At 54.2% G+C, this 136,451-nt stretch overlaps 8 protein-coding genes and 2 non-coding genes across 16 annotated transcripts in view; 4 read left to right on the forward strand and 6 right to left on the reverse strand.

Moving 5' to 3' along the window:
• Nucleotides 1–4,353: 4,353 nt before the first annotated feature.
• LOC120239259 lies at nt 4,354–4,458 on the forward strand. Its single transcript, XR_005530388.1, has one exon. It is a non-coding gene; the product is annotated as a U6 spliceosomal RNA (small nuclear RNA).
• Nucleotides 4,459–6,054: 1,596 nt separating this feature from the next.
• On the reverse strand, nt 6,055–26,010 carry COLGALT1 (collagen beta(1-O)galactosyltransferase 1). Of its 3 annotated transcripts, XM_039243353.1 has the most exons (12): nt 25,699–26,005; nt 24,160–24,270; nt 23,397–23,514; nt 19,208–19,342; nt 17,443–17,647; nt 15,125–15,244; nt 10,786–10,862; nt 10,611–10,717; nt 10,141–10,273; nt 9,248–9,375; nt 7,993–8,199; nt 6,055–7,809 (listed from the first exon to the last, which is right to left on the reverse strand). In XM_039243353.1, exons 1-12 carry the CDS (start codon nt 25,968–25,970, stop codon nt 7,542–7,544), a joined length of 1,881 nt encoding a protein of 626 aa, XP_039099284.1. In that variant the 5' UTR covers nt 25,971–26,005; the 3' UTR covers nt 6,055–7,541. The 3 variants fall into 3 exon arrangements, with proteins under 3 accessions (XP_039099284.1, XP_039099286.1, XP_039099285.1); XM_039243355.1 differs by lacking the exons at nt 24,160–24,270; nt 25,699–26,005 and adding an exon at nt 23,649–23,749; XM_039243354.1 differs by lacking the exons at nt 6,055–7,809; nt 7,993–8,199 and adding an exon at nt 8,206–8,618 and having other exon boundaries at nt 25,699–26,010.
• An 860-nt stretch (nt 26,011–26,870) lies between these two features.
• NIBAN3 (niban apoptosis regulator 3) lies at nt 26,871–44,252 on the reverse strand. Of its 2 annotated transcripts, none has more exons than XM_039243357.1 (15): nt 44,098–44,218; nt 42,349–42,479; nt 40,135–40,260; nt 39,444–39,558; nt 37,600–37,767; nt 36,911–37,026; nt 36,726–36,830; nt 36,383–36,545; nt 35,584–35,774; nt 34,336–34,494; nt 33,162–33,278; nt 32,968–33,075; nt 32,030–32,141; nt 30,307–30,388; nt 26,871–27,938 (listed from the first exon to the last, which is right to left on the reverse strand). In XM_039243357.1, the coding sequence occupies exons 1-15, from the start codon at nt 44,150–44,152 to the stop codon at nt 27,668–27,670; spliced, it is 2,019 nt and encodes a 672-aa protein (XP_039099288.1). In that variant the 5' UTR covers nt 44,153–44,218; the 3' UTR covers nt 26,871–27,667. The 2 variants fall into 2 exon arrangements, with proteins under 2 accessions (XP_039099288.1, XP_039099287.1); XM_039243356.1 differs by lacking the exon at nt 26,871–27,938 and adding an exon at nt 28,573–28,792 and having other exon boundaries at nt 30,305–30,388; nt 44,098–44,252.
• Nucleotides 44,253–47,955: 3,703 nt separating this feature from the next.
• On the reverse strand, nt 47,956–55,583 carry PGLS (6-phosphogluconolactonase). 2 transcript variants are annotated; one of them, XM_039243293.1, is made up of 5 exons: nt 55,264–55,583; nt 52,035–52,142; nt 51,508–51,609; nt 51,105–51,245; nt 47,956–48,321 (listed from the first exon to the last, which is right to left on the reverse strand). In XM_039243293.1, exons 1-5 carry the CDS (start codon nt 55,549–55,551, stop codon nt 48,184–48,186), a joined length of 777 nt encoding a protein of 258 aa, XP_039099224.1. In that variant the 5' UTR covers nt 55,552–55,583; the 3' UTR covers nt 47,956–48,183. The 2 variants fall into 2 exon arrangements, with proteins under 2 accessions (XP_039099224.1, XP_039099223.1); XM_039243292.1 differs by having other exon boundaries at nt 51,508–51,630.
• A 6,021-nt stretch (nt 55,584–61,604) lies between these two features.
• Nucleotides 61,605–95,573, reverse strand: SLC27A1 (solute carrier family 27 member 1). 2 transcript variants are annotated; one of them, XM_039243290.1, is made up of 13 exons: nt 95,555–95,573; nt 93,154–93,321; nt 73,802–74,196; nt 73,483–73,644; nt 73,181–73,250; nt 72,388–72,479; nt 72,208–72,317; nt 66,376–66,585; nt 64,870–64,996; nt 64,644–64,781; nt 64,408–64,572; nt 63,862–64,008; nt 61,605–62,937 (listed from the first exon to the last, which is right to left on the reverse strand). In XM_039243290.1, the coding sequence occupies exons 2-13, from the start codon at nt 93,318–93,320 to the stop codon at nt 62,780–62,782; spliced, it is 1,941 nt and encodes a 646-aa protein (XP_039099221.1). In that variant the 5' UTR covers nt 93,321; nt 95,555–95,573; the 3' UTR covers nt 61,605–62,779. The 2 variants fall into 2 exon arrangements, with proteins under 2 accessions (XP_039099221.1, XP_039099220.1); XM_039243289.1 differs by lacking the exon at nt 95,555–95,573 and adding an exon at nt 94,732–94,845.
• Nucleotides 95,574–100,613: 5,040 nt separating this feature from the next.
• Nucleotides 100,614–100,698, reverse strand: TRNAP-UGG. Its single transcript has one exon. It is a non-coding gene; the product is annotated as a tRNA-Pro (tRNA).
• A 2,466-nt stretch (nt 100,699–103,164) lies between these two features.
• On the forward strand, nt 103,165–107,126 carry NXNL1 (nucleoredoxin like 1). The gene is made up of 2 exons (XM_039243295.1): nt 103,165–103,490; nt 106,796–107,126. Exons 1-2 carry the CDS (start codon nt 103,165–103,167, stop codon nt 107,124–107,126), a joined length of 657 nt encoding a protein of 218 aa, XP_039099226.1.
• Nucleotides 107,127–109,302: 2,176 nt separating this feature from the next.
• TMEM221 (transmembrane protein 221) lies at nt 109,303–115,208 on the forward strand. The gene is made up of 3 exons (XM_039243410.1): nt 109,303–109,699; nt 111,995–112,080; nt 114,687–115,208. The coding sequence occupies exons 1-3, from the start codon at nt 109,380–109,382 to the stop codon at nt 115,154–115,156; spliced, it is 876 nt and encodes a 291-aa protein (XP_039099341.1). The 5' UTR covers nt 109,303–109,379; the 3' UTR covers nt 115,157–115,208.
• Nucleotides 115,209–124,369: 9,161 nt separating this feature from the next.
• Nucleotides 124,370–129,022, reverse strand: MVB12A (multivesicular body subunit 12A). 2 transcript variants are annotated; one of them, XM_039243363.1, is made up of 9 exons: nt 128,695–128,863; nt 128,507–128,605; nt 128,276–128,372; nt 126,634–126,760; nt 125,785–125,904; nt 125,604–125,710; nt 125,311–125,372; nt 124,960–125,016; nt 124,370–124,760 (listed from the first exon to the last, which is right to left on the reverse strand). In XM_039243363.1, exons 1-9 carry the CDS (start codon nt 128,782–128,784, stop codon nt 124,698–124,700), a joined length of 822 nt encoding a protein of 273 aa, XP_039099294.1. In that variant the 5' UTR covers nt 128,785–128,863; the 3' UTR covers nt 124,370–124,697. The 2 variants fall into 2 exon arrangements, with proteins under 2 accessions (XP_039099294.1, XP_039099293.1); XM_039243362.1 differs by lacking the exon at nt 128,276–128,372 and having other exon boundaries at nt 128,695–129,022.
• Nucleotides 129,023–133,120: 4,098 nt separating this feature from the next.
• BST2 (bone marrow stromal cell antigen 2) overlaps nt 133,121–136,451 on the forward strand; it is a 4,137-nt gene continuing 806 nt past the window's right edge. The window contains exons 1-4 of the mRNA XM_039243364.1: nt 133,121–133,437; nt 134,222–134,297; nt 134,509–134,569; nt 134,831–134,965. Of these exons, the coding sequence (XP_039099295.1) occupies nt 133,201–133,437; nt 134,222–134,297; nt 134,509–134,569; nt 134,831–134,954 (498 nt within the window). The 5' untranslated portion in view covers nt 133,121–133,200 and the 3' untranslated portion in view covers nt 134,955–134,965. The remainder of the gene's footprint in view (nt 133,438–134,221; nt 134,298–134,508; nt 134,570–134,830; nt 134,966–136,451) is intronic.

Here is a 136,451-nt window from a genome sequence, read left to right on the forward strand (position 1 = left end):
GCACATGGAAGGAGGTTCAAGTATTTGTTGAATGATTTTTTTCCATCTCCCGGGCTACAGCTCTTTTAGAAATTTCCTCCCTCTTCTTCCCCCCCCCAGGAACTCCTATTTATCCCTTAAAACTCATCACAAATATCCTTTCCTGTAGAAAACCCGCCCTGCTCTTCCTCAGGACTTCCCCAGCGCCTGTCCCCACCCTCTGTCCCTGATGCCATGGGGCTTGGGTAGGGGGGTGTCTGCGACAGGCTCTGTTTTCCCCCCAGACTGAGGTCTGAGGCCTCTTGATAGCCCCCAAGTTCACCCAGCACAGACTGGGTGCGGGGACGACAGGGAGGGTACGCGTAGTTGAATGGTCTTGGGGTGGAGGGTCCGCATGCATGTCTGTCCATGTCTGTCCACACCAACCTGCCCCTCCCACGTAGACCTGGGCGCATGGAAGGTGTTCCAGCCAGACTGTGGCTGAGTCTCAGGACACGCAGGGGAGAGAGGACGAGACAGGAAAGGAAAGGAGTCTGGGCAGCCGGAAGCCTTTGGAAATAGGACGTCCCTGTGTTGGAATAAGGCTCAGACAGGGGCAGGGTCTTCCCCAAGGCCACTCACCACCTCACCTGGGGTCCCTGAACTTCTGAGCCCTGGTGGGGTGTAGGGGTTATATTCGGACCTCATGTCACGCCAGGGGCTGGTCCTAGATTTCCAGGGGTCAGGGGAAGGGTGAAGTGGGGCTGGCCCCTGGCAGGGTAAGGGGAGTGCGACATTGAGGGACGTCTTGGACAGAGCCCATCCCCTCTCCCGGCGCACCCCCTCGCCCACGAGAGGGACAGTGTCCCAGAGTAAGGACACAAAGAAGAGGAGGGAAGGATGGGGAGAGAGCGGGGGGAGGTAAGAAATCGGTGGGACACAGAGACCTTGAGATGGAGAGAGACTCAGAGGTGGGCAGATGCAGGAACAGAGGGGAAAAAATGAAATCCAGGATCTAGAAGGAAGAGGAGCCCGCTGTGCTCTCTGGCTCTCCCCCAGCCAACCTGGGAGGATTTAGGCCACATGAGCAGGTGCCCAGCCGCGACCCGCAGTCCCTCTCAGGCCCCGGAGCCTGACACCTCACCGTGCCCCCATCAGAGATGCAAAAAAACTTAACACCCAACTAGAAATCTTTGGGACCTCAGAGACCTTTCTGTCCCCCACACTGTGTGCTGTTCATTTTGCAGATGGGGACCCTGAGGGGCAGGGCGGAGCAGGGACAGCCCGGAGTCGCCCCAAACTCTGCTGCCCCAGTGGAGCGGGAGGGGAGCTCGCTGGGGGTTTGGTTCGCATCACGACACCGTCTGCCCCCTGGACACCCTTTCCTAAGAATTGTCAAGGACCAAAGTCGTCTTCGCTGACACATGTTGCTTTTCTCTTTGCCTTTTATTTATTTTTTTTAAGAGAAATCAAGATGACGGTGTCGACTAAGACCTCCCTATCCCCCAACCCCTGCCTAACCATAGTGACTCTCTGGAGATACAGATCACAGGCGGAGGGTCCCCTGTGCATCCCAGGCCACAGGGCCAGGGGGACTTACAGTTCACCCCTGGCCCTGGCACCCTGAGACACTCCCCCCCCCCCCCACCAGACCCGGCCATGCAGTCCGGGGAGGTTCCGCCTCCACACACCTTCTCTTAGCATGTGATTGCAAATGTGAAATCAAAATGCCGTTTGTCCGTTTGTTTGTTTTAATTCCATCCCGTTGCTCTGGCGTCCGCACGGATGCCCCCATTTCTCTGTAAATATGTGACTTGGAACAAATGTTTAAAAACCAACGAGAAGTGGTCATGAATGCATGGTGTTGAGATGTTTTGCACTATTCTGACTTTTTGGTCTCTGTAAAAATATTTTATTAACAGCAGACATTAAAAAAATAGAAAAAACAAAATGCTTCAGACGTGCAGTGGCTCCCTTTCACGCCCATATTGGCAAAAAACCAAAAACCAAAAACGCTCACGTAGCACTTGATACACACAGACGCTGTTGTGAACACACTTCCCACCCACAGACGCAGCTTAAGATCTTGCAGAGAAGGGAGAGCCGGGATCTGGACCGAGGACATTCATTGGGTGGTTGTCACTCAGCTCAAGCAAGTTGGGACACGCTCATTTTCAACGTACAGCCCTGTCTGTTGTCTGGTGTTGTTGTTGTTTTAATCTTTATTTATGTTTGAGAGAGAGGGAGACAGAGCGTGAGCAGGGGAGGGGCAGAGAGAGAGGGAGACACAGAATCCGAAGCAGGCTCCAGGCTCTGAGCTGTCAGCCCAGAGCCCGATGTGGGGCTTGAACTCACAGACCATGAGATCATGACCTGAGCCAAAGTCCAATGCTTAACCAACTGAGCCACCCAGGTGCCCCTCAATTTTAAAAACTAAAAAGAAAAACAGGTGGCTGGGCAGATGGTTTGCCATCCTCTGACCTGATTAATCCATTACCCAACCTCCCCTCCTGCTTCTGCTCACCTCTCCTAACCTTAGGCTAAACTGCAGCAACCACCCCGGTGCTGACCCCACCCGCCACTGTCACCTGAAGCCGCAGCCCCAACCTCACCCTGTGCTCCTGCACTTCCCCCATGTCCCCCTTAATCTACCCTAATCCCACCCCCATTTACCCACACCCCTCACCACACCACCGGTTAGCCTGGCAGGACCATCCAGGGAATGTTAAGATAACCCGCTTCGCCTGGGTGGCTTAGTCGGTTAAGCGTCCGACTTTCGCTTAGGTCATGATCTCGCGGTTCGTGGGTTCGAGCCCCGCGTCGGGCTCTGTGCTGACTGCCAGCTCAGAGCCTGGAGCCTGTTTCAGAGTCTGTGACTCCCCCTCTCTCTGACCCTCCCCTGCTCACGCTGTCTCTCTCTCTCTCTCTCCTAGAAATAAAAAAAAAAAAAAAAAAAAAAAAAACATTAAAAAGATAACCCGCTTCCTGGAGGGTGTAACCCAATTATGTGATTCATGATCTATGTAAGATTACATTTCATTACATAATTTATTACATTGCAGGATAATTACTCTGTTCCTAATCCTGCAATTACATATAATAGGTTCCATGATTAGGCACCCTACAATTACACAGTCGTTCTTACCATCGCCATAACGTGCAGCGAGAAACGAGGAGGAAGTGGCAGGTTGACCTCAGAGCCCGCCCCGATCCAACCCCTTTCCAGGCAGAGGCTGCAAAGCTGTAGCGACGCTCAGGGACTTTACTGCAGCTGCGCACGAGCTCAGGTTCACGGATGCAGGTGCCTGTGGGAGTCAGGAAGGCACAAGAAACTGGGGCTGCCTTGGGTTTTGCTTCCCCTTCACTCTACCAGCTTCCGGACACGGACACAGATGTTCCAGAACATTTCAGATGTTCCAGAATCTGCAGTCCCTTGTCCCGTGACAGGCTTGGTGGGCGTTGAAAAGCAGTTGTGGGGGCGCCTGGGTGGCATTCTCTTTCTGGATCACAGATACAGGGTGTGTGCCCAACGTCAGAGGTTTCAAGGGCCACCTGACTCTCTGCCTTGATTCTGGGGAGCTTCGGTTCCGCTGGGGAGCCAGTTCTGCAGGATCATTCCTGTGGACCAGTCCTGGTCTTGGTCCTCTGCACCAAGAGTTAGCAAACTCTGCCCCCTGGACCACATCCGGCCCACTGCCTGTTTTTGTAAATAAAGTTTTATTGGCATACGGCCATGCTTATCCATTCACTCATGCAGCTCAGTCTGTGGCTGCTTTCATGCTACAGCAGCAGAGTTTCCTGTATGAAACCCCTTCTGTTAAAGACCTCAACTGGTATTTCGGGGCACCTGGCTGGCTCAGTCAGTAGAGCATGGGAATCTTGATCTCGGGGTCATGAGTTCAAGCCCCACGTTGAGCATACAGTGGACTTAAAAAAAAAAACAAACAGGGGCGCCTGGGTGGCTTAGTCGGTTGGGCGTCCGACTTTCGCTTAGGTCATGATCTCGCGGTTCGTGGGTTCGAGCCCCGCGTCAGGCTCTGTGCTGGCTGCCAGCTTGGAGCCTGGAGCCTGTTTCATTCTGTGACTCCCTCTCTCTCTGACCCTCCCCTGCTCACGCTGTCTCTCTCTCTCTCTCTCCTAGAAATAAATAAAAAACATTTAAAAAACAAACAAACAAACAAACCCAGAAGACCTCTTAGTTTCTGTTTCCCACCCTTAATCCCGACTGATATGCTGCATTATGATACCCAATATGTTATGATACATCCACCGACCCAGCCACAATCACAGCATGCTAATGGGTGAATGTGGTGGACTAAACAGTGTCCTCCCCCAAAGATACCCACATTCTATTGCCCAGAACGTGTGAATGTTACTCTAAGTGGCAAAAGGAGCGTTCTCTCTGGCAGCACGTATCCTAAGATTGGAACAATACAGAGAAGTTTAGCATGGCCCCTGCACAGGGATGCGCGTAAATGGCAAAAGGAACATTGTAGATATAATTAAAGATCTTGAGATGGTGGGAGATTCTCCTGGGTTATCCAAGTGGGCCCTAAAGGTAATCAGGTAATCACAAGGGTCCTTGCAAGAGGGATGGAAAAACAAAGGAAACTTCATGCCACAAAAAAAGACCTTTCAAGAGACACATGTCCCCAAGAGGCTGCACGGAATTGGTGCAGGATTTTCAACCACAGCACTGTGGACTATTAGGGCCAAATCAATCTTTCTCATGGCGCTGCCCTGTGCGTCATAGGACATTTGGTGGCATCCCTGGCTTCTACCCACCAGAGGCCAGTACACCCTCCATCCCCAGAGGCATCCCCAGACATCACCAAATGTCCCCAAGGAACAAAAACACCCCATTTGAGACCCACTGGGTTATAGTAAGATTTCAAAACATCCCGTGTAACTGGCACATGCAAGAAATGACTCCAGTGGTCTCTATGAGACGGGATTAGTTAATAAACTCGCATCACCCCGCCCTGTAAACACACGATGAACACTAAGGACTTAACAAGAATAACTATGGCAGCCACAAAAGTAGACGTGCTCACCCATTACTCCAGCGTTTTCGCCTGTATCAACTCACCCAACTGCGGCAAGGACTCCCGGGAAAGATGTGTCCTGCTCACCATCGGGTTGTGACGCTCTGTGGTTGGAACGGCCAAGTGAATGATGGTCTGTCACCGTCACGGAACTTTGCATGTGACGACCCAGAAAAGAACTGATGGACGTCTGCACTGATTACAGCGTCCATAATATGTTGTTAAATTTCAAAAGAAAATTGCTGAGGGGCGCCCGGGGGGCTCAGTCGGTTGGGCCTCCACCTCTTGATTTTGGCTCCAGTCATGATCTTACAGTGCAGGAGGTCGAGCCCCTCATCGGGTTCTGCGCTGACAGTGTGCAGGCCCATTTGAGATTCTCTCTCCCTCCCTCTGTCTGCCCTTCCCCCGCTCGCCTGCGTTCTCTCTCTCCCAAAATAATAACAAAGAAAATTGCTGAAAAAACTGGGTGCAATCTTATCACGCTTATGTTCTAATTCTTCCACAAGGATCACGCACCACCTGCATTATCTTGTAAAAGGCCTGGGTAGGTACCTACACATTCCAAGGGCTTGAGAATTTTGAGAACCTTTAAGTATTTGACCAAGAAGATCCAAAGGCCGCTGGGTGAGGATAAACGCCCCACCCCCATCGTCCCTGGGGTGAGGCCACTCTGATGCTGTCCCCTGTGGTCCCCAGCTGCCCAGAGTCTAGTGCTCGCTGGCACCCCTTCTCTTGGAGTCTCCCATCCCCACTCAACCCCTCATCTTGGGAGCCTGTTTTCCAGAGACCCCAAAACACGACAGCCTCTCTCCCCAATCTGTCATCGCGGCAATCCTGCTGAGCCCCCTGGATGCGGTGCGTGTGGCCAGCTGTCCCTGGGCCATCTCAGCGAGGTTTCTGGGGCTCTCACTACCCCCCACCCCACACTCACTCCACCAGTGGGCTTCTCTCCAGCGCCTGGTTTCCTCCAGCACCGGCCAGCAGCGGGGGTGCGGAGTGTGAGCGCATGCTTGTGGGAAGCGGAGCAGTGGACCAAGAAATGAACACAGAATTATGTGAAAACCAACCAGGGACATTTAATAAAAAAATAAGCAGGTTATCCGGGACCTGACCCAGCGAGCAGTTCATCCTGAAGAGAGCAAAGCACTGCTGATTCTGACATTCGTCCCAGGCGGAAGGCAGAGCAGGGCCCCCAGCCCGTGTTGGGGAACGTCCTGCCCAGGCCTCAGGCGGGGACCCCCCCCCAGGCCCCTCCCACACACAGTCCCACCGAAGGCTTGAACACAAGAACACTGCTGAGCAGGCAGGGCCCACATGAGCTGCAGACCAGGGAGGCCAAGCCAACAGGGGGATGGGTCAAAACAGAAGCAGGGGTGAGCATGGGAGACCCAGCCCCCATCTTCATCCCTTGCCCCCTCCAGGGGGGCTAGGTCCAGGGGAGCTTGCGTGCGGCCATGTGGTCACTGGGACCCACGGCTGCCGCCGGTGAGGGAAGAGCCACCCTCCCTCCCAGGTGGGGGAGTGGGATTTTGTCTGCACAAGCTTGGGTGACGGGGTGGGAGGGTGGGGGTGGACAGGGATCAAACTCAGCCAATCATTCTCCAGTCCCACTGGGAGTCTATGAGGTCTGGTACACAGTAGGCGTTCAATAAATGCCTGCTGCATGAAGAAATAAAAGACTCATCTTGTTCATCTCGGTGGCCCAGCACTTGGCATGTGGCCTGGCACACACAGAGGTGATCCAGTGCCCACCTGGCGAGTGTTATACTGTACCACTAATGCCCAGCACACAGCAGGTACTCTTTACATGGGTACACACAGTAGGCGCTCTTTAGATGGGTAGGGAAGAAACCAATGGAAAAATGCAAAGCACCTTGTTTCTCTTCATCTCCAGCACCAAGCTCAGTGTTCCCAGCACACAGCAGGCACTCGATAAATGCTCTGAGTCTGTAAGAAATTGTCTCTGTGTCACAAGTACCAGGCACATAGTGGGTGCTTGATATGTTGTTCAAAGAAATGAATGAAAGGGTCTTATGCATCTCAATATTCTCAGAGCCTAGAACGGTTGGTGCCCAACACACAGTAGGCATTCAATAAATACTTAAATGAATCAGAACAATGACTGTGTATCGCTAGTGCTGATTCTTGGGGCAGTGGGGCGGGGGGGGGCCTGTCAATAAAAGCTTGATGACTGACTCAGTCACCGGCACCGGCCTAGGGAATAACGATGCCTCGCTCACTGCCGTTAACACAGAAGCCTGGTACTTGGCGAGCGCTTCTGTGTTTGGCACCTGAAGATCTGAACCATGTCTCGTTCCCATCCGGTTCCCCATTCTAGGCCCTGGTCCCGGCATACAGTAGGCACTCCATTAAAGCTGCCTGCGTGCACGTGATTGCTGAGCCAGAGCTGGCTGGAAGCCACCTTGCGTGGAGAGCCCTCTGCGGCCTGCCTGGGGTCCGCAGGGGGCCCTTCTGTCCCCGGCCCGCACAAGGAAGCCGGGCCAGCGACGCCTGCTTTGCTGCTCGGGCCGCGACCCCTCAGAGCTCATCGCGGGCGGCGCTGTCCAGTGGAGACTGCAGCACATCGGAGTTCTTGGCCTCGCGGCTCAGGGCTTGCTGCTCCCGCATCTTCTGGGATTTGGCGCGGTCCCAGTCGGTCTTGACGTGTTCGTTGTTCCACACGACCGAGGTCTCTGTGTCGCTCACGTACCCATCATCCCCCGTGTAGTGCGTGGGGTAGATGAGCAGGGGCTCCACCGAGAAGGCGCGCAGGTTGCGGGGCGAGAAGTGGGCCTTGTACTCGGACCTGGGGGGTGGCGAGGGGAGAGGCAGCGGTGGGTTGGGAGACGGAAGCGGGCAGGGGAGCGCAGAGGAAGAAGCGGGAAGAGGACAAGACCCGTCCCTGGGGTCCGCCAGCCCCACGCCCACCCACCCGGGACAGACACACAGCAAGAGCCCGGCCCCACGTGCGCCCCGCACCCCCTCTCACACTGGGTGCTTGTCAAACATGACGGGCAGGAACTCATCGACAGGCAGCATCTTGGAGAGCGGCTGGGCCGCCAGCAGCTTGCGGGCGCCTTGCAGGGAGATCACGTAGGCCAGCGTCCAGTAGGAGTAATCGGCCTCCACCAGGTTCCTCACCCGGGGCACAGCCTTCTCCGGGTGCCCCACCTGCATCCGCTTCCGGCCCACGTAGCTGGGGTGCAGAGTTAGGGCCCCATCACCTACCTTCTTCCCGCCGGCCGGGGAAGGCTAACCAAGCAAATCAGAGATCTAGCGAGCCCCCGTCAGGCCCGGGGGTGGCAGCGGGCTTGGGGTGTCTGGGGAACGATGAGGAGGTTGGTGTGGCCGGGCCAGCGAGGACCTCAGGGGCTGAGGCGTGCAGGGAGGAGACTGGGTTGTTGTTTTTTTTTCCCAAGGGCACTGGGGAGCCATGGAAGGATTCGGAGCTGGGAAGGGAAGGATGCCCTGGACCTCTCTGAGGCTGAACCACGGGAAGGAGTGGGGCCAGGCGGGAGGCTGCTGAGTTCACAAGGCTGTGGGGCAGCTGGGCAAGGTGCGGGAATGTGGTGAGTAGTCAGGGACAAAGGGGCATCATGGTCCACAGTCTGGGGCCTAGAACCGGCACCAGGCCCCCCCCTCCCCCTCCCACAGGACGGCAGGGAAGGAGGGAGGGAGGGAAGAAAGGACAGGGGCAGGGAGGTGGATCCAACTGATCTAGAGGAGATTCCGAAGGACTGTTCAAGAAATATGCTGGCCACACCCCACCTAGTGCTGTTCTAAGGCCCCTGGTCCCTGGCTATGCCCTACAAGGCAGCCAGGTCCCCAGCTTCCGGGAACACCGCCAAGCCCTGGCCACACCCACCCCAGGCTGGCACAGGCTTCAGGTCACATCTTAGCCACCCCCCACCCCCTACGAGCCTCAGCAAGCCTCCACGCCCTGACCCAGCCCCCTCCCCACAGGCCAGGCCCCTAGATTTCCAGGTCCTCCTCCCAGGCCGTCAGCCCTAGCTTCCGGATCCTATTCCCCGCCCCAACCCCGCCCCCAGGCCTTAGGCCACGCCCCAAGCACCGACTGCTCTCATATCCAGGGACCCCGGGCCTCCTCTGCCATACCCCCAAGAGCTGGCTCAGCCTATTAACTCAGAGCCACAGGCTCTAGGCCACCCTTCCGAGCTCCAGGCCCCGGCTCCACCCCTCCCCAAATGGCCCCAGCCCCGGCCAGCAGCCCTGCCCCCACTCACATGAGGTCCCAGTCCAGACGCTCCCGCTCCACGTCCCGCATGAGGTTCAGCAGGCGTCTCTTGAAGAAGATCTCAAAGCGCAGGTCGTCCTCGAACACAAGCGACTTCCGCAGCCCGCGGTCCACTACCTGAGGAAGGACGCCCTACCCTCGTGACACAAAGACCAAGGCCAGGCCCGACCCGGAGGTCAGCTCTGCCTAAGGGCCCTGGGCAGCAGGAGACAGGCAAACAGACCTTCGTCACCGTCTTTTGGACTGACCTCCTGGCTGGCTGTCACCTCCCCGCGTACTGGGTGACGGGCGCCTTGGCCTTGGCCTGGCTGCTCCTTCCTATCTGCCAGCAAGTGCACCCCGCAAGCAGCGGCAGGCCAGGCTCCGTGTCTTCAGGCCTCACTCCAATGTCACCTCGGAGGCCGTCCCTCACCACCCTCCCCCAGCCACCCTCCCCCAGCCACCCTCCCACAGGTGCCTCACATCTATTTCCTTGTGGTTTGCCACCGGTCCCCCCACCTCTGGGCTGTGAGCCCCGGGCCAGGGCTCACATCTGTCTTGGTGGCTGTCAGGTCCCCAGCCCCAGGCCAGAGCACAGTAGGAGCGGGAGTGCTCCCTGAATGAACCTGAGGCTCCTCAAGACTGAGGGTAGTGACTGTCATCTGTGAGAACTGAGGCTCAGACCCGGAAGCGCCTTCCTTGCTCGCAGAGCTCACCCCTCGAACAGGTAGGGCTGGGCTTGAACCCACGGCCATCCACCGGGCTGCCACCACCTCTGCCCCCTGCCATCCACGGTGAATGTCACTCAAGAAAAGAGCACTCATTGCCTCCAACACCCAGATGCCCCATCTGCCTGGTGGTTCCAGGTTCGAGTCTCAGCCCCGCCCTCCCCGCAAGTCCCACCTCCTTCCAGATGTTGTAGTGGCTGAGGAAGCAGCCCAGCTCGCCCTTGGTGAGGGGCCGCCCGTGGTAGGGGTCCCGGTAGCCGGGCAGCATCTGGATGCCCAGCGCCTCCACCTGGCTGGTGTTCATGGCCCTGGAGGCGGGGGGGCAGGGGTCAGGGGATGGCAGGGGTCAGGCCTCCCCGTGCCGGCCTCCCCTCCCCCCTCCCACCCGCATTAACGCGCCCCCTCCGCTGGGCAGCAGCCTCGCTCTTCTGTTAGCGCCGCCAGGGAGTGGTTTACCCCCATGTGTGGACCCAACACCCCCCCCCCCCGAGGTGGGGCTCATTGTTCTCCTCCGCCCCCACCTGCACTATCTACACCCCGTCCAGATCCCCCACGCCCACGTGGGGCTCACCAGCCGTCCATGGCCTTCACCTGCAGGGTCCAGACCCCCCCCGTCCAGACCCCCCGCCCCGGAGCTGGACTTACCTGCCGTCCACCGCCTCCACCAGCCGGCACTCAATCTCCTGCTGGCGCAGCGCCCACAGCATGCGTTCCCGCCGGTCCTGCCGCCGCTTCAGGTTGATCAAGAAGACCTGCGGCGGGAGCCTGAGTCGGACCCCGAGCTGGCCCCTGCCCTACCCCCAGGGAAGGCCTGGCTCACCTCGTCGAAGCCCATCTTGTCAGGCGTCTTGGTGGGCACAGAGATGAACCCGGAGAGCTCTGCTGGTGGGTGCTTCACTGTGGGGCAGAGAGACGCCAGGGGACAGTGGGGTCACTGGGGGAGGGGCTCTGGCCTCTTAACAACGTCCCTTTCCCAGCCCCTGTGCGACCCCCATCACTCTGAACTCAGCCTGGCATTGGAGGCTGTGCCTGACCCGGCTGCACTCACACCACTGGTGCTAGTCTCTTTCCCTACCCTCTGCTCACTCTGGGTGTTGGCACTGCCCCAGATGCACCCCCTTCCTACCTCAGGACCTTTGCACATGCTGGGCTTCTGCTCGAAACACCTCTCCTTCCTCCCTTCCTTTCCCTGAGTTCTCACTAAGACGGCCTCTTGAGGTGGAGCTGAGCACCTCCTCCTGGCTCCCATAGCACCCAGACTTCTGCCATCAGACCCCAACCTGCAGTCCCACCTCTCTGGCTTCCTGTCTGTCTTCCATGTGACCCACAGAACAGACACCAGGTCTGTCCACTCACACCGAGTCCCCCATGCTCAATGCTCGGCACACAGCAGGCACTCAATAATTACTCACAGAACGAGCACAGGAATGATGGCCCTGCCTGGGCCTTGGTTTTCCTCATCTATTAAATGGAACCCCGATTTTAAAACCCTCTTCCTCCCAGGGTTTCAGGAAAAGATGCCATGAAATGACACGCGTTATGGGTAGAACTGTGTCCTCCCCAATATGATGACATCTTTCCCCCCTGGGACCTCAGAATGTGACCTTATTTGGAAATTAGGTTTTAAAGACATAATTGAGTTAAAATAGTGACTGGGGGGGCGCCTGGGTGGCTTAGTCGGTTAAGCGTCCGGCTTTCGCTTAGGTCATGATCTCGTGGTTCGTGGGTTCGAGCCCCGCGTCAGGCTCTGTGCAGACTGCCAGCTCAGAGCCTGGAGCCTGTTTCAGAGTCTGTGACTCCCTCTCTCTCTAACCCTTCCCTGTTCACTCTGTCTCTCTCTCTCTCTCTCTCTCTGTCTCTCCTAGAAATAAATAAAACATTAAAAAAATAATAAATAAAATAGTGACTGGGATCCTTAGAAACATGGCAATGTTGGATACAGACGCAGGCGCGGAGGGAGGATCACAGGAGACGTGCAGGGGGGCGGTGGCCATGTGACTGGGGTGGAGCACATACAGGTCAAGGCACAGAGTGGCCACGACCGCTCCCCTGTGGGCTGCAGTGAGCCAGGCTTGCACCACGTCGCCGGGGCCAGGATCAGACCCACAGGTAGATGGGGGATGGGGGGGCAAAGCCAACCTGGGCCCCCCAGGGACACCGCATCCCGGGATTTTCTCCCGCCGGGGGCGCTATGCAGCTCTGACCACCCCCTGTCCTCTTTGGGGAGCTTGAGACCAAGGGCGAGAGGCTGGGATCTGAGCACTGGGTGCAAACTCCAGGGACCTCTCCCTTCTCTTTCTGAGCCTCTGTGCCTCCCCTGGGTCCCAGGGCCCCCTGGCCTGTCCGTGGGGAGTGAGGACCTCCTGGCTCTGTTGTCCGTTCTGGGAAGATGGAGCACATCAGGCATCCAGAAGGAGCAAAGCAATGCAGCCTTTCCAGAAAGTCAGATCGCAGCGGTTATAAAAAATCACACCTTCAGACTCATCATGGGGTGAATAATCGAACCAAAGAGGGGTCCAGCCTCTGTCCCCAGCTCCCAGGAGGCGGAAGCCCTCTGAACGTCCTGCCTGACAGGACCACCTTCGTTTGCCTGGGGTCTGGGGCCACACCAGGCGGTCTGTGCCAACAGTGTGATTTAGGGTCTTGAGCCACATGGAGTCAGCTCGCCCACTGCAAAGGACAGGACATGAAGGTCACCCATGTGGCAGTCGGCTGGGTCCCTTGAGGGAGCCCAGTAACAGCCCCGGACACCAGGGTTCAGGGGCGCACCCATGGTTGGCAGTACACCGTGCGTGTTGTGACGCTCCGGCGCTGGGAAAAGCACGAGCCGTCCACACAACGCCACAGAGCAGAGACAACCAGAAGTTCCACGCATGGAACTCTCCTAGACGCCACCCCAGACACCCCATCCTTTGCCGATTGTAATCTGGGTCCTTTCACTTGTAAGAAACCGTAACTGTGAGTGTGACAGCTTCCAATAAGTCCTGAGTCCTTCCAGGGAATCATCAGACCCGAGCGGGGTCTCGGGGACCCACAGCCCTTGCAATGGTCTAAGAAGTAAGGGAAATCTTGTGGAGTCTTCCTAACCCCACGCCCGCCGACGCACGTCTGGAACGCTCTTGCACGTTGCCGGGAAACTCTCAGCAACACTGGGGACACAGGAAACACTCTCTGTGTCCCTCGTGAGACTGGCGAAGTGACGTGTGAAGTGGCCAGTGCTGGATGAATCTGTGCCTGGACGTCTACGTGTAACATGATGCGGCAAGGGACAGGCGTCAGCGGCGTGCGCAGGTGGGACACCGGGCAGACGCCCTGGCACTTGAGAGAAGCACGCTGGGCGATTCCACTTACAGACACCCCAAACCCACCCGCTGATGAAATCGGGCGGCGGGCAGGCCGGGGGGAGGCCAGGGCTGGCGACAGGATCCCAAAGCAAATGTCACCCGCACACACACCACCCACCACTGCTGTGTTGGTAAAGCTCAACGGACAGGATTTATACTGAGAAAGGCTTAGGGGGGCTGATGGGGAAAGATGCGGGGGTGGGGGCGGGGCAGTGGGGAAGGGGAGCAAGTCTCGGGGTTCCCCACACAGGGGCCCCACTGAGCCTTTCTGCAAGTCTGAAACTTCATCAGAAGACAGACTTTTGAACGCATGAAAAAAAAATCACGCGCACAGCCTGGGTCCAAGTGCCCACGTGTGGATGGAGAAAACGTCTTTTCTCAGACCAGAAGGAAGGATTTGCACCCATATCTCAGACCTCCAGACCCCCTTCCCTTCATCCTGTGTGCTTCTCTCTGGCCTCCGAGCAACGGGAAAACCTTCACCTCTGTCATTTTCAGTTTCCGACAGCAGAGATAACACCAGAAGTATATGTGAAACTTTAAACCAGGAAAACTACGGAAGCCTTGGAGATGCTTCCTCAGGGTCTAGTCACCAGTGGGAGCTGGTGACAAGCACAGACACACTTCCTGTGCCTGGAGTCTGGTGGGGTTGCTGGGCCGGGTCTGAGCATCTGTGTGTGACAGACACTCAGGAGTTATGGGGCCAGGTGTGGGGGGGGGTCTTCAGCCTGGTCACCTTGCAGCCTCCAGAGGTCACCTCAAAATACCCAGAAGTCGCCCCAGGAGGCAGGGTGCTGTTCCACCTTTAGCCACCAGGGGGTGCCATAGACAGAACTTTCTAGAGCTGGGGCTGAGTGGGAAAGGAGCCCCAGAGCTGGGCTCCTCCCTGTCTGTGGGTGGGAAGAGTGGCCGTGCTACCTGGGAGGTGTCCTTGGGGACGTGTGTGGCCTGCACCAGGCGAGGACCCCGTGGAAGCGGACACTGTGTCACTGCTGGCTGCCCCGGACACCCATGGCTGCTCCACCCACTGTGAGGGCACCTGGCCCCGCGTGCCCGTCCCATCTCAGGGGCCACTAGAGGGACAGCGGGTTTAATATTTATGGATTTACGTGTATACATATCAGAAAGACATGAGCTTGCAACTATGATAAAGATTCCTTTTTAAAACAAATCTATTCAAATGGGGGCAGGGGAAAGCGTTCATGTAAGAGAAATATGAAATACATAGTGGGGGGCCCGGGGGTCGGCAGGAGTATGGATGAGGAGACAGCCCAGGAGAACAGCGTCCCAGACACTGCCATGCACGTGAAGGTCTATCTGTGAAAACCTGCTGCCCCTCTCTGCTCCCACACCTTCCATGGCTCCCACCTGCCACTGGGGAAAAGGCCTGTTCCTCAGCTTGGTGTCTAAGGCCACTGCCCCAGCCCCGCCTGCCAGCCCAGCCTAGCTCACCACCTTCATTTCTGCCCCATGCCCCGTCAGGCTGCTCTCTGAGCTCACATCCCCTCCAGCCTCCTGGCCTTGCAAGTACTGACTCTCCAGCTGCAACCTTCTTCCCGGCTGACTCCTATCCATCCCACATCTCAATGCCACCTCTTCCAGGAAGCCCATCTCGACTGCTCGCAGGAGGCTGCGGACAGCTACTTGCAAGCTGCGGACAACCATCCCCGCTGGTCATGCCGGGTACCCCTGCTCCCGGCCAAAGGCAGGCGGCAGGCACTCCATCAGTGTCGGGGGGCGGGTGCCAGGGGGGAGGTGCCAGGTGGTAGGGAAGGGGGTGGCACAGCCCTCCCCGTCTGGCGCAGGCAGACTCACCCATGACCTCCAGCTGCACGTGCATGAAGCTCTCGGCCTCGTCCTGGAGGCTGCTGTGCGCCCGCAGCGGCACCGGCAGGAAGCCATACACCTCCTTGTTACAGACGTACATCTGCACCTCTGGCGCCGAGGAAAGAACAATCAGAGGGGCAGATGGGGGGTGCCTAGGGGGCTCCGTTGGTTACGCAGCCAACCTTGGCTCAGGTCATGATCTCATGGTTCGTGGGTTCGAGCCCCGCATCGGGCTCTGTGCTGACAGCTCAGAGCCTGGAGCCTGTTTCAGATTCTGTGTCTCCCTCTCTCTCTGCCCCTCCTCTGCTCATGCTGTCTCTCTCTCTCTCTCTCTCTCAAAAATAAATAAATGTTGGGGCGCCTGGGTGGCTTAGTCGGGTAAGCATCTGACTTTCGCTTAGGTCATGATCTCACGGTTCGTGGGTTTGAGCCTCGCGTCGGGCTCTGTGCTGACTGCCAGCTCAGAGCCTGGAGGCTATTTCAGAGTCTGTATCTCCCTCTCTCTCTGACCCTCCCCTGCTCACGCTGTCTCTCTCTCTCCTAGAAATAAATAAAAAATATTAAGAAAAAATAAATGAAAATAAAAATTAAAAAAAAACAAAAATAAATAAATGTTAAAAAAAATAAAAGAAGTGCAAATGGAGTGAGACAGCCGTGGCCGCGTGACCAGCCGCCCAGCCCTGGGTGGCGCTGGACCCTGGACGGGTCCCGCTGTCCCTGGCAGCCAGCAGAGGCTCCTCAGCCCTCCATCTGGGACCAGGAGCCAGAACAGGGGCTCCAGGGCTGTTCCTGGGCGCCCTGCTGGGCCACGGCCTCAGTCCCCGCAGGGTTCCGGGGTTCCGTGCCAAACCAGACCGCAAAACGGCGGGGGCCACCACAGCGGCACAAAAGGGGGCTGCCGTCCCCAGCACTGCTTGCGTCACCGCTGTCTGCATTTGCCCTGTTCTGAGTGCTTTACATGTTTGTATCTTGTGTAATCATTTTTTCAAGTAAAAAAAAAAAAAAAAAAAACCATGAAAAAGATTCTTCGTTTTCACTGGTTCACTTCTGCTGTGAAGGGCCAGATGGTCAATATTTACGCTTGCGGGCCAGACAGTTCTGACTGAATGACTCAGTGGCCGCTGGAAGGTGAGAGCAGAGGCTTACAGGGGTGGGCATGGCTGCGCGCCGCTGAAACTTTATTTATAGGCACTGAAATGTGAATTTTATATGCTTTTCAGATGGCACACCAAAATAGTCCTCTTTTTTTCCTTCTCCTCCATGCAGATGACCAAATATCTACTTCTTCTAGAGATCTGGGCCCCTGTCCACAGTTTCTGGCTCCCAGTTCCCCAAACCCTTGGAATTTCCTAAATGTTGAGAGCTTAAAACGGTCTCTGAGATTAATAAGTGACTTTTGAGAAGTGCTTAAAGAGGACCCCCCCTCAACACACACACACACACACACACACACACACACACACACACACACACACACTGACTGCCAGGGGAATCAACCACGAATAGAAGGTTGGAATCTTCACCCCTCGGGCCTCTGGGGAGGGGAGACGTAGAGGCTGAATCACCCAGAGCTAATGATTCATCATCCGTTACGTCTATGTAACGGAAGCTCCATAAAAGCCCAAAAGGATGGGGTTCGGAAGCTTCCGGGTTGGCAAACGCGTGGAGGTTTGGGGAGGGTGGCGCCGTGGAGAGGACAAGGAGGGGGGAGGCAGTCTTGTGGGACTGAGCCCTCAACCCGGGGACTCTGGGTGGATGGTGTCAGAACGGAGCTGAATGACAGGACACACCGCTGGTGTCTAAGAATTGCTCGTTGGTGTGGGGAAGCCCCACCCTCCCAACACACACATACATGATGCACTTGGGTCCAGGAACCAAAGACAGTCTTAGCTTGTGGCTACAGGAAAACAGGGTAGGCCAGATTTGGCCCATGGGCCGCAGGGTGGTTTTAGAAATATCGCAGGTCAGCCGTGGTTGGCTGTGTTCTCTTTCTCTTTAAAATGTTTTTTTCCCTCCTAATTGTAAACCAGGGAATAATTATGCTCAGCTCCAGAAAACTGGGAGAACATAGCAGAATATCAAGATGGAAACAACCTTCAATAAATAGGTCTTAAACATCTGGAGGATGAAGCGCCCCAGCAAAGCTGAGTAGGTCCTGGGGATATCACCGAGCTCCTGGATACAGCCACACCTGAAGCCCTCCCTGCATTCTGCAGCTCTGAGTCTGCGAACCTTCTGTGGGCTCGGCACTGGTCCCCATGAACCAGACAGATGCCCCGGTGATGACCAACTCCCTGTGGGCTCACCTGCTTGCTTGCAGGAGAAAGCAAAAACAATGATGTCGTCAAAGGACCAGGTGTAGTCAGGGTGGGGAGGGTAGAATGCCAAGTTCCTGGATGCCGCCTTCCGCAGGTCGATCAGGAAGGTCGAGTGCACCATGGGCACCGCAAAGCAGCCCCGGCGGTCCCGCTTGCGGATGGGGATGTAGGCGGGTGTGCGTTTGTAGTAGCCCTGCGGGGGGAAGGGGGGCAGAGTTCCATACGGGTGTCCCTAAAGGTGAGGCAGGGGCCTGGGACAACGGGAGGCATGGGACAGCTTGGGAGAGCAAGGCCCAGATGCCAGCCTCTGGCTGCAGTGGAGATTCGCTGAGTGCAAAGCTCTGGCCATGGCGGAGGCGGGGGTGGGTGGGAAAGGGAAGGGAAGCACTGTCCGCCTGCAGACCTAGCTCAACACTTCAGATCAGAAAGGAGCCACTGGGGGCGCCTGGGGGGCTCAACCGACTCTTGACTTTGGCTCAGGTCATGATATCATGGTTTGTGAGAGTTCGAGCCCCATGTCAGGCTTTGTGCAGATAGCACAGAGCCTGCTTTGGATTCTGTCTCCCTCTCTCTGCCCCTCCCCCCACTAGCTCTCTCTCTCTCAAAAATAAAGATTAAATTTTTTTAAAAAAAAAAAAAGAAAGGAGGCCCTAGGGAAGGAGGAAATCAGAAAGCCGAGAAAGGGCTGGATCTTCACGATCCTTTGATTTCCACTGGACAGCTTCAAGGAGGTTGGGGGGAATCTTTTAGAAAAGAATGTTTCTTTTAGAAACATTCGGAGGTTGGTCTCTCTCTTCATCATACCTTTACAACTGTAATTCTTAGAGTATAAGAACATTTAGGTTTCTATGACATATTTAAAAAAAAACAGAAACCATGAAATTGTTTGAAATGGTGAGTTTGGGGCACCTGGGCGGCTCAGTCAGTTAAGCGTCTGACTCTTGATTTCGGTTCAGGTCATGGTCTCACGGTTCATGGGTTTGAGTCCCACGTCAGGCTCCATGCTGGCAGTGTGGAGCCTGCTTGGGATTCTCCCTGTCTGCCTCCCCTGTTTGCGCGCGCTCTCTCTCTCTCTCTCAAAATAAGTAAAAATAAACAAACAAAGCTGAGTTTTATGTTATGTGAATCACACGTCAATTAAGAAGACAGGCAGAGGCAGGAAGGGTCCTGGCTCCAGCCACCGAGCCCCATTCCTGTGGCGTGGCCCCCACTCCGGCACCCACCCTTTCACTCCCCCTGGAGTTGCCTGCAACCCCAGCCTCCTCCCTGGGGTGAGGCTTGTGGCCCAGGCTAAGTCCGTCGGAACCTGGCATTCTCCTGGCTTCCGTAATGGGCTCAGGTGTGGGAGGAGACGAGACAAGGCCCAAAGCGGACTTTGGCCAGACGGTGCTGGGATCACACCTCAGGAGTCTGAAAATGAAGCCTCCAAACGATGGAGGAAGATGGGAATGTTGTCTGAACACCGAGATCAAGCTGTGCCTGAAGTCCTATCCTGGCACCACTACTTCCTAGCCGTGTGAGCTTAGGCAAGTCAATTCCTCTCTGTTTCCGTTTCTGCTTCAGTAACTGGGAAGGAGGGGGGGGAGGAGAGGGCACAACCACTGACCCTCCCTGAAGGAGCCACTTAAGGATTATCACAATGATGTTGTGAAATGCTCACCATGATGTGATATGATAAGTCAGACTCCAGCCACAGCCCCCTACTTGCTCACCCTTCCCCCCCGCCCCCACCCTACCCGAGAAGCCCTCTGACCTGGGAAGTCATCCCACACCAGAAGTTGGAGTAGGCAGCCCGCGAATCCAGCATGGGGGCCACCACCGTCTTATTCTCCGCCATGAGGAGGCTCAGTGTGTCAGGGTTGAGGATCAGGTTGTCTGCATCCACAAACTGCAAAACACACATTATAGCATCAGCGTGGCCCTGGGACTGACCTGGGCGTGCCAGGCTCCGAGCAGCGGGGGCTGAGGCGAGAGTCCCACGGGGGAAGGGGGGGGTCTGGGGATCCTGGAGTAACGGCTGTGGTCCTGGAAACGGCCTGGCTCCCCGCGTGACAAGCCAAGTCATGCTCCTACAACACACTAGGCGGTGCAAGAAGGGACAGACCACCCAGCACGACGCAGCACAAGTCGGTCCCAGAAGTGACACTGGCGAGATGCAGATCGTGACAGCGCGTGCACCTGCGGCTCCATTTATGGGACCTTTGAAGACAGGCGGACGCCGGAGGACCGAGGACAGAGGCCACCCCTGTGCGGAGCGGCTGGGGGGAACGCACTCCTTTCTGCTGTAAATGAGATGCTGACAAAGAGCGTAAAAAAGTCAGATCTTTCCATAAGCCTTTTGTTCTTTCCTCAGATGCCTTCAACGTTGGGGTAAAAAGATGGTAACTTGCTTGCTGCAGCTCAGAATGAAATCTACCAACCCAGGCACAGGGTCACCATGGGGGATGGGGCTGCTGGTCCCCCCCCCAAAACACCACGTGTCACGAACACTCTCCAGCAAGGCCACGCCAGGATGTCGTTTGTCACACAAGCCGGGGACGACCCAGGGGTCTGGCGGTGGCGAACCCACTCGGGAAGTTCCGTGTGTCCTGCCGCAGAGTGAGCCGAGCCTGTTAGAACCGTGCAGAAACTGACCAGGGAAGGGGCGTGAAGACAGGCAGGCACGGTGCCATTCCGCTCCTGGGGAGGCACCGAGATACTCGGAAACAGGGAAGTGGCACTCACATGTCCACGTTGGCAGCGGCGCTGGGCACGGCAGCCAGACGCTGGAAATGACCCAAGCGTCCGTCGATGGCAGAACGGATAAACAAAACGTGATCCATCCATTCGGTGGAACATTACTCAGCCACAAAAAGGAACAGAGCTGGGGCACACGCTACCACGTGGATGAACCCTGAGAACATCGCGCTCAGTGAAGGAACCCAGACACAAAAGGCCACGTGGTGTTGGGTTCATTTCCGTGAAATGCCCAGAGCAGGCGTATCTATGGACAGAGTGGTGGCTGCCGAGGGGCTGGGGGGAGGAGGAGTGGGCAGTGACTGCTCCTGGGGACAGGAGGGTCTCCTTCTGGGGTGCCGGGAATGTTCTGGAACTAGACAGAGGCTGTGGTTGCACAACATAATGAACATACTAAATGCCACTGAGTTGTTCACTTTAAAACAGTTAATTTTATGTGATGTAAATTGCCCCTCAATTAGAAAACACAGAAAAGTGGCCAGAAAGTGAGTCTCCTTGGGAGGTAAGATTATAAGGTTTGCTTGTTGTTTTCTTTCCTAAGTTTCTTATTTTTTTTGCCCTTGTATATTTTCTTACAAGTAACATCAGAAGCAGGCTCCAGGCTCTGAGCTGTCAGCACAGAGCCCGACGCAGGGCTCGAACTCATGAACCATGAGATCATGACCTGAGCTGAAGTCGGACTCTCAACCGATTGAGCCACCCAGGTGCCCCATCTTTTTTTTTTTTTAAAGAGGTCCTTTCCAGGGGCGCCTGGGTGGCTTAGTCCGTTAAGCATCCTACTTTCGCTCAGGTCATGATCTCGCGGTTCGTGGGTTCGAGCCCCGCGTCGGGCTCTGTGCTGACTGCCAGCTCGGAGCCTGGAGCCTGTTTCAGTCTGTGACTCCCTCTCTCTCTGACCCTCCCCTGCTCACACTGTCTCTCTCTCCTAGAAATAAATAAAACATTAAAAAAAAAAAAGAGGTCCTTTCCGTAACAATTTTAAAACACCCGACAAATGATGCCACATCCCAGTGCGGATTTCCACAGTCCCCAGTTACAGAGAAAGACTGGTGAGCCACAAGTTTCTTTGCATTTCACACTAACATGCTGAGTTCCACCCAAGTCTGTGGAGGGAAAGAAGTGCAAGCGGCCAGCCTCAAACCTGGGGAGGCAGAGGAGGCGGCTCTGTGCTAGATGGTTCCAAAAGGGTCCAGTCTCATCTCTGCACCTCACTGGTTCCGGGAGCCACCAAGCACACTGTCACCTAGCTCTCTAAGCCTCCACCTTCCTGTCTGTAAATGGTCTGATAAGACATCAACCTACAGGGCTCCCAGAAGACTCTGTTCCATTCTTTTCTTATTTTTTTCTCCCGCTTTAACAAAAGAAAAAATAATTTACAAAGGGTGTTCCGGTCTTTCTCCTCCACCCTCACTCCAGAGTCAGGGATATGGGGTCCTCCTGGCACCCTCACATCTCCCTGAGCAGAGCCTGTCCCCTCAGCCTAAAAAGGCATCCTGAATCCACTTCCTTTTCCATAGCCCTGCTCTATAGCGGCCTCTGCCCTGGCCTCCTGCTATCCCCATTCCCGGCCCCACACAGACCCTGCTCCCCACGGTGTCCACCAGGCTTCTGAAGATCATAAATCAGAACACGGCTCTCCCTGCTCACACACCCTCCATGGCTCCCCATTACCCCCAAAGTAAAAACCAAATCTCTCCCGTGGTCTGCGTGGTCTGGCCCCCACCCACCACTTCGGCCCCCATCACCCCTCCAGCCACACTGGCCGCCTCGCCAGCCCTTGTATGCCCTAAGCTTGTGCCCTGCTCTGTTCCCTCTACCTCAGACACTGTCCCCCAGACCCCCCTGAGGCTGGCTTCTTTGTTCCTTCAGATCCACCGCTAGGGTCCCCTCCCAAGGGAGGCCCCCCAGCCTGCTCACTCATCACCGCACACTGATTATGCCATCTGTTGTGGATTGAATGCGGGCCCCCAAAAACGATATGTTGAAATTCTGACCCCTGGTAACCTGTGACTGTCATCTTAACAGGGTCTTTGCATGTGTAACCAAGATGTAGGTTAAGATGGGGTCAGGCTGTAGTAGGCTGGACCCTAAATTCAATGACTAACGACCTGCTAAGAGGAAACAGAGAGAGGAGTCCATGTGACCCCAGAGGCAGACGACAGAGCGATGTGGCCACAAACCGAGGAACACGCGAAGCCCCCAGAAGCTGGAAGACAAGAGGAAGGATCCTCCCCTACAGCCTTCAGAGGGAGCACCACGGACACCCAGACTTCAGACTTCGAGGCTCCAGAACGGTGCGGCAACAAACTTCTGTTGTCGTAAGCCCCTCCGTGTGGCACCTTTGTCACAGTGGCCCCAGGACACTGATCCGCCACCCGCCACCTTTCCATGATCACAGCACCGGCTGCCTTTCTGTATGTCCTTGCTCAGTTTTGTTTTCTGGTCACGTCCACCTTTCTGGGGACACTAGGAAGGCAGGGTGTGGCCCATGCTGACCCTCCCCGTGTCCCCGTGTCCGGCACACGGATGGAGGGCAGGGGAGAGGCTCACAGATGTCTGCTAACTAGGTAAGTAAAGAAGGTGCAGACCATGGCTCAGGGCCTGGCGTGTAGATGGAGACCAACCACAGGTCCGGTCGGGCGGGCATTGGTGCCCTCGGCCTCCGTGGGGAGCCAGGCCCAGCCGTCCGTGCCATCCAGCCCCACCCGCACCAGGGGAGGAGGTCACGTCCAGATGGAGGCGATGGGGCTGCATCTGCAGGCAGGAGCCTTAACATTAGGGCACGCGATCCTGAACCGTCCCTTCCTCCGGGCGCAACGGCCAGCCCAGAAGGAAGTGAAAGTCAGGCCTCAACTCCAGTGCCCCCCGAGCCCCGCACCCCATCCCCTAGCTTCCCGAAATTCACCCAGAGGACGTTATCCTGGGCTGTGCGGAAGTGGCAATAAAGAGGAGATAACCTCAGGGTCCAACCACAGGGGGGAGTTAGGAACACAGTCTGATGATTAAGAGCCCAGGGGGGGCCCTGGATTGAACCCCAGCTCCCCTGCTGACCGGCTGTGTCACCTCTGACCACTCGCTCCCCCTCTCAGAGCCTGTTTCCCTCTGTAAACGGGGTTAAAGTTGGTGGCTACATCCCAGTGATCTGCCTTCCCTAGGCCACCCAGACCTCCCCCGCCACCTGGGAGCAGCCGGGCCGAGAAACTCACCAGGATGTAATCGGCCCACATGTCCCGGGCAGACTTCAGGGCCGCCTGGCGCAACTTCATAACATGCTCATAGCGCGAGTCGGACCAGTGTTTGGGGCCTTCCTCGTCCGGGTAGGACCTGCGGAGGGGCAGCTGTGATGCGGGAGGCATGAGGCACCATCACGACCCAGAGGGCAGTGGTCAGGGAGGGCTTCCTGGAGGTGGGGATGTGTGGGCTGGGTCTGAAAGCTGGGAGGAAGCGAGAGGAGAAACCTGGCGGAGGGAGCCCAGGGCACGCTGCAGAGTAGGAAGAAAGCTCTGGAGATGGGGGCCGGGGCCCCTATGCCTTGCAGGGTCATTCCTGAGGGTAAGGGGAGCCACTGGGACAGGACACACAGCAGAAGTAAACTTGGACCCTGTCTGCCCAGACTCGGAATCTGGTTAGGAAAAAAACCATCAAAGGATTAAGGAAACCAGGGGTCAGCACTGCCCAGGGGCTCACGGGGAGGCTAAGTGGCAGAGCTGGCTGAGGGGCACAGGGCGACACTGGGGACAGGGCAGTAGGCGTCATCGGCCGGGAAGACAAGAGCAGGAGGGGAGACAAGTGCCAGGGCAGAGGTCCCGCTGGAGGACTGTGGCCCTTTGAAGCCGAGGGCCAGCCAGAGCAGCCAAGGCCAGCCCCTAAGGCTGCAAAGCTGGGCCGGAAAGTTGGGGGTGGGGAGTCACGAAAGGTGAGTGAATAAGGGCGGAGCCCGGCCCGCTGGAGGCGGGGTCTGAAGCTCACCTGGGCTCCTCCGCCGGCCGCCACTCCACAGAGTGGTATAAACTCTTTACAGCCACCAGCCATTCCCGAAGCACAGCCGACGTGTTGTCCGAGTTGTGGTCCGTGGCCACCCTGTGGACAGGCAGGGACAGGCGGCGTGAGGTTGGGGAGATTGAGGCATGACGGGACGGGGCTGGGGAGCCAGGGCAACAACAGACTCCATACCCCAAGCTGGCCTCCTACTAGCTGATAGCCCTGGGCAGGACCCTATCCCCACCCCTGTGTCATCAGAAATACACAGGACGGAGGACAGGATCCTGCTCACTGGGCTGCAGAGGGGCTTAAACGAGCTCATTTTGTTAAAACACATCAGACGTTGTTAGTACTATTGAGCATCTAGGATCTCATAACCACATCAAGTACTAAATATGTACAATCTAAATTTACTTTTTTTTTCAAAATTCATCGAGAAAGAGCAGGAGAAAGAGAGAATCCCAAGCAGGCTCCATGGTCAGCACAGAGCCAGACGTGGGACTTGAACCCCTGAGCCGGGAGATCATGACCTGAGCCAAAATCAAGAGCCAGAGACAACTGACCGAGCCACCCAGGCGCCCCTGTGCAATTTAATTTTAAAATGTCTACAGTGTATCATATACCCTCACCCTACCTTCCTCCACTGTCTCTTAGGAGCAACACCACCTTATAGTTGGCTATGGTTACTTATTAATTCAACAAACATTTCTTGGATTATCCAGGCTAGGGAATCTGGGATGGAGAGGTGAGAGCCATTTAAGAGTCCAGGTTAACCATAAAGATGAGAACTATCCTCCCCCCCACCCCAAATCGTGATGAAGTCACCAACAACAGCGATGATTAATAATAAGATTAGTAGCCACAGCTCTGGTCCATTGAGCACCAAGCCAGAGATGCCAGGCACAAGGGCTTCCCTGACATTAACTGGTTAATGATCCGCAATTACAGTGATGCCCCCATTTTCCAGATGAGGAAACTGAGGCAGGAGGCGGGAAGTCACCAGTCTGGCAGAACTCTGCCCCATTCCCCTTACAGGAAGGATTCACTTCCCCCCTTGGCCACTAGGGTCCGGTAACCCACCCACCCACGCTGGTTAGAGGGCAGGGGATCTGACTCAGGCTGGGCTCAGGATCCAAAGGAGCAGAAGCCGAAAAGTCTTTCCGTTAGTGGAAGTGCGGTGCGGGCCGCGGGGTCTCCAGGTTCCCCTTCTTCGGAGCTGTGGGTGCTCGGAAGAGGGTCTGAGGGCTAGTCCCAGGCAGAGAGCGGCCCAGCCCCGGGCTGGGCACCAGAGGTCCCGGATCTGCAGGGTGCGATCGGTCTGTGCTAAGGCGGCGGGGAAGAGACAGGGGCAGGGGCGGGACAGCAAGCAGACAGCCCGCGCGTCCCGCCCGCCCCGAGGAGGGAAGCAAGCAGGGGACACGCGTGGGTCCGGCTCGCCCCGCCCGGTGCGGGGGCGGGGGCAGCAGGCGGCGCGCGGTGTGGAGCCGCCCGAAGGGGGGCAGCGGGGCGGGCGGGGGCCGCGCTCACCACAGCGCCGTGCGCTCCCGCGGGTGCCGCAGCCGCTCGAGCGCGCCCAGCGTGGCGGGCAGCGCGTGGGCCGCGTTGCGCGCCAGCAGCGCGATCAGGACTCGCGGCGCCTGCAGCGGCGACTCCGGGCTCCAGCGCTCCTCGGGGAAGTAGGCGGCGGCGCCCGGCGGGCCCCCCGGGGGCGGCAGCAGCAGCAGTAGCAGCAGCGGCGGCAGCGGCAGCACCGGGCGCAGCCGCCAGCCCCGCCTGCACGCGCGTGGGGCCGCCGCCATCGCGCCACGCGTCGCCTTTAAGCCGCTATTCTGCCGGCGGACGCGGACCCCGCCTTGAAGAGGCCAGCGGGGGCCCCGCCCTGCCGCGCGCCTTAAAGGGGAGGAGCGCCTGGAGTGAATCAGCCGTCTGGGCCCGTCTCCCAGGCCCCGCCCCCAGGACGGCCTTAAAGGCACAGAGAGCTCATAGCCTTCCAATCTGACGTGATTCTGTGCCTTAAAGGTGTCACAGCTCAGAACAAGCCCAGCCTCCCGACACCTACCCCCGCTGGCCCGACCGCCTGTTACTCCACCCAACCTCTATCGGAATAAAACCCAATCTGTGCCTCCAGGCGCAACTGACTAGTTAGGACCTGGTTACACCGGGATGTCCCCTAGGGCCGTTGGGTAAGAAGCGCGCGGTCCCCTAGTGTCCTGCAGACCTGGTTTCAAATTCAGCCCTCACCGTGGGCTCTCCGTGTGAGCCTCAGTGTGTCCATCTGTAACATAGGGTCTTAGCGACCCCGCAGGGTTGGCATCTGTTGGAGCCGGGTACTGGAAAATGCTGAGCACGCGCTCTGGGGGCAGGGTGGGAGTCTCCTTAGAAATGTTACCAGGGGATTGTTTCCCAGAGTGTACTTTTCAATTTTAAATGTTTTTTTTTTTCTATTTATTTCTAGGAGAGAGAGAGAGAGAGAGACAGCGTGAGCAGGGGAGGGTCAGAGAGAGAGGGAGTCACAGACTCTGAAACAGGCTCCAGGCTCTGAGCTGGCAGTCAGCACAGAGCCCGACGCGGGGCTCGAACCCACGAACCGCGAGATCATGACCTGAGCGAAAGTCGGACGCTTAACCGACTAAGCCACCCAGGCGCCCGTCGGAGTGTACTTTTCAATTGCTTGTTTCTGTGTCATTCTTTTTTTTAAATAGTTTATTGTCAACTTGGTTTCCATATAATCCGTGTCATTCTTAAAAATTAAGTTTTAAGAAGGGTGCTCAGGTGTCCATTCATTAGTATGGTGCTGGGAAGGAGAAGATTCAGTATTTTTAAGTGAAGTTCAGGGCACAAGTAGTGTGTCTTTGTACTCTAGGGACAGCAGGTAAGCCAGGCGGTGGGCTTGACCCCAAAAGCCTCAAATCTCCCAGTGCGGCTAGCAGAGTCTAGCAGAGTCACGTGACGTTTGCGCTTCCTCCTCCCTATCCGCGGCTTGTCCATTCTTTTCCAGATTCATTTTCTCTCCTTTCTTCTGCTCTCCAGGTTTTTCTACAACGATCATTTGTGCAAGTTCAGTTTTTAGCTGAATGTTTTGGAAGTGCAACCTCAACTTCACTGGTTACATGATTGACTAAGGGGGTGAGGGGGCGAGTGGAGGAATCCCAGCAGTGGCGCACTGGGGGCTTGGCTTTGGGGGTAGGTTTGAAACGTTCTGCAATAAAATGGCAAAAACAATTTTGCAGTCTATGAACCCGGCAAGGAGAGATCATTCACATCGAGTCAGAAAAACAGAGTGGCAAGATGCGTCCCATACCCTGACAACCTGAGAAAAGACTGGAAGGTTTTAGAACCCAAACCAAATAGTACTTTTCTCGAAGAGGGCAGGATGATAAGTTCTGGTTGCTCCAATTTGGCAGAATTAACATCACATCCTGGGTTTAAAAACAACAGCTGTACAAGGCTGTGAAGCACAAATGGTATCTCAGAAGGTTGAGTTGGAGGGTAAACGTCAGAAAACTCTCTTTGGGGAGGCTGAAAATTCCAGGGCGGAATGGGAGGGGACCATCTCCATGGAGCATGCATATCCCCCTCTGAAAGCTGAACCAAGAAAGACCGTGGGGAAATCCCTCCGGAACCTGGTCCGGAAGCAGCTGTGAGGCTTGTGATACTGAGAAGCTGCCAACCGGCAGTAGATGGATGACTTCTCTGGCAGGCAGAGGGAACTCAGTAATGCTTCACTCTCAGCTGAGAAACTTGATACCGAGTTAAGATTTGGAGCAAATTAAATCCAAAAGGTCTATAGCACGCTGAGAATTTGAAAAAACAAAAAACAAACAATAAAAACAAAAACCTGTAATCTGTATAGCAAACCACTAATAGCTTCAATATACAAAGAGTTATTAGGGATCAATAAGAAAAAAAATCTACCAAAGAGAAAAATAGGTGAAAACCACAAATGGGCGATTCACTAAAAAAAAAAAAAGGCACAAACATAAAAATGGCCGATAAACCTCTTTTTAGGTTCAATTTAATCATTAAAGAAATTCAAAATAAAACAATGAAATGTGTACATCCCTCCAACTGACTTTTTTTCTTTTATGAAAATTCCTAGTGTTTGGAAAGGATATAGAGCCTACGCACAAATGCTACTGGTGGGAGGGTAAAGAAACAGCTTTTCTGGAGAGGAATGAGGTGGAGGTTTAGGTTATAAAAGCCTTGAGGGGCGCCTGGGTGGTTTAGTCGGTTAAACGGTTAAGCATCAGACTTCTGCTGCTCAGGTCATAATATCGCAGTTCATGAGTTCGAGCCCCGTGTTGGGCTCAGGGCTGACAGCTCAGAACCTGGAGCCTGCTTCGGTTTCTGTATCTGTCTCTCTCTCCCTACCTCGCCCCCACTCATGGTCTCTCTCAAAAATGAATAAACATTAAAAAAATTTAAATAATAATAAAATAAAAATAAAAGCCTTGAAATGGTGCGTATGCTTTGACTTATTTGTTCAATGGGAATGAGGATAGATGTGGCTGAGATGAAGCTGCAGATGTTCCTGGGGGAGGCAGTGAGCAGGGTGGCTGGACCTGGGCACCAGAGCCTGGTTGCCTAGAGCAAGTCCCTCTCTGGGCCTCAGTTTCCTCATCTGTAAGATAGAAAGTGTCATAAGGATGATAAAACACATCAAATGCCTGGCACATAATAAATGCTCAGTAAATGGAAGCCTAGCAAAAGAAACTTAGCAGAAAATTATAAGCACCCAGAAGATAAATGGGCCAAGGAGAGGAACAAAGTTTCACAGAAAAGGAGCTAAAAACAGCTCATAAACACATGAAAAGATGCTTAATCTCCTCTCCAATAAGACGTGTTCATTAAGACGACTCCAAGATGCCGTTATTCACTCAGAAGATCTGAGAAACCCTGAGTCAACTGATAGCAGGTAATCAGGAGATGGGCCACCTGCACACAGGTGAGGGGCACCAGGTGGGATCACCCAGGTGGAGAGTGCTCTGGAGACCGCTGTTGAAATAACAAACACAAGTGCTCTAAACCCTGAGATTTCCTATTGGGGGATTTACCCAGAGACCTGCCCTTGCCTGGAAAGTATGTACAAGGTCATTCCCTGTAGCAATAACGGTTAGTTCAAAAGACTAGAAGCAAAATAACCATCACTTGTTAGATTCTGGTTAAAAACATTAAGGGGCCCGTCCCCAAGACCTTATCCTCAATTGCAAATCCCCAAATACTGTGACACCCAGAAGTCTTTCTACGACTCTTTAATCTCCATTTACCCCAGCATGTGTGAATGTTCATCAGTTTATCTACAGGGATCGACTATGGAATGCCACCCCCAGATCAGTGGCATGTTAGTGTATTAGTTAGCTACTGCTGTGTAACAAGTGACTCCCTAAAGTTAGCAGCTAAACGTGACACACATGATTTCAGGGTTTCTGTGGGTGAAAAATGTGGGAGCTGCTTAGCTGGGTGGGTTCCTAAGGCTCTAGCAACAGTAATACTCAAGGGGGTCGAGCTGTGAGCCATTCTGAAATCCCTGTACCTGTCCTGGGTGCCGAACATCCAGATTATAGCCGCCCTGCGTGCTGGCCTGCTTCTAGTTGGTCTGGTTGTTTTCTGCCCCATTTCAGGGAAGTCCCCATGACACATTTCCGTCTCACAGCTGGAGCTGAGGACCCCTGCACCCCCGCAGCGGTGTCAGCCTCAGCCCGACATCCCTTTACAGCTCCAACAAAAAGCTCGCTGTAGGATCCTGCAGTAGGCGGTCAGGCTGCCCCGGCACTGAGCGTGGCTCCCTGTACCCCTCTCCCAGAGCAGCCCTGGCTCATGCTGTACCCCAGGCTCCCGTGACCACACTCTGCCCTTGCAGCATGGGGAACCGGTAGCTTCAGCGTCCTGGCAATATGAGACAGGACGCAAATTCATGTGCACGTCAGAGGGCACCTCTGTGGCTCAGACAAACACTGTGGCTCCCACTGCCCTTGTCTACCATGACCTTGGCCAACCTGGCCGGGTCAGGAGATAAGGTATATGCTGTTCCATTCAGCAGTCCACACTTAACAACCATCCCTTATGTCCCATGCCAGGGCCCCCAGCCCCCAACAATTTACTGGCCTGGACCAAGAGCCGTTGAGATCCTCACCTGCTCCTGTCTGGTCCCATGGGGCCTCTGAGCAGCCATCCAGAGCACAGGACACGTCACTGACGCCAAGGGCCTTTTTCAGTTCTAAAGCAAGAGATAAACCTTTGGACCCAGGCAAGGATTCCCATGCAGTCTCTCAAAGAGGCCACAAGAGGGCAAAGGATGGGAGGCAATGTCTCAACCAGGAACCCAAAACAGGTGGCTCAAATAAGCCTCTCTCAGAACCGGTGACTATGGCAGACATTGCTAGCCGATCCCGGCTTCTTCACTGAGCCCCCTACCAACCCTACCGGCCAACACAGCACTCCAAGCAGACATGACAAGTCAATTAAGGATGGAACACGAATTAAGGATCAATTAATGAATCTAGGAACAGAGACTCTCTGAGGTCACCTGTTTCTGGATTTTTTTTTTTCCAATTAGGGAGTAACCTTCTTCCATTTATTTTTTTAAATTTCTTTTATAGGTTTGTTTTTTTGTTTTTTTGGTTTTTTGTTTTTTTTTTTAGTCAGAGCACAGGTGGGGGAGGGTCAGAGAGAGAGGGAGAGGTAGAATCCAAAGCAGGCTCCAGGCTCTGAGCTGTCAGCACAGAGCCCGACGTGGGGCTCGAACCCATGAACTGTGAGATCATGACCTGAGCCAAAGTCGGACGCTTAACCACTTAACTGACTGAGCCACCCAGGCGCCCCATCCTTCTTCCATTTAAAACGCCCCTTTTCTAAGGGAACTTAGTTCTTTTGGTTTGGAGGCCCAAAGGCCAAGGACATCCTCGGCCTCACTGCCTGGCTCCCAGAACCCTTCTGTCTTTGGCTTCCTCCCACCTCTCCCACTGACCCTTCTGTGCCCCTACTTCCTGATGGTGGCCTTCAGATCCAGGCTCTTCAGAACTCCACTGCTTCCTGTACACTCCATTCCCAGTGTTGGGGCCTCTCTTGTGCACTTGACATTCAGCCCAGCAACCGCAGTCTCCCACCTCAGCTTCACACCCAGGCTGTATCCCCTCGTTCGCTGCCCCTTCAGTCTATCATTTGCCTCTAGGACTGTGCCCTCAGCCTCCTCCCTGACTTCCAGTCTGGTCAATGTTGCCCCATGCTCACACACCCTCCATGGCTCCCTATTGCCTCCCCAATGAAGCCTACCCACCTCTGGCTGTTATTCAAGGCCCTGCACGCCCGCCCCGGCACCCTCCAGCTCCTCTCCTTCCATTCCCCTTCCTGTCCTCTGGATCAGCCCCGTGGATGCCATGACATTCCCCAAACGTCACATGGCTCATCCAACCACACTTCTCTGCAGTCACAGGCATCGGGTCACGAGCAAACTGAAGAAGCAAAAGGGGAAGAGATGGTTCTGGAGCCACCTCCCAGCCCAGAAGATCCAAGGACTCTCGGGGCTTTGACGCCGGCCCAGAAAAAAACAGGGAGTGGTGGCTGAATGAAAAAATGTAAATGTGTCTGCCCTCCGTTTCTGAATTTTGCCTCCTTCTCCTCATTCTGAGAACTCCTACACACCCCTTAGAGCCCTTGCTCCAATGCCCCCTCCTTTAGGGAAGCCCCATCACTGCCCCTCCAAGACTCGCTCACTGAAGTCTCCATCTGTCCCAGTCATAACATTCAGCCAAAGGGCTCATGTTCACAGGAAGTAAGAGGTGATGGGGAACCTAGGATGCGTGGTATACACAGCCAGGGGTCCCCAGGCTTCCTTGAGCCGTAGAGGAATGGGGCTCACCTCCATCAATCCTTTGCAGCAGAATCCCCCGAACAAGGTCTTCACAGATGCCTTGGACAGTCAGGGCCGGGCTACCCACGGCAAGGACCTCCCCTTCGAACTCGGGCAGCTCCTGGAACCGAGCTGGGTGAGGGGCTGGGCTGGAGGGGAGGGCTGCAACTTTGACCTTGATTAGCTGGGGGACCTTGGGACTGAGTTTCCTCATCTTTAAAATGGACTCCTGGATCCCTATGCCCTCAGGTGGCTGTGGGAACCGATGAAATGCAGCGCAGCACATCTCAATGGGAATCGCGAAGGTATCTCTGTTAGCCAAGCCCCTGTCTCCAACTACTTCTTCTAGAGGATCTTGTTAGTGCCTGAGGCACACCCCTGCCTGGTGTCCCCATGTGACTGGGCCCCTGTGACCTTCTCTCTCACCGCCTTCCAACCCCCTCACTCACTGAGCACCAGCCACACTTGCCTCTGACGTATTAGGCAGGTCCTACCTCAGGGACTTTGCACATGCTGTGCCGTCTGCCTGGACCACACTTCCCCAGGACACGGCTCATGCCGTCTGTTCACTGCTTCTCAATGTCACACTCAGTTAGAGCCCCCCTGATCACCTGGCAACCCCCCCCAACCCCCGCCGACACACACACATTCCCTCTCTGCCTCCTCATTTCTCCAAAGCCTATGTCTCCCTTCTCCGAAGCCTGAGATACAGTGCTTGGGTCCCCACCCCAGCTCTCAAACGGCAGACACTGAGCACTGTCAGGGGAGAAGCAGAGAGCACCGCGGGGACCCAGAAGAGCCATCCAACCCCACCACGGGGCTCAGGGAACAACCGTCTCTTGTTGCCACGGTGACTCTGAGGGAGAGGGCACTGGACCCCCTTTTGTAGAAAGACGCAGGCACGTGGCTGTCCCCTGGGCCCTGCATGCGTGCCCCCCGTCACTCACCGCTCTGCAGCTCGACTTCAGCTGGCTTAGCACGAAGGGCAAGAAGACGCAGAGCGCCCATCCGCGGATGAAGCTCCTCTGTGCTGAGCTGCTGTCCGACTGGAATTTCTGCGGGGCACACACAGCAGCTGGTCCAGCGGCCGTGGGACGCCCAGGCTCCCCGCCGTCTGCCACACCCGCCCGAGGGACCTCACCTTCAGCACTCGCCCCCTGACTTTCTCCAGCTGCTGGGCAGCCTGGGCACAGTCCAGGGCTGCGGTCAGACACTGGTCCGCCAGCTGTAGGAAGGTGGCCACGGCGTCAGCCATAAGCTGCGGGGAAGAGTAACTGCTATTACCCTGGGGAACCCATGCTCTTGCTGACCGGGCCCTGTGCCTACCTGGCTGGCCTTTCTCAGCATCCAGACTGACCCGATGTCCCCCAACCTCCTTCTTATCTCAAGAAACAGCGTCCCCTTCCTCACAGGACTGGGGAGTCATCCAGTCAGCGGGACCTATGTGTAATCTAGCAGAAAGTGCCCTCCCCCTGGAGGGAGGATGGTGCCTCAGTGCTCAGTCTGGGGAGCAGAGAGCTGGTCAGAGTTCTGCCTCCTTAGCTGAGTGCTCTTGTGCAGTGCACAACGTGAACAACTGAACCAGGCAGCACTTGGTCTTCTCCATCCCTGTCTCCTTCACTCACCATGTCCATTAGCAGGTCCTATCCTTTTGGCTTTCAAACACACGCCACTTCTCTCCACCAACAGTACCCATTGTGGTTCAGGCCTCCTATCTGCCTCCTCTATTCCTGCTCCCGACAGCTCCCTCTTCTCCACAGCAGGTAGGGTTTCCTAAATCTTGAATCTGGTCATGCCCCTCCCCTGCTCACACACCTGCTGTGGCTCCCCACTGGCCTCAGGACAGAGCCTGGCCCCTTAATCCCACACTTAAGTCCCTGACCCGTCTGCCCCTCCACCTTGCCAGCAAATCTCCCACCTTGCTGCTCTCACTAGAAACCTACAGCCCAATGTCTCTAAATGGCTTCATTTCTCCCAAACTCAGACAAACTCCCTCACCTGCCAGTGCTGTTCCCCGACCCAGGACAAATTTCACCCCATTCCTCCCACTGCTGCTTCAGTTGGCAAGTCCTCTCCTCCTGGGGGGTCCTCCTAAGCCTGGAGATGAACCAAGGGCCCCTTCGGAGCTCCCAGAGCACCTCGTGTTCCCGCCACAGCCCCGTCCACCACCTGTGGTCACAGCCTGGCTGTGGGCAGAGGTCTGCAGGTCTGTCCGTCATCATCGTCTCCCCAGCACACACTTGGCACCTGCTCCTCGCAGGCCGCTGATCTTGCCTTTCCTCCCCGCAGGCCCCCCCCCCGCCGCTCGCCCTCACCTGCTGTGCAAGATCCTGGGCCCCAAATACCAGGCTTCGTGTGCCAAAGAAGCCAAATGGCACCACCAGCTGCCCCAGGCGCCTCTGGCTTCGCTCAGCCTCACGGTAGCAGGTCTGCATCAGCTCCGCGTCCCAGGGCATCTCCCCAAATGAGTAAACCTGTGCCCCAGTGCCAGTCAGGTGAGAAAAACACCAGTCGATGGGAAAGCAGGGGCAAAGCTCTCACAGCCAATTCCCAGTAAGAGAGATACAAATGGAAACACATCCCACCTCAGTCATTACCCCCAAAATGCATAATAAAGGTAACAGGTATGGTAGGGTTGACATAAAATAGTAAAACCTGAAAAAAATGGATAACACACAGTGCTGGCATGACTGAGGAGAAATAGGCACACCAGCCCTTGTCACACCAGTCCTTGGCTCTGGGGCCACAGAAATGGAGTAATCCAATACGGTCTTTGCCCTCAAGGAGCTCACAGAAAAGTTGGGGAAGATAGGGGCGCCTGGGTGGCTCAGTCGGTTAAGCGTCCGACTTCAGCTCAGGTCATGATCTCACGGTCGTGGGTTCGAGCCTTGTGTCAGGCTCTGTGCTGACAGCTCAGAGCCTGGAGCCTGCTTCACGTTCTGTGTCTCGCTCTCTCTCTGATCGTCCCCTGCTCACGCTGTCTCTCTCTCTCAGAAATAAATAGAGCATTAAAAATTTTTTTTAAAAAGTTGGGGAAGATAAACTATTGACAAACAGCTAGAGAGGTGTATATGTATGTCTGTGAGGAAGAAAGCACAGGTAGCAGTAGATGCAGAAAGAGAGCAGGGAAAGTTCCTAGAGGAAGTGATTGTGAAATGGAAGCTTAATGAGTTGACGTTTTCCTGGCATTTAGTAGGTGCTCATTTAATATCAGAAGACCTGAGGTGATCTGCATGAAGCAGAAGTCACCGGCTTAGGGGATGGGGTGCGCCTTGGCTGAACATAGAAATGGGAAGAGGAGGGATTTGAGGGTAGGTGATTCCAGACTCAGGTTGCTAAAATGCTACTCTTGTCATTTTACTCCTGCTCCAGCCGTGTTTTAAACTGTGCCTCCAACGACCACAGCATGGTGGTCTACAGTCTGTAAAAAGCACCCAGGACAGAGTTCAGAAAAGGTTTTCAAAAGAGGTTTTCAGACAGAAAGATAAACGAGTTCACAGGACTCTTCCGGAAAGTTAACACACTGCGCGTCAGTGGGATGAACGCCACCCCCTGAGGCTCACCTCCTTGCGCAACCGCGTGCTGGAGGGGCTCCCGCGCAGGTGGCGCGATAGGCGGTCCATGCCCTGGGTGAGGAGCGCCTGCACTGCTGAGAGCACAGCTGCCACGGTGCTCTGCAGCCTTTGTGTGACCTGGGACAGCTGCGTGTCCACCCTGTCGCGCAGGCAGGATTCCAGGGCGCCCTCAACCTCGCCTGGAAGGCAAGACACTAGCCTGGGTCTCCTCTGCAAGGTGCTCCGGAAAGAGGGAGGAGGCGGCCCGGAGCTCAGCACGCGGAGGACAGGAGCTCAGACTCTGAGCACCCCCTTCTAGCATTTTACACATGAGAAAACTGAGGCCATGAGTGTGGCAGCAATGAGCTCAAAGCCGTGCGCCCGACCGGCAGAGTCTGGATTCCAACCCGGTTGTCTTTGTCACTGAGCAGAGTGGGAGCCTCCGCCATCTGACCGGGATAACCCGGGTCGGGTCTGCCACTGCCTGCGCCTCCACTCCTCTCCCGACTGGATGTCGTTCGCTCCATCCCTAGCCCGCTGTCTTTCCACGGCCCCGACCTTGGCTGAGCTCTTGACCCCGCCCTTGTCTCGCTTCCTCCAGCCCGGGCCTCAAGGCCACGCCCACACTCCAACTCGTATCCCGCCCCCGAAGCCCCGCCCTGTCTTTTTCCTGCCCTGCCTGGTTGGTTCTGGGCTCCCGGATTCTCGGCCCCACCCGTTACAACCACCCTGTGCCCCTTCAACCTGCCGGGGCCCTGGCCCCGCCCCCTGATGGCCCCGCCCCCCAGGCCCCGCCCCCAGGCCTCACTGCGCAGCCTCCCCGCCACGCGCGCCCGCAGCTGCAGAATCTGGTCCACGTCTGGGCGGATGGTTTTCTCCAGGGCGGCGAGCAGCTCGTCCTTTTCCGGCTGGAAGGCGCGGAGGCCGGCGGCGGCCGCGGCCAGGACGGCGGCGTGGACTGCGTCGAGGAGCTGCCGGGACCAGCCGAGGGGACCGCACACGGGCCAGAGGCGCGACAGCGAGCCGAGGAGGGGCGGGGATGCGGGGAGAGAGAGACCGGGACGGAGACCCAGAGAGACGCGGAGAGAGTTTAGGGGACAGTCGCGGGGAGGGAGAAGATGGGCCCCCCCCGTACGGCCCCCCGCGTGTACCTCGGTCCAGGCCCAGGCACGGCTGCGGCCGGCCCCCCGCAGGCCGGGCAGGGTCTGGGCTCGCAGCGCCGGCAGCAGCTCCCGCACCAGCACCCCGGTCAGCACCTGCGGGAGAGGGAGAGGGGACCGTGGGCGCCGGCGGCGGGCCTGGCCGGGGTCCCGGGGCGGCCTTGCGAGGCACTGACCTCGGCGTCCGAGCCCAGGGTCGCGTCGTCCTCGCCAAAGTGGCCTCGGTGCTGCCGATAGAGTCTTAAGGCGTCCAGGAAGGCACGGGCGGCGGGGGCCTGACTGCGCTGCAAGACTGAGGAGGGCAGTTGCCCAGCCTCCGCCCACTGCTCCCCTGCTCTCACCACTGCCTGGCTCCCCACCGCCCTGGCACGAAGCCCTCCACCCCCTCACCAGGTCCCGGAGCACCTAAATCTCACCCATCGCCAGACCCTCGCACAAGCGGGGCCCGGGGACCATCACCAGCCCGTTAAGCACCTTTATAATCCGATTTAGGAAAAAGCGTCCCCTGTGGGCAGCCACAGCCAGGCCGCACTGTCTCTCCAGATAGGTACATTTGTGCACTCAACAACCTGCTCAACATACCTGTCGGTCCTGTTCCCCTTCTTCCCCCAGCTGGCCCCTTATCCTGGTCAGACCCCAGCGTGGACACGCCCTCCTCCGAGCAGCCCTCCCTGATCTCCCAGGCTAAGCTCCCACAGGGCTGTGTCCCCCCCGCAGCCTGTGGTCACATCTGTCTCCCCCGACAATCCGTTTCGCAAACAAAGAAACAAGAAACTTGGAGAGGACCCCAGAGGCAGCTGGCAGAGCGAGCTTACCTCGGACTCTAAGATACACAGCTAGCGGCCTGACCTTCCCCAGGACCCACCTGTGCCACGAAGCCGGATGCCACCCTGGAGGGCCAGCCTCCAAGCCCGCTGCGCTTCCCCCGACGCTGCAGAGAAACAGAGGTGCCGGCGGAACGGGTGCTGAAGGAACAGGGGGAAGTTCACGGGCATTTCCAGGAGGGGTTCAGGCTCTTCCTGTGTATGCTCTCCTGAAAGCAGACGGAGGAGGTTGTGTCTTCATTCACTCTCTCACTCTACGATCAAGCATTCATTCACTAGAAGAAAACACCCATGAAATGCTGAGAGGAGCCCCCCCCCCCCACCTACCCCCGCATGGGCGGTTGCTCTCACAATTGCACTATCCTTATTCCGGCTCAGTCCCAGTGGGGAGAGGTGCCCAGGGCGGACATCAGGGACCCATCCCCGCATTGCTTCCTGGCCTCAGCATCCTCCTTAACACGGACGCCTGGCCCTGGTGTGGAGGCCACACCAATCCATCTGAGCTGGCACGTCCGTGGTGATCTGAGCTCCGCTTACACTGGGAGTCGGCGAGGTCTGGATTCAAACCCGGCCAGATCATCTGCTAGTTCCGGGTGTAGGGCACACTTTTTCTACCTGAACCTTGGTTTTGCTACCTATAAAATGGGCTTAAAAGTGGTATCAGTGACCTGTTGGGGAAATGGGGTGAGTGAAATTTTTGCGGGGGTTAATTTATTTGGGGTGTCCTAAATCCTCATCCCCCCCCCCCTTCTGATTTCCAGAGTGGTACACACAACTGCAGTGAGATGCAGTAATTCAGAAGATGGAAATTCCTGGTCCTCCCGGCCCTTCAACGGGAGTCTCCAGAGGGAGGCCTTTTTTTATTAAAATTTTTTAATGTTTTATTTATTTCTAGGAGAGAGAGAGAGAGACAGCGTGAGCAGGGGAGGGTCAGAGAGAGAGGGAGTCACAGGCTGAAACAGGCTCCAGGCTCTGAGCTGGCAGTCAGCACAGAGCCCGACGCGGGGCTCGAACCCACGAACCGCGAGATCATGACCTAAGCGAAAGTCGGACGCTTAACCGACTAAACCACCCAGGCGTCCCCAGAGGGAAGCCTTTTAACACTTGGGGGGAGGAGGGACAAAACTCCAGATTTTAAAATCTGCACAAAGTGCATGAGGTGCATTTTTTTTTTTCAAACAAGATGGGCTTTTCTGCTCTATAACTGGTCTTTTTGTTCCTGCAAACGTCTGGGGCACCTCCAGCTGCTACACAGCTTTCCTTTCTTTTTTAGATTTTTTTTTTTTTTAATTTTTGAGAGAGAGCCAAAGCATGAGAGGGGGGAAGACACAGTATCCGAAGCAGGCTCCAGGCTCTGAGCTGTCAGCACAGAGCCCTATGCGGGGCTCAAACCCATGAACCGTGAGATCGTGACCTGAGCTGGAGTTGGACACTTAACTGACTGAGCCACCCAGGCGCCCCTACATCTTTCCTTTCTAAGGGCTGGGCCGTGATTTATTTAACCAACCCCCCCACCAGTGACGATCTTCCCACATGCTTGCTGACACCAGGCTTTACTGTTTTTACGCTTGCTGCTTTGATTCTGGTCCAGTGTCCTAATTCTCCTTCTCACTCTAGTAAGAGTGGATATTTCTCTTGCTGGAGCTGGGGTACTCACCCAAAAGCAATGCTGCCCCCAGGGGACACTTGACAGTGTCTGAAGATATTTTTGATTGTCACACGTTGCAAGGGGGGTGCAATTGGCCTCAAGTGGGTGGAGGCCAGGGATGCTCTCCACCACCTGCAATGAATAGGGTACCCTCCCTCCCTGCAAAGAATGATTTGGCCCCAACTGTCAACAACTCTGATGTGAAGAAATTTGCTCTTGCAGTCTCAGGAAGCTTACCTGAGGAGACTGGGCAGAGAGCATCCAACAGGCGGAGATACTCACGCTGGGAAGTCAGGACAGTATAGCCCGTCAAGGCCATGGAGCCAAGGGGACGGCCCCCATTTTCGTATTCCTATGAAAGGCATCCAGAGAACCAACTTGGGACAGGTCTAAACCCTGGCTTCCACGTCCTAACTGTGGGATCAGGGGAAGGCTTGGGGTTAGCTAGGGAAGTCCTACACTCCCCCCACCCGTAGTCAAGCACCCAGCACCCACTGTGTGCCAGGCCCGTCCTAAATAGTGCATGAGGATTATCTCATCGAATCCTCACAGCCCCATACGGCCTGGACCAGCATCATCCTTTCCCTATTCCTGCACAGTATCCCATTTCACAGAGGTGGAAACTGAGTCCCAAGAGTACAAATGACCCGCCCGAGTTCCCCAGCGAGATGTGTTGCACAAGGGCCTCTCAGTTTCAATGTCAGCTCCGCTGATGACCACAAGGAAGTCCCTACTCCTGGGCTGGACCTCAGTTTTCCTACCCGGCCCAGTGGGACCCACCGCAGGCCCATCTCAAAGGGACCCTCTGTTCATGCCAGGTAACTGAAGAAAGGAGAGAGGGCCGTGTTGGGAGCTGGACCCCGAAGCCCATGCCGCGGGGAGTGGAAGGGTGAGGCCAGCACAGAAGGGAGGAGCGCCGCTCGCTTACCTCCCTGTGGCTGAACCACTCCAGGCGGCCATCTCCGCGCAGGACACAGAAGATTGGCTGCCACTGAGGCGGGTGGCCCCAAAGCTGGGTCAGAGGCCCTCGGTGCTCACGGACTCGGGGAAGCTTCTGCAGGAGGAGGGACCAGTGAGTGTCAGGGGCACAGGCCGGTGTCCCCATGTCCAGACCACCCGGAAAGCACCCCCACTCCACACACGACCCCCCATCCCAGGCTCCTCCACCAAGAACAGAGTGCCCGGGGGGCACTGCTTCCTAAGCATGCTCACAGCACGCACTTGTTTGAGGCCCCTCCAAATACACATGGATTCAGTCCTCCCCACAGCCCTGGGGGCAGACACTTTGTCACCCCCACTCCCTCTTGAGCGTCAGATGACACCCCAGCCCTGGCCAACATCTTGACTGCAGCCTGTGAGAGACCCTGAAAGAAAGAACTCAGGAGGCTGTGTCTGGATTCCTGACCCACAGCAACTGTAATACATGTGCACTGTTTCCAGCCACTGGTTGTGTGATGTTTTGTTACGCAGCATTAGCTAACCGATACAAGTGGGATTGCTGGGTCAGGGAGCAGGTGTAGTTTCCCTTCAAGTGAGAAACAGCCAGACCTCTGCCCACAGACCCTTCGCTTGGGTGGGACGTCACTTTGTTTTATTACCTTTGTTACCCTTCTCACTACCTGGCCACCTGAATTCTGTGCCTTTCATTTCATCCCCGGGTCCCAGAGCAAGTCCCGGTGCACAGATGGTGCTCGATAAATATTCACTGAATAAGCTCACTGTATTTGTGATGTTTTCAGTCTTTGACAGTGGTGGTAGAAAGTCAGGTGTGGGTGAAATGATTCCCCAAACCTTTTCTGAGCTCTGAGATTTTTCCTAATAATATTATTAAAACATTATTACAGAAATTATTTATAAGGAGTATTTTATAAAATGTTCACACCGCCCGAACCCCAATGTCAACTGTGCCCTGGCCCCTGTGGCCAGAACCTACAGGTGACAAAAGGCGCAGGTGGGGACGACACCTGGTGGCCCGTGAGGCCTTAGGCAGGACAAGGAGAGGCCCAGGTGAGAGGGGGCTCTGTGTCCACAGTTCCGGGGAGCCTCCACCCCAGGTCAGGCACGGAGTCATCCGACGGAGGTAGGAAAACTCAGAGCCCTGATTGGGGAAGTGTCAATAACCGGCAGGGGCTCCAGGTTCGAATCCTGCCTTGCCTCCTGCTGGGAGGGTGACCTCAGACAGGTCACCTCACCTCTCTGTGCTTCAGCTTCCTCACTTGTCAAAGACTCGTCTCCCAGGCTGGTGAGGACTGGGTGTGTTGTACAGGGCATGTGGAGCCATCTGTTGGCTCAGGAGACGTCTGGAGCTGGGGCCAGGCAGTTCCAGGCTCTTGTGTTCTATCGAGAAACTTCCTGAGCTCGTACTGTGTGCAGGCACCCCATGGACATACGGGACTTGGGGTGGAGACAAAGCTTGCCCCTTGCCCTCCCAGGGCAATCAGATGAGGGAGGCAGACGTGTGACCCAAGGCTTCCCTGGAAAAGCAGCGGGATGGGGACCCCAGAGGAGGCACCCAACCCAGGTAGGGGCTGTGGCAATCCAGGAAGGCTTCTTGGAAGAAGTGGCGGCCAACACCCGAGGAGCAGGAGGAGTGCGCCAGGCGGAGGGCGTCACGTGTGCCCAGGCTTGCGGGTCCCAGGGGCACGTTTCACACCCAGGAGACCAGGCGAGCCTTTTCCGGCTTCAGAACTTCCGCCCGGCTCACACCCTCTGCCTAGAATTCCCTTCTCAAGCCAGGCCAGTGACTTCTCATCCTTTACATCTCAGCTCAGAGGGCACCCCCTTGCACCCCGACTCCCCGCCCCCCAAAACACTGCCCTCCATCTTATCTTCATAGCACCCGTCAGAAGTTATCCTGCAAAACATGACACGGCAACTCATCCGGTCATTTCTCTCCCCGTCACACTGTGAGCCTGGTGGGGCGGCGGGGGGGGGGGGGGGGGGGGGGCGGGGCATAGCAGGACCCGCCCCCACCGCTGCTGTGTCCCCGGTGTCTAGCCTAGGACGTGGTATGCAGTAGGTGCCCAATGAAAGTTCAAAGAATGCATTTTTAGCAGTCTCTGCACGTCTTGGCGGCAGCTAGGGTAAAGGTGGAAGGGGGGCCCCCGGCTGAGCCAGCACCCCCTCCCCTTGCGGCACCCACTTTGCTGCGCATCAGTTGGCATCCGGGGGGCTCCTGGGGCCCCAGCTCCCGGGAGATCTGTCGCAGGACAGAGGCTGCCAGCTGCTCGCGGTAGCAGGGCAGGAAGTTCCTCAGCATGGTGTCCACCTGGCCTGCAGGGACAAGGGGACAATAAGGTGGTTGAAGCAGCCCCGACAGATGCCTGGGGAGGGCCGGGCAGGCAGCAAGCCACGTGTGAGCTCCTACCCTTGCCCCAAAACCGCCCAACAAGAGGTGCTCCAAATCCCATCCACCCTTGACCCTCCGCAGACCGTTTACATCCACAGAGGAATAAGGAGCACGGAAGTAGGTGACTCAGGCTTAATTCATAACGGACGTACGATACATTTTAGTCACATGAAGCATCCAATCTGATGAGCTTTGACGCCTTTACAGCCCGAGAAACCGTCACCACAGTCAAGATAATGAACAGATCCATCCCATCCAAGTTTCCTCTCGCCCCTTACGTGGGGGAGAGCTTCAAAATCTTTTAAAAGCCTCACCCTGGCACAGGGGAATTTTCTGGAGGCGGTGGGGGCGCTCTGGATCACGATCTAGAAAGTGATCATGCAAGTGTTAAAGTCCTCCAAGCCGTTTCCCTAAGGTGTGTGCACTTGGCTGTCGGTAATACATAAATGCATCCTGCTGCCTGGAATGTGGACGCAAAGGCTGGGGCATCAGCAGTTATTATGCACCAGGAGGTGGCCTCAGGCACAGAAGCAAATATGGGAGAATGATGAAGTGAAGGAGTTCCGGTGTCTGACTTTCATCAGCCTGCCTGCCACTGTACCTCTCTAAAGGAGAGAGAAATACACCTTTATTTTGTTTAAGCCACTACAGGAGGATAAAAAGAAAAACGTGGCGTAAGGTAACTTACTGAACCCTTACAATGGCTCCATGAGATAGATATTGTCGCTATCCCTGTTTTACAAAGAGGAGATCTAGAGAGATGAAGTCATTCACCCAAGGTCCACACAGTGAGTGGCCGTGGTGTGAACTTGGGTGGTCTGAGTGTGGGTAAGACATGCCCATGCCTGTGCATGTGCGGTTCCCCATCTGGGATGCTCTTCCCGCGTCTCCCGCCCATCAACTGCATCACATCCGTGCACCCCGGCTTGACCATCATCTCAGGGGGCAGTGACCCACCCCTTCTTCTTCCCCTGATGTGAGGGAGGTAGGAGTGCTCCACTGTGCTTATCAGTCAACTGCCATTCTTGTAATACCTTGGCTTTCTTTCCTGGTCTAGACCATGAGTCCAGGAGAGTGGGACCATTTCTCAACCCCGCTGGGGCCCCAGTGCCCGGTACACAGTACACGTTCCGCCAAGTGAGCTCCTCTTAGTCTCCAGCTGGAAACTGAGCCTGTCCCCAGGGTCCGTGCAGAGGACCCTGCTGGCCCTTGCCCACTGAGCACAACTATCCCGGGAGATCTGGGTGGGCCTGGGACTCCTCTCACCGGGCCCCTGCCCTCATCCCGAACCCACGCCCTGAGTAGGGTTACCAGATTCACCTGATAAAAATACAGGACACCAATTCGATTTGAATTTCAGGTAAATGAGGGGTCATGTTTTAGCATAAGTATGTACCCCATGCAAAATTGGGGACATACTTATACAAAACAGGACTGTTCATTGCTTCTCTGGGATTCACGTTAGTAGGGCGTCCTATACTGTCAGACACTGTGGCCCTGAACCCCACCTGCCCCCTCCCACCCCACCCCCTGCCGGCTCACCCCTCAGATGCTGTTGCTGCCGCTTGTCCAGGGGGCTCGAGGGCCGCCCACCCATCCTGCTGCTGTCGCTGGGGGCTCCCTGGAGGGCAAAGCAGACACTGCCTTCCCTCCCACAGCCCCCAGGTTTCTGGGTTCAGGGGCACCCTGGGCGTAAAGACCTGGATGCGGCCAAGACCAGCTGCCTGGGGCCAGAAGCCAGGGCACAGCCCCTGTGTGAGTGTGTTTGTCGGGCTGGGTGGGGAGTGCCCACCCCTGCGCCGCCCCGCCCTGCACCTGCGTCCTCCTGGGACCGAGGCCTCCAGAGCCGCGGGTTCCTGCAGGGGCTGCTGGGGCAGCCCCGGGGGTGGTTTGCGGGTACGGAGGAGTCTTAGCTGGCTTTGGAGGAGGGACGCAAGGCAGACACCTGGTGGGACCGGCAGCTGTCCTTGGGGTGTGGGGCAGGGGAGGGGGATGGACAGGGACAGTGGGGTCCAAATCCTTGGTGCCCACTTCCTCTCTGCCAGTCCTTCGCTGGGTGCTGCCGGGTTCTGAGAGGCTCCAGCTCTGGCTCGGCTCCCAGCAGCCCCCAGACTGAGAAGACAGCTGGACAGAACCCCCCCAGGTCCTGGGGTCAGTGCTGGGGCAGGGGGAGAGGGTGGGGGAGCTGTTGGTATGCCATGGACTGACGGGATACATCCCTTGTCTTCCTGTCTTGTCCGCCTGTCCTCCATCGATGCACACGGCACTGGACTGGGTTGGGTTGGTTGGGTCTCCCCACCCCTTGACCTGTCCCTCCAGGGCCTGGCGGAGGGCAGCCCTCAGTTTAATGAAGGGAGGGAAGAAGCAGAGGCCGCACTCCAGGCTGAAAAGTGATCAGATGGGAGGTTCACAGGCTTTCAGACGAAGAGAGGGTTGAGTGCACGTGGCCAGAGTGTGGATGTGATGGCCGGAGCAGGTGCAGCCCACCTTGGACCACGAGGTGAAACCCACATAATGACAATGGCGCGACTACGATGTAGGAACCGGGGATCCCCCAAAGCGTTCATGACATTGCTCTACCACCAGTCCTGGGTGGCCTCCCTCCAGAAGAAGAGCTAAGCCTCCATCTGTTTAAGCTGCTGGGAACATCGGATTGTAACCCTCACCAGGGCCCCAGGGTTCGTTTCTTGCAGCCACAAACATCACTCGTTGCCAGCCTGAGTGTCATCCTTGAACTATGTGCCAGGGATGCGGAAGTGGGTAAGACAGACCATATGGTCCAGCCCCCATGGACCATCAGTTGGCACACCAGCAACTGAGTCAGGTAAGGAGAAAGGTAAGGAAGAAAAGTGGAACAGGAAGAGGTAGAAAACACCAGAGGTGGAGAGGGGTCGGGGACGTTGATGTTGCACCATGACCTAAAGCAAGTGAGAGCCCGGGCCAAGCAAAGAGCTGGAGGAAAAAGAATACTGGGGAGCAGGCACAGCAGGTGCAAAGGCCCTGAGGTGGGAATGGGCTTGACAGCTTCCAGGACAGCTGGTGTGGGTGGGCTGGAGGAAGGTAAGTGAGGGCCAGACAAGGCAGGTCCGGAGTAGGGGTAGCTGTGGCTGCAGGGAGAGGGGTAGAGAGGTGACATGCCCCCGAGGTCCCTGCTCACGGGGTCCCCATGCCTGTCTCATCACTTCCCTTTGCCTCTTGGCACCCCCCATCCCAGCTTATGCCTGCAGCCCTGGGGTCACGGCCACCTACTGTGGCCCGAGCCCACGGCTGGGTTGCTTTCTCTGCTTTTCTCCGTTTCCCCCTGTCCCTGTCCCACTTCCTCACTCTCACATCTGAGTGACCAAGCAGACAAGATGTTGAAGGAAACTTCAGTTTCTGTGGTTTCAGCTTTGGGGCTTCAATCCCCACAGCCTGATCAGGTGTCTCTGCGGGACGCCCCCTGCCCTCCAAACTTGGCAAAGCTCCAGCATGGCTGAGAGGCACCCAGGCACCCACTGGCCTCCCCTGCTGTGCCCTGGAGCCACAGAGCCGACGGTGAGCCACGTGCCGCCACACTCTGGGAAAACGCTACAACGCAGGCCCATCACAGACTGTGGCATCCTGGCACATTCAAGGCTCTGAGGAGGTCTGCAGCCCAGTGGGACACAGAGGCCACTACCGGCCCCGTGTGTGCCGGGAGGGCTCCGCCAAGTGTATAATGGGCTGAATCGTGTGCCCCAAAAGGGTATGTCCACAGGCTACTGTCAGAAAGCCAAGTCAAGTGTTTGTGAGGATGTGAAGCAAGTGAAAACCCTTGTTCCCTGTTGGCAGGAAAATAAAAGGTACAGTGGCCACGGAAAACCCTACAGAGGTGCCTCGAGATCTAAACAGAATTACTATATGAATCGACAATTACACTTCTAGGAATATCCCCAGAATTGAAGGCAGATTCTTGAGGAGATATTTGTACATCCGTGTTCCCAGCAGCTCTACCGCGAGATGCAAAGCGTGGAAGCCTCCCAAATGTCTATCAACAGACAGACAGGGGACACTGTGACATATGGACTAGGATTTGGCCCTAAAAAGGAGGTTAATTCGGACCCAGGCTATGGCATGGATGGACCGCGAGGACGTTATGCTGAGTGACATAAGCCAGCCACGAAAGGACAGATCTTGTATGGCTCCGCTCACGGGAGGTGGCCAGAGCAGTCAAGTTCACAGGGACAGAGAGGAGACTTGCGGGGCCTGAGAAAGGGGACAGCGGAGGGCTGTTTAACAGGGGTAGTTTCAGGTCGCCAAGGGCTCTGGGGACGGAGGGGGGTGCTGCACAGTGGCGTGAATGGACCTAATGCCACTGAACGCGACACTTAAGAATGGTTAAGATGATGGGCGCCGGGGCGGCTCAGTTGGCTAAGTGTCCGATTCTTGATTTTGGCTCAGGTCATGATCTCACAGTTCATGAGATTGAGCCCTGAGTCACGCTCCATGTGCAGACAGCGTGGACCCACATGTGGCTCGCTCTCTCTCTGCCCCTCCCTGGCTCATGCATGCACTCTCTCCCTCTAAATAAATAAATAACTTTTAAAAACGGTTAAGACGGTAATTTTTTTTTTTTTTAATGTCTGTTTATTTTTGAGAGGGAGAGAGAGAATGAGCCAGGGAGGGACAGAAAGAGAGGGAGACAAGGAGGGGCACCTGGCTGCCTCAGTCGGTTAAGTGTCAGACTTTGCCTCAGGTCATGATCTCGAGGTTCTTGAGTTGGGAGCCCTGCATCGGGCTCTGTGCTGACAGCTCGGAGCCTGAGGCCTGCTTCCGACTCTGTGTCTCCCTCTCTCTCAGCCCCTCCCCCACTCACACTCTCAAAAAACAAACATTAAAAAAAGAAAAAAAGAAAAAGAAAAGGAGACACAGAATCCAAAGTAGGCCTCAGGCTCCGAGCTGTCAGCACAGAGCCCGATGCGGGGCTCGAACTCATGAACTGTGAGATCATGACCTGAGCCGAAGTCGGACGCTTAACCGACTGAGCCACCCAGGTGCTCCTGTTAGGTGTTTTTTAACAGGCACACACACACGCACACACGCCCGCACGCACGCTATGCCCATGCCCGAACCCCTGGAACCTCAGACGTGACCTCATCTGCAGGTGTCATTCCTAAGAATCTTGAGAAAAGCTCACCCCGGATTTAGGGCTATCCTATGTCCAATGACAGGTGTCCTTACTAGAACAGGAGAGGACACAGGGAGAAGGACATGTGACAACAGGGGCAGACAGTGCAGGGGTGTGTCTACAAGCCCAGGATGGGCGCGGAGGGCCAGCAGCCACCAAACCCCGGGAAGGAACAGTGAGACGAAGGCGTCAGGGCCACGCGCGGCCTGGGCACCCCTGGCCCCGCCACCCGCCGAGGACCACGACACAGTGGAGACTTCAAGCCAATGCTCCCTTTAATATCTGGTCACCCGGAGCCACGGCCGGGGGAGGCTGGGCTGGTGGCCGGACCCCTGGGGCTTCCCAGCGGCACCACGCAGCTTTCGGGAAACGAGGCCTGGGGTGGCGGCGGCGGCGGCGGCGGCAGCGAGGGCCCAGCTCAGGAAGGTCCCGGCCCTCGGGGGGCGGCCTGCGGTCCCAGCTGTGGTGTCCCTCGGGGCCAGCTACAAAGTGGAATGCTTCTCAAAGGGCACGGTCAGGAGTCGGGCCGCTGCCTCGTCCAGGAACCAGCAAAGTTTTCCCGTGTGCGGCTGGACCAGGGCGGCGGGGAGGGGGTTCTCCTCCTTGGCCTCCAGAATGCGCTGCAGAAAAACGGCACGATCGTGAGGCCCCCGCCCGCACCCCCAGCACCCCTCGGAGCCCCCAGGACCCCCCAGGGACAAGACTGTCCTACTCGCAAGATGTGATGTCGCCCTTCCGGCTGGCCTGGCTTTAACAATCAACGAGGACAGGGTCTCTACCTTCCCGTCATCTGTCACTGTAACGCCGGGGTCAGCACACCTTTCCTGACAGATCAGAGTCACTCTTCTGGGTCTGCAGATCATACCCGGTCTCTGTTACAACTACTCAGCTCAGCTGTCACAGAGCAAAAGCAGCAGCCGGTGACCCAGTGACGAACCGGCACAGCCTCTTCCCACAATGCAATCTGAATTCCGCAGAAGCTTCACATGTCAAAGAATATTCTTCTTTTGATTTTTTTGCCATCTGCTTTAAAATCCTTCTTGGTGTGTGGGGGGCAGGGGGTACGCCTGGGGGACTCAGTCAGTTGAGCATCCAACTCTCGATCTCAGCTCAGGTCACGACCTCATGGTTCGTGAGTTCGAGCCCTATGTCGGGCTCTGCGCTGATAGTGCAGAGGCTGCTTGGGATTTTCTCTTTCCCTCTCTCTGCTCTTCCCGTTTGCTCTCTTATTTAAATATATAAACTTAAAAAAAAAAAGTCTTAAAAAAAAAAAGTCCTTAGGTGGCAGGATTTGGTCCCGTGGGCTGCCATGTGCTGATCTCCAGATGTGACCTCACAATTAGTGGGAATTATGAACACTGCTTTCTGATAGCCAGGCCTGCCCCCATACACGCTGTCATTTCTTCTGACCATGGCCCTATGAGGTCACCTCTATTTCCACCCCCATTTTACAGTCGGGGAAACTGAGGCTAGAATGGTCTCATGTGAGTGTACTCTGAGTTAAAACCACTGGACTAATCCTCAGGAGGACAACACAGAAGGGTTTTCCCAGCCCACCTTGCAGATGGGAAAGTAGGGGCCTGGTGGGGGGTTAAGTGGCTGCCCAAGGCCATGCTAGGCATCACAGGCAGGGACGCTGGTCTGTTGGATTTTTTATAGTCTGAACCCTTAATCCCAATGCCAAGCCACCCCTGTGAGGACATCTGGGCTTAACAGTTTGGGAGGAAGATTTATTACTCATTAATTAATTAATTTAAAAAAATTATTTTATAGTTTATTTATTTTTGAGACAGAGAGAGACAGAGCATGAGTGAGGGAGGGGCAGAGAGAGAGGAAGACAGAGAGTCTGAAACAGGCTCCAGGCTCTGAGCTGTCAGCACAGAGCCTGATGTGGGGCTCAAATCCATGAACCATGAGATCTGACCTGAGCCGAAGTCGGATCCTTAACCAACTGAGCCACCCAGGCGCCCCACTCATTAATTTAAAACAATATTTCTGGGGCACCTGGGTGGCTCAGGGGGTTGAGTGTCTGACTTCAGCTCAGGTCATGATCTCAGTTTACAAGTTCGAGATCCAGGTTGGGCTCTCTGCTGTCTGCGCAGAGCCCACTTCAGACCCGATCTCTCTCTCTCTCTCTCTGTCTCTCCCCCTCTCTTTCTCTGCTCCTACCCCACTTATGCGCGTGCGCACGCACATGCTCTCACTCAAGAATAAACATTTATTTTAAAAAGTTTTTTTTCAACATTTTATTTATTTTTGAGAGAGACAGAGAAAGAGCGTGAGCAGGGGAGGGGCAGAGAGAGAAGGAGACACAGAATCTGAAGCAGGCTCCAGGCTCTGAGCTGTCAGCACAGAGCCCGATGTGAAGCTCAAACCCATGAACCGTGAGATTATGACCTGAGCCAAAGTCCGTTGCTTAACTGGCTGAGCTACCCAGGTGCCCCTCCAAAGTAAACATTTAAAAAAAAAAATCCCATTTCTTCCATAGTTGGACTTTTCTGATAATGGTAATTAAAAAATATTTTTTATTATTTACTTTATCTCTAATATCTTATTTGTTTTATATTTTCCTAAAATATTAAGTAAACTATCTTTTTTCTTATTCTTCCTTTTTAATTTATTCCTACTACATAACTCCCCCTCCCCCATTAGTTCTGCAAGGGGTCTATCTTTGGGATCTATTACCCCTAAGCTTTAAAGAATATTAACCAATCCAGGGGTGCCTGGGTGGCTTAGCTGATTGAGGGTCCAACTTCGGCTCAGGTCATGATCTCATGGGCCGTGAATTCAAGCCCCGCATCAGGCTCACTGCTGACAGCGCAGAGCCCACTTCGGATCCTCTGTCCTCCTCTCTCTGCCTCTCCCCCGCTTATACTCTCTCAAAACTAAATAAAACATTAAAAAAAAAAAAAGAATATTAACCAATGCATTAATTTCTGATTTTAATGTCACTTATTCTTTTCACTGACTTTTCTTGGATTTTTGTTAGTGTTCTTTTCCCTAAGTCTAGAGTAAAGGGCTCAATTTGTTTATTTTAACTGTTTTTTTAATTTAATAATTTTTTCAAAAAATTATATTTTAAAGAAATCTCTACATCCAGTGTGGGGCTTGAACTTACAACCCAAGATCAAGAATCATGCCCTTATTTAATCATTTTTGAAACTGCACTTTTAAAGCTATGAATTTACCTCTGAGTGCAGCTTTGGCCTCATCTCATCAAGTTCATTTCATAATTGTTTATTCCTAAGTAGCCTGTAATTATAGTTCCCATATCCCCTTCAACCCAAGAATTACTGAAGTACCTTGGGACCTGGTGCTTCCAGCACAATACTGTCTGGGGTCATATTCCATCCCTGGGCCCATATGCCATGACCTTCCTGGGAATGGGGCCCTTGGCCATTACCTTCAGAACAGCTGCCTTGCCTTCTCCAGTTGCCACAAAAATGACAGTTCGGGCTGCATTTAACACAGGAAGTGTGAGGGTCACGCGCTCTGGTGGTGGCTTTGGGGAGTCGCTGATAGGGGCCACGATTTTCTCCCGCTCCTGGGGGAGGGAGCCCGGGGTGGAGACAGGATGATGTCACTTCAACTCCTCGAGCACTCACACACAACACACACCAGGCATGATCTATCCCCTTACTAGCCCCATGGTACTTGATTTAAATCCCCATTTTAAGATGGGTAAACCAAGGCTCCAGAGGGCTAAGCCTTGCAAGTTGGCAGAGACTGATGCACCTCTCAGCCCCCCAAAAGTGGCCCTCCCTCCGGAAGTTCTAGTGGGCAGAGGCGCATGTGGGTGTGCTCACCTGCAGGAGGGGGTGGTCTGGGAAGAGTGAGCAGGTGTGGCCATCAGGACCCACCCCAAGAATCAGCAGGTCGAAAACTGGAATGGAGTCCCCTTGGAAGGCCTGCGAGGGGCAAAGACAGTCCTGAGAGGGTGGGGGTGGGGTGGGGCTCGAAGGACACAAAGAGAGTGCGGTCAGAAAAAGAGTGGTGGTTGTAACACAGGGAGCAGCACTCAGCCTCACCTGCAAGAAGGGGCCTCTAGGAGGTTCTACGTTTCACCCGTCTGGCCAAAAGTCTGGGGACACAAGCGTCCCCAAGATGTGAGAACCCGGGCTCACTCCCAGAGTGTCTGAGGCTGGGCCATCGTCAGGGACCTGAAGGTGGGGCTGTGGACTCTCAGGGAGGGAGGGGGGAGTCCTCAAAGGCATCCGTCCAGGGCGGGGCTGCATTTGCCAACTACCCCTGGGGGGAGGGCGCTAGTTTTTGCTGGTGATAATCACACAGTGCCACCTGCAGGGCTGCTCCATCACCACCACGTGGCACTCACCTGTCTCAGCTTCTTGGCATAGTCCTCGGCCGCCTCCTCCACGGGCAGCTGGGGGTTAATGGTGATCACCTGGCTGTCGGGGATGGGCAGCCTGGAGAGCAAGTGGGTCTGCAGCAGATGGAGGGACAAAGTCACCAACAGCCACATGTGGTTCCCAGAGGCGCAAGGTTTGCACGTGTGACTGAATTCTCCGGGTGAGGGTGCCTCCAGGGCAGGGCCGTCGTTACACCCACCTCCTGCGTGAGTCGGGATCCCAGGGGCATTACCGCCAGGAGGCAAGTCCAGCATGATTGGGGGCCTCCTGGCCCCCGCCTGCACCTGTGTGGCCACATCACAGCGCTGTTTCAAAGCCCCCAGGGTCCCTTGGACCTCAGGACAAAACCCAGCCTTTGATCTGCTCTTGGATGGACCCTGGACCCCCCCACCTTGGTGCCTCCCATCACATGGCATCTAGCCCACTGAAGCGGTGCCAAGCGGAGCCACAAAGGAAAAGCAGGAAGCAGCAAAAAGATAGTATTAGAGGGGGAAAGTGACAGGGACACAGAGTAAACAGGCCAGACCACACCGGCCCGAGGAGTAAGAGCTCTATATTGAGGGTAATGGGGAGCCAAGGAGGGCGAAGAGACGCGGTCAGGAATGGGGAGAAGAGACGCGGTCAGATCTGTTGTTGGAAAGCCTCTCTGCTTGGTCCAAGGTCCCCATCTCTACACACCCTCGGGGATTACACTAAGCAGAGCCAGTGGGGGATATCAGGGCCCTGCTTCTGTCACATGATCCTCCCCTCAGCTGCCCTTCCCCTACCGGCTCAGAGCCATTCCCTCCCCCTCGGGCCGGGCTCCTTCCAGGGAGCTCAGGCTCAGAATGTCACTAGGACAGGTTCCTGGAAGCAGAAGTGCTGACTGATGAGGCTGTTTCTCTTGTAACATTCTCAGAAAGGCAGCCCCTGCTCGTGGTCCCAGCAGCCACGGAGCCAGGAGCAGAAGACCCACGGGGCACACGGGGTGAGCAGACCACTCACACCGACAGAGCCCCAACGTACACGAGGTCCGTCCTTGAGGACGGAAGCGCTGCTGCATCCCTATCCTGGGTTGACCAGTGACCCCCCCAAATTCACGTCCACCCGGAACCTCAGAAAGCGACTTTAACTGGAAGAAGGTCTTTGCAGATGTGATCAGGTGACTTCATAGTAGATTAGCGTGGGCCCTAAATCCAACGGCCGGTGAGGGATCGGAGGCCAAGGAACATCTAGAGCCCCCAAAGGCTGGCCTCCCCTTGAGCCTCCAGAGGGAGTGTGGCCTCGCCACCACCTGGATTTCAGGCTTCTCCGGAACCGAGGAAATAAATTCTTGTTGTTCTAAGCCATCCAATCTGCGGAGCTTTGTTATAGCGGCTTCCACCCCCACCCCACCCCCGCCGCCCCCAGGTATTCACGTGGCTCCCCTCACCCGGCAGGAGTAAATCCTTACCCCACATTTGTTCCCGCAACCTCTGGCCCAGCTCTGCCCACGACCAGGTCCTCATACCTCCAGGCCCCAGCTCAAACATCACCCCTCAAACCCCCCCAGCCCCCTCCCTCCTGGCTGAATGATCTTCCCCGGGCTCTATCATCTCACACTACTATCTTCTGTCCACACTGCATTCTGTGAACGCGCTGCCCTGTGTGTCAGTGCCCGATGCCCCACTGTGAGCCCCATGCGACAACTGCCCAGCCCCCACCGTGTCCCCAGCGTTGGACACGGAGACATACAAGAAACGTCCCTGCATCACTTTTGTTTACTGTTTTCTTAGAATTTTGTTACTTGAACAAGTACAGTTGTCCTAATTAAAAAAAAAAAGTCAAAGTTCTGTGGCACCTGGGTGGCTCAGTTGGTTGAGCGCCCTACTCTGGATTTCGGCTCAGGTCATGATCTCAAGGATTCTCCTTCTCCCTCTCTCGGCCTCTCTCCCCTCCTCTAAATTAATTAATTAATTAACGTTCTTCAAGTGTATGCAAAATAAAAAGAAACATGAACCCACTTTTTAATTAAACTTTTTTTAAATTTTTTAATGTTTTATTTATTTCTGAGAGAGAGAGAGAGAGTGAGAGACAGTGTGGGCGGGGGAGGGTCAGAGAGGGAGGGAGACACAGAATCTGAAACAGGCTCCAGGCTGCAAGCTGTCAGCACAAAGACGAACGCGGGGCTCAAAGGCTCGAACCCACCAACCGTGAGATCATGACTTGAGCCGAAGTCGGATGCTTAACCGACTGAGCCACCCAGGTGTCCCTTTAATTAAACTCTTGAGGAAGACACAGAGGGAGGCCCCCGCCCCTGAGATGTGTCCCAAGTGCCATCTGGCGGCTCCCTTCAAACCCTGGCTCCCCTCCTAGTCAGTAGGTGACTGTGCCACCTCAGCTCTCCTGGCCCCAGTTTCTCCATCCATGAAATGGAGGAACTAACAGCCCCCACCTCGGGTTATTGTGAAATTTCATGAGATGTGGACGAAATGCTTAGTAATCAGTAAGCCTTCCTTCTTCGGACAAAACAACAACAGAAAATCATCGGCTCAAACTTCCGTGTAAAGAGAATGAAACACACCCAGGACCTCGGTGACCAGAAGCTTCTGGCCAAGCCTGCCCCTTCCACACCTCCCTGGGCGCGTTTTCCAAGTCGAGGGCAGAAGAGCTGACACAGATGCAGCCGGGGAACCCCAGGGCAGACCAGGACCCCTCCAAGCCTCGGTTTCCCTGGTCCTATAGGATGTGAGGCCACAAGCCAAGGACAGCCAGCCCTGCAGGCGATCAGCACCCAAAGCTCGATGTAGCTCATCGAGAACTGAAGCCCACGCTCCGCACCGGATACCTCCTGCCTGGCCCGTCCCTGCCTCTGCCCTTGCAAGTTACCAGGCTGCGCCTGAATGTCTCTAGGCGCCTGGCACCGGCCGCTCTGTTTCACCTGCACGCCTCTGCCCAGGCGGTTCCCTGGGCCCGGCCACTGTAATACGCATAATGGGACCTCAAGGCCCCCCACGGGCCCACTCGGGTGGCAGCGGAGGTGGGAGTTCAGGGCACGCGGCAGACCCCTCCCAGACAGTGGCAGAGGGTGACCCTATGTGACCCGCCCCCGCAGCTGGGTTCAGGAGGCGGGAGCGGCCTTCTGGAAATGACCCCCGGCGGCCCCCGTAGGCGGCTTCAGGCGGTGGGCGCGGCCCTCTCGGCGGCGTGACCCCCGGCGGCCCCCGTAGCTCTCACCCGGTAGAGGCCGTACGTGCTCTCGGCGTGCTCGAAGGGCACGAGGCGCTCGTCGCAGAAGCCCACGGTCCAGCGCGCGAGGCTGGCGGGTCCGGCGGGGGCGGCGGCGGCGGGCAGCTCGCGGGCCAGCATCGACACGAGGCTGCCGCCCGACAGGCCGAGCGCGAAGCGGGCGCGGGCACCCGCCAGGCAGCACGCCGCGCGCTGCGCCACCAGTTGCGCTAGCGACGCGCCCAGCTCCTGCGGACTCGAGAAGACCGAGATGAGGCCCGGGGCCGGCGCGGCCATGGCGACGGCGGCGGCGGGGAGGCGGAAGCGCTCCAGGCTGCCAGCAGCGCGCCTGCGCGGTGGCCGGCCCCGCCACACAGCTGTCAGTACCTTCGGGCGGCCGCCTTTGGCACATGCGCACTCCCGCGAGTGAAGTCGCCGCGGGTCCCGGCGGTCGATCCGAAGGGGCTCGTTGATTTCTTTACGCGCTGTGCCCGAACTCTTCCCTGGTCTGGGGCGGGCGGCTCCGGTGCGGCTGGTCACAGCCCCGTGGTGTCAGGGAAGGGCCGCAGAGAGGACCCCACAGCTGGGGTCCCCAAGAGGGGTATGTGGGGGGGAATGGAGGGAAGGAGGAGATGGGAGATGTCCTGGAGGAGGTCACATTTTGGTGGACTTTCAAGTTCCTGAACCTCCTGACATACTGATTTTGTGGCTTTTTGTTGTCGTCCTCTTTAAAATACAAGCTACAGGGGCGCCTGGGTGGCTCGGTCGGCTGAGCATCCGACTTTGGCTCAGGTCGTGGCCTCGCGGATTGTGAGTTCAAGCCCCGCGTAGGGCTTTGTGTTGACAGCTCAGAACCTGGAGCCTGTTTTAGATTCTGTGTCTGCCTCTCTCTCTCTCTCTGCCCCTTCCCCACTCTTACTCTGTCCATCTCTCCTTCAAAAATAAACATTAACATTTTTTTTTTTAATAAAATACAAGCTACATGAGAGCAGGGTGTGTTTTATTCACAAATACCCCGGAAAGCCCCCTGAACTATGCCCGTTGCAGAATTGGGGCTGAAGACGTATTTGTTAAATTGCTTCTGCAAATGCTCCCGGGGGATTTGTGTGTCTGAGGACCCCGAGAGGCCTCTATCCTGGCTGGCTCTTGCCTAGAGGAGCTCCTAGAATGGGGCAAATGGTTCTTGGCTGATGACAAAGAGACTATAGCATGGGAAGAGAAGACTGGAAGCGGAGACCTAGCAGGCCTGGCGAGCTGGGCCACTTATCCAGGCCAGATAATCCAGTAGCCTGTAGTACGTGCCAAGAGACTTGCAGAGGCAGTGGTCTCTAAAATCAGTAGCAAGTTAAGAAGACAGTCTATTTACAAAAGCATCAAAAAAAAAAAAAAAAAAAGAGATACTTAGTAATGAACTTAATAAAAGAATCGCAAAACTTGGTGCACTGCAAATTACAGAACTTCACTAAAAATAATTGAAAGAATTACCTAAGTTCTAAGTGAATGGGAAGATATCTTTGGTTCATGGATTGGAAGATTTAATATCGTTAAGATGGCAGTACTCCCCAAAGTGGTCTACAGATTCAACCCAATGGCTATCAAAATTCAGACTTCTTTTTTGGGGTAGAAATGGACAAGCCAATCCTAAAATTCCTATGGAATTGGAGGAGGCCCCCAGGTAGCCAAGATAATTAGGGAAAAAAAGCAGAGTTGGAGAACTCACACTTCCCGATTCAAACTTGCTACAGAGCTGCAGCAACCCAGACCTTGTGGTAGTGGCGTGAGGAGAGACCTATCAGTGCAGTAGAACTGACAATGCAGATATAAACTCATCCATCATGGTCAGTGCATCTTTAAAAACAAGGGTGCCAGAATCATGCAATAGGAAAAGAATGGCCTTTTCAACAAGCCAAACAACTAGATAGTCACATGCAAAAGATTGAAGTTAGACCCTGTAGTGGCAGAATAGTAGACCCCCACCCCCACGCCGGCCAAAGGTGTCTACACCATAATCCCCAGAACCTGTGAATGATAGGTTGCTTGGCAAGGGGAAATAGTGGTTGCAGATGCAAGTTGCAAATCAGCTGTCAAAATAGACACCCTGGATGGGCCCCAGGTAATCACCAGGGTCCTTGTAAATGGAAGAAGGGAGCCGATGAGGGAGAACCAGAGGAGTGACAGCATGCTAAAGACTCAACCCACTTGCTGGGTTAGAAGATGGAAGAAGAGGCAATGAATCAAGGAATGTGGGTGGCATCTAAAAGCTAGAAAAGGCATGGAAGTGGGTTCTCTCAACTTCCAGAGGGAATGCAGGCACATGCCAATGCCTTGATTTTGGTCAAGGGAGATCCATTTCTGACTTCTGACCTTCAAGAACTGTGAGATAATAAATTGGTGTTATTTTAAGCCAGTAAGTGTGTGGTAATTTGTTACATCCGCACTGGGAAATGAATACAGATCCCCACCTCACACTATATACAAAAATTTAAATGGATCGGGGTGCCTGGCTGGTTCAGTCCATAGAGCATGCAACTCTTTTTTTTCTCTTAATTTTTTAAATTTTTTAAATTTATTCCTAGGAGAGAGAGAGAGAGACAGACAGAGTGAACAGGAGAGGGTCAGAGAGAGAGGGAGTCACAGACTCTGAAACAGGCTCCAGGCTCTGAGCTGGCAGTCAGCACAGAGCCCGACGCGGGGCTCGAACCCACGAACCACAAGATCATGACCTAAGCGAAAGTCGGACACTTAACCAACTAAGCCACCCAGGCGCCCCTAGAGCATGCAACTCTTTATCTCAGGGCTGTAGGTTTGAGCCCCACATTGGGTGTAGACATTACTTAAAATCTTAAAAAACAAAAATTAAAATGGGCCAAATGTCTACATGGAAGAGCTGAAACGAAAAACTCTTAGAAGAAAACAAAGGCGTAAATCTTTTTTAAAAATTTATTTAGAGAGAGAGCAGAAGGCAGGCATATGACTGGAGACTCACCATCCAGGCCAGACTGGAGATGAGACCAGAGAAGGAAGGGCCACACCCCTTAGTGGAACCTCAGGAGGGCTTGAGTAGGGGAGAGGCCTGGGGTATGTCTTTAAAAGACCGCTTTGGCTACGAGATAAAGGGATGGTCGAGGGATGGGGTGGAAGTCAGGAGGCCAGCCAGGAGCCATGTCCAGTGGGCTAGACAAGTCTAGTGCTGGCTGGGTTTCGTGGGTGCAGGGTCTGTCTTGGAGGCGGGGCTCCCAGTCCTTTCTGATGGATGGGCCAAGGAGCATGAGAAAAAGAGGAATCAGGATGGAGTTCTGAGTTTCTAGCTTACGTAATTAGCTGCGTGGTGGAGCTTAAACTAACCGAGACACAGAAGCAGATTGGAGAGAAAACCCAGGTCCATTTGTTGCCCATGTTTTGTCTGAAATAGATATATTTCCCAAAGAAAGTTCGGGCAAGATGTGGAAAATTGGAACTCTTACACACAGCTGCTGGCGGGACCATAGAATGGTGCAGTCACTTTGAAAAACAGTCTGGCAGTTCCTCAAAATAGTTACCATATGACCTAGTATTTCCACACTTTGGTTTATCCCCCCCCCCAATTAAAAACATATGTTCACACAAAGACGAGTACACAAATGCGCGCAGCAGCACTGTTCACAACCGCTAAACACGGTAAATAACTCAATGTCCATTAACTGATGGTCAACAAAATGTGGTCCATCCATACAACGGAATCTTACTTGTCCATAAAAAGGAACGAACCTGGATGAACCTTAAAAACACTGTGCCAAGTGAAAGGAGACAGACACCGAAGACACATGTATGATTTCATTTACATGAAATGTCCAGAACAGACAAATCCATAGAGACAGAAAGCCAGTTCATGGCTGCAAGGGCCTGAGGAAAGAGACTTCTAATGAGTATGAGGTTTTCTTTTAGGGGAATTAAAATATTCTGGAACCAGATAGAGGTGACGGCTGCACAACTCTGTAAACACTAAACACCACTAAATTGGGCACTTCAAAAAGACAGATTTTAAGGTATGTGAATGACACCTCAACCAAAAACAGATCTGTAGGGGCACCTGGGTGGCTGTGTGGGTTAAGGGTTCACTCTTTTTTTTTTAATAATTTTTTTTAATGTTTTATTTATTTCTAGGCAAGAGAGAGAGACAGCGTGAGCAGGGAAGGGTCAGAGAGAGAGGGAGTCACAGACTCTGAAACAGGCTCCAGGCTCTGAGCTGGCAGTCAGCACAGAGCCTGATGCGGGGCCCGAACCCACGAACCGCGAGATCATGACCTAAGCAAAAGTCGGACGCTTAACTGACTAAGCCACCCAGGCGCCCCAAGGGTCCAACTCTTCATTTCGGTGCAGGTCATGATCTCACAGATCATGGGACTGAGCCCTGCATTGGGCACTGCGGTGACAACATGGAGCCTACTTGGGATTCTCTCTCTCCCTGTGTCTCTGTCCCTCCCCCCTCCCCCGTTTTCTCTCCATTTAAACAAACATTTAAACAAAACAGTAGGAGCTGGCCAGGCATGCTGCGTAAGAACAATGGTTCAGGCACAAGGTCAGCAGGTGCAAAGGCACAGAAGGAAGATGCAGGCGGGAAATGACCAATCATGGTGGAAAGAAAAGAGCCTATAGAATGGCACCCTGGGCCAGGGAGCCTGGACTCCTCCCAAAGTGAGGGAGACCCTCAAAGGGCGAAGGGCCAGAGGCAAGGTTCCAGCCCGCAGCTACCTCTCTGCATGGCAACTCCCCCTCTCTGGCATGGCTTCTCCCTCCCTGTCCCTCACACACCACCGCTCCACCCCTGCAGGTCATGGCCCAGGTGCCGATGCCAGGCCAGGACGAAAGTCTTCCCGCGTCACAGGGACAGACATCCTCTCTGTACACATCCACCCAAGGCCCCTCCATAAAGAGGACGCTTGAGGCAGCAGCTTGCCTTCTGATCCCAGCTCTTCCTCCAGACTTAACTACAGTTCCTGGAGGGGGGTGGCATGGGGGGGGGAAGCAGTCCCAGAACTTCCCACTAGGCATAAACAATACAAAGCTATCAAGCGGTGAAAAGGCCTAGAGGAAGCCTAAACGAAGGAAGCTTTCATCTTGCTAAGTGTTAAGAAGCTGGTTTGAAAAGGCTATACATTGTGTGATTCCAAGCGCCTGACCCAGAAAAAACACAAAACTCCCGGAGATGGTGAAAAGATCCGAGATGGTGAAAAGATCCGTGGCTGCCAGAGTCGGGCTAGGAGGGGGGAGAGACGGACCGCGGGGTTTTTAGGGCAGAGAAACTAGGAAACTAGCACCATGGATGCACGTCACGCATTATGCGTTTGTTGAAGCCCATGGAATGTACCACACCTTCCATATGTAACGTTCGCTGTGGACTTGAGTAATGACCACGGACATAGGCCCATCAATCCTGACAAATGCCGTGTAATAACGCAAGATGCCAATGGTAAGGGAAACCGGTGCGGGGTGACCCAGTACATGGGAACTCTGTACTTTCCACCCGTTTTTGTTTTGTTTTGTTTTGTTTAGAAGCCTGAAGTTACTCTGATACAGTTTATCATTAATCCATTAAAAACAGACACAAAGCCTGATGCAGGATTATTTTCTTGTCAGCTCAGGGGGTTTCTTGCCCTGCTGGGATTCACAGGCTTTGGAACAAGAAAGGGCCTGCTGGCCTGCTTTCTCACTGGGAACTGCCGGCACTGACTTCATTCCCCTCCTCACACCTCAGTTTCCTCATCTGTACAATGGGGGCCATGGCGGTCAAGGTCCCATGGCATGTTATACAGAATGCACTTGCACAGGCACCCTTCTCCTGCCTTCTTCTCTTTGCAGACTGCGCGCATCCAAGGACCAGCCCCGAGCCAACCAGGGCCCTGGTCCCCGGGGCCCCCACCCAGCCAAGGCCCAAGCCTCACAAACCTTTCCTTCTCTGTCCTCTGAAGTGGAAACCAGACGAGATGGACATTATGATACTAGGGGAGGCCCAGCAGACGTTGGGGTTAAGGGGGTGTCCTGGATTAGAATGCCAGCTAGGCCACCTTTGCAGCTCTTACACAGATCTATGGCCCCACTGGACACCTGCCAGAGTGCACGGGCGCCCCCCCTGGACTGGGGCCGGTGCAGGGCTCTGTGAGGCCCCCGAGGCTGCAAGAAAGCAGCGAGAGCGCCAACCCCAGGCCCCAGAGGCCCTGCAGATGGGCTTCCGGGCAACAGGCGGCAGCGAGGAAAAGCCGTGGGTCTTGCTGTTGTCCGGTGAACTTGAGTTCCCCAGTGGAAGTCCTGCCTTCGGAAACCCAGAAAGGGTTCTTCTGTGCCACATGGGGACAGACAGTAAGTAACCAGGATTCAGGCACTGGACACTCTGCAGGTTTATTAAATTCAACTAGGAAACAAAACCTTGGTGCTTGGAAGGGCCCACGTGCAACGGTACATGGGCCCCAGGGTTTGAGGAGCTGGATGGTGCTGCAGCTGGTGCGGCGGGGGGGGGTTCGGGACGGAGAGTCTGGGTGGCCAGTCCCCACAACGGGAGTCCGGGACGAGCCACCAATGAGGTCGATGGGGATGTCCAAGCCACACCAAAGCTAGGTCTGAACTCAACAAAGCCAGTGGGGATATCCAACAGGCTGGAACCCCCAAGGCTCCAAAGTCCATCTCACCGCTGCCACTCCTGTGGGTCCACCAGCAGCCGCGCCCGATGGGGCCCCCTAGAGCCCTCTGCCAGGGTGAGCGTCTGGCTGGTGAGCCAAACAGCCCCCCAATGCAGTCTTCCAGGCTCCTCTAGCAGGAGCTCCGTGGAGGCGCCTGAAAGGAGACATCTGGGCAGGGGCAATGTCCGAGGGGTAACAGTCAATTCTGGAAGCTTCCGAGCATCAGGAAGGGCAGACAGGGGACAGGAGGGAGACCTACCAACGATGGTTAAGTGCAAAGAGGCAACTGGCCCAGCCTGGGAGAGATTTCCAGCTGGCCTGGAGGTCCCTTGACCATGACCCCCTGACACCCAGGTGGGCGGGGCAAACCACGAGGCTCCTCTGCTCAGGAAGGAGGAAGGATGGTCTGCCTGGAGTTCAGACTGGGCTGACACCCTGGGGCCCAGCAGCCTGAGGAGGCCCGGACTGTGGCTCCCTAAGGCACAGCTGAGAGAGAGGCTGGGAGGCTCCATTCTGGGTTGACAACCCAGCAGGGACGAGCCACGGAGGCCCCAAGGACCATGGGGCCCTGCGTGCCCACAGATCTCAGGAGGGAGCAGGGGAAAAGAAAGAGGGAAGAGGTGTGGGTGTGTGGGCCAGGGGGGAGGCTGAGAGGCAGGGAGGAGAGAGATGCACAGAGACACAGGAGCGGGGACCCAGGCAGGAGATGGCTCGGAGGTGGAGGGGCCAGCGGGAAGGTAGCAGAGCTGTAGGGTCCTCCTGGGGTCCAGCTGCTGAGCACCAGGGTGGCCCCAGCAGGTGCCGCTGGGCCAGCCCCCCCAGCCTCACTGGCAGGACCTGGCTGGGAGTCTCTAGTGGGCAGAGGAGGAGTGTCAGAGGGCAAAGGCACCCGAGCAGATGCGAGTGTAGACAGTCTGGTCGAGGGGCAAGTAGTGGCCCTGCTTCAGGTCCAGGAAGAAGAGCCGGTCTGAGGTCTGGCGTGGGTCAAACCCTTCATGCTGCAGTCGGGTCTTCTGGATCTTGAAGGTGCCTAGGCGGGTGGGAGTGGGGATACTCAGCAAGAGGGCTTCTAGGAATCCCCAACACACAGTCCTTTCCTACACCTCCAGGCTTCTGCATAGGCCATCCCCTCGGCTGGAAACATTCTTCCTCATTTGATCTGCCTGATTTTCCTTTGCCTTTCAGATCCTGACTTCCTGCCCCCTCCTCCAGGGAGGCCTCCCTGACCACCCCATCACAGCCGCATACTCTGTGTACTCCCTGCCTGGTCACAAGTCCACTCCTGAGACCAAGGCAGGGCTGAGTCTGTCACACAGCAGGTCAGGGGTCAGCAAGTTGTAGCGGAGGGCCAAATTCGGCCCATCGTCTGTTTTGTAAATAGTTTTACTGGCAAATAAAACTTCAAAAGCACAAACCGTAACATTAAAAAACAAGGGGGGGGGGTTCAGTTTGTATCAAAATTAATGGCGTCTTTTCAAAAAAAAGTCCCCATAAACCAGGTTAACGGTTAGACTCCCAAATAGAACACTCCTGATGTCCGAAATTGCTACGGAATTAACATCTGGAATATGAGGAGAAACTCTCACAAATCAAGAAGAAGAAGACAGCAAAGTTATCCAAAGATGGGCAAAAGATACAAACAGGCAATTATAGGAACAGGAACCTCACGGGTACGAGATGATTGGCTCAAACGTCCTAGTCATCAGACAAAATGCAAGAAATGGAAGAAAGGCACCAAACGCTGCAGAATGCCTAGGGGGGGTGGGGCTGAGGGATGGAAATACAGAACGCTGCAGATAAAACAAGAGAAGGGCCCTGGAGGAGTCCACTGTGCCTGCTGGCCATGAACCATTGTGTCAGACTCAGCACGAGGGTGTGAACCGGGACAAAGCAGCAAATGGCTGCCGAGCCAAAAGACAGATGGACGGACAGACAGAGAGGCGAGAGGCCGCACCTGTAGTGTCCACTTGGGGCAGGAGGCGTAGGAAGATGGGTCGGGCATAGGGCGCCAGCACCTTCTGCAGCTCCTGGTATAGCACATTGGGGCTCAGCTGGCCGTGAGGGTCCGCGATGGCCGCCATGCCTGCTTTGCCCTCTATTCCTGGAGACAGAGGTTTCACTGAGAACACCCCACCTTTTGTCCCACTGCAGGACTGAATACACCCTCAGAAGCCCCTCGTCTCTCTCTGATCTCCAGTCCCTTCCATCTGAGCTAACACTTGCTGAAGCTAGTAATAATAATCGTTATTATTATTACTGAGCTCTTGCTGCACCCCTGCAACTCTGAGACCGTCACTTTCATGATCCCATTTACTGGATAAGGAAACCAAGGGGTTATCATCCATGAGGGGTAACTCCAGATCCAGCGTCCCGCCCAGATTGCCATGTGCAGTTATCCAAGTTGAGCACTGCCCAAGAGCACCTGTACCTCCAAGCTCGTGCAGGTTGGGCTCCTCTGGGGCTGCCATACCCTAGGACCACCCCCACAAACCCAGCTTGCCTGGCACAGCCACCCCGTACACAGCCACGTCTGTCTGGCCCAGCAGGCGGCTGAGCACGCCCTCCACCTCAGCAGTGGAAACATTCTCCCCACGCCAGCGGAAGGTGTCCCCGCCACGGTCCCGGAAGTACATGTAGCCCAGCTCATCCATCACCAGCACATCGCCTGGCAGAGGGGAGAGGAGAGGTAAGACGGCAGCCTGCCACCCCCACGGCCAGCCCCCAGGGTCTTCTCACCTGAGAGGTAGGCACTGTCGCCCTTGCGGAAGACACTGTGGGCAATCTTCTTGCTGGTGGCACTCTCGCTGATGTAGCCATCGAAGCGACGCAGTGGGTCCTGCTGGTTGATCTGGCCCACGAGGAGGCCAGGTTCCCCTGGGGAGGAGGCCACCCTCAGGCTGCGCTGGGTGGGCATGGGGTGGGGGCCCCCGTTCCCCAGGGGACTGGGCAGGGCCTGGCTCACCGGCCTGACAGGGGATGCAGAGGCCCTGGGCATCCCGCAGTGGCTCCATGGTGTCCTCGTTGACCTTCACCAGCTGGATGGGGTACACGTGGGGTAAGACGCGGCTGTTAAAGCCACAGGAGCCAACCTGGTGGGGGGGGAGTGAGCCGAGTCGGTGAGGAGCCCCTGGGGGGCATGGTGTCTTCCCGGCAGACATCTTGCCTCTCCTGCCCCAGGGCCCTGGAATTAGCGGCCCATGTGCCCTGAACTCTGTGACCTCGCATGATCTGAAAAAGCGGGTATTCAGGGCAGGGCCTCCTTCCCAGGACTCCTGCCCCCTCCTCCCACCTCCCTAGCCTCCTTTGGCCCCATCATGTGCGAAACCTGCTGACTGCTCACCACTTCCTGGTCCATAAAACCCTCTACGCTGGCAGGAAGGGATGCCTGGGGTAACCCTGGAGCCACGTGGGGACAGTGGCAGAGCCTCTGCCCCCTCCCTGGCTGGCTCAGTCCAATGAGCACAAATGCCTGTCTAATGGGTTTGTGCTGCCGGATGCTGTTGGGTATGTTTGTTACAGCAGCCACGTGTGTGTGTGTGCTTTAATGTTTTATTTATTTCTGAGAGAGAGAGAGAGAGTATGAGCAGGGGAGGGTCAGAGAGAGAGGGAGACACAGAATCCGAAGCAGGCTCCAGGCTCTGAGCTGCCAGCACAGAGCCCGATGCGGGGCTCAAACCCACGAACCGTGTGATCATGACCTGAGCCGAAGTCGGACACTTAACCGACTAAGCCACCCAGGCGCCTCAGCGGCCACTTGCGTTAATATGGCCGGAGTGTCTTCTAGGGCTGTCTGTTCACTGCCTTGTTCTCAGGTCCTGGGGACCCAAAACAGAGCGAGGCAGGAAAGAATCAAGGCCCTCAGGTTCTTGCTTTATTATTACTCTCCTCATCTGTGCCTGGCTCAGGGTGGGAGGAGCTTGATAATGGAGCCGGGTCCAGCTGAGGCAGAATGGAGACATTCATTGCTAATCATAAAAGCATCTGCAGAGAGCCTGCCACCTGGGGGTGCCAGGCTGAGCTCAGGATGGGTGGGTGATTAGAACAAACCCAGTGGGCTATGGCCCCCATGTACAGATGAGGAAACCAAGGCCCAAGGAGCCTGAGTGACTTAGCCAGTTGGAGGCGATGGGCACCCCAACCCTAGCCCTGGATCCTCCGAGCCCTGCTCTCCCTCACCACCCCCACGGGTGGAAACAGGAATTCTGAGGCCTTTGCCCAAGGCACACACAGCCTTGCTGAGGACTTGAATTCAAGGGCACGGTCAAACCACTAACTGTGCATGGGTGCTGCACGAGGGACCCCGTGCGCCCTGACAGTCCCAGGAGCTCCCCGTCCCCTGCCCTGCGGGCCTGGCCGTGCCCTCCCAGCAGATCAGGCTGTTCTTGGAGAACGCGCTGGGGTGGGGGGCCGGCAAGGAGGCAGCGGTAGCAGCGAGCCCTGAACCTCACGGCCTGCCCGCACCGCCCACCTTCCCGTCCATGTTGGCGATGCTGCAGTTGCATTCGGTGGCCCCGTAGAACTCGCCAATCTGGCGCACGCGGAAGCGCTCGGTGAACTCCTCCCAGATGGCCGGCCGCAGCCCGTTGCCCACGGCCAGGCGTACGCGGTGCTGCCCCTCGGCCTCGCGCACCGGCTGCTTTAGCAGGTAGCGGCAGATCTCCCCGATGTACTGGACCACCTGGGGGCGAGGGCGAAGCGAGCGGTGGGCGGCCACGCTGGGCCCGAGAACCCGGGTCACCCCTCCGCCCTGGGCGTCAGCAACAAAACCCGCTTAAGGAGCGATGGTCACAGACCCGCCCGGGCAGGTTATGCCCCCCACCCCCTTGCTGAATCCTCGCTGGGGACAGGGGGCCGAGAGGATGCAGTCCGTGTATCCGGGGCCCCTCCGCGGCCTGACCATCCCCTCGCTGCCTCCAGGAACCCCCCGCGTGCGTCACCGGCAGGGCAGGAAGGCAGACTGCAGTGGACACCCCACAGGCAGCCTGGAGCCGCTCTACACTGTCCCCCAGAGCTCTGGCTCCACGCTGCCTCCTTGATCCCATCCCTAGGTCGCAGGGCACCCCTCCTTCCCTAGGGGTCTCAAGGCTCCACCCCCCGGGGGGTGGGGTCACCTCCCAGATACCCTAGGTTCCTTCCAGTCCTTATCTGTGGCTTGGCTTCCTAAGGATTACCCCCATCACCACCAATTTCACCGGGGGTCACAGCCAGTAAGTGACTAGACCAAAGCTGGTAAGTGATAGAGGTTGATTTGAATCTGGGCATCCTGGCAAGTCTGACTGAAGTAGTTACTTGCTCAGGATTAACCTCCAAGTTGATCATGACAGCTTCAAAGTGCTCACAGCGTCCCCTCACCCACAGGATAAAGTCCAAATTTCTGCCAGTGGTCAATTCCCTTTGGTCCCACCACCCTCACTGCCTCTTCTCCCTCCCTTTCCCATCAACATGCTGTGCCACATGGGAACACGGGTCTCCTCCTCAGGGCCTTTGCACATGCTGTACCCTCTACCTGCCTGCTCTTCCCCAGGGATGCATCTGGGTCCTTGGGCTTAGGGTCAAACATCACTGCCACGGAGAGGCATTCCCTGAACAGTGCTTGCTGAATCTCTGATGAATCAACACATGTGCTGAGTATTCTACTGCCAACCACAGAGCTCATTGGTTTACTTCTCCCAACACTCCACGCGGGGCATGAAGGCCTGAGATCCACAGAGGGGAACAGCCTGCCCATCAGCTTCAGGCAGGACATAAGCCCAGGGCGGGGCAAGGTCAGAGCCTGAAGGTGGTGAGTTCTCTCCCCTGGTCCCCTGTGGCCCGGCCCAGCCCATCTCCAGGGCAGAACCTAAGACACAACCTGGCCAACCAGCCCTGTCTGTCCCCAGCTAGTAATCAGTTCAAGGGTGAGCACATGACCAGAATGAGGCCAATGAGAATCAGCCCCGGCCTGTGGCTCTACCTGAGCTGAGAACCTTCCTGAAGAAGTAGGGCTGGGAAGGAAGATGCATGCCGAGGAAGGAGAAACACAAGAAATGCAGAGAGACAGAGGCCCTCCTGGATCATGCTGTGCCTGAAGCTGTCCCCAGGTAGCCTTCTCAGGTCCATGAGCTCCTAAATCCCCTTCTTCAAGAAGCCAGGGCTTAAGTTAGGATTCTGGCTCCTGTCCGCTGCCCAAGTCCTGCCCTCCAAACCAGCACCAGGTAGTCCCTGCCACGCTCTGAGCAGCTCTCAGCTGTCATCTTCAGGCCAGGGGAGGGACAGCCCAGCCACGACTGAGGTAGCAGAGGGGGACAATAACACTCCCCCCATGCCCTGAGCCTGTGTCACATTGAAAGGAAACAGCTGATCTTTACTTCTGGCCTCAACCCCTGGACAGACCCGGGGCTGAAGAAAAGACATCTCAGGTCACAGCTCAGAGAGGCAGATGCAGATGCCCTGTGCTGAGACCTCCAGCCTGCACGGTGGCACCCAGACAGAGGCTGGGAGTGGGGTCATCGACCAGGGACCCTGCTGCAGCTCCCCTGCGCCAGGGTGACCTTGTACACCAAGTGCACACACCCCCAGTGGGTAGGGAGAGACACAGGCACCACACAGCCCCCCAGGGATGAAGAGGGGTGGAGGCACCTGTCATCTGCCCATCTGTTGGTTCTAATGTTTATTTTTGGGGGGAGGGGCAGAAAGAGAGGGAGACACAGAATGCAAAGCAGGCTCCAGGCTCTGAGCTGTCAGCACAGACCCTGACGTGGGGCTGGAACCCAAGAGCCACAAGATCATGACCTGAGCCAAAATCGGATGCTTAACCAACTGAGCCACCCAGGTGCCCCGAAAGTGGGGCTCTAAATAACAGCCTGCTGCCTCCCATAAAGACGGATGGACTGCTGTTTGGGGCTGCGGCCACCGCTGCAATTAACACAGAAGCCAAGCAGTCTCCCCCTCCAACAGCCAAGGGATGAGATTTCTGAACCCAAATGCAGGCGCTCGTTTTGACCTCTGAGGATTCTGTCCTCTGTTCCGTAATGAGCCCCTCAGTGTTTACCGCGTACCTTCTCTTAGACACAGAAATTCGCCTTCTTAGAAACAGAGCGACTATCAGGGGTCCAGAGATGGTGAATGATGCCCGATGCAGTATGGCAATGTCAAGGACAAAGAGAGGGACCACCAGACACGCCGGGCCTCCCAGAGGGAGGGCACAGCACCATGGACAAGGAATCCTTGCCGAAAAAGTTGAACTTGAAGCTGATCAAATATCTAGACCAGGGGTTCTCGACCACAGGCAATCCTGTCCCCCCAGAATACTTGGCAACATCTGGATACATTTTTAATGGTCACGACGGGGGGGAGGGCAGGAAGTGGGGTGCTCTTGACGTCTCCTGATGGTAAAATACCCTACAGTCACAGGACGGCCCCCAGAACGGAGACCGATGCAGCCCCAAGTACCGCAAGCATCATGATGGAGAAACACTGTGCTGGACCCAACAACTCCCAATGGACAGGAAACACCAGGGACAGAGCGACATGTGAAGAGACCCCCTATCCAGACCAGGAAAATACTACAGGACAAGCAACTTCCCTTCGTCCGTAAATATGTACAAGATGGGGGGGGGGGGACATGGGGCTCCTACAGATGAAACGATTCCCATGAGACACATTGAAGTCAAAATGTGTGGGTCTCCTCTAAAAATTGAACTTTGTGAGAATTCGAGAAATGGGAAAGACCACCTTTTTAACAAGGTGAGACGTTGGGGATTGAGCCGCTACCCAGAGGCCTGATGACACCAAGGGGTCACTGTCACTTTTTGGCTGTGATGATGGTACTGAGCTTATAGGTTTGCTTGGGGTTTGTTTTTTTTTTTCTTTTTGGTTGCATTCACATATACATAAAATTGACCATCTGAAGCACTTGTAAGTGTACAGTTCGGTAGCATTAAGTACATTCACACTGTTTGGCAGCCACCACCATCCACCAGAACTCCTCTCCTCTGAGAGAACGGACACTCTGTCCCCAAGAAAAGCTGGGTCCCCACCCTTTCCGCCAGCCCAGGGCACCCACCATCCTACTTCCTGTCTCCATGACTGATTTCTTTAAGCCCCGCATGTAAGCGGGATCATACAGAATTTGTCTTCTGGTGACCAGCTAATGTCACTCAGCACAAGGTCCTCCAAGTTCATCCATGTTGTGGAATGTGCCAGAATTCCTTCCTTTACAGGGCCGAATAATATTCTGCTTTACAAACACACCGCCTTGCACTTATCTGTTCATCCACCAAAGGACGCCACGTTGCTTCCACATTTTAACTGTTGTAAATAACGGTGCTGTGAACACTTGAGCCCAAGTATCTCTTCAAGACCTTTCGCGTCTTTTGTTTTAAAAACAGTCCTCACCATGGAGTCCCTGGGTGGCTCAGTCGGTTAAAAACAGTCCTCACCAGACACAAAAAGCCACACAGTGTATGATCCCATTTACAAGAAAGGTCCAGGACAGGCAAATCCATAAAGATACAGCACAGATCAGTGGCTGCCCAAGCACTAGCAGGGAGGGAGGGGGGACAGGGATTGGGAATGACTGCTGACACAGGTGGGTTTTCCTTTGGATGTGATGGGAATGTTCTGGAACTGGAGGTGATGGTTACACAACATGGTGAATGTACTAAAAGCCACTAACTGTCCACTTTAAAAATGGTTTCTTTCAGGGGCGCCTGGGTGGCTCAGTCGGTTAAGTGTCTGACTTCAGCTCAGGTCATGATCTCATGGTTTGTGGGCTTGAGCCCCGTGCCGGGCTCTGTGCTGACAGCTCAGAGCCTGGAGCCTGCTTCGATTCTGTGTCTCCCTCTCTCTCTGACCCTCCTCTGCTCACGCGGTCTGTCTCTCTCTCAGAAATAAAACATTTTTTAAAAAGTTTTTAAATGGTTTCTTTCATATGAATTTTGCCTCCAAAACAAGAGTCATCATCTTTCAGAGGTTTTCCAGAAACATCTATGTAGGAAACACACTGCTCTTGGGGGTTGTTTCAGATGATGCAGAAGGAGGGATGTGGGTGGAGCTGGAGGGGGCCGGACGGGGTGTTTGAAGCCCCCTGGGGCCAGTGCAAGTGTTTGGGAATTGCCTGTACTTTCTGTCCATGTTTATGGACACAGGCTTCGCTGGCGACCTGGAAGTAGAGAATTCCGAGGAACACTTTCATAAGCTGAAATGGTATAAAGTGAAGTGTATTTCCTGCTTGCTGGAAGTTTGAATCAACACCTCTTCACTTTTACAAAAGACCTACGTTCGTACTGTAATGTGTGGTTTTTTTTTTTTTTCCGTAAAAGAGAAAATCCTCTTTGGACTTCTTTTGGTTAGTGAAATCAGGTACTGATGTAGGTCTTTCCCCAAAGAGAAGCACTGTAACTTGAACTTTGGAAACGGGGTGGGGGCGGGGGCGGTGATCTGTATTCACAGCTCTCAGTAATCAAGGTAATAGAACAGCCTCATTTGCATTTCAAACCTTGGCATAACAGGTTCCTCAAGAGCCTCCCACAAGCAAAATGGAAAATCCTCAAAAGTAGAGCAAATCGGTCACTGTCCCAAGAGATTCCCGAGATGCATCCCAGAGCCCCCACTCTGCCTAGCGTGTGACCTGGGCAGCGGGCCTAACGGCTCTGGGCCCCACCCATCCAAGGTGAGGGGGGCACCTGCCAATTCGCCAGTCCCTGGACAATTCTCTCCTCTCCTCTCCTCCCTCCTGCTTCCTGGAGGAAGGTGCTAGCACCTGTATTTCTATCCCCATCAGGGCACTGAAATCCTCAGCCTGGCTTCCTCTCGCGGCGGAGAGGAGAGGAGCGTCGGGGACCTAGCCCACCCCCTCATCTACACGACTGCGGATATTGGCCTCTACCTCATGCTTACCCCACCTGAGCCCCACACCTTGTGGCCTTAACCAGCACAGGGTGGCGACTGCACCCACGGGTCTCCTGTCCTGCAGTCACCAGCAGGGAAGGCTGCTGGGGCACAGGGCGGCACGTTAGAGAACTCAGGCAGCCTGGGCCCCATTCCAGGTGCATTACAGGCCTCAACTTCCCCACCTGCACAATGGCCTTTGTGATGCCTTTGCCCACCCTCAAGCAGTCCTTCCATTGAGTTTACACGTCGAAGGGTTAGCATGGGGCCAGACACAGAGAGCGTGCTCTAGAAACGCGGGCCGCCCCCTTGTCCCCCTCCAGAGCGGCCATTCCGGGGCCCTGGAGAACCCGGGTCTGGGAGTGGCCGCCGCACAGCGGCGGACCTGCAGGTGGAAGGCGGGGGCGGCGCGGGAGGGGCAGGGCCTGACCGTGCAGTTGTACTTGACGCAGTCATCCCAGAAGCGGCTGGCCGAGAACTTCTTGCGGAGGACCACCGTCAGCCCGTAGATGAGACACTGCCCCACGCCCATGATGTTCCCTGCAGAGGGCGCGCTCGGTGAGGAGTCCCCAGGCGCTGCCCCGCCCCCGCCCCGGCCCGCCCCCAGTACCTGCTGTGTGGTACAGGGGGAGGCAGTCATAGAGTACGTCTGCCACCCGCATGCTGTAGGCGTGATGGCCGAAGGCTGCGATGCGGTAGTACCTGCGGAGGGGGCGGGGAGCGCAGGGACGGGGACTTGCGTCCTCCTGGGTATGGGAGTGGGGGTAGAGTGGAGGGGGGGAGGGGGGCACAGCAGGGACCCAGGCAGAGCCAGACCAGCTCAGAGCGCGAGAAGCACCTGCAGCCCATAGTTGCCGGTGCTGCTAGGCGCCAGGAGGAATATAGGGAACAGAGAAAAGGAGAGGTGCTGAAGGTGACAGCCAGAGAGGTGTGGGGAGGTGACACACGAGCTGAGACCTGGTGTGAAGGAGCTGTGGGGGCTGAGCTAAGGAGCGCCCTGGTGAGAGCAGAACATGTGCAAAGGCCCCGAGAGCAGAAGGACCCTGGCCAATTGGAGAAAGTTTAAGGAGGTGAAAGGGCATGAGCGAGGGATGGAAAACGACAGCACAGAATTGGTAGGGGTGCACAATGCGTGCGTGTATTTTACTCTGAGGGCCAAGGCAGATGCAGCAAAGTCTGGCACAGGGCCGGTCTGGTGTAGGATCTGAAACCCCCCTGCGGCCACTAAAGGGAGCGGCATGAGACCGAGGAGGGGCACGGAGCGGCACTGTCCTGGGATGGGCCGTGGGGTTTTGGCAGGTCAGACAGAAATGTCCACAAGATCCCAACAAGAGCAGAGGGAAAGGGTCAGTGACCTGGAGTCACTCTCCAAAGCTGGGGCAACACCCATGGGCCCCCCTCACCTGCTGTGCACTACAATGGCGGCCTTGGGCAGCCCTGTGGTCCCCGACGTATAGATGTAGAAGAGGCGATCTGCAGGAGATGCACGCGTTGGGGTCCAAGGACTGGGAGGGGGGGATGAGGGGACAGGGTGGGCACTGGCGGCGGGAGGGGGGCGTCCCACCCTAGCCTCAGCATCTAGTCCCTTGTCAGGGGGCGGAGCCTCACCATCCATTCCCTCGCCAGGGGGCGGAGCCTCACCATCCATCCCTTGCCAGGGGGCGGAGCCTCACCATCCATCCCTCGCCAGGGGGCGGAGCCTCACCATCCATTCCCTTGTCTGGGGGCTGTGCCGGGGGCTCCGTGGAGGCTTCCTTCAACAACGGGTCCAGGAGCCGGGTGTCGGGCAAGACGCCCTCGGGCCCCAGTTCTCCAGAGCAGAACTTGAGCAGGCTCTTCCCCAGCTGTCCACTCACCTCAGCCACCGCTGTAGCCCAAAACATACGTCAAGGTCAAGGACGGCCAAGATCTCTCCCAAGACCCGGGATGCACCACACCATCTCCGTGCCCACTCCCCGCCCCGGGGAAGCCCCAGCTCCCCCTCCTGCCCCCCCCCTTAGGATGATACCCGCGCCCAGCCTCACCTGCTGCCAGCTCTCCTCCGAAGATGAGGGCCTTGGCACCCGAGGTGCCCAGGCAGAAGGCCAGGGGCTCCCGCCGCAGGTTAACATTGAGCAGCGCGGCTTCCACGCCCGCCTTGGCCAGGCCCAGCCACAGGCCCACGAACTCGGGCCGGCCCTCCAGGAAGAGCGCCACCACGTCACCCGGCATGAAGCCCAGCTGGAGGAAGAGGTTGGCCACCGCATTGGAGTAGGCGTCCAGCTGCGCAAAGGTCCAGCACACGTCGCTGCCCGCGTCCACCAGCGCCAGGCGGTCAGGGTGCCTCCGTACCACCACCTGGAAGATCCGTGGGATGGTGTGGCGGGCCCGCTGGTGGCGCCGCAGCTCCCGGCGCACGCGGATCAGCACAGAGAGACCGCTGCGGGGAGGGGAGGGGGAGACGGCGTCACTGGGCGCCCTGCCCGGCCTCCAGGAGACCTCTCCGAGCCTCAGCATCTCCATGTGTTGAAAGCAGAGGAAAAGGTCCCTGCCCTCCTTCAATAAGGGCCTTGTGGTGGCTGGGTCTCTTGGGGGACTAAGCACAGGAAGGGCTGTTTACCAACCAACCCGGAAGTCCCGTCGATCGTCCTTGTTTCTCTCTCCTGGGACGCCCAAAGCCTCCCACAGACCCCACTAGCGCCTGCAGCCTGGACTCCGCATGTTCCACCCACCCACGCCTGGTGTCCTCATCGTCTCCTCCAGGAAACCTTTCAGGGTTCGGCGCCCGCACTGTGCCCACTGCCCCCCCCCCCCATCAAAGCATAGAGTCCCCCAGATAGGGCCAGGCTGGGGCAGACACTGGATCTGTTCCCCCCACCCCTGGAGAGTGAGCACCCCAGGGCAGTCACATCTGCACTGGCCGAGGAGCCCGGTACATACTAGGTGCTCGGTAAAAACGCCGGACTGTGCTTGTGTCCCCAAACCTGGAACTCGAGGTAGTAGCCAACAGAGGCAGACTCTCCCATTCATCTCCCAAATGATGAGCACCTACTGCGTGCCAGGTCCACGATGGGCAAGAGGGACGCAGCGGTAACGCAGACCTAACCCTTCTTCCCCTCCATCCTTCTTCTGATCTTTCTCCCTTTCCACGCTGCTCCCCCTGCCACCCACCCCTTGCTCACTCACTCTAGCCACAGGGCCTTCCTGCTGTTCCTTGAACACACCACCTGGCATGCTCCCACCTCAGGGCCTTTGCACGGACTATGTCCCCTGCCTGGACCCCTCTTCTGCCACATCCACACAGCTCCTCCCCCACTTCCATTAGGTCTTGGCTCAAATGACACCCATCTGTTATTGCACCCCCCTCCTCGCCCCTCTCTCGTCCCTGCTGCTTTTCTTTCAACCCAGCACTTACTGATTTCCCATCTTGCCCCTGGGCTATCTCTTTCTGCCCCGGGTGACAGGGACTTCTGTCTGTTTTGCTCTAGGGCTTGGAGAAACAGTGGTGAAGACAGACTAAGGCCCCGCTCTCCTGGGGCCTGCCACAAATAATCCTACAGGACAACTGTCTTGGAGAGAGAGGCGTCGGAGCTCCCAGGCCAGGTCTGAACCCCACGGCCCAAGAAAGCAGCCAGCCCGAACCCGGCAAGACCTTTGCTAAGAGGAGGGGCTGCCACACGTGATCAAGGCCCAGGGCAGGGCCACCCTGGGAAGAGGCGCAGGCATAGGGACAGCTGTGAGGAGCATCAACGAAGGGTCTTGGGCAGGTTGCCGCCCACCAGTTCCCTCTGGGTGCCCGCCTTATTGCTGTCAGGTGACAACGGCCTCCACGTAAATGAGCACCCCTAATCGGAGAGCCCTGCTCATCGAAGCCCCAGTTTGCAGTGACCAGGGGAAGCAATGCCTGCATCTGATCAGGAGCCTGGCACGTAGTAGGTGCTCAGTAAACAGAGGTTGAATGACTGCTTTCAAGCCCCTGACCCTGGAGCCCAGCATCCCACCCCTCCCTGGCGACCAGTGCAAAGGCCCAGATGTCTTTGGTGCATCATACCTGAGCACCTGCTTCGCAAAGGCAGAGCTACCAGGCCTGAGAAGTCAGATCAGTGGAGGAAGGGGACAGGGGCTGGGGGTGGGGTGGCAGGGATACTGATGCCAAAGGGGCAGGAGTCGTCTTTTGGGGAGATGGGGACATTCTGTATCTTGACAGTGGCGGTTACCTGGGTGTGGACCTCTGTCCAAACCCCAAATGCGCACTTAGAATGGATGCATTTCATTATATGTGACGCTGCAAAAACAATGGACGAAAACGGAGCTGATTGGTGGCTACCAGGGGTTGGGGGGAGTGGAGAGGGGGAGTAAGTGCTCATGGGAACAGGGTTTCCCTTTCGGGATGGGAATGTTCTGGAACTACATAGAGGTGGCATTCTGCAACTGTGAATGTACTCAAGGTCACTAATGGAAAATGTTGTGTACGCTTTACTACGATGAAAATGAATAAAACAACTCACAAAGACGGACTTGCAGCAGGGTTAAAAAGGAGGGGGGGTCCTTGCCTTCCAGAAATATGCTCTGGAACACTAATAGGTGAAAGGATGTGCCCACGGGGCTCAGACAGCAGAGGAAGTGCATGGGGACAAGCAAGAGACCATGTGAAGGTCATGGATGCTGGGGGATGGGCACATGGGCTCATTACATTATTCTCTCCGCTTTGGTAGGCACAAAATCTTCCATAATAAAATCTTTTGAAAAAAATGTGTTAACCCTCCAGAGGGCCTGTGAGGCCCAACCCGCCCCAGCCCCATCGGTCTGCCCACCTCATCACCCTCTCTTCCTCCAGCTTGTTCTCACCTCCTTCACTGATTTTCAGCACGGCAAAAGTTTCCTGCCCCAGGACCTTTGCCGATCCGGATCCCACTGCTGAAACATTCTGCCCCAGACCCCTCATCAGGGTTCCTACACATCCTTTCCCTCTCGGCTCCAATGTCCCTTGCCTAGAGACGTCTTCCCAGCACTGCCCAGCTTGGATCGCTATGGCTGTTTGAAAACATGCCTGCAAATTCTCTGACAGTCTCCCTTCAAAATGCAGGGCCTATTTTCCCACCCCTCGGGAGTGGGCAGACTCAGGGACTCACTTCTAATGAAGAGAACGTGGCAGTAGTCATGCTGTGTGACTTCCAAGACAGGGGGGCACCGAGCCGGCACCTCTCCTCCAGGCCCGCAGACCTTCTCACACTCTCCCCAGACACTGGCCCTCAGAACCTAGCACCAAGTTGTAAGAAAAGGAAGCCCAGACCACATGGCGAGGCCCCGCATGGGTGTTCTAACAACGTGTCTGAGTGAATAAAACTTTGGGTAATTCTGGCCCCAGATTCTGAGTCTTCCACCTGAGACTCTGGACACAGCAGAGCAGATAAGATGGTGACATCTTGGTGACATCTGACTTCTCGACCCACAGAGTCACAGGAAATGATACTGATCACTGTCTTAAGCCTCTAGGTTCTAGAGTAATTTGTTACGCAGCCATGGAACTCATGGGTGACTGATACACTCCCAGGCCCTGTTTTACTCCTTCAGAGCAGTCTGCACAATCTAAAACCGTCATCTTCCTTTACTGATTTCCTGAACTTTTTTGTTAATTTCTATGAGCGTGAGCACCCAGGTTTTCTGTCTGGTGTGTCCAGGGATATGGTTCCAGCATGAAGCTCAGGACCTGGAACGTAAGGATGATGGTATCTACTTGCTGAAGAGCGTCCCCCAAAAATTCATGTCCACCCAAAACGTCAGACCGTGACCTTATTTGGAAGTAGGGTCTTTGCAGATGTAATTAAGGGAAATATGAGATGAGGTCATCCTGATTCCCCAGAGCAACCTAAATCCAATGACAGGTATCTTTTTTTTTTTTTTTATGTTCTTAAAAACTTTTTTAAATGTTTATTTACTTTTTGGGAGAGACAGAGATGGAAACAGAGTTTGAGTGGGGGAAGGGCAAAGGGAGACACAGGATTCAAAGCAGGCTCCAGGCTCCGACTCTCAGCACAGAGCCTGGCTTCATGACCTGAGTCAGACGCTCAACAGACTGAGCTACCCAGGCACCCCTTTTAAATGTTTTTTTTTTTAAGTTTATTTATTTTATTTTTTAAGTTTATGTAAGTTTTTCAAAGTTTACTTAATTTAGCTAATTGAATTTAATTTAGTTAATTTAATAATATAAATTTGTTTAATTTATCTAAGTTTATTTTTTAAAAATGTTTTATTTATTTCTGAGAGACAGCGTGAGCAGGGGAGGGTCAGAGAGAGAGGGAGGCACAGAATCTGAAACAGGCTCTAGGTTCTAAGCTAGCCGTCAGCACAGAGCCCGACACGGGGCTCGAACCCACAAACCGTGAGATCATGACCTGAGCCGAAGTTGGACGCTTAACCGACTGAGCCACCCAGGCCCCCCTAAGTTTATTTAATTTTAAGTTTATTTAAGTTAAGTTTAATTTAGCCACCGCTTGGATGGCTCAGTCGGTTGAGCATCCGACTTCAGCTCAGGTCATGATCTCACAGTTCTGGGTTCAAGCCCTGCGTTGGGCTCTGTGCTGACATCTCAGAGCCTGGAGCCTGCTTCGGTTTTTGTATTTCCCTCTCTCTCTCTGTCCCTCCCCCATTCACGCTCTGTCTCTCTCTTTCCCTCAAAAAGCAAATAAACATTTTTTTAAATTTAATAACTAAACAGAGTTTATTTAATTTACTTTGAGAGAGACGGAGCAAGTGCGAGCAGGGGAGGGACAGACAGAGAGAGAATCCCAAGCAGGCTCCACACTGCCAGCACAGAGCCCGACACGGGGCTTGAACTGCACAAAACCGTGATATCACGACCTGAGCCAAAACCCAGAGTTAGATGTTCAACTGACTGAGCCACCCAGGCACCCCCAGGTGTCTTTTTGAGAGAGGACATACAAACACAGGGGAGGGGACATGTGGAGACAGAGGCCGAGACTGGGGTCACCTGGTCACAAGCCTTGCAATACCCGGACTGCCCAGGAGCGCAGCCCAGAGGAAGGAAACAGCACCCTGGAGTTCATGGTCTTAGTTCAAATCCTGCTCCCCTGCCTACCAGCTGTGGGGTCAGGGTAGACGCTGCCCTCTCTATAGGCCTCAGTTTCCTTACTCGGAATATCAGAAGACTGAACTTGACAACCTCCAGCCCAACAAAGCTTCGGTCCTGCCACTGCCTTATTTACAAACAGGAAGTGGGGCCCGGAGCTGAACAATGAGATTCTCAGCCTACTATGCATCAAGGGTGTTAAGTGCCCCGCCAACAAGCAGCATTGAAGATCAGGGCTCCATTGTTACTCTGCCCAGGGAGATCCTGCCTCTGGGCTTTGCACCTGCTCTTCCCTCTATCCGGAGTGCTCTTCCTGTCCCCAGGTCGCAAGGCTGGCCCCTCTCATCAGCCCACCCTAGCTGAAGGAGCCACTCGCTATCCCCTCCTCTCTCCAACAGGCTCGATCCTTCTGGTCACTTTCTGATGCTTTATTATTTCCTCCTTTCCTTCTTGGTTATTCTTTTCCCTCCCTTGGCTGTGGACTCCAGAGGACAGGAAAAGCATCTGACACGTTCACAGCGGGTCACAGTGGTGATGATGTTCCCCTGAGCCCAGATGGGGTGTGGCTCCCAAGAGACCCTCGGGGATGCACTGTCCAGGGCAGACTGGCCAGAATCTGCTCGTCTCACCAGCCCGGCCTGGCCTGGCCTGGCCCCCACCAGCCCACGGCGGGACCAGAGCCCTGGTCAGCTCTCCCTGGTCTCCTGGCTCTGCGCTGGGCCAGGCCCCACTCCCTGCATCGCGGGGTGAATGGTGGTACCCAAAATAGATATCCAATTCCTGGCCCCCAGAACTTGTGAACGTGACCACATGTGGGAAGAGGGTCTTTGCAGATAAAATTAAGTTGAGGATCTTGAAAAAAGATCATCTTGGATTCGGGCGAGCCCTGAATCCAATGACAAATGTCCCTGTAAGAGACAGAAGAGATACAGACACAGAGAAGGCTATGTGAAAGGGGACGCAGGATCGGAGAAATACAGCCACACACCCAGGATCTGCCAAGGAGTGCCAGCAGCCACCAGACGCCAGGAGAGAGGTGCTGGGAGGGTCCCCTCGGAGCTTCCAGAAATGGCCAACCATGCCCACACCTTGATTTCAGACTTCTGGCCTCTATAGTGAGAGCAGAATAAATGTCTGTTGCCTTAAGTCACCCAGTGTGTGCTACTTTGTTAGAAGAGCCACAGGAAACGAGGACAGGCACACCTCCGCAACACTGAGGGATGGTTCCAGACCACCGCAAGAGAGCAAATACCGCAATAAAGCAAATCAAGAAAGAATTTGTTTCCTAGGGTGTACAAATACGTTTATACCATACTCTCATTTATTAAGTGTGCAATAGCATTATGTCTAAAAACAACAACAACGTACACAGCTTCATCGAAAACTACTTTAGGAGGTCCTGGGTGGCTCAGTCGGTTAAGCATCCAACTCCAGCTCAGCTCATGATCTCATGGTTTGTGAGTTCGGGCCCCGCATCGGGCTCTGTGCTGACAGCCAGCTCAGAGCCTGGAGCCTGTTGCCTATTTCTGATTCTGTGTCTCCCTCTCTCTCTGCCCCTCCCCCTCGCGCTTGGTCTCCATCTCTCTCTCAAAAAATGAATAAACATTAAAAAAAAGAAAAAGAAAAATTGTGCCAATAGGGTTGCCAAAGGGTTGCCACAAACCTTTGTGTTAAAAACAAAAGAACTCTGCAATATCTGCAAAGCACAGTAAAACGAGGTATACCTGTGTACCATGCTTCATCTCCGACCTTTGCCTTGCTTACTGTTCTTACCCCAGTGCCCCGTGCAGGGAGACATCCCCTTTCCCACCGTCTAGCCCCAAGTGTACTTTCTGCCCCGTTGCCCCAAAGCCTCCTCGCTGAGCGCCCCTCTCCCTGGCACAGGCCAGTCTATATGCGCTGCTCTCTGCTCAGAACCCTCCCCTGGGCACATGACGCTCCTCTGCTCAGTGTTCAAAGCCCTAGAAATCTGGCTCTGTCTGCTGAGCCCCTTGGCTCCTTGAACTCCAACACTGTCCAGCCCATACAACCCCCTGCAACACATCAGCCCCTTTCACACAAGCCCTACAGCATGGGACATGGCAGTCCCATGTTCCCTTTCTTCTCGGAGAAGCCATCACTGGTATGTGATAGCCAGAACCACAGCAGCCAACATGAGACCATGAGGGTCCCCAGCTGGAGATGCCAAACCTTTGGAGCAAGGATGGCAGAGCATAAAGACACAGGGAACCTGGGTCAGTGACAACATGCTGCACTGTGAACTGACCAACCATAAACCACCTCATGGCAAAACTCCACGTTGCATGTGGCTGTAAATGTCCTTCACTGCCAAAGCTGCTCCTAGCTGAGATGCGTGCTATTTGCAGCCAAAAGCCTCCTTGTAGAGATGAGCTCCCTGGAGGGGCTGATCCCCTCGTGCAGCACGCCTCCACTCAGCACCAGCACGTGCTGGACATCATGACAGGGAACAGGGACACACAGGTGACTAGAGCAGGCGTGACCACTGTCCAAATGGGGTTTACAACCTAAGGAGGGGAAAGGAGTTGAAAACTGCGGAAAAAACAAAGAAAACCAATGATAGTTTGTTTTTAATTTTTTTTTTTTTTTTTGAGAGAGAGCAGGGGGAGGGACAAAGAGAAGAGAGGGAGGATCCCAAGCAGGCTTCACGCTGTCAGCACAGAGCCCGACGTGGGGCCCGAACTCCCGAACCGTGAGATCATAACCTGAGCTGAAATCAAGAGTCAGATGCTCAACCAACTGATCCTCCAGGTGCCCCAAACCAATGAGAGTTTTATGCTAAGTTTCCTAAAAAGGAAACAGGATGATGTGATCAAAAGCTTTATCCACGGGAATGGGGGAGACCACTTTGAGGAAGCAACATGTGTGCTACATTTTAAAGAATGGGAAGAAGGGGCGCCTGGGTGGCTCACTCGTTTGGGTGTCTCGGTTTTGGCTCAGGTCCTGATCTCATGGTTCGTGGGTTCCAGCCCTCCCCCGTCAGGCTCTGCACTGACATTGCGAAGACTGCTCGGGATTCTCTCTCTCTCCCCCTCTCTCTCTCTCTGCCCCTCCCGCGCGCTCTTTCAAAATAAATAAATAAACCTTTAAAAATTAAAAAATAATAAAAATAAAGAATGGGGGGGCGCCTGGGTGGCTTAGTCGGTTAAGCGTCCGACTTTCGCTTAGGTCATGATCTCGCGGTTTGTGGGTTCGAGCCCCGCATCGGGCTCTGTGCTGACTGCCAGCTCAGAGCCTGGAGCCTGTTTCAGATTCTGTGACTCCCTCTCTCTCTGACCCTCCCCTGCTCACGCTGTCTCTCTCTCTCTCCCAGAAATAAATAAAACATTAAAAAAATTTTTTTTTTAATATTTAAAAAAAGAATGGGAAGGAGCCAGCAGTGGGTAAAGCTCAGGGTAGGGGGAAAGCATTCCCGGTGGAGGGTACCGTGAGTGCAAAGGCCCAGAGGCAGGAAGGAGATAGGCATGTTTAAAAGAGAGCCAAGGCCAGTGGGCTAGAGAGGAGTGAGCAGAGCAGAGGGTGGGAGTAGACTGCACAGTTACAGGGCTTTCTCCACGGTTCTGGATCATTCCACCAATGAGAAGATCGAACTTGGCAGGTTAAAGTCACATTGGAGAAATGACAGTGTTAATCATTTGTAGCGTCCAGTGAGCCAAAGATGGGAAAGAACTCAAACGTCCTGTAGTACAGGAGGGGTCTGGTCCTTACAATGGAAGGCTGTGCAGCCTCTGCGAGAATGGGGCCCCCACACAGGTGGATGGGGAAGGAGCCAAAGGTGAGAAAAGTCCCAGGTAATGTCATGCAAAGGTGGCAGATCAGACACCCAGACCCTGATCATTCTGCTTTCCTGTCTCCCCCCAGAATAGCCAGAAGATGGATTTTTTTATTTTTATTAATTTTGAGAGAGAGAGAGAGAGAGAGGGCACAAGTGAGTGAGGGACAGAGGGACAGAGAGAGAGAGAGAGAGAGAGACTCCCCTGAGGTGTAGAGAGAGAGAGAGAGAAGCAGGGCCCGAACTCACAAACTGAGAGATCGTGACCTGAGCCGAAGTCAGATGCTTAACCAACTGAGCCACCCAGGTGCCCCAGTAAAGGGATTTTTTAAAAATGTGAACACACGGACTAGGAAAATGGGAATGGAGACCAAGTTACCCCACCTTTGGAAATTGGGGAGCAGGGATGAAAGGTGGGGGCCCTTGGAGGTGGGAGAAAGCTGAATCCTGTGCTCCAGGGCGAAATGGGTGGAAGTCTGTGTAGGAAGCAAGCCCCTACATAAAATCAGTCCCAGGAAGGGGCGCCTGGGTGGCTCAGTCAGTTAAGCATCCGACTTCGGCTCAGGTCATGTTCTCATGGTTCGTGAGTTTGAGCCCTGCGTTGAGCTCTGTGCTGACAGCTAGCTCAGAGCCTGGAGCCTGTTTCGGATTCTGTGTCTCCCTCTCTCTCTGACCATCCCCTGCTCATGCGGTCTCTCTCTCTCACTCAGAAATAAATAAAAAACATTAAATTAAAAAAAAAAATCAGTCCCAGGGATGTAACGTACAACAGGGTGACTGTAGGCAATAATACAGATCTTCCTGGACTTACACTAAACACAACATGAGTTGAAAATACCATAAGTCAAAAATGCATTTAATACATCTAACCTAACGAATGTTATAGCTTAGCCTGGCCTACCTTAAATGTGCTCAAAACACTCATATTAGTTCACAGTTGGGCAAAATAATCTAACACAAAGCCTATTTAAAAAAAAAATTTTTTTTTTTACAAGATTTATTTTTGAAGAAGAGAGAGACAGAGCATGAGCAGGGAGGGTCAGAGAGAGGGAGGCACAGAATCTGAAGCAGGCTCCAGGCTCTAAGCTGTCAGCACAGAGGCAGATGGGGGGCTCCAACTCACAAACTGTGAGATCATGACCTGAGCCAAAGTCGGACACTTAACTGACTGAGCCACCTGGGCGCCCCCACAAGCCTACTTAATAAAGTGTTGAATATCTCACATAATTTACTGAATACTGTACTGAAAGTGAAGCAAAGAACGGCTGAATGGGTACAGGGTGCCTGTACAGGTCGTTTACTCTCGTGATGGTGTGGGTGACGGGGAGCTTGTGGCTGGCTGCTGGTGGCCGGGATCAGGACAGAGTTTCATACTGCCTGTCAATGGTCTCGGGAATTATCCAAATTCCAAGTTCAAAGTACATGTTCTACTGAATGCATGTCACTTTCACATCATTGTAAAGTCAAAAAATTGTAAGTCAAACCACTGGAAGTCAGGGACTGTCTGTACTGGATTCCATATTTGAAAGTTGCTAATAAGAAAGCAGATCTTAGGGGCGCCTGGGTGGCTCAGTCAGTTGAGCATCCGACTTCGGCTCAGGTCACGATCTCGCAGTTTGTGGGATCGAGCCCCACGTTGGGCTCTGTGCTGACAGCTCAGAGCCCGGAGCCTGTCTTCGGATTCTGTGTCACCCTCTCTCTCTGACCCTCCCCTGCTCACACTGTCTCTCTCTCTCCCTCTCTCAGAAATAAATAAAACATTAAAAAAAAAAAAGCAGATCTCAGAAGTTCTCATTACAAGACAAGAAGTGTGTAACAATGTGTGATCATGGATGTCACCTAGACTTCTTGTGGTGATCACTTCATACTAAATACAAATATCAAATCATTACATTGTACACCTGAAACTAATATAATGTTATGTCAATTATATTTCACACACCTGTCAGAATGGCTAAAATTAACAACTCGGACAATAACAGATGTTGGCAAGGACGCAGAGAAAGAGGAATCCTTTGTACTGCTGGTGGGAATGCAAACTGGTACAGCCACTCTGGAAAACAGTATGGAGGTTCCTCAAAAAGTTAAAAATACAACTACCCTGTGACCCAGCAATTGTACTACTAGGTATTTATCCAAAGGATACAGGAGTGCGGATTCATAGGGGCACAAGCACCCCAGTGTTTATAGCAGTGCTATTGACAATAGCTAAAGTATGGAAAGAGCCCAAATGTCCATCAACTAATGAATGGATAAAGATGTGGTATGTGTATACATACATATACATATACATATATGTATACATATACATTACTTGGCGATATATATTACTTGGCCATCAAAAAGAATGAAATCTTGCCATTTGCAACAACATGGATGGAACTAGAGTGTATTATGCTACGTGAAGTCAGTCAGAGAAAGACAAATATCATATGATTTCACTCATATGTGGAATTTAAGATACGACACTGATGAACATCAGAGAAGGGAAGCAAAAATAATATAAAAACAGAGAGGGAGACAAACCATTAGAGACTCTTAAATACAGAGAACAAACTGAGGGTTGATGGTGGGGTGTTCGGTGGGGGATGGGCTAAATGGACAAGGGGCATTAAGGAGGACACTTGATAGGATGTACACTGGGTGTGATATGTAAGTGATGAATCACTAAGTTCTATTCCTGAAATCATTATTACACTATATGTTAACTAACTTGGATTTAAACTAAAAAATAAATAAATAAAAATAAAAATATATCAATATCAGCTCACCAATTGTAACAAGTATACTACACTAAAATAAGATCTTAATAATAGGGGGCGCCTGGGTGGCTTATGTCATGATCTCGCGGTTCGTGGGTTCGAGCCCCGCGTCCGGCTCTGTGCTGACTGCCAGCTCTGAGCCTGGAGCCTGTTTCAGAGTCTGTGACTCCCTCTCTCTCTGACCCTCCCCTGCTCACACTGTCTTTCTCTCTCTCCTAGAAATAAATAAAACATTAAAAAAATAAAAAAAAAAAGATCTTAATAATAGGGGAAATTTGGGGGAAGGGGAAGGGGATATAGGGGAACTCTATGTACTCTCTGGTCAATTTTTCTGTAAACCTAAAACAGATAATAAAGAAATGAAGTCTATAAAGAATTAAAACTAAAGTCTATTAGGGGCACCTGGGTGGCTCAGTCGGTTAAGCGACCGACTTCGGCTCAGGTCATGATTTCAGGGTTCGTGGGTTTGAACCCCGTATCGGGTTCTGTGCTGACAGCCTGCTCAGAGCGTGGAGCCTGTTTCAGGTTCTGTGTCTCCCTCTCTCTCTGACCCTCCCCTGCTCACAATGTCTCTCTCTCTCTCTCAGAAATAAATAAAACATTAAAAAAAAAAGCTAAAGTCTATTAATTTAAACAAATAATGATCACAATAAAAATTTTTAAATGTTTGGACACAAGTCAAATATTAACAGAAGGGTTAGAAGGTGTATTTGAAGAAATATCATAGAAAGTAGGATAAAAAGATAGAGATGGAAATTTTTTTTTAATTTTTTAAAATGTTTTTATTTATTTCTAGGAGAGAGAGAGAGAGACAGTGTGAGCAGGGGAGGGTCAGAGAGAGAGGGAGTCACAGACTGAAACAGGCTCCAGGCTCTGAGCTGGCAGTCAGCACAGAGCCCGACAGGGGGCTCGAACCCACGAACCGCGAGATCATGACCTAAGCGAAAGTCGAAAGTCGGTCGCTTAACCGACTAAGCCACCCAGGTGCCCCGGAAAATTTTAAAAAAAGAAAATTAGAGTACTAGCCCAGAAGATCCAACATAATATTTAATCAACAAATAATTATCAAGCTAAATGCTGTTCCAAGTACTGAATAACAGGAGTTCCAAGAAGAACAAAAGAAATAAAGGTGAGTAAATCATCAGTACCATTTAAGAAAACTTCCTTGCCCTGAAGCTAACCAATAGAGCATACAATGGATGGAAATAGCCCACCATCTTGAAAAGATCCCACAAACTTCCAGAAAGTAGAAAAACAGATCACTACAAAAGACCAGGAATTAGGAGGGTTTCAGACTTCTCAACAATAATTATGTGAGAAGAAATGCCTTCAATTCTGAAGGAAAATTATTTCCAACCTAGAAGTTTAAACCGAGAGCATCAATCAAGTGTGAGGGTGGAAATAAAAATGTTTTCATACATAAAGGTTCTCAAAAAATTAACTTCTCAACCATACTTTTCCCAAAGCTAACAAGAATGTGCTCCAACAAATCTAAGGAGTAAACCAAAGAAGAAAACCACAAGGGACCCAGGAAACAGTGCCTCTGACCCAAGACAGAAGTAATGCCAATCCTCAGGAAGGCAGCTAGAATCAAGATTGGGGTGATGGCTAATTACCAGGTGCAAAGAGTAAGTAGCCCAGCCTGGACAAATTGGAGGCTAGAAGAGAGACCTCTCCAAAAATGGTGAAACTGAAAGCCCATCTTATGCTATAAAAGTCATGAGAGAAGAGAGACACAACTGTTGCTTGGGCTTGACGTATAGATAAATACAAAGAAAACTATCAAATACAAAGGCAATTAATAACCCCAAAGAAAATACATAAAGGTGTTAAGAAACAAAAAATGATCATAGTATACAGTGGCTCAACCAAGAATACTGCTACCATCAAAACAATGTAAATATTGATTACTTACCTGAACAAATTATGATAGTCAATCCTCATTATTCAGAGATTTCTTTCTTAACTGAAAATTTGTCTGCTGACTAATATTTATTTGTAACCCCAAAAATCAATATTCGCATTTCTTTCACACCATTTGAGGACACACATAAACATAACATGGCAAAAAAAAACTGTGTTGTCAATGTGCACATTCCCAGGTTAGTTCAACAAGGCAACACTCTGCCTTCTTGTTTCATCTCATATTGTAAACAAGTATTCTTTTGGAAGTCTATTTAGTGCCATCCCACATTTTTCCATTTTTGTCCTTTCTTTGGTGATTTTGATGCTTAAAATGGCCCCCAGGAATAATGCTAAAGTGCTGTCTAGTGCTCCTAAGTGCAAGAAGGCTGAGATGTGGCTTACTTAGATAAGTTTTGTTCTGGCATGAGTTATAATGCTGTTGGCCATCAGTTCACTGGGAGAGATAGAGTGCGAGTGGGGAAGGGGCAGAGAGAAAGATACAGAATACAAAAGGCTGCAGCCTCTGAGCTGTCAGCACGGAGCCCAATGCAGGCCTCAAACCCATGAACCACGAGATAGTGACCTGAGCCGAAGTCGGTCGCTTAACCAACTGAGCTGACTCAACCAAAGCTGACACTTAACCAACCCAGATGACTCAAGAATATTTATTTTTAAAAAAAGAACATAGGGATGCCTGGCTGGCTCAGTCAGGAGAGCTTGTGACTCTTGATCTCAGGATCATGAGTTCAAGCCCCATGTTGGGCCACGAGCTTACTTTAAAAACAACAACAACAACAAAAAGAATTTATATAAAATGAGGTGTCTCTATAAAGAATAAACATAAAACAAGATTATGTATTAAGTAGTTGATAAAAATGTTGTGACCAGAGGTTTGCAGACACCTAACTCTGTATTTCCTCTAGGAATGATAGCTCAGTATTTGTTAATTCAATGTTTGCAGTGACTTTATAGAATAAAATTACCACAAATAATGAGAATCAACTGCAATAATATTGGGACAGTGAAGGTATGGAAAAACATGTGTCTCTTGGGGGGGGGGGGTGCACATACACGTACAGGGACAGGAAGAGAGAGATGACATGGAGGATAAAGGGACATGACTTCCTCTTTTCCACAGAGGGAGATGACAGATCAAGTCCCCAAATGAAAAAATGCAGATAGTGTCACATTAGACACTTAGAGATATGGAGCTAAAGCCCAAGAGATTCAGACAAGAGGTGAGAGCCATTCCAGGTAGAAAAGGAAAAATGTGGATGAAAGGTGCCACATGAGGTAGAGGGCTGCTGCCAGTCTTTCACCTCAAAGCTTGCATGACTTCAATAAAAGTAAAAATTACAAGTAAAGGGGAGCCTGGGTGGCTTAGTCGGTTCAGCGTCCAACTTCGGCTCAGGTCATGATCTCGCGGTTTGTGGGTTCAAGCCCCGCATCGGGCTCTGTGCTGACAGCTAGCTCAGAGCCTGGAGCCTGTTTCGGGTTCTGTATCTCCCTCTCTGTCTGATCCTCCCCTGCTCATGCTTCTCTCTCTCTCCCTCTCTCAGAAATAAATAAAAAACATTTAAAAAGAAAATTGCAAGTAAAAGTGGAAAGAAAGTGCCAGGTGAGAAATACGATGGAGACTGTGTGGCCGCCTGTGGGCCCGAACAATGGGAAGGTATGTGCAGATTCCTGTACCTCTACCTTGGGAAAGAGATAGAAGATGGCTCTGACGAAGGGAACTTCAAGGGCTGAGGGACTCACAGACAATGACATTCACTGTAAACCCTTCTACGACATTTGAATGCTGTACCATGTGTTCTATATTGACTATTACACAAAATAAGTAAAAACAAAATATTAAAAGACCGCTACCTATATATCCACCTCCCTGGTATTTCACTCATTCAGTAATCAGAGTAGCTGAGACAAGCAGCCTCAGCATTTATTGAGCACCTATTATGTGCCAGGCACTGTGCTAACCTTACAGCCACCCTCTGAAGTACGGTCCTAAGATTCCCATTTGACGGACGACGGGATGAGGTGGGTGCTCAGAGAGGTGAATTAATATGCCCGAGGTGACACAGCAAGTCAGGGCAGAAGCCCAGAACCAGGACCCCCCTCCCCAACCCAGGGTCCCTCTGCTCCTCCTCAGGCTTGCCACAAAGCATGAATAAAGCATTCACCACGTACCATGTGGGAGGGAGGCCGAGTGCCCATTGAATACAAAAGGTATTCAATTCATGCTTCTTGAGGGAGAGATGTTACATAAGGACTATTTTTACAGATACAGAAATTGGGACTCCTAGGACCACGTTCCATGGGGCCAGCAAGGGGCGGAGCTGAGGTCCACACCGACTCTGGGCATCAAGCTGCCAACCATCAGCTCCTCCCCCACCAGCTGACAGCCACCTGCTCAAACGCATCGGAGAACCGACCGTGTACCCAGCTCTCTAAGAGCTTCCCACGAGTGAGCTTGACACAGCACCCCAAGAACCCCATAAGCTGGTACTACTTGTATAGCTGTGGGGAAAGGACCCCAGAAAGGCTGGGAACCACAGGAAGCAGCCCCTGCGAGGAGGGCCCCCCCATCTACAGGTGACACTGCAAGAAACAGGAACTGAGGCTGCAGCCAGTCTTGATCGGGTTACACGTCCTGTCCTACACTTGCCCTGGTCCTTTCCGGAACACACCCACGTGGGCAGGCAGTGGACTCCAGTCCTCAGCTGCAGCCACATGCCTGGGCTGCCCCGGCCTGGCAGCAGCCCCAGCCACCCCCACCCTGGGGACAAAGAAGCCACTGTCGGCCCCTGGGCCCTTCCTGAGGCTTCTTCTCATCCTTCTATTCCTTCTGCCCCCTCGCGTTCTCACCCTGAGCTCCAGGGCGCCAGGGCAGAAAGAAACCCACAAGAAAAAAAATGTGATCGGATTTCATGCCGCAAATACAGGATACAGAATGAGGTGGGAGGACCAGAGTTGGGTGCTTACGTATTTTCTGAGCCCTGGGTCTAAATGCAGCTCCCCCACCACCCCGGGCACAGCACAGGGGCTAAGAACTTGAACTCCAGTGCCCTGTCCTCCTTGCCTGTGCATTCCTGGGTAAGGGACCTCATCTCCTTGTAAACGGAGTTAGTAGGCATCCCTTCCTTTTTTTTCTTTTTTTTTTAAGTGTATTTACTTATTTTTGAGAGAGTGAGAGAGCGTGAGGAGGAGAGGAGCAGAGAGACGGAGATAAGAGCATTCCAAGCAGGCTCCACACCGTCAGCACGCAGCCCAGACACGGGACTCAAACCCATGAACCATGAGATCATGACCTGAGCAGAGATCAAGAGTTGGATCTTTAGGGGCACCTGGGTGGCTTGGTCAGTTGAGCACCTGGCTCTTGGTATGGGTTCGGGTCATGATCTCACTGTTTCGTGGGTCTGAGCCCCACCTTGGGCTCCATGGTGAGAGTGCAGAGGCTACTTGGGATTCTCTGTCTCTCCTCTCTCTCTCTGCCCCTCCCTGATTCACACTGTCTCTGTCCCTCTCAAAATAAATAAGTAAACTTAAAAAAAAAAAAAAAAAGAGTCAGACACTTAACTGACTGAGCCACCCAGGCATCCCTGTTTTTAAAGTTTATTTATTTGTTTTTGAGAAAGAGAGAGAGAGAGAGAGAAAGAGAGAGAGAGAGAGAGAGAGAGAGAGACCACAAGTGGGGGAGGGGCAGAGAGAGAGAGAGAGAGAGAGAGAGAGAATCCCAAGCAGGCTCCATGCTGTCAATACAGAGCCTGACGCGGGACTCAATCCCACAAACTGTTGAGATCATGACCAGAGCAGAAACCAAGAGTCAGACACCCAACCTTCTAAGCCATAGGACTGTGAGAACACTACAAGGCCCGGCCCACAGAAAGGGCCATACAAGCTGTATTAGTTAGCTACCGCTGTGTGACAAATTGCCTCCAAAATTACCAGCTGGCGACATTTATTATCTCATTTTTGGAAGGTCAGGAAGCCAGTGGTAGCTTAGTTGTGTGGTTTGGGTGCCTTATGAGGCTGCAGTCGAGGTACTGGCTTTGGAGCCACGCTGCCTGGGTTCAAATCCTGGCCCCACTACTTCTCCCCCGGTGTGGTCCTGGGCAAGTGACCAAACCATGCTGTGCCTCAGTTTGCTCATCTGTAAAGTGGGGACAAGGGAGTACCCACGTCACAGGGTGGAGCGGGCATGCGGTAAATGTTGGCCATCCCGCCCAACAGCGACAAGGTAGGAGAGTGTACAGAGCCACAGTATCAGGAGAGGGCTCTCTGAGGTGACATTTAAGCTATGGCATGATGTCAATGAATAGCAAGAAAGAGTGATCCAGGCAGAGGGAGCAGCAAGTACAAAGGCCCTGGGGCCGAGCATGTTTAGGAACAGCAAGAAGGCCGGTGTAGCTGGAAGAATGACAAAGGAAAGAAGAGGTTGTGGACACAGTCAGGAACCCCAGGGGGTCTATATTTTAAGGGCAACAAGCAACCATAGGAGGCTGTTGAGTAGGAAAACTCCGCCAAGGGTCCCCCGGGAGGCAACATCATAAGGCATCACCGGGCAAGAGGAGGGCCAGTGTGTGCCAGGCAGAGGGAACCCCAGGGGACACCATGGGGGTGGGGAGTGGGCAGATCTGAGGCGAGATCACTGTGTCCAGCTGAAGGCTGAGTCTCTCTCCTGCAGAGCATGGGGGTGGTGGAGGGTATGGGAACAGAGTGCACACTCAAATCTGCGTGTCAGAAAGATCAAGGGCAGAGGGAGGGGCCAGAGCATGGAGAGGACAGGACGGGTGCTAGAAGGTTCAGAACCCATCAACTGGCAGCAGAACTTTCTCCAGCTCCACGCCATCCCTGCTGCTCACAGAGCCTGTATCTTCACCATTAATGGGTTACTCTCCCTATCTCCCTGAGAGTATCAGCCTGGCAGAGCCACAGCAGGTGCCCAGGCTTTCCCATGTGGGGGCTGTTACTAAGATGTGCTCTGGTGGGAAAGCCCCACGACACCTATTTCACCCCAGGAGGATCCCCCAACAGCTTCTTCAAGCCAGCCCCTCAGCGACACCCCAGAGACCTTCTTCCAAGGATACCTGCATATGGCACCAAAATCCCCTCGTGTGAGATCACAGTCTCCTGAGATTCCCCAAACAAGTCTTGGCATACACAGCAACCTCACAAACCCTGAACCCCCCAAATCCTGCACAGACTCCAAACTCTCAAAGAGACCCCCTGCCACAGAGAAACCGGTAAATTGCCCCGTGGGGACACACACCCTTCAGTAACTCTGAAAGTCCCTTACAGATACCCCAAGAAGCCCCTTCATCCTTCACACCCCGAGAAGGCCCTAAGTAAACCCAAAGTGTCTTGGCAGCCCCCAGAGACCACTGGGTCACCACTGTGGGCCCCTAGGGACCTATCAGAATCCCTGAAGAGCCCCTGGAAGGGGCCCCTGGAGGCCTCTCACAGTCACCAAGTCCCCATAGAGACCCCCAAATACCCACGGCCTCTCAAACAGCCTCAGCTGTCTAGAACCCCGACCAGCCCCCGAAAGAGCCCACCTTCCAGTCCTTGAAGTCTCCAAAGCAGCCTCTAGAAGCCTGAAACCTACTCCTCTCCCTCCAGAGACCCTCAAACTGTCCCCTGCAATTCCCCTCAGTGACCCCCCCCACCCGTCACTCTTTCAGGTCCAGGCCCCGCCCCTGACCCCGCCCTCACCTAAACCTCGCCCCCAGTTTCCAAAACCCCTCTCCCCAACCCCTCAGGACCACTCCCCCCGGCCGCCCCTGCAACCTCCACCGCTGATCACCCCCAGGACGCGCAGCCGGCGGGGGACCAGGCCCCGACTGCACTCACAAGAGGTCCCGCCTCGCGGTCTTGCAGACGATGCGCAGGAAACGCCAGCCGCCGCCGCCCACGTACACGCCGAGCGCCGCCGCTGCGCTCCAGGTCCACGGCAGCCCCAGCAGCCACAGCAGCACCAGCGAGACCACGGAGGCCGAACCTGCACCCGGAGCCCGCATCCTGGGGAGGCGGAGAGCGCTGAGGACGCGGGCCGCTGGGGTCCCGCCCCACATCCAATCGGGCTCCGCCCCCAGGCCCCGGCTCCTCCTCCCCGGGGAGCGCAGGCCACCCCCTTCGACTTAGGCCCCGCCCTCGTGCCTGTAATTGGCCGTGTTCCGGACAGGCTCCGCCCCATCCCATGCGGGGCACTAGCCTCCCGGTTCCTATCCCGCCTCAGGCTTCTTTGCCAATCATTATACAGGCCACGCCCTCAGCTCCTCCACACCGTCAGTCACTATCAAGCCCTGCCCCATGTCTTGACCTAGAGGCTGGACTCTGAACCCAAGCTCCACCCTGACGACCTGGCCCCAAGCGTGGGCTCGACCTTGTCCCTACCACAGAACCAGCCCCTTCCTCATGCCTTGACCTAGCCGTTGTCTCTGGTCCTCAGCTTTCCTCCGAAGTCCCGCTTCTATCCTTACTCCGCTACTCGTTGGGCCCCGTCCCCGGTTAGGCACATGGCTCCGCCCACAAACACGCGCCACGCCCACTCAAAACTAGGCCCCTCCCCTAGTCCCGGGCTTGGCCCGCCCCCAACCCCAGACACAGGTTCCACCCCTGGCCACTGGCTCCGCCCTCAAGCTTTGGCCCAATCGTCACCCTCCCAGGCCCACGCTGGCCCACCTACCACCCTAGGCCCCTCCCCAAATGCCAGCCCAGGCCCGCCCAGGCCCGCCCCAAGGCCCTCTTCCGACCTGTCTTGCTCAGGGCTCCTCAGCCGCTTAGCCAAGGCCCGCCCCTTTCCGGAGGCCACGACCATAGAGAGAGGCCCCTGGCCAGAGAGACGACGGCCAACGAGACCCCGGGGCTAGAACGGCCCAGAGACGACCGCAGCTGTATTCAAGACAACCAAACTGCCCTCCCCCCGCCCGCCCCCACGCGGCATTTAGAAAACACGTGCTCCCACAGCCTAGGGGCGTGGCTTCGGGCTGAGCCTTAGATGGCACAGGGATTCCTACCCCTGGGCACCGGAAAATCCTAGTTCACACTCAGGGCCTGTCCGTACGGGATTCTTGCCCCAGTTTGTCGTAAATCCAAGCACCGTAACCTCTTGGGTGTTAAATACACATTCCAGGGACCCGAAGAGTCCTACACTCCCGGCCTCGGAGACCCAGAAGGTTCTAAACCCATTCTCAGTCTTAATGATCCATTTCCAGGACCCAACTACTCCCGAATCTATATCGCAAAATCTCATTAGTTAAGTCTCAGTGTAACACCCAAGAGCCCAGGGAGGCCAAAACCCACACACCAGGTCCCCAGCCCCCCACACCCAAGGTCCTGAGGGCCCACACGGAGACCCGAAAGCCCCCTTCCTGATCAGGCACGGGCTAGCGCCCGCCTGGCTGCCCACCACCCTGGTCCCTGGCTGACCTGGAGCAGCTCACAGACCCTCAGTCTTGGCCGCTTCCTCGTGGGTTCCCAGGCGCTCAGGCAGGGACGATGAGGTCAAGACAGAGAACTCCAAACCTAGCCCGAGAAGGTGGGCCCTCCAGACCCTCTATTTCTGCAGACTCCTGGGCCCTGCTCTGCCTGCGCTATGCCCATGTAGGCCACTGCCTTGGATCCCTCCCTCCAAGTTCCCCCTCCTCTGCCCCCCTGCCCACCCCAGCCCTGCTTGTTTTCTGCCTTGCTTTGGCCGACCTTCCCAGCACTCTCCTTGGGAGACGGCCAGGGCCAGCTTCCAGCTCATTTGGAGGACAGGGCTGGGCAGGCTCCCACCCCTCCCACAGGCTACCACTGGTCCCTGTGGCGGCCCAGGGTGGGCAGAATGGGGGGCAAGGAGGCAGATCAGGAGGGTAGGCCCAGAGCCAGCCACTGGCCTGCTGCTTCCTTGGCTGGGGATCAACAGAGTCAGCAGGGACCGGTAACTACAGCTGCGCTCTTAACCCGCCGGTAGCGCTATTGTGATCACCCCATTTTACAGGTAAGGAAACTGAGGACTGGAGCTGTCACACTAGCTGGAGTTGAGATTCATTCATTCACAAACGTGGAATGCAGGCTTGCTCTTCCTCCTCTCCCTCCTCCTCCCCTTTCCTCCACTTTCCCCTTTCTTTGTCCCCCCCCTTCTCTTCTGCTCTATCCCTCTCCTCTCTACCCCTCCTCTTTCCTCCTCCCCTGCCCTCCTGGCCTCCCCCTACCCCCTCCTCTTCCTCTTTCTTTCTCTCCCCCTTCCTCCTCCACTTCTCCATCTTACCAAGTTTACTGAGACCTGACTCAACAGTGCCCTTGACAGTCTCTTCCAACTCAGCCCACAGCTCCTGGAGATACTCTTACGGGTCCTCAATCTGAAATCCCCACATCCACAAGGCTCTGGAAACTCAACTTTGTTCTTCAGGCCAGAAGTGCCAGAACTCCAGATTTAAGTGTAGGCAAACAGGGCGAGGGGCACTTGGCATAACTTTCTTAACATAAGAGAAGTCATTGTAGGCCCCCAGCCACTTTGTGAACTGCCCAACCACCTTTCTTGCAGAACGTCCTGGGAAATGTGAAAATCACAGGAAAATTGACCCAGTAGTTAATGATTTTAAAGAACAAAAGGATGTAGGAACAAACAGCCACTACCAGGCCAGGGGAGGGAGCCTAACCGCGTGACCCACCACGCTCTGGAGTGGAGTCTTCGCAGGGTTTAAACCCCTCTGAGCACTCAAACACTGATGACTTTTGCCCCAATTCTCTGCAGCACTCTCCTTTGCCAAGCCCCTTCATGAATATGCATGTGCCCTTAGCTTCAAACTTCCCCAATTTTGTTGTATGGGGAGGGCGGGGCCAGTGTTCTGGGAAACAGCCTCCGAGGTTTCCCTCCTTGTTGCAAGTAAAACCTTTCCTTTCCCCCATCTTGGCTTGGTTGTCTTTTGGCTGGACACCCACCAGGAGAAGAACCACTTCCCCCCTGCGCGGACCCAGCCTGCTTTCACTGCTTTCAGTGGTCAATTACCCCTTTGTATCCCTGTTTAGCCCTTATTTATCCCTTTGCCAAAGGGCTGTCCCCAGAGCCCCAGGGCCATCGCATAATAGACAGCAGCTTGCATCCTCAATTATCTTCTTAAGATACAAAAAACTCCCAGTTCTGAAATACCACCGCTGCCTCCTTTTCCAGATGAAGCGCTGTCTTATTCCCATTTCACAGAAATGGAAACTGAGGCCTGGAGCCCGGGACAGACTCAGATTCTACCCATCTCTAGCTGGTGGCCTTGGACTGGTCACCTCTCCCCTCTGTACCTTGGTTGCCCTCTGGGTGATAACGGCCACCTCCTGGAGCGTTACGCATCAAATATTTCCTGATCACCACTGTGTCCTGGCTGACGCGGGGCTTCGCATCTGCAGAATGAATGGGCCAGGCATATGCTGGGTGTAAGGGCGCAGCCAGCCGTTCATCCCCTTCCCCAGGGTGACCATAGGGCATGCAGGCCACAGCAGAGTGCCTTCTTAGAACTTTCCAGAAGGAGAGAAATGAAGCATACGTTGAAAGTAAAATACTGCAAGGTCATAGCTTGGGGGTTTCATTATAAGTAGAACACGAGCCCCGTGGGGGAGTGAACAATTTCTCTCCACCAAATTCCCGTGCCCACCACAAGGAGGGGTATCCGTTTCTTGTGGCTGCCACAACAAAGTACCACAAACCAGGTGGCTTAAAACAACAGAAATTTATTCTCTCACAGTTCTGGAGGCCCGAAGTCCGAAATCAAAATGCCAACGGCCACACTCCTGGAAATCCTAGGGGAGGATCCACGCATTCCTTGGCTGTGGCCACATCGCTCCAGTCTCTGCCTGTCTTCACGTGGCATCTCCCTCTGTGTCTCCTCTTCAGTCTCTTATAAGGACACTTGCCATTGGATTTAAGACCTACCTCCATAATCTAGGATGATCCCATCTTGAGATTCTTAATTACATCTGCGAAGACCCTTTCTCCAAATAAGGTCACAGTCACAGGTTCTGGGGGTTAAACTTAGATCTCTTTGGGGGGGTCACCACTCTACCCACTACAACAGGATAAAGGGTTAGAGCAGTTAGTTCTCCTGGCGCCTGGGGGGCTCAGTGGGTTAAGCGTCTGACTTCAGCTCAGGGCATGATTTCGCTGCTCATGAGTTCTAGCCCCGCATCAGGCTCTGTGCTGATAGCTCGGAGCCTGGAGCCTGCTTCAGATTCTGTGTCTCCATCTGTCTCTGCCCTCCCCTGCTCATGCTCTATCTCTCACTCTCCCCTGCTCATACTCTCTCTCTCAAAAAAGTAAGTAAATAAACATTAAAAACCAAAAAAGCAGTAGTTCTCAATTGGCCCCTGGGGACACCTGGCAAGGATGCCTGGAGACATTTTTAATTGTCACACTTGGAAGACGGGGTGCTACGGACACCCTAGTGCATCAAGGCAAGGGATTCTGCTAAACGTCCTACACTGCACAGGCCAGCCCCCAGCACAAACAACGATCTAGCCCCAAATGTCAAGGGCACTGTATTTGGGAAATGCTGGGATCGACAAAAGCCCCAATCAAGGTAGACCTGGCCTGTAGCCCCATGCACATCATTCTCTGGGTGACTTGGCTGCAAAAATCAGCTTCCCTGAGGGTCTATGCTTCACCTGTGAAATGGAATAAAATCACGCCAACCTGGTTAGGGCTGTTCCGAGGACAGAAGCCTGGCACCTCACAAGAGTATAGAAGAGTCCCCTGTCATTGAGATCATTTTGCTCTTGGTGCATTTTGCATTCACAACGTGACAGGACTTCCTGGGGTCTGGGGAAAGTGAGGAAGATACGACAGGGGGAAACTGTTTCTAAACAGAACGTGTCAAGGACAGATCAGGAATGAGGCCATTCATGGAGCCTCAACAACCTGAATTACATCTTGAGAATGGAGATTCTGTGACTTCCTTTCTTATTGTTTAAAGTCAATCCTAAGTTTCTTTCGGAGTCTCTCGTGTTTTCCTAGACCTGGAAAAATCCTCTAGACCTGGTGTATCAGTTAGATATTGCTGTGTAACAAACCACTCCAAACTGAAGTGGCTTCATACAACAGGGATCGACTATTTCTCAGGACCCCATAGGTTGCCTGGGCAGCCCCTCTGCTGGACTCACCTGACTCAGTCAATCTGCCACAGTCTGTCGGAGGCCAGCTCCGGCAGGTCCAGGGGTCCCTGAAGGATGGATGGTGTCGGCGAGAGAGAGAATGAGAGAGCCCCGAGATCCTTTCTGATCACCAGGCAGGCATCTCCGTCCTGTTAGTTTTGGTGTGTTTATTTATAGGTCAAATGTTAACATGGCATCAGGAAATGGAATTTTTACAATGGATAGCTCTTTGTGATAAGATGTTTTTGGAAAATGTACAGAAACAGGTTTTACAGAAGTCTTCTTGCAGAACTGCCCCAATTATAGTGAGGGTGAGTAAGAAAATAACAAGGTGTTCACATTGTAATAATGCTAAGATTAAGTCATAGGTTTGTAGATACTCTTTTTTTTTTAATGTTTTATTTATTTCTAGGAGAGAGAGAGAGAGAGAGAGACAGCGACAGCGTGAGCAGGGGAGGGTCAGAGAGAGAGGGAGTCACAGACTGAAACAGGCTCCAGGCTCTGAGCTGGCAGTCAGCACAGAGCCCGACGTGGGGCTCGAACCCACGAACCGCGAGATCATGACCTAAGCAAAAGTCGGACGCTTAACCGACTAAGCCACCCAGGCGCCCCAAGTTTGTAGATACTCTTATCCATCCTCATCACAGCTGCCAGGGTAAGGGAAGGTGTTTGTGGAATGTAGGCCTTAGGGAAGTGGCTGCTATACACCATCAGTTAGCAAAGGTGTATGTAGTAACTTATCTTCTGCCCTTATCTGTTCCTTCTCTCTAAGTTAGGCTCTTTGTCTCCGGGCAAGACTTGATTTTCCAGTTATATTCTTTATGGCACCGGAGAGCCAACCATACCTTTAAAGAGTTTAGCTCATTTCCAATACATAGAATAGCCTCTTCAAGGGCATTTACCTCGTGTCTAGTTTTATGATTTCTTGAATAGCTAGGGTATGAGAGACATTTTTGGTTAGTTGATTTACATGTTGAGCTGTACGAACATCTCTCACTAACGCAATGGTAAAAAACAGAATTGTACATGTAAATGTCAGTCTTTTATGAGTAAGGGTCATTAGCCTGTTTATAGCTCAAGGGAAAGTATGGAGGGAAACAGGACCTTCTGGAGACACGATGTCTGTTCCCATAATCAAAAGAAGTTGTTCCCACAAAAAGTTCATTCACAAGGTGCAATCATCATACCAAGGCAAAAATAAGGGGACAAGTAACTCCCGATATTGATCAACAAGGTACCTTAGGGGTCAGTGCTCAAGCAGAAATAATTGAGTGGGGGTGGATATTGGTCATCATCTGATTGGCAAGAGACCATGCAAACTTGCTTTAACCTCACCAGTTTTCTCGACTAGTGGGCTCAGAATGGCTCCCAACAACAGTTGGCCAGCGTCCGGGCTGGAAAGTCACATGTGTGGCAGTTGGTGCTGCCTGTCCCCTGAATATCTGGTCCACCTCTGTGAAAATTAATCAAGGGAAACTTCAGTGAAATGCAGATGAAGGCTAGACGGGGGAGCCCTCCCACCATACCACCCCACTTCCATAACAGACCCTAAACCAAAGAATTAACAGGAAGGAATTATCATTCATAAGCCCCAGCAGGGGGTGAATATTGCATCTTCTACAATAAATTCCCTACCACAGCAATTCAGCCAATGAGAAACCCATCATCACCGGGAACTCCAATGGACTTTTCTTCAAAACAACCCCTCCCTACTTCCTCTTTCTCCATAAAATCACAGTCCTCTCCTTTGTTGGACAGGCCTATGGTTTTTGCATAGCTTGCTTGTTCTGAATTGCAATTCTCTGCTCTTCCTGAACAAGCCCATTTTTGTTGGTAAAATAGTTGTTTTAATTTTCAGGTCAACAACTCCGTGTGACCTCTTATCTGACAGGCTAGAACAGGGGTCTGCAAACCAATCACAGCTCACAGATCAAATCTGCCTCAGCGGAGGCTGAGAATGGTCTTTACCTTTCTGGATAGTTGAAGAACATCAAGAGACTAGTATTTCATGACGCGTGAAAATTCTATGAAATTCAGACTTCCGCTTCTGTAATTGAGTCTTTTTTAAAATTTTTAAAAATGATTTATTTATTTCTGAGAGAGAGAGGCAGTGTGAGCAGGGGAGGGTCAGAGAGAGAGGGAGATACAGAATCTGAAGGAGGCTCCAGGCTCTGAGCTAGCTGTCAGCACAGAGCCCGACGCGGGGCTCGAACCCACGCACCGTGAGATCACGACCTGAGCCCAAGTCAGACGCTTAACCAACTGAGCCACCCAGGTGCCCCTGTAATTGAGTCTTAATGGAACTGTGGCTATGGCCCACAAAGCCAAAAACATTTACTACCTGGCCCTTTATGGAAAAGCCGTGTCAACTCCTGGACTAGGTCAGCTTCCTTACCCGGGGCATCTGGAGACAGCATTCCGAGAGAATCAAAGTGGGAAGCAAGGATAAGACTTACCCTCCAAACTCACACCTTCTGCCACATTCTATTGGTCAAAGCAAGTCACGAAGTCAGCCCAGATTCAATCAGAGGGAAAAGAGTTTCCATCTCCTAATGAGAAGGGACTGCGAAACACTGTGGCCCTGAACTTGAACCTTACACACCAAGGGATCTTAAGGTGGGCTGTCCAGACTGCATTCAAGAGGGTAGAGGGGCGCCTGGGTGGCTCAGTCAGTTAAGCGTCCGACTTCGGCTCGGGTCATGATCGCACGGCTTGTGGGTTCAAGCCCCACATCGGGCTCTGTGCTAACAGCTAGCCCAGAGCCTGGAGCCTGTTTTGGATTCTGTGTGTGTGTCTCTCTCTGACCCTCTCCTGCTCTCTCTCTCATAAATAAATAAAACATTAAAAAAAAAAAAAGAGGGTGAAGAAAAAAACGCAAACATGTGTTTTCATTAACTTCTGTTGATTAGAAAGTTAGTGGGACTCCTGGGTGGCTCAGTCTGTTAAGCATCCGACTTCAGCTCCTGAGACGATGTCACGGTCCATGAGTCAGAGTCCCACGTCGGGCTCTGAGATTCTGTGTCAGCCTCAGATTCTGTGGCTCCCTCTCTCTCTTCCCCTCCCCCCACTCGTGCTCTGTCTCCTTCTCTCTGTCTTTCAAAATTGAATAAATGTTAAAATAGATAAATAAAGTTAGTTTACTAGCAAAAAAAAAAAAAACGGGTTTATTTGGAAATAGCAGAGAATTGTGATTCGGGGGAATCAAACTCCAGCAAAAACCATAGGCTATTCCGACAAAGGAGATGAACGTTATTTTATAAAGAAAGAGGAAGTTGAGAGGGGTTGTTTTGAAGGAAAGTCCATCGGAGAGAAGCAGGAGTTCAGGGTGATGATGGTTAATTGGCTGAGCCGCTGGGGTAGTTGGCTTATGGTAAGAGATGTAATAACCATCTTTTCCTGTCCGGAGCTGTAATTGATCATTCTTTCCTGTGGATTCCCCTGCGGAAGGTCCGAAATTGACACTTCCTGTAATTGATATGGAGTGGTGGGGTGTGAGCTCCCCCTTCTGGCCTCACACTTCCATTTAGTGAGGTTTCCTGCTATTAATTATTACACTTAAAAAAAAAGATTTATTTATATGTATCTATTTATTTTAAAGTTTATGTATTTTGAGAGAAAGATAAAGCACTAGTGAGGGAGGGGTAGAGAGAAAGGGAGAGAGAGAGAGAATCCCCAGCTGGCTCTGCACTGACAGTGCTCAGTGGGGCTCAATCTGACGAACCAGGAGATCATGACCTGAGACAGTCAGACGCTTAACTGACTGAGCCACCCAGGCGCCTCTATCTATTTATTTTTAAAGTATATTTACTTACTTTGAAAGAGAGACAGAGAGAGAGCAGGGAAAGAGCAGAGAGAGAGAGAGAATCCCAAGCAGGCTCTGCACTGTCAGTGAAGAGCCCATCATGGGGCTCAATCTCACGAACCATGAGCATGAGACCACGTCCTGAGCTGAAATCAAGAGGTGGACACTTAATGGACTGAGCCACCCAGGCGTCCCAATTTTTATACTTCTAACTGGAATTTAGCATGTTTTTTCATGTCCTCTCAAAGCAGGTATCAGCCAGCTTGTGACTTTGTCTCCCATGGAAATCAAAGATAACTTCATATCAAAACCCTGCCATTGCAGGCAGACACACCTCAAAATATCACTTATGCTCATCTTGATTCAGAAATCACATGGGGCGCCCAGTCGGTTGAGCGTCCGACTTGGGCTCAGGTCATGGTCTCACAGTTCATGGGTTCGAGCCCCGCGTCGGGCTCTCTGCTGACAGCTCAGAGCCTGGAGCCTGCTTCAGATTCTGTGTCTCCCTCTCTCTCTGCCCCTCTCATGCTCGTGCTCTGTCTCTCTAAAATGAATAAACGTTTAAAAAAAGAAACCACAACCATTTGCAGAGCCATCCTGAATCAGGATTACTCAATGCATTCAGTTCATGACAAAACACATACATTTTTATGTCACAACTTAATACAATATTTTCACGCCCATAGGTCAGTATGGCTGTTGTCCTTTGCAATCCTGTGCCTCAGTGGCTTTCTAGCTATCTCCAGAGAAGGAGCCCATGGGGGGTGGGGGCCTGGCCCCGCCCTTGGAGGCAGCACAGAATCAGGTCACTGCGTAGGCAGATTAGTGAGGTCCTAAACTGTCCTCCTAAAGATACCTAATCCTGCACCAGAAGCTGGCCAACAGGCCCAGGGCCATACAGAGTCCCTCCGCCCTGTCCCCAGCTCCTGGCCAGAGCTGCCATGGCCTCCCTGTTCTCTGGCCGCGTCCTGATTCGCAACAACAGCGACCAGGACGAGCTGGACACGGAGGCGGAACTCAGCCGCCGGCTGGAGAACCGGCTGGTGCTGCTGTTCTTTGGTGCCGGCTCGTGCCCACGGTGCCAGGCCTTCGCGCCCATCCTCAGGGACTTCTTCGTGCGGCTCACGGATGAGTTCTACGTGCTGCGGGCAGCCCAGCTGGCCCTGGTGTACGTGTCCCAGGACCCCACGGAGGAAGAGCAGGATCTGTTCCTCAGGGACATGCCGAAAAAGTGGCTCTTCCTGCCCTTCGAGGACGACCTGAGGAGGTGAGATGGGAGGAGAGATCAGGGAGGGCTTCCTGGAGGAGGAGCTATTTCTGCTGAGAGTGAAGGATTCGTTTCTTTTCTGGCCTCCATTCCATCTGGAATTGATGAGCACCTGGGTGCCAGTCTGCACCGAGTCTGGTGGGCGAGAGGGTGGTCCCCAGGGGGGTGCATATGCCCCTCTCCACTAAGCTCCCAAGGAGCTTACAAAGTAGCTGGGGAGACAGACATGACACAAAGACTCAGACTCGAATAAATATTTAATAACAAGGTGCAGTAGGGGCGCCTGGGTGGCTTAGTCGGTTAAGCGTCCGACTTTCGCTTAGGTCATGATCTCGCGGTTCGTGGGTTCGAGCCCCGCGTCGGGCTCTGTGCTGACTGCCAGCTCGGAGCCTGGAGCCTGTTTCAGTCTGTGACTCCCTCTCTCTCTGACCCTTCCCTGTTCACACTGTCTCTCTCTCTCCTAGAAATAAATAAAAAAAAACATTTAAAAAAAAATAATAATAACAAGGTGCAGTAGTGTTCCGGAAGGGAACGGAGGATCCATGTGGAAATTTAACGGGCAGACCTTGCTGAGGTTTGGGGTCAGGGAATGTTTCCCTGAGGCAGTGTCTTTAAAGAGAGACCCCAAGTCCAGGGAGGTTAGGAGGGGAAAGAGGAGGGAAGGCTTTCCAGGCAGAGGGCACAGATCAAGGCTGTGAGCCAGGGAGGGCCTTGGAGCTGAGAGGTAAGTGGATTCAAGCTTTGCAGCGAGCTGCCCAATAGTGTTAGATTTGTAGCTATTTTAGAACCTTCCCCAGGGCTGCTTGGGTGGCTCAGCTGGTTAAATGTCCAACTTTGGCTCACGTCACATTGTCACTATTGGTGATTTCGAGCCTCACATTGGGCTGAGCTGAGAGAGCAGAGCCTGCTTAGGATCTTGTCTCCCTCTCTCTCTCTGCCCCTCCCTCACCTACGCTCCCCCCTCTCTCTCTCTCAAAAATAAAGAAACATTAAAAAGAAGAAGAATCTTCCTGTATTCTGCAGTAAAACTTTCCTTCTTTTTGGGGCGCCTGGGTGGCTCAGTCAGCTGAGCGTCTGACCTCAGCTCAGGTCATGAGCTCACGGTTCGGTTCGTGGGTTCGAGCCCTGCATCAGGCTCTATGTTGACAGGTCAGAGCCTGGAGCCTGCTTCAGATTCTGTGTCTCCCTCTCTCTCTGCCCCTCCCCTGCTCATGCTCTGTCTCTCTCGCTCTCTCTCATATAAAATAAAACAAAAAAAAAATTTTAAGTTGGAAGATACATACAATGAAACAACGAACAATACAATTGTTAACATTTTGCCAGATTTGGATCCTCTGCACCCCTGCGGGCGTGTGCCCTGAACCATTTGAGCAGGGCTCGCAGACATTGTGGCACTTTACAGATTTCATTCATTTTGTTCCCCACGTTGGAAGTTTCTGGATACCTTCCTTCTCCGTCCAACATTATCAGATGTGGACACCGGCTCACTCCCACTGCCCTCTCTGCAGCTGAGGCCGATCTTTCTGGCAAACTGGCAACATTTCCCTTCCCGGGGCAGAAACGCCAGCATTGTAGCCAACCGCTGATCTGCTGACCTCATCTGAGGCAGGGTCCTCCCAACTCACCGTTCACTGGGGTTCGATGTCTGGACAGAGGGTGAGCGAGCCCCCACCCCCCTGCGCCCACTCTACCCCTTACAGGGTTCCCAGAGAAAACACAGGGTGCCCAGTTAAAAAACAAATTTCAGAAAACACAATGAATACTTTTTTTGTTTTACTTATTTATTTTGAGAGGGAGAGCATGATTGGGGGAAGGCAGAGAGAGGCAGAGAGAGAGAGAGAATCCCAAGCAGGTTCAGCACAATCAGTGATGTGGGGTTCCAACTCCGTGAGATCATGACCTGAGCCGAACCGAGAATCAGATGCTTAACCAACTGAGCCACCCAGGCGCCCCAATGATTAACTTTTAATTACTTTTTAGTGTATTTTTTAATACATGGTTTTAATGGAAGTATGTCCCACACATTGCATGCTGTTATTCAGTTATATTATATTATATCATATCACATCATATCATATTTAATGGGTGTCCTGTATTTCTATTTGCTAAGTCTGGCAACCTCGTCCTGTGTGACTTTGCAAGTGCCATGTAGTCTCTGTGCAGAGGCCCGGAAAAGGGCCACCCAAAAACCCAGTGGATGAAAATGAACCACGGTGGATGATGGGCCCAGCCTGGGCGCCCCAGTACTTCGGACGCCTGTGCAGGAGTCTGGCCCAGATGGGAGGTGTGGTCTGGGGTCTCCTGGAGCTGTGGGTGGCTCCTCACTGGCTTCCCCTCATACTGAGGACAAAGTGAAAACTCCTTGCCATGAGCCTGCAGGGCCCATGATCAAGGTCACATTCTAATCTCCCTTTCATCTCATTGCACAGCTGTGTCCTCTGCCTGGGCCTCTGGTCCCCAGTGCTCTCCTCACCCTGCAGCTTTGTGCTCAAAGCTCACCTACTTGGAGAGGCCCTCCCTGACCACCAGTCCCTTACCCAGCTTGGTATTTCTCTATGGCATTTATCAGTATTGATTCAGTCATTCATCCCACACATTTCCTGAGCACCGAATCCCTGCCTCATACCGTTTCAGGCACTGGGGACACAGGCAAATGGTGACAGAAATCTGTGCCCTGGTGAAGCTACATCCTATTGTGGGCAAAAATGATAAAGAGGAAAAACAGGAGCGCCTGGGTGGCTCAGTGGGGTAAGCATCTGACTTTGGTTCAGGTCATGACCTCACAGTTCCTGAGTTCAAACCTGCATCAGGCTCTGCACTGACAAGGGTGGATCCTGCTTGAGATTCTCTCTGTCTCTCTCTCTCTCTCCCTCTGCTCCTATCCTCACACTCTCCCTCTCTCTCTCTCTCAAAATAAATAAAGTTTTTAAAAAAGGAAAAATAAATGTTTAGTGTATTGGATGCTAAGAGGCACAGCACAGCGGAGGGGAGAGGGAGGCATTGAGATTTGAGGTTGGATATCCAGCACAGGGTCTTAACCCACAAAAGTCTGGGGAGAGTGCTCCAGGCAGAGGGCATGGCCTGTGCAAAGGCCCTGAGGCGGTAGCACGTCTGAGGTACTGGAGACACAGTGTGGAGGCCACCGAGCCCCGGCCTGGCCCAGTCCGGTCCGTGGGCTCCCCCCAGCGCCCGGCACGGGGCTGTGCACACAGGAGGTGCTCTACTGAGTCCTGGGAGGGCTGTGTGGCTCCCCGGCTCGGGATCAGGTACGGGCTTCCAACCGGACTGACGCGCCCGCCCCGCAGGGATCTCGGGCGCCAGTTCTCCGTGGAGCGCCTGCCGGCTGTCGTGGTGCTCAAGCCTGGAGGGGACGTGCTCACCCGCGACGCGACCGACGAGATCCGGCGTCTGGGCCCCGCCTGCTTCGCCAACTGGCAGGAGGCGGCGGAGGTGCTGGACCGCAACTTCCTGCAGCCCGAGGACCTGGACGACCCCGCGCCGCGGAGCCTCACCGAGCCGCTGCGCCGCTGCAAGTACCGCGTGGAGCCGGCGGCGCGGGGCAAACGCGGCCCCAGGAGGGGGAGCGACCCCGAGGGGGAGGGCGGGGCGGAGGGCGGGAGCGAGGCGCTCTTCTGACCCCCGCGGAGAGCACACGCCTGAAGATTCTGTGCCCACTTCCCAAAGAGTGCCCTCCCCGCCCCTACAGGGACACAGCAGTGGGCACTTGACGCCGACATCCGGCTGTCCGGGAACACCGGACCCCCCCCCCCACCCGCCGTGCCCGCCCCCCGCCAGGGGTGGGGGTGAGAGTGGGAGTGGGGGTGGGGGCTCAGGCCTCCGGGAAACACCAGCAGGGCTTCAGAAGATTCAAAGTGCTGCCTGGGGGAAACAAGAAAATAGGCAACCCATTCAAAAATAAGCAAAGGACATGAACAGGCATTTTTCCAAAGAAGATACACAAATGACCAACAAGCACATGAACAGATGCTCCACATCATTAGCCATTAGGGAAATACAAATCAAAAGCACCATGAGATACCATCTCACACCCAGTAGGATGGCTATAATCAAAACCCAGAAAATAACAGGGGTTGGCAGGGAAATGAAGAAATTGGGCGCTGCTGGTGGGAAGGTAAAATGGTGCAATCGCTGAGGAAAGCAGTCCGGAGGTTCCTCAATAAGTTAACTATATAAATACCACATTTACAGCAATTCCACTAGTAGGTATGTACCCAAGAGAAACAAAAACAGATTCAAACAAGTAATTGTATGTGCGTGTTGACATCAGCACTATTCAAAACAGCAGAAAGTTGAAACAACCCAAATAACCGTCAACATAGAAATGAATGGACGACATGGGTTCCATCCGCACGTGGAATGCTATTCAGCCATAAAAAGGAATGAAACACGGATCCACACCCCAACATGGATGAACATCAAACACCTGCTCCGTGAAAGCAAATGGACATAAAAAGTCCCAGACTGGCTGGCTCCCTTTATAGAAAATGTCCAGAACAGGCAAATCCAGAGACAGAAAGCAGATCAGTGGTTGCCAGGGGCTGGGGAGGGGAATGGGGAACGGGGTCTCCTTTGGGGATAATGAAAATATTCCCTCACTAGACGGTCGTGATGATTGCACAGCCCTGTGTATGTACTAAATGCCGCTGAATCGTTCACTTCAAAATAGTTTACGTCATGTAAACTTCACCTCAATTTCTAAAACTTATAAATAAATAATAATAAAAGACTTGTCATGGGAAGACCAAAGCCGAGTAGCAAGACATAGGGGTGTCTGCATAAGCAAGAAGGGCAGAGGGGCCTCAGCCAGGAGGCGACATTTCTGCAAAGCCTTGAAAAGGTTGATTTTTTTAATGTTTTTTTTTTTTTTAATTTATTTCTGAGAGAGAGAGAGGCAGTGCGAGCAGGGGAGGGTCAGAGAGAGAGGGAGGCACAGAATCCAAAGACAGCCTCCAGGCTCTGAGCTAGCTGTCAGCACAGAGCCCGACGTGGGGCTCGAACCCACAAACCATGAGATCATGATCTGAGCCAAAGTAGGACGCTTAACCGACTGAGCCACCCAGGCGCCCCAAGAGAAAGTTGAACAGAGGGGAAGTTGCAGCCAATTGCAAGGTCTGCAGGTAAGAGATCAAATATCAAAGTGAATTATTTACGGGGCGCCTGAGTGGCTCAGTCAGTTGAGCGGTAGACTTGGGCTCAGGTCATGATATCACAGTTGGTGGGTTCGAGCCCCGCAAGGGGCTCTGTGCTAACAGCTCAGAGCCTGCTTGGGATTCTGTGTCTCCCTCTCTCTTTGCCCCTTCCCCACTCAAACGCTCTATCTCTTTCTGTCTCTCAAAAATGAATAAAGGTTAAAAAGGAATTTTTTACAAAGTGAATTATTTAAAACTTCGTTCAAGTTTCCTTTTTTTTTTTTTTTTTTTAACAATGAAACAGGTGCTTAGGGCAGTGGGCGGAGTGGGGGTCTCTTTAATGAACTTAGGGACTCAGTGGAGCTCCCTGGATCCAGCCACCCAGCCCCTGTGGCTCCCCGGCCGTCGCGGTTTCTTCTCGGCCCCGCCCCGCCCCGCGCAGGCCCCGCCCCGCCCCGCCCCGGCCCCGCCCAGCCAGGACCTGGAGGCCGGGAGGGGGCGCCCGCAGGGTCCCCAGAGGGAGAAGGAAAGACTTTGTCCCAAGTTTTCGCGGAGCTCCCTCATCCCCACCGCGATCGGCGTCCCAATCCCCCTCCCGCCCCCCAATTTTCAGATACCCCTTGCAATCCCGCCCCCTTTGGGAACTCCGGGGGGCCTGGGCCTCCCGCCCAACTTCTCTGCGACTAAAATCTCTCTTATCCCTCGACCGCCCCCCACCCAGGCCCGCAGGACCCCTGCCATGGCCCGGTCTTACGGCGGCCGGGTGCTGGCCGCGATGACCCTGCTGGGCATCCCGGCGGCGGTGCTGGCGGCGCTGGGAGCGCAGCTGCTGTTCCAGCTGCAGGCGGGCCGCGCGGAGCTGCGGGGAATGCGCGCCGACGGGCTCGGCCCGGAGCTGGGCGCCGGCCCGGGGCTGCCCGAGGACGCGGCCGGGGCGCTGCTGCCTCTGGCCGCCGCGCTCGCCGCGCTCGCGCTGGTGCTGGGCCTCACCAGCCTTCTGCTCGCCGCGCTCTGCGGCCACCTGGGCGCCGAGCTGGCGCGGGGGCCCGGTCCCGGCAGGTAGGACAAGCCCCTCCACCCCGAAGCCTGGCTGGGGGGCTGGGCGAGCCAGGCGAGCCGCCGCCCGTCTCTGGGCCTCAGCCTGACGGAGGGGCGTGGGGGGGGGGGCTTCCCTCGTCCCCTGTCCCCTTCTCCTTTCTTCCATCCCGCCCTCCCTTCCTCCCCTCTCCCCATCCCCAGCTCCTATCATCCCTCTCTCCCTCCACCCTACAGCAGTTGAAAATTTACCGCAGGTGCCAATTTTACAGATGTGGAAACTGAGGCTCATTGAGGGCCCAGGGTGAGCTAGCTCCTGTGTTGATAGCGCCTGTCATTTAGGGAACCCTAAGCTCTTGGTGCCTCTTGCTTCCCAAGGATTAGCTCAGTGAGGTCCCCCACCCCCTTCTCCCCTAGGCTGCCCGCGTTGCTACCTCCCTTCCTTCCCTGCGTCTCAGACGGTAGGCTGATCTCTCTGGGCTGCCTGGTTTGGAAGTGGTGGGCTAGGTTTGAATTTAATTCTCATAGAGCCAGAGCCTGAGCCGGGGGCGGGGGCGGGGGGCAGTGAATGTAGAGTGAGGAACCTTCCTTGAGTCAAGGACTCGGCTGCCCGGCTGCCCGGCATCCAGGTGTTTCCCTCCAGGTTGCTGGGGAGAGGAGAGCCAGAATCACCGTCCAGGATTCCACGAATTTTTTTTTTTCTAGGAGAGAGAGAGATACACACCGTGAGCAGGGGAGGGTCAGAGAGAGAGGGAGTCACAGACCGAAACAGGCTTCAGGCTCTGAGCTGGCAGTCAGCACAGAGCCCGATGCGGGGCTCGAACCCACGAACCGCGAGATCATGACCCAAGCGAAAGTCGGACGCTTAATCGACTAAGCCACCCAGGCGCCCCCAGGATTCCACGAATTTGAGCGGGTGGGAACTTCTGCCACGGGAGCAGATCCCACCTAAACTGTGTACTATTTAGTGGATAGCATAAGGAGTCAGTCGACAAATATGGGGCGCCTGCAGGGGGCTGACCCATTACTGGGAATAGAGGACACAGCAGGAACCAGGTGGATCCAGACCTGCCCTCATGGGGTAGATAGTAGAGACAACAGGTCAGTAACGTCAAGTGAGGATGAATGCTGGGAAAGGAAGAAAATGGGGTGATGTGGGAAAGAGGAACGGGTAAGTGTTGTTGAGGTGGGACCATTGGGGGAGGGTTGAGCTGAGACCTGAAAGAGGAAAAGAGGCAGAAGATCTGGAGGACTGTGACGGGGGGGGGGGGGGGCCGCATGTGCAAAGGCCCTGGGGCAGGAAAGAGCTTGGGGTGTTAGAGCAAGGTCGAGGTGATTGGTGTGGCTGGAGGGAGAGATGAGGAAGATAAGGGTAAGGAAATCAGAGGAAATAGACCATGCAGGGCTTCTGTGCTGTGGTGTAGACTTTGGAGTTTATTCTGCCTGAGAGAGTTGTGAGCAAGGAGGAGCATGTTCTGACTTAGGTTTGAAATAACCCCCTCCAGCCATCGTGCAAAAATGGTGGGACCAGAGAGGAGGCCGCTTCCACTGTACCGGAGGGAGATGAGTGCTAACGGAAGCTCTCAGAGCCTCCGTTTCCTAAGCCACCAGGAGCGGGGAAGGGAGAATGCACACAGCAGAAGCACTTAGCACAGTGCCCACCTCCAAACTAAGTCCTCAGTCAGTCTCAGCTCTTGGGGATCTCCATGATCTCTGATAGCAAGTTAATCTCAGTTCCTTCGTGTCCCAAATGAGTTTGTGGTGTGTAAAGCACTGGAAGTCAGGTGTCTAGCAAGTGTCCGGGCATCATAGCTGCTTCATGAGTGTTGGATGTTTGCATGGACTGATGTTCATGGAGAGGTCATGGGGGGGGGGGGCACAGTGGATGGATGAGCGGTGAAGGACGGATGAATGGCCAGATGGATAGTCGGTTGGGTCGACTGATGGTGAATGTGAGATGGACGATGGATGGATGGGTGGGTGAAGGATGAGCGGATGGATGGATGGATGGAGAGTGAGGTGGTGAATGGCAGATAGATGGGCAGATGGTGGCTGTTTAAACAAGTGGATAGATGGATCAATAGGGCATTGGTGAATGGCTGGCTGGCTCTACGGTTGAATAATCAATGGGAATAGGTGGATGGGAAGAAGGATGGATGAGTGGGTAGATGGAGAGATAGATGGCTGGCTGGCTGGTTAGGTCCTCGCATAGAACTCAGATCCCCCAAAGCTGGGCCACTCTCCCACCCTCTCCTCCCTGGCTTTCCCCCACCATCCCCACCCCCTGAGCCCTTTTTCTTCCTGCCCCCTCCCTCCTAGGTCTGACTGGTTTCTTTATGACTGCCGCCTCCTCAGACACGTGGCCCTTGGCCTCTTCTGCTGCGGGGTCTCTGTCTACTTAGCAGGTGCGTGCTGGGGGATGGAATGTGGTGGGTAGAGCCCTGGGCTGGAGTGGCTGGGTGTAATGGCCCCATAACTGCCTATGTTTGACTCTCTGCTCTGACACTTTCTTGCTCTGGGACCTTGGGCAGACTCTCTTGTACCCCAGTTGCCTCATCAGTAAAGAGGCATATGGTCCCCACCTTACAGAATTGCTGAGGGCATTCTGGGCGAAACCCCACGAAAGCCCATGAAAGCATCTGATTCCAGTGAGGGGTCCATGAGCAGTAGTTGTCTTCAGAACACTTTTGGATTCATCAGCTTTTCTTTTCTTTTTTTTTTTTAATGTTTTTTATTTATTTCTGAGAGAGAGGGAGAGACAGCGTGAGCAGGGGAGGGTCAGAGAGAGAGGGAGACACAGAATCCGAAGCAGGCTCCAGGCTCTGAGCTAGCTGTCAGCACAGAGCCCAATGCGGGGCTCAAACCCATGAACCATGAGATCATGACCTGAGCCGAAGTCAGACGCTTAACCAACTGAGCCACCCAGGCACCCCTTGTCATCTTTTCTACATTTGGTTTGAACAAAAGCGTCCACGTCCTTGGTGGTTTTCTACAGATAGGGTTTCACAGGTCGGTCCCGGCAAAAACCGTTTGGTTATAAATATCAGAACCTCCAGCTCAAGAATGGCGTACATTAAAAAAAAGAAAAAATGCTTTATAAACCCGAAATGCAGTTGTAAATCATGTGAAACATGAAGCAGAGCAAAAACAAATAACACGGGTGCCCGGAGGACACAACACACTGTCCTTCCTTCCCTGACGTGTAGTAACTTTTCTTAGTCTCTTGCCCACACTTGCTGCCAAAGGAATCAAATCATCAAGTTTCTTTAAAGAGACTCCTGACATCTTCTATTTTGTTCTAATCTTGGAAAATGTGTTGATGGGGCTGCAGATTCAGTGCTGAATCACCCAGAAATCACTGGCACCCCTCTAAGCAACCTGTTTTACTGGAAGAAAATAATACCCAGCTGCATGAAAAACAAAGGATTTGCTCTGATTGCCTTATTCTTATTCCTGCAACAGAGAAATAGATGCTTGGAAGATATATTTACAATCTTTCTTTGTGAGGTGTGAGCCTAGGGTTCATTATGGGAATATAAGGGTATATATGTGTATGTAAACTGCGGGAAATTCTGCCTAACTTTTGTTGTTTGGCTTAACAAAATGCTCCAGATGTGACTTAAAAAAAAAAAAAAAAGGAGAGTGGATGGTGTGACTGGTGTATCTATAAAGATCAAGGGTGTTGTTGACTTCAGGTGCGGCTAGATCCAGGTGATCAAAAGGTAATCAGAAATGCCTCTCGCTTCACCTCTTAACTTGCTATTCCCTGAGAAAGATGCCTATACCTGTAAGTGCTTTCAACACAATGCTTACAACCTTGAGCGTTTTCACAAGCTGGCAAAAAAATGTTGGAGACTTGGAGAATAAGATATGCTCATTCTAATATACAAGAAAACTCACAAAGAGAAACAAAAAGGTAACTATGTCAGCCTCATCAAGTGTTAAATTAAGAATTTGTTCAGCTCCCATTTAGACTCTTTTTGAGGTTAGGTGACCTCACTCAGCAAGAATTCCTGAGCACGTCCAGCGATCATCCAATTATCCATTCGTTGCTAACCAAGAACCAAAAGAGTAATTAAAAAAAAAAAACTTTTAAAAAATGTTTAGAGCAAAAAAGGTCCTTGGCCTCACTTAAATATGTCAAACATGATGCAGTGTGGCATCTCAAAAGAAAGTGTAGAGCTGGAGAAAGCGTAAAAACAGCCCACAAAATGTCAAAAAGTCTTCCATCCACTCTGGGCTTCTCCACTACCAAGTCCCCTGCTGCTGCTGTAAGAAAATTCCTTCCTACCCATATCCCAGACAATAGTCCCAGGGCAGGCTCTGATTGGCTGAGCTTGGATCATGTGATAGCCCTGCACCAATCACTGTAACCGGGGGAATCAATGCTCTGATTGGCCAAGCCTAGTACCATACACATCACTGACGCCAGAGAGGTGGGTCAGTGCTCTTACATTAGCAATCAGGGTGAGGGTCGGCGCCAGACCAGTGGTTCTCAATGGGAACTGATTCTGCTGACCCAGCAGACATTTGGGAATATCTGGAGACATTTTTGGTTGTCATGACAGGGCAGGAGGGAATGCTATTGTATCTAGTGGGTAGAAGCTGCTAAATGTTCTACAATGCACGAGACGGTCCTCATCAAAAAGAATGATGCCAACAAGGCATTGGACAAGCCAACAGAAAACTAGTACAGGTCGGTCCTCAAGGTCAGGTCATCAACTGTCTTGTTCAGACCAGCAAACTGAGGCCAGAGAGGGGCTGTGATTCACTGAAAGTTGATCGCGGGGATTCAGAAAGCCTGAGACCTTGACTTGCAGTCAAGTACACATAATAAGGCATGGAAATTTACCATTTTATAGTAAAATGGATGCGACAACGATGTGAGAGGGTTCGCTAAGTTAAGCTATGTGCCTAGTGTGTTGTACGGGTGTCTGTGACTGCCCCCTGGGGAGCTCTCCAGGGGCAAACGTTTGTGGACTGAGTAAATGAGAGCCAATTCTTTCCCCAGCCCTGTCCATCTACGCCCTGCTGCTCTTTGAGATCGAGACCGGAGCGGCAGCCGCCGCCATCCTCGGAGTGGGCGCTCTGGTCCTGGTGGCGGTACTGACTCACACTCTGCTCCGAGCTGCCCGGGCCACCCGCCGTGGCCTCCACGAACTGTCCCCACCGCACTTTGAGGATGACCCTGTCCGCCCGGCTGAAGTCTCCAAGGCCAGCCCCGGGGCTCAGCCTCAGCAGGGTACCCACCACTGGACCCCCTACTCATCCTTTCCAGAACCTGGGGACCCCCTCAGGCCCACAGGCGCTGCTACAGTGCCTGCAACCAAGGGGGGAGGCCGGGAGGGCAGCCTGCATTTATCCCGCATGCACCGGACAGTGTCAGCGGGCAGAGGGCACTGGGAAGGGATCACCCATGAGATGCGCAGCATGCTGGGCCACAGGCCAGGGGGCTCAGGGAAGGACTCCACCCTGGTGTGAACCCAGGGATTGGGGACCGATATCTGGGGTATCAGGCAGCAGGAAGAGGACTCTGTACAGATAGGTCTAGGCTCAGCCATAGCAGCAGTATAGGTCTCGGCTCAATTCACAGTATCCCTGGGTTTTGTCCTGAAGGTTGCCTCATGGCACAAAATGGCTGCCAGGGCTCCAGCCTTCACTTTCTCTCAGAGGGAAAGGCAGAGGCCAGGGTGGGCTCAGTATCTTCTGAAAATCCTCCTGGGAAGCCTGGGGACCCTCCTGCTTATACCTCATCTGAGAGAACAGAGTCACACGGCCACATCCCCCAGCAGGGGAGGCTGGGAAATGTAGCCGTCCGGATGCTGTAGGCAGGAGGGGAGAGGTGGGCTTATGCAGTGGTTCTCTAAATGTCTCCATCCGTTTTACAGATGAGGAAACCGAGGTCCAGAGAGGGGCAGTGACTCACCAGGAGTCCCATGGCCAGTACTGAGCGTCAGAGGCAGGATTTGAACCCGGGTTCTGTAACCCCCATGCTGCCAACAGTGCAAGTCTCAGACTCTGCAACTTCTTCTGGGCTGTGAGCATTTGAAATCTGTGTGCCGAGCTCAGAGCAACCCGGGGCCACGGGTAAACCTGGAGGGCTGGACCCAGACTTCTGGCTGTGACGGAGGGCTTCGCGGCCCTGTGTCTCACTTTCCTCGTCTATAAAATGGGAACAGAAGCAGCTTCACCTCCTAGGGCTCCTGTGAGACTCGGTGTAAGCCACTGCAGGTGCCTGTGCACAGTAGGTCCTCAATGCATGTCACCCTGTACCATTGTCAGTCAGGGTGCCTGGTGGCAGGAAAAGGCGAGGTCCGTGACCGCTTTCTGGGGCTCACGAAACTGACAAGGCGTGGAGTGGGTAACTCAGAGCCCCAGCGGTCTCCAGAGGCCCTGGCCCCACTTCCGTTCTGCACGACCGTCAAATAAACTCCAACCCTCACTGTCTCCTTTGTCACTTGAGCCACATCCAAACATACTGTGTGGCCAAGCCCAGGCTCAGGGTGATGGGTGGGGTGACAGGAATGGGGGTGGGGAGGCAGAAGTGGGGAGCAAGGGTATGCTCCTTGTAGACCTCATCCACAAATCCTCATGCATATAAATTTCACTGTGGGTGGGGATGCCTGGCCTTCATCCCAACCCCAAATGGACAGAAAGCCCCAGAATTCTCTCAGTGTGTCCCTTCCTGGACCACACAGGTACTCTGAGGCCCATGGAGTAGAGGTGGCTCAGCCACATAGTAGCTTAAAGCCCCCCTAGGACCCTCACCAAAGGACAGAGAGGTGACAGCACCTGGCGGTGGGGGGGTCCCCCCGCCTAACCCCGGCAGGGACCCTGCTGATCAGATAGGCCCGGACCCAGGTGGCCCACTGACTCTGGCTGCCGCCTCCCAGGGCCGCCAGGAGGGCGCAGACTACCTCCTTGCTGGTGGAGTGGAGCGGAGCGATACCCACATGAACATTCCATGTGGCGCCTGATACGTGGGGCACCCAGTCAACATGGGTTCCCGGAGATCCTAAGAAATGTCCATGAAGATGCAATCAGAATAAATGTTGGTGCACCTGACAGGCTCAGTCAGTAGAGCATGTGACTCTTGATCTTGGAGTCATGAGTTCAAGTCCCCACAGTGGGCATAGAGCTTACTTTAAAAAACAAACAAACAAGAGTAAATGTCACATCCTTCTCACGTGCCTGGTTCTGCAGGCACATGCCAGCCACTTTCCTGGCCTCAGTGAATCTTCAGGACAACCCCACTTACAGATGGGAAGACTGAGGGCCAGGTTGTGAGGCCACTTGGTGGCGATGGCTGGAACCTCACAGTGGGCTCTAGGACAGAGCCTGGGATGGGCAGTTTCTGAGGATCCCCCGGAATGGGGCAGGCCCCGGGGACTGGGAGCGGGTGGGAGAGAAGAGGAGGGAGGAGAGGACCACAGCTGCCTGCCAGGGCGGAGTGCCTCAGCCCCTGCACCGGGCAGGGGAACCAGAGGCCGGAGCCCTCAGCCTCGTCGCCAGGGCAAGGACCATGGTGCGGGTGCAAAATTGGAAGCCTCAGAGAACTGAGAACAGACATTCAAACAAACTCTTTCACAAACATGTTCACGGCAGCACTGCTCACACCTGCCAAAAGGTTGGAGCAACCCAAATGTCCCTCAACAGGTATGTGGATTAAAAAAAGACGATCCGTCCATACAATGGAATGCCGTGCGGCCATAGAAAGGGACGCAGCATGGACACGACGCTGCAAGGTGGATGACCGTGAAAACATCACGCTGAGCGAAAGAAGTCAGACACGAAAGGCCACACAGTGTGTGATTCCGTGTGTACGAAACGTCCAGAGAAGGAGCGCCTGGGTGGCTTAGTCTGTTAAGCGTCCGACTTCGGCTCAGGTCATGATCTCACGGTTCGTGGGTTCGAGCCCCGCGTCGGGCTCTGTGCTGACTGCCAGCCCAGAGCCTGGAGCCTGTTTCAGTCTGTGACTCCCTCTCTCTCTGACCCTCCCCTGCTCACGCTGTCTCTCTCTCTCTCTCCTAGAAATAAATAAAACATTAAAAAAATTAAAAAAAAAAAAAAGAAACGTCCAGAGCAGGCAGGTCCATAGAGGCAGACTAGTGGTTACCAAGGGCTGGAGGAGGAGGAAGAGAGTAACTGCTCATGAGGACAGGGTTTCCTTTTCGGGTGATAGGAATGTTCTGGAACTAGACAAGGGTGATGGTAGCAAGACCTTCTCAGTGCGCTAAATGCTACTGAATTGTTCACATTGGAAAGGTGAGTTCTGTGTGATGTGAATTTCACCTCAATTAAAAATAATAATAATAATAAGGAGGCCCTTGCTCTCAGGCTCCCGCAGGTGTGGGTGGCCTCTGAACTAAAATGAGCTTGAACGTGGCACCCCATGAGCTCGAGAGCCTCATCCTGATCTGAGCCCTGCTCACCCTCCTGGGAGACGACACAAGGCTCCCGCTCAGAAGGCCGCCTGGGAGTGGAGCCCAGAGCCCGGCCGAGACGTGCCCCGCCCAGCTTGCTGACTCGGTCCTGGAAGGGACGTCAAGCATCCTCATATCTCAGCTGGAATCAGGTTGGTCCCGGGGCTGGGGCGAAATGCTCAGGCTCCTCTGTGTCCTGCCCTGGGTACCTGATCAGGGTTTGGTGATCCAGGAACTGGGACAGATCTGGCCCAGGCAACAGTCAGGCGACCTGCCGCCTCAGTTTCCTTCTTTATAAAATCAGGTGACCTTGGGGAGCCTGGGTGGCTCAGTCAGTTAAGAGTCCATGTTTGGCTCAGGTCACGATCTTGCAGTTCATGAGTTCAAGCCCCACGTCGGGCTCTGTGCTGACAGCTCAGAGCCTGGAGCCTGCTTCGGATTCTGTGTCTCCCTCTCTCTCTGCCCCTCCCCTGCTCGTGTTCTCTCTCTTTCTCTCTCTCAAAATTAAATAAGCGTTAAAAAGATTTTTTTAATGAAAAAAAATAAAAATTTAAAAAAAAATAAAATCAGGTAGCTTTCTCCACTCCCCCAAACCGCTATGAGGACCAAATCAGAAAGGGTATCGATATCTCCATTAATTTCACGGGCCACGCGAACAAAAGCAGTTGTCGGCATCTGGTGGGATTTAGCGTGTGGACAACGTCTCTCAAAGCTGTAGCCTTGGGTTGGGATCATCAGAATCACCCTGAGGTGATCTGGGGGGTGTGGTTTGTTTATGGGGGAGGTTATGCCAGGAAGTCCCAGAGCCCTTCGGGAGCACCGATGAGTGGACAGTGCCGGGGCCAACCAGGGCTCCCTCCTACTGGGGAGCACTGGCAGACAGCAGAGAGCACAACTAGCAGAGTGCTCCCAACACCAGGGCTCAGGGCTGGGGTGCTTATCCTCTGACCCCCGCCAGGCATTGCTTATAGAGAGATTAACCCCTCATACTTCTGATCTTCCCTATGCACCAGCTGGTCACCTGTGGTCACAGAAGACCCAGGCAAGGTTGCAGATATTTGCTGTGAATGACATTCGTCATGTAGAGATGAACATGGAAGGGATGGATGGGAGGGGGGCACGGACAGCATCGGCTTGAGCTGTGTTACATTTTTGCAACAGCAGGCATGGGTGGGGGGGGAGGGGTCCTGAAAGCACTTTACCACACTATCTCTGGTTGAGAAGAACTATTGATTTTGAGGTGCCCAGCCACGTGCCGACCACCATGCCCGACTCACATAAGCACCACTGTTGTTCCTTTGATACTCTTCACGTCTGCACATGCCATCTACTGAAAGTGGCAGAATGCAGCTGGGGCCCTCTGTGCTGGTGACATTTAAAATGGGAGACCAGATGCCACCTTGAAGGAAATTGCTCAGCACAGCAAGGGGCATGTCACCCCCCCCGAAACTTTTTATAAATATTTTATTATTATTTTAATGTTTATTTTTGAGAGAAGTGAGTGTAAGCGGGAGAGGGGCAGGGAGGGAGGGAGACACAGAATCCGAAGCAGGCTCCAGGCTCTTAGCTGCCAGCACAGAGCCCAATGCAGGGCTCGAACCCACAAACCACGGGATCATGACCTGAGCTGATGTCATTTGATTAACTGACTGAGTCACCCAGGCATCCCTATGAATCTACTTTAAAGCATATTTTGGATGAAATAAGAATTTTGGAAAGACTTCATGAACCCTCCATCTTCAGGATGGTTCTGGGTACAGTGCAAATCAGACCTTAGGCTCTGAAGACCACCTGAGAGGCGCAACTGACTTTATTATGAGGATAGATGGAGCCAGAGTCACACAAATGATACCTGAAAACCAGCGTATTTTCTTTCCCTGACTTAAATATTGTTTGCATGTGTATCAGTTAGCTCTTGCTGCGTAACAAATTACTCCCCAGAAGCCAAAGCTCAAAACAACACACATTTACTTTTATTTTATTTTTTAATGTTGATTTACTTTTGAAAGAGAGACAGAGTATGAGCAGGTGAGGAGCAGAGAGAGGGAGGGAGACACAGAATCCGAAGCAGGCTCCTGCTGTCTCTGAGCTGTCAGCACAGAGCCTGATGCAGGGCTTGAACTCACCAACAGTGAGATGGTGACCTGAGCTGAAGTCGGTGCTTAACCAATCGAGCCACCCAGGCACCCCAACAATGAACCTTAATTATCTGACAGTTTTTGTGGGTCAGGAATTTGAGCACAGCTCAACTGAGCTTCCCCTTAGGACTATGATCTGGGTTTGGCGGGGGTGGGATCTGCTCCTAAGTGCACTTTGTGGTTGTTGGCAGGAGTCAGTTCCTTGTGAGCTGTGGCTCTGAGGGCCAGGTTCCTTGCTAGTGTTGGTGAGAGGCTGCCCTCAGTTCCGTGACACGTGGGCCTCTTTCTAGGCCGGTGTGTTTCATCCAAACCAAGAAAAGTGTCTGCAGTGAGACAGAAGTCCCTTGTCTTGCATACCCTAATCATTGAAGCGACTCCCCATCGCCCTAGTTGTATTCCGGTGGTTAGAAGTGAGTCACTAAGTCCAGCCCACACACAAAGGAGGGGATCACAGAGGCCTGAATGCCAGGACACCATGTCTCTGTGGGCCATCTCGGAAGCTACCTGATATCTCATAAATCCTCTGCAGGCTCTGCCCAAAGACAAATAAAAAGGGCAGGTGTATGAACACGAGGAGACAGGGGTGTTTTCTATACAGCACGAATCCCCTGTGTTCAGTTAGGATTTCCAAACCACCGAGAGTGTGGCGAATAGCTAAGGAATTCAAACTCTGGCAAGAAAAATGGCCAAAATTAACACAATTGACAACGCCAAAGCTTGGCGAAGACACAGAGTCACCAGGACTCTCATTCACTGTGAGTGAGGGGGCGCGTTGGTACCACCGCCTTGGAAGTCTGCGTGGCTGTACCTGCTGAAGCCAGACAGGGGCCTAGCCTACCGCCCCCAATCTCCCCTCAGGGCATCTCCACGATGGGCACGAACGTGTCCCTCAAAAGACACGCTCGGAGTAGCGTGTACAAAAGAGTAGTTCTGCCCAGTGGCCATGAATGAGAGACAACGCAAATATTCAACAGCTGAACACACTACTACATCCATACAATGGACTCCAGCAATGAAATTTCGGCTCAGGTCAATGCTCTCCCGGTTCATGGGTTCAATCCCCGTGCTGGGTAAGGTAAGGACCTTTGAGAGGTAAGTCCCATTGAGATTCCCATTGTAAAGATGGAGAAACTAAGGTATAGAGAGGTTAAGCCACAGCTCAGGGTCACCGGCTAGTGAGCGGTGCAGCTGGGACCTCGTCTGGCCTGTGACACCTGGGTCTCAGTGCCCAGGGCAGAAAGGATGAAGGTTTGGCTCCCTCCTCTGGAGCCCAAGAGGGTGTGAGCTCAGCCAAAGCAGTCAGGATCGATGGGGCCCAAGTCAGGAGCGGGTGGGCGGGCTCCGTGGTGACTCAGGACACCTTCCCCAGCTGTCCTCAAGGCCCTGTGGGACTCAGAGGGTGGGGATTTTGCAGGGTCGGTGGCCTAGCAATGACAGCCAGCCAGTGGGGATCCTAGGCCAGAACGGTTCGTCTGGGGGCCCCTGGTCACCCACGGATGCCCTGGAAAGCGATCCGAATCTGGTTTCAGGGTGACCAGGAAGGGGACCAGGGAGAACAAACGGCCTTTACTTCCCGGCCAGATCAGATACCACGGCCGGCGCCGCAGCAGCCCGGGCGGGACTTGGCAGGTGCCGGCCGTGCCCAGAGAGGGGACGCCGAGGGGGGTGAGGGGGAGGCGTCTTAGTACCAAAGGCCTAGTTCTCCCAAGGCAGCTGAAGCGCGTGGGGGAGGGGCGCATTCTGCAGTTTCCCCTTGCCCCCTCTTCAGGACAGCTTGCGGTCTCTCCCCTCGGACCCCCAGGACAAGGGGGCACAAGCGGGTGGTACAGGGGCACCTGGGTGGCTCAGTTGGTTAAGCATCCAACTTCGGCTGAGGTCACGATCTTGCGATTCACGGGTTTGAGCCCCTCCTCAGGCTCTGTGCTGACCACTCAGAGTCTGGAGCCTGCTTCGGGGTCTGTGCCTCCCTCTCTCTCTCTGCCCCTCCCGGACTTGCACTCTGTCTCTCTCTCTCTCTCTCAAAAATAAACATTTAAAAAAAGTTTTAAAAAAAAGTGGGTGGTGGGGCGCCTGGGTGGCTTAGTCGGTTAAGCGTCCGACTTTCGCTTAGGTCATGATCTCACGGCTCGTGGGTTCGAGCCCCGCGTCGGGCTCTGTGCTGACTGCCAGCTCAGAGCCTGGAGCCTGTTTCAGTCTGTGACTCCCTCTCTCTCTGACCCTCCCCTGCTCACGCTGTCTCTCTCTCTCCTAGAAATAAATAAAAATATTAAAAAAAAAAAAAAAAGTGGGTGGTACGCCCCTTCTGGGGGCCCAGCAGGGTGCGTTCGGAACAATGACCCATGAGCAGAACTGACAAAGGCACTTCCAGCCCAGGACGTACAACTGACGGTGCAAGAGCTTTTGGATCCACCCCCACTGTCACCAGGGGATGGTGGCAGCCTCTAGAGGCAGATTTCAGGGACTGTGACCAGCAGAGTCCGTCGCTGCTCTGTGATGGGCCAGTGGAATGAATGAGGAATAAACCTTAGCCTTTCGAAGCCACAGAGATCTGGGGATGTTCCTGACCACAGCAGGACATGGGCCACCCTGAGGCTGCGGGGACCCAGGGAGGACAGAGCGGAAAAGGAAGCAGCATGGACATGGGAGAAAAGCGGTGTTAGTCTGGGGCCGTCCGCTTAACGAATCGGTCCACCCTGGTTTTCACGGATTCGTATTTGTGAGTCCTACTGGCTGAAATGTATTTGTAGCTCGCCCCACCTCCCCAGGTTCAATAGTTGCGGCACTTTGTGGCCAATCAAGGACATGCACCGAGCATGGGGGAGTTTGAATCACTGGGGCGCACACGCCCAGCTGAGGGGAAACCCATGACACTCGGTCACCTTGTTTCACCCTCAGACTCTAAACAGGTGGCTTTTTTGGTGGTTTATGTCTTTCACATTGTTGTGCTTTGTCATTGGCAATTTTGCTACTTAAAAAGGACCCCAAGGCTCGGTCAGCTAAGCATCGGACTTCGGCTCAGGTCAGGACCTCAGGGTCCCTGGGTTAAAGCCCTGCATTGGGATTTTCTCTCTCTCCTTCCGTCTCTGCCTTTCCCCGCCCCTTCAGAATAAATAAACTTAAAACAAATAAAAATAAAATTGTCCCCATGTGTAGCGCTTCAGGCTATCTCATGTCCCCAAAGGCAAGAAGGCTGGGATGTGCCTCCTGGAGAAAATGTGTGTTAGATGAGCTTTGTTCAGGCGAGAGTTACAGCGCTACTGGCTGCAAGTTCAAGGTTACCTGATCAGCAGTATGGATTAAACAAGGGGTCTTGAGACACACAGAAAACCAGGTCATGTATTGATTGCTTGACGAAAAATGTGACCAAAGGCTTGTAGAAACCCGCCTCGCTATTTCCCGTGGGATCCGGCACTCCCTAACTCCATTTTCACTGCGACATTACAGGACCAAACTACCCCGAATAAATGAGAATCGACGAAATGTACCCATCACACAGCAGAGGGAGTCAGGTAGAGCAGCCTGAGAGTTAACACAGTGGGCCCTGGGTTCAAATCCCTTGGGGCGCCTGGGTGGCTCAGTCGGTTAAGTGTCGGACTTCGGCTCAGGTCATGATCTCACAAGTTTGTGAGTTCGGGCTCTGTGCTGACAGCTCAGGGCCTGGAGCCTGCTTCCGATTCTGTGACTCCCTCGCTCTCTGCCCCTCCCTGACTTGTGCTCTGTTTGTCTCAGTAATAAACATCAAAAAAAATTTTTTTTAAATCCCAGCTGTGACCTTGGGCGCCCGTGCCTCAGTTTCCCTATCTGTAAAATACGACAAAACCGGGGGCTTCCCACTGCAGTGCGGGAAGACTGAATGAGACGCTGGATATCGGGTGTTGGGGATGTGGTCCCCACAATACAAACGTGCCTGAAACTATTATTCGCCTTCTGCGCAATGACGGAGGGGCGGACTGGGTCATCTCTGTGACCTACAGTTCCGGCTCAGGCCGTTTCCCCCTCTGTAGAATGCGAGTGGTGGCAGCGTAGCCCTAGATGTCCTGCACCGGGTGCACATCTGCCCCCTGCTGCTGCAGTGAAGACCTCGAGCTGCAGAGGCCCCGCGGCCAGGATCAGGCAGGATCAGGACTCCAGGCGGCGAGCGCAGGGCCGTGTTTATTGCCGGGAGGATGCCCGGGTGGCCTCCGGGCACCAGAGAGTTTCGACACAAATGACTTGAAGGCACTGGTTTCCGTCCAGCCCCCACCCATGCCCCGCAGGGCCCGTGGGGGCAGGAGACCCCATCACCCATCACCAAGCGGACTGGTCCTGTTCTCTTCTCCAGGGCTGACGCTCCTCAGGGTGGGTGGCTGAGGGTCTAAAATGCCCAGCGCCGCCACCGAGGTTCCCCAGATGCTGTGAGGCGGGGTGGCTGCCAGTCCCGGGGCATCCAGCAGGGGGCTCTGCCCTGGGGCTGATGAAGGGCTACGAAACGCTGGGGGGCAGGCGCGCAGCCGCAGTCTTCTCCACCACAAAGCCATAGTTATACTGGGGAGATGGGGGGGCACATAGTGAGTGAGGGGCCCTAGCAACGCATGAGGAATGCTGAGGGGGTGGTGACGATTAGGGACTTAGCGATCTCCAGCCCTTGGGAGAAGGGGTGTGGCTGGGGGAGCCTGGGGCCATAGGAAAGGAAGCAGGGAACACCCCGTCCCCCCCAGCACGCCACCCTGGGCCCTGCACCCACCTCCTCCTCAATATCCGCCAGTGACTTGATGGTCAGGTCGGCAAAGGCAGAGAAGGCCTGGCGGGCAGAGGCAGATCAGCCTTGGGCGGTGACCCCAACCTGGAGCCCCCCTTCCTTGAATCTCAAGGAGGGCCTCCCTCAGTATCTGCCTGAACATCCCCTCACCCCTCCTGCCACAGCCTGGAGCCGAGGGTATGCAGTTGTCCCTCCTGATTCCCCATTCGGGGCCTGAGACCCTCCAGCCTCCTCCAACTCAGCACCGTGGGCCTCTGTGCCAGGGCACTGGGTGCAGGCAGGGGCCAGACCCAGGCGCCCTTCCCCCCCCCCCCCAAGCACCTATCGTAGACTCACCAGGGGGCCACAGCTCTTGCCCTCAAAGCGTGGGTGCAGCGTGAAGGGAACACCTTCCATGGCTGAGGGAAGTGAGTGAAGACAGAGGCTCAGGCACAGGGGGCTTGAGGCCTGCCTGAGGCCCACCCTAATCAGAAGGGCTCAGGCCACCCCCACTCGCCGACCATTAGAGAATGGAGAAGGCCCAGGAATGGTTCCCACCCTGGCTATTCAACCTTGGGTAAGTCTGGCCCTCACCCCACCCCCACCCCCACCCACCAGCCCAGGGGCTTGGTTTTTCGCTCTGCACTCACCTGAGATGCCGTAGAGGTTGGAGGCCTCGTAGATGGAATCGCTCCTCCGCAGAGTAGAGGCCCGGGAACCAGCCCTGGACAGGGTCCGCTCGGGAAAGCCGCCCTTGCTGGTGGAGGCGGGACAGCACAGGTCAGGCCTCACTCTGCCTGTGGCCGCCCCACCCCAAGCCTGAGGACTCACCTGGGCTGGGCAGTTGGGTCCAGGGAGAGGCCCCGCATATCCCGGCTGAGAGCCCGGGGCTTGGGCACCGGCCGTGGGGCCTTGGCCTTCTTGCACCAAATGGCAAAGCCTCCCATGTCCCTGGAAGGAGAGATGAGTGAGGCGGGGGTCTAGCCGGATGGGGTGACCCCAAGCCCTTAGGGGGACTTTCATTTCAGCATCTCGGCCCGTACCCTAAGCAACACCCTAATGAATACTGCTGGGTCGGACCACCACAGTGTGCATTTCAGACACCTCAACTCAGGCTTCCCAGGAAACCTACAAGATTGATACAGTTACCCCTGTCTTAACGTGTGGAAATCGGTGGGGCGCCTGGGGGCTCAGTTGTTAACGATCCGACTCTTGATTTCAGCTCAGGTCTGGATCTCATGGTTCATGAGATCGAGCCCCACGTTGGGCATTGAGCCGACAGCGCAGAGCCTGCTTGAGATTCTCCTTCCCTCTCTCTCTGCCCCTTCCCCCCAAAAATAAATAGACTTTAACATGTGGAAATTGAGGCACAGATAAGCAGTAGAAGGCACAGGAGGGGCGCCTGGGGGGCTCAGTAGGTTGAGGCTCAGGTCATGATCTCACAGTTCATGTGAGGTTGGAGCCCCAAGCAGGTTGGGATTCTCTCCTTCTCTCTCTGCCCCTCCTCCCCTCCCCCCCCACCTTGTGCACTCTCTCTTTCAAAATAAATAAATGTTAAAAAAGGGGAGGGCAGCACAGGAGGCCTCAGGGGACTCCATGAGGGTCAGCAGGGCAGATATGGGACCTGGAGGGCAAGGAAGGAGGCCAGAGGTAGGGGGTATGGGGGTACAGGGGCCCTACCCTACTCGCAGATATCCAGGCACCGTCTTGGTCTTCCCACTCAGCCGGACATCAAACACAGCTGTGTCTGCAGCCCCCAGGGGCACCAGCTTCACACACATGCGTTTCTTCTTGGACACAGAGGCCTCTGGGAGTGGGGGTGGGGGGCAAGGGAGTGAGAAGAGGAGAGAAGCAGAGAAGGGACCCAAAGGTGGCTCCGGGATGATGCCTGCCAGGCATGCGCTAGTTAAGGCAGCTACCTGAATAGCTTTAGGTCAGTGGTTAAATCATGAATGGTATAGGGGCGCCTGGGTGGCTTAGTCGGTTGAGCGTCCGACTTTCGCTTAGGTCATGATCTCGCGGTTCGTGGGTTCAAGCCCCGCGTCGGGCTCTGTGCTGACTGCCAGCTCAGAGCCTGGAGCCTGTTTCAGTCTGTGACTCCCTCTCTCTCTGACCGTCCCCTGCTCATGCTGTCTCTCTCTCTCTCTCTCCTAGAAATAAATAAAACATTAAAAAAAAAAAAATCATGAATAGTATAGCCATAGGAGGGGACTCCATGTAGCCTTGAGGAGCCATTGGGGCAGGCTTATCTTTGGTGACATGGAGAAGCATTCATGGGGTGATCATGGGCACCGATGGCAAGGGTGGGTAGCTGTGGGAGGAGACGGAACAGAGTGCCCAACCTGGCCCTGCAAACCTTGCTTTTCCTTAGTCCTCTAATCCAGGGGTCAGCAAACTCTGGCCCATGTGCCAAAAGACACCCAAGATCTCTTTTTGCAGAGCAAAGGATGCTTTTCACATTTTTAAAGGATTATGGAGGGAAAAGGCAATAATCTGCCCTGCAAAGCCTAAAATATTTACCATCTAGACCTGTACACAAAAGGTTTGCTGACTCCAATATCAAGAGATACACCCTGAAAGTCAAATACACATGACAATGGGCACCTGGGTGGCTCAGGGTTAAGCGTCTGACTTCGGCTCAGGTCAAGATCTCACGATCTCGCAGTCTGTGGGTTCCAGCTCCACGCAGGGCTCTGTGCTGACAGCTCAGAGCCTGGAGCCTGCTTCAGATTCTGTGTCTCCCTCTCTCTCTTGCCCCTCCCTTGCTAGTGTTCTGTCTCTCTCTCTCAAAAATAAATAAACATTAAAAAAAGAAAGCAAGCCAAATACACACGACAAGACACAGTGAGAGGCAGGGGGCTGGTAAGCGGAGTGGTCAGCCCCAGGGCTACAGGAGTCAGAAGGGAAGCGGGTTCAACAGAGACCTGGGGGAGAATCAGGCATAAGCTAGCCACAGGAGTCGCAGAAAGGTGCTCCAGGCAGAGGAAACGGTGTGTGCAAAAGCCTGGAAATGAAAAGGCGTGGAAAGGGCGAAGGTTCCACTTGGCTACCAGTTAAGAAGTTACCAGTAACACAGCAGGTCGCCACTGTTTCTCGGGACACAGGCTGTGCCAAGTGGCACATTTTTACGCAGGGCGGGGCATGTGGCCCCGCCCTGGGACACAACTCGACGCCTCGGCCAACTCTGTCGTCACCCAGTGCATCGAGTGGGCAGTAGAGACTCGGAAAACGAGCTGTCGCCCCTCCACCCCTCCCTGGTCCTGCCCGCAGGGCCCCGCACGCCGCCCCCCACGTCACCCCCAGTCTCGGACGCGGGCCTCACTGGAGTCCAGGGGATCGCAGACCGGGGAAAAGCCCGGTGGGAGGGGGCTCCTGTCCACCAGGACCTGGACATCGGCCACCACATTCTCCTGCGGATTCTGAGAGGGAGGAAGGGGAGGACACGGCGACAGTCATGCCGCAGCGGGCAACAGCGCCCCTGGCGGTGGGCCCCGCACACGGACAGGGGAGCGGGCTGACCCCGGGGATTCCGAAGGTGGGCGCCCCTCATTACCTCCAGGCTGCCCAAAGAACTGAAGCACAGAAAGTAGCCAGACTTCTGCGCGAAGCTCTTGCCGAAGCTGGCGGGCGTCCCTTCCACGGTGCAGGAGATCTACGGTGTGGACGGGAGTCAGCGCCAGGCTCCCACCCGACGCGGCCGCCTGTGCCCCCACTTAATCCCCGGGCCCCGACGCCGCTCACCGCACTGAATCCCCGCGGCGGAGGCGCCGAAGCCGACGACCAGACCAGGCCAGCCAGCGGTGCCGCGTCGGTCCCGGGTGCTGGATCCATCCTCCGAGCCCAGAGCCGAAGGCCGGGACGGCCTCAGATGTCCGAGCCGACGACCCGCGGCCCGTATTAGGGCAGGGGTCTGAACTACAACTCCCAGAGCACCGTGCGAAGGCGGGGCGGGGGTGGCGGCGTAAAAAGAGCTGTCTGCGCGTGCCTGGAAGAAGCTGGCCAATCGCGTGGGAAGATGGAGCCACGCCCCCGCGCATCGCGCAGGCGCACCCATGGGCGACGTTTGCGGAAAATTGTCTCGCCGCCTTCTCACGCCCAGCAACTTCCTCCCGAAATGTTCCTGCTCAGCGCGCCGAGGTCTTGCCGGCTCCAAACCAGAACTACGCTCCCCAGAATTCCTTGCGGAATCAGCCTCTCCGGAGACTAAAGGAGGAGGTTTCATCTTAGGGAAGAGATTTGAAAAACTGCAATTGTGGTTCTGGAAAGTCATCCCAAAGGAAACGTCCATGGGTTATGCAGCTATTGGTTTAAATAACAAAAAGCACGGACCGCCCTGAACCATGAAATCGTGTGTCACTTGAGGAGTTGTTCATGTGACCGGTGGGAGACTCTGCATTGTGTGAATGGAGGTCTCGGTTCTTGGATTCCCCCATGAAAGAGTTACCTGAGGATCCGCGCTTGAATAAAGACAGCTAGAGGGAAGGTAGCAGGCACAAAGCAGTTCTTTAAGTACAGTACACTTTCAAGATAGGGTAGAGCGGGCAGGCCCAGAGATGCCTGCTGCCAAGGGGCTAGGGGTGTCTTTTCTTTTTCTGTTTGTGGGTGGCTTCTAATCATCTAAGGGACTCCTACCTATTGGGAGGGGGAGTTTTAGGCCCTACAAGTTTCTTGCCGGAAGTGTCATGGCCACCTTCCCCCACATAAGGGTAGCCGGTAGGGGTCGAAACCGCAGTGCAAATCTATTACAACGAACATAGGCAATCGCCCTGCAGTAGAGCTTGGAGAGGAGACCGCAGGTTCTGCACCTGCGGTTCTTGGTTGGCCCGCCCTGGTAGAAGCCACAAGGCCTAGTTGTTGAAAACCACATCAGAAATGTTGTGCCCTGAGGCTTCTATTGCGTGACCTATTTTCCCCAGCCCTTGGCTCCAGCTGGGGTCTAACTAACTGCCTACTCAAGCATCCTCACACAGAATTAGGTTTTTTTTTTGAATTAGGGTTTTTTAAAATGAGATATAACGTATTTAATATGGTAACATGCTTTTACACCCCTCTGGGGGGGGAATACGAAAAATAAGGGAACGGTATTATTTAATCTTCCATATTTTTCAATTTTCTGCAATATCATGGGTTGGCTCACTGGTTTTTGTACAACTTGTTGAGCTAAAAATGTTTTTGTGTGTGTGTAAATGATGGAAGGGAGGGGGGAATAAAGAGTATTTAGTGGCATGTGAAAAGTATACAACATTCAAATGTCGATGCCCATAAGAAACAAACACCTTGGAAAAGACGACCCGATAATGAGATTCAGGAGTGAACTAACCATGGGCTCCCCTAGATGTACCCTCATTATTTCTAGTTCTCAGGAGGAATGTGGGTTCAAAACCTGGAGAGTTCCCTGGGTGACATTTGAAACTGGACCCCACCCTTGGAGGGCAAGGAGGGACCAAAGAAAGAAGTCAACTACTCTAGATTGGTAGGGGGCAGCATTTTGTTTTGTTTTAAGTTGACTTTGTTCTTCCTTTCTTGAGAGGCAGAGAGAGACAAATCCTGCTCATGAATGTGCAGAAGAGGGAGGGAGAGAGAGGGAGGGAGGGAATCCCAAGCAGGCTCCGCACTGTCAGCACAGAGCCTGGTGTGGGGCTCGAACCCACAAACTGTGAGCTCATGACCTGAGCCGAAATCAAGAGTCAGATGCTTAAAAGACTGAGCCACCCGGGTCCCCCTAAGTGTTCGACTCTTGATCTCGGCTCAGGTCTTAATCTCAGGATGGTGAGTTGAAGCCCCATGTTGGGCTCCATGCTGGGTACAGAGCCAGGAGGAAGGGAGGGAGGGACGGAAGGAAGGAAGGGAGGGAGGGAGGGAGGGAGGGAGGGAGGGAGGAAAAGATTAACCACAAAAAGAGAAAGTCCAGTGTGTGTGCTCTTCCCTCCCACCTGGATGTGGGCTCAGGCGCGGGCTGCACTCCCTGACTCCCTCCCACAGGACACTGCACCAGAAAGGGGAAGACGTAAGTTTGCAGTGGAGACACCTGACGGGTGCTACCTCAGCCAGGTGATCAAGGTCAACATCATAGTGAAAAGTCCCGCTGATGGCATGTGCCCTGGACACAGTGTGCCAAGAAGGACACTTCACCTCTGGGGTCCTCCCCCAAACGGTCACCCCAGGCCAACCATGGAAAAAACATCAGACAAATCCCAACTGGGGAGCACCCTATAAAACACCTGACCAGTTGTCAAAACTGTCAAGGTCATCAAAAGCAATTAAGTCTGAAACTGTTTCAGCCCAGAAGCGCCTAAGGAGATGTGACAACTAAATGTAACCTGGGGTCCTGGGTCCAAAAGAGGACATGAAGAAAAAACAAGGGAATCCGAATAATGCATAGACTTTAGTTACTACTAACCTATCAGTATTGGTTCATTCATTATAACAGATGCACCACACAAATGTGAGATGTTAAAAGTAGAAGCGACTGGAAGTGCAGCATGTGGAATATGTGTGTACTGTCCTCACTAGTTTCCTGCAAATCCAAACCCGATCCTTAAAAAAAAAAAAAAAAAAAGTAACAAAGGTAAAATCAGAAAAATGGCGGCCGTTTCCATTGGAATTTTGGAGGGAAAAATCTTACTGTTTGCAAGGGCCAGGGCCAGAGCGAGGGGAATAAGGCACTCGCCTCAGTGGCAAAATTTAAGGGCGCACCAAAAGGTTCTGTTATTATCACACCCATTTGACAGCTACAGGAACCGAGGCCGAGAGGAAATCGTTTGCCCAGGTCCTACAAGAGGCAGGGCTGTTCACACACAACCTTGGCCTCTTCAGCAAGATCATCCCCAATTCCTTGTTATTTGGCTGCTAAGCGGATTTAATGGGGGGGGGGGGTTTCTAGGCAGAGCGCTTCCAGCCAGGAGCCTAGAGGTGCTTCTCCAGGGCTTCTGGGAGGCCGAGGACCCTGGTTTGGGCCCTGCCCGCCCTCTCACTGTGTTATCCACCTTTCTTCCTGTCTCTGCCTGCATCCATTGAGCGCCTACTGGACGCCAAAGCCCTTTACTAGAAACTCCTCATTAGCCTCTATTGATGAGCCTGCTCCTTTTATTGCCTCGCTTTACAGACGACAAAATGGAGGTTCAGAGCGTTTCCTTGGAGTCCCGGGATGGAGAGGCAGATTCTAGAAGTAGGAGCCTAGTTCCTGCAGGAGCCAGGACAGGCGCCGGGGCGACCTTATCTGTTGGCTGGGGGGCGGCCCCTCGTGGCCACGTTGGGAACTGCATCCTGCATCCGGGGGCGGGGCGCATCCAAAGCCGTTCCGGGGCTTGGACTTTCATTTTCCCAGCCTCTCGTCCCTCCTGAGACACCCTCCATGGTTCCCTATGGTCCCTTCGGTGGGCACAGGGACGCTAAGTGAGCCCCAGCTGGGTCACCACGGAGACCCCTAAACACAACATCCAGAGCCTCTTGGGTCAGAGCCAGGCCCTGTCCCGTCTTCCACGCACCTCTCAGTCTCCGGTTCCCCAGTTTGAGGCTGAATCAACAACAGCCGCTGCCTCTTCAGGTCCTGGTGCACATGAACACGAGGCTGGCATGCACGAGACGCTTAATAACTGCAGATGTCACCCTTAGTTACATGCAGGGGAGGGACAGGAGCTTGAGATGGGGTGTCGCAGGCAGCCCCAGCTCTCTACCCACGGCTCACTCGCGGGCACCAAGATAGAAAATCTCCAGGTTTGAAATCAGCACAGATTGGGGCGCCTGGGTGGCTTAGTCGGTTAAGCGTCCGACTTTCGATTAGGTCATGATTTCGCGGTTCGTGGGTTCGAGCCCCGCGTCGGGCTCTGTGCTGACTGCCGGCTCAGAGCCTAGAGCCTGTTTCAGTCTGTCACTCCCTCTCTCTCTGACCCTCCCCTGCTCACGCTGTCCCTCTCTCTCTCCTAGAAATAAATAAAAACATTAAAAAAAAAAAAAAGGAAATCAGCACAGATAAACCACCTCTTTTCCGGGAAATAGAAACTGAAAGCCTAAAATCTATGTTCTGCAAATACCCATTCAAGAGCCTCTAGGTCAGAGACGATTTTCTGAAAGCTTTGTCATTGGTTAGGACGGACCTTATGCTAATAAGGGGGCAGCCTCAGCCAGAAGAAAGTTCCAGCATCCTCCCCTAACTCCCGCCCAAATTCATACACTCAGGGGCAGATCTAGAGAGCACCCACTTTTTACCACTACCGGACCCTGTCCAGGACTGAGTGCTCAGACACCATGCTGTCAGGCCAGCATCTGAAGTGGGTGGTGGGCTTCCTGACCCTGATGGTGTTGGGTCTGCTTGTGGCCGTGATCATCTTTGCCATCAAGGCCAACAGCAAAGCCTGCAGGGATGGCCTCCTAGCAGAGCAGGAGTGTAACAATGTCACCAGCGTCCTGGAGGTCCAGCTAACCCAAACCCAGGAAGTCTTACAGAGGACCCAGGCCCAGGCTGCCACCTACAATGAGACTGTGGTAAGCGACTGCAGCTCCCTGTGCTTGGGTGGTCCCCACCGGTCTAGAGGGAGCTGAAGAGAGGCCTTGACCTTGACCAGGACCCTAACTGAATCCCAATACCCCCCCCCCACACACACACACCAGGTTTTAGTGGCCTCTGAATTCTCCCAGCAGTGGTGTGGGGCAGGGTCTTAAAACTCCTCGGAGCACCCAAATCAGCGGTGTCAGTATCACCACTAGGGTGTGGAAAAACCTCCAGCCTGGGGTGGGAGGAGCTAGAAACTTCTCTCCGCACCAGTCCTGGGCAGCAGAAATCCCATCTAAGGACTGGGATGGGGACTTTACCAAGTCATAAAGAAGAAAGGGGCTCTTGATATATCCACTGAATCCCTGAGAGATTTTGAAACTTTCATTTGGGTCTTGATATGAGGGACCTTGAAATTCCAGCTGACACCTAACTTGAGCTTGGAAATCCCCCTGTGTTCTGGGCTAGAGGGGACCTCTAAATCTTGGGCAATTGGAGGTCTAGGGGTTTCTTCTAGGGTTTGGGCTACAGGGAGCCTCTAAATTCCCATGTTGGGGGGTCTCAAACCCCCTATTTCGAGGATCATACCCTTAGCGGCCCTGGGAGGGTGGGAGGCTGAGGTTGCAGCGAAGGTTGGAGGGGAACCTGAAAGGTGTTTGGAGCCTTGCCCCTCCCCTCTGAACCTAGGGCCTGGGGAGGGAGTCCGGCGCCCAGGGCAGCAGCCACCCTCGCTGCCCGGGCCAGAGCCCCAGCCGCTGACCCTCCCCTCTGTCCCAGGTTACCCTGTTGGCTTCCCTGGAGAGGAAGAAGGCCCAGAGTCAGGAGCTGCTGGCGAAAGAGGAGGAGCTTCGGGGTGAGAAAGCACAAAGCCTGGGTTCCAAGGAGGGGGATTCGGAGAGGAGGGTCAAGTATTGAAGAGGAGGGGAGAGGGAGCGGCCAGAATCCAGTGGAGGACGTGAAAAGACGTACCCCGGATTTCCAAATTGGGGTGGCGTGGGAGCGGGGCGGAGGCGGTGTCAGGTCCCAGGATGGAGCCTTCCCCCTACGTTTCTCTCTCACCGTAGGAGAGATTGCGGAGTTGAAGCGGAAGCTGCAGAACGCTTTGCTCGAGGTGGAGCGACTGAGGTCGGAACCACGCCCCCTGACCACGCCCCTCCCCCGGCCCTCTCCCGAGACCCCGGACCCCCTTTGCACGGAAAATTCCCCATTGCTCAGGGCGCAGAGTTTGAATCCCAGCCTCGTCCCTCTGGTTCTACAAGCCCCCTCCCCTTCCCACTGCCTTGGTGGGGGAAGAGGGGAGATTCTGAGGGGCGGATGAGGCCAGGGCTGGTGGAACCAGGAACCAGTCCCTGCGGTTGCCTGAGTTGGGCCCACATCTTTCCCCAGAAAAGGGAATGAGGCCTCAGGCAAGGAAAACGAAACCGCATCTGCCAGCTCCTCCCCGAAGGCACTCAGCCCCTTGCTGGTCCCCTTGCACCTGCTGCTGGTGGTCGGTGTTCTGCTGGCCTGAGGTCCCTGCCGGTAAGAACCGGGCAGCCTGGGGTACAAGAAAGGGGGACGGAAAGGAGGGAGTCCAGGATGAGCCAGGGTCTGGGGAGGCGGCCTGCCTGCACAGAGAGGCGTTTGGGGGCCAGAGAGGACTCTGAGTGGGGAGGCCTGGGGGCGAGGTGGGGCTTAGGAAGAGGGCGGGGCGTCTTTTGTTCCCCTCCAGTCCACCCCGAGTCTCTCTTAAGACGTTGTCTCTTAGGGGCGCCTGGGTGGCTTAGTCGGTTAAGCGTCCGACTTTCGCTTAGGTCGTGATCTCGCGGTTCGTGGGTTCGAGCCCCGCGTCGGGCTCTGTGCTGACTGCCAGCTCGGAGCCTGGAGCCTGTTTCAGTCTGTGACTCTCTCTCTCTCTGACCCTCCCCTGCTCACACTCTCTATCTCTCCTAGAAATTAAAAAAAAAAAATTAAAAAATTAAAAAAAATAGACGTTGTCTCTTAGGCCATAGTCTTGACTGATCCGTTCCTGCTCTGCTTTCAACCCTTGGAGCCTTCCCTGACCTGACCTGTCGTGCAGGAGCCGCACTGCGGCACAGTTGGGGGGAGGGGGTGCCCAGGGAGCAGCCGGGTTGGACAAGCCCGGGAGTTGGCCCAGGGCTACCTCCCCATCTGACCTTCCCCCCACCCCCCGCAGAGCTGGGCAGGGCATGGGGTGGAGAGACCTACTTCTCACTGTCTTCTGAGGTCTTTGACCTCCAAGAAGTAAACACCCCTTTGGGGGCAGAAAGACTGTTACTCTCAAGTTCCTGGAGTGCTGCTGTGTCGCCCCCATGCGTCTGAGATCTGTCCTGCAGGCGAGGGTGGACACCACAGACATCCACACCCAAGCTTCCCTGTTCCAGAACGTTCCCAGGAACCCCTAGGGTTTGGGCAGCCATCATCCGACCGCCTCCCTGGCGCTCCTCACCGGGGACCATCTTAAAGGGCCCTCACCAGTGCTGACTGTGTGCGGAGCAATGTACCCTTCCACTCTTCTCCTCTCTTGCTTCCTCACTGGACCTCCCAGTGCCCACTCCAATGGGGAACCCAAGGCTGTGACAGGGAACAACTCTTTGTACTTTCCAGTCCCATCCCACAGAAAATCCAGGGCTGGTACTCAAGCCCCCATCTGCAGACACACACAGGCCAGGCCTTGGTCACAGTGCTCCCTTCACCCAAACTCCTATTCACCCCGCAGTACCCAGCTCTGGGAACCTTCCTGCAGAGGGTTCCTCCGCCTCTTCAAAACGGAGAGCTATTGTCTTCATAGACTCTTCATCTTCTTTCTGGGATCCTCCCAGGCTCTATAAAGCCTTCCTCCTCTGTTGTCTCCCTTTCTCCACATTCTTCTGGAATCCCAACTATTGTCCATGCAGCTTCCTTCCCGGGCTGGAGCCGGGACCTCTGTGTCTGTCGGCGCTGCTGACTTTTGAGCTGGATTGTTCTCTGAGGTGCTGGAGGATCTGGAGCCCCTGGCCTCCACCCA

This window comes from Hyaena hyaena, unplaced genomic scaffold, assembly GCF_003009895.1.
Source record: "Hyaena hyaena isolate Hyena2069 unplaced genomic scaffold, ASM300989v1 scaffold_227, whole genome shotgun sequence".
In the NCBI taxonomy this organism is placed as follows: Eukaryota; Metazoa; Chordata; class Mammalia; order Carnivora; family Hyaenidae; genus Hyaena; species Hyaena hyaena.

Coding starts and splice junctions, on each gene's coding strand:
- COLGALT1 (XM_039243353.1), bottom strand. CDS start 25,970: ATGGCGGCGGCCCCACGCGCGTGCAGGCGGGGCTGGCGGCTGCGCCCG. Junction 24,271..25,698: donor CGGGAGCGCACGGCGCTGTG/GTGAGCGCGGCC, acceptor GCCTGTCCACAG/GGTGGCCACGGACCACAACT. Junction 9,376..10,140: donor ACTACAACATCTGGAAGGAG/GTGGGACTTGCG, acceptor GTCCTTCCTCAG/GTAGTGGACCGCGGGCTGCG.
- NIBAN3 (XM_039243357.1), bottom strand. CDS start 44,152: ATGGGTGGGCGGCCCTCGAGCCCCCTGGACAAGCGGCAGCAACAGCAT. Junction 33,279..34,335: donor CCCAGGATCTTGCACAGCAG/GTGAGGGCGAGC, acceptor TCTTCCCCGCAG/CTTATGGCTGACGCCGTGGC. Junction 33,076..33,161: donor TCAGGGGGCGAGTGCTGAAG/GTGAGGTCCCTC, acceptor TGTGCCCCGCAG/AAATTCCAGTCGGACAGCAG.
- PGLS (XM_039243292.1), bottom strand. CDS start 55,551: ATGGCCGCGCCGGCCCCGGGCCTCATCTCGGTCTTCTCGAGTCCGCAG. Junction 52,143..55,263: donor GCACGTACGGCCTCTACCGG/GTGAGAGCTACG, acceptor CATCTGCTGCAG/ACCCACTTGCTCTCCAGGCT. Junction 48,322..51,104: donor GCAAGGCAGCTGTTCTGAAG/GTAATGGCCAAG, acceptor GTTTTTCTGCAG/CGCATTCTGGAGGCCAAGGA.
- SLC27A1 (XM_039243290.1), bottom strand. CDS start 93,320: ATGCGGGCTCCGGGTGCAGGTTCGGCCTCCGTGGTCTCGCTGGTGCTG. Junction 72,318..72,387: donor CCCCCTGTACCACACAGCAG/GTACTGGGGGCG, acceptor CGCCCTCTGCAG/GGAACATCATGGGCGTGGGG. Junction 64,573..64,643: donor CGACAGTGCCTACCTCTCAG/GTGAGAAGACCC, acceptor CCCCTCTGCCAG/GCGATGTGCTGGTGATGGAT.
- NXNL1 (XM_039243295.1), top strand. CDS start 103,165: ATGGCCTCCCTGTTCTCTGGCCGCGTCCTGATTCGCAACAACAGCGAC. Junction 103,491..106,795: donor TTCGAGGACGACCTGAGGAG/GTGAGATGGGAG, acceptor CCCGCCCCGCAG/GGATCTCGGGCGCCAGTTCT.
- TMEM221 (XM_039243410.1), top strand. CDS start 109,380: ATGGCCCGGTCTTACGGCGGCCGGGTGCTGGCCGCGATGACCCTGCTG. Junction 109,700..111,994: donor CGGGGGCCCGGTCCCGGCAG/GTAGGACAAGCC, acceptor CCTCCCTCCTAG/GTCTGACTGGTTTCTTTATG. Junction 112,081..114,686: donor GGTCTCTGTCTACTTAGCAG/GTGCGTGCTGGG, acceptor TTCTTTCCCCAG/CCCTGTCCATCTACGCCCTG.
- MVB12A (XM_039243362.1), bottom strand. CDS start 129,007: ATGGGTGCGCCTGCGCGATGCGCGGGGGCGTGGCTCCATCTTCCCACG. Junction 128,606..128,694: donor CGCCGCGGGGATTCAGTGCG/GTGAGCGGCGTC, acceptor TCCACACCGTAG/ATCTCCTGCACCGTGGAAGG. Junction 125,711..125,784: donor GACCCAACTGCCCAGCCCAG/GTGAGTCCTCAG, acceptor CGCCTCCACCAG/CAAGGGCGGCTTTCCCGAGC.